Here is a 142,274-nt window from a genome sequence, read left to right as displayed (position 1 = left end):
AAGGAGCAAGCAATTTCATGGCTGCAATCACCATCTGCAGTGATTTTGGAAACCCCTAAAATATATGCCACGTGTACTTAGTAAGCATCCATGGAATGTTAGCTGTAATAGTGATCATTAGACTGTTATCACATTGCATATGAGGGTCTCACACAACTGGTAAGACAGTCATCTGGCTCCATGTTCAAGTTGACCAATTGCCTTAACTCTGTCCCAGTTGCGTGACTGTACAGGGAAGGGAGAGGCTGATATTACCTGGGTACCTACCAGAAGGTTCTCCAGGGCTTGTTCATGGGACTTGTTTGCTTGCCTCCCTCATCCCCAGAGTCTGGTCACCCTCCTGTACATGAGAGAATCGGATACAGGGGAGTTGAAGATTACAGGGCTTCAGTGGAGACCAGACAGACTGCATGTTGGAGCGAGGCAACACCTGCATGTTAGAATAACGTCATAATCAAGGGTGACAATCTTATAATGTTAGGATGTTAAAATGACTCAATGTTAGGATGTTAAAATGACTCAGTGTTAGAATGTGTGGATATTATAATAACCGATAGAGCATTACACTAGAAGAACTTTGGTTTTGGAAGGGCTTGTTAAAGAGGATCTGGTCTTTCACTGAATCTGTAGGTGGACAAAGCCACAGGAAAAAAAAGGCAGTATAACTTTTGGCAGATTGGTGGTTGTGCTTTTAGAATTGTGAGAAGGAAAATTCAGAACTGAACTGGCATCATATTTATAAGCATGCTATGGTGTGTATGTGGGAACAGAATTCAAAATTAGAATGTTTTTAAGATTTAAAAAATTTGACCATTTAAAAGAACGTTGGTTTGGGGTGGGCTGTTTGGGGTTATTTGTCTGTCCTGAGAGCCCTGGGCACAGCATTCATGGTCCCTCTTCCTTTTCTTGGGAGGCTTGTGGAAATATGGGCAGACCATTGATTTCAGCCCAAACCTTCACTCTACAGGTGAAGATGAGGAGGTTCAGAGACAACAGTGATCTGGTCAAACCACATGGTGGCGGGTGGGGGTGGGTGGGCACTGCAGAATCACAGGTGGAGGCCAAGCTCCAGACCATGCCCTTCTCCCTGTCTCCCCACCCCCACTGCTTCACTGCTCCCCGGGGCATGGTCTGAGCAGAGTGCTGGGTAAGTCTGTCTCCTCTACTGGGCATCAGTGAATTCTGCCTTGGAATAAAGCTAGTTGTGTATGTCATTTGCAACCCACTAGCTGTTGACATGCCTTTGGCTCCTGGGGTGTATCTTATTTGGCAATACCTTTTTGCTAGAAGAAGTAAGCAGTATGGAAAAGATGATCATCTGGTCTACCTAGAACACTATGGCAGTTTTCAAATTTTTAAAAATTATTTTAATTGGAGGATTATGACAACATTGTGATGTTTCCCCATACATCAGTGTGAATCAGCCATAGACACACATTTGTCCTCGCCCTCCTGCACCCCATCCCACCTTTCTCCGTACCCCATCCCCCCAGGTCGTCACAGAGCACCAGCTTCAGAGCCAGAGTTTTCAGCTCTGCCACTTCCCAACTGTGTGATCTTGGGCAAAAAACCTAACCTCTCTGTTATGCAGGTTTTCCATCTGTTAAGCAGAGTTAATAGTAGCCTTATAATATTGTTGTGAAGATTAAATGAGATAATGACCCTTGCATAGTGCCTGTAACAGAGAGTAGATACTTAATAAACACTATTCTATATATAGTGATAGTTTGTGATAATTTATAATAATATATAAACTTTCCTTCCTGCTTCCCCTCAGCTCCTACCACCCCCTCCCTGAATGTTCACACATTCATCTTTCAATACCCTCGTGTCTGCTTTAGGCAGAGTGACTTAACTCAGCCCCAAATACCAACATGTTTCTCAGTGATAGACATTAAAGGGCTTGGGGTTTCTTGATGAACTGGAAGAATTTTTCTTTTAATATCTTAAAATCCCTTTGCAAGTTGGGAGCCTCTGCAGGAGAAGGCGGAAAGTCACACCTGCTGAAGTCTTGCCACGCACTCTCAAAGTCAGTTCTCATAGCCTCTATGCAGGAGACATGTCATTACCTCCAACCTCCAGGCGAGAAAACAGAGGCACAGAAGCCAATTAATTTGGTGAAGATCAGAGATCAAGAAAGAGATGGCAGTTAGGGTCTGAAACTCTGAGTGCTTGACCCTGAAACCTATATTCTTTCCACTGGAACAGCCCATTTTGCTTTCTGAGCTGGAACATGACCTGGTTTTCATCTGGCCCTGGGGTCAAGAGGCAGGTGAGAGGGTGGATGATAAGGTAGGACGGGTCAGAGGGAGAGGATGTGGTCCAAGCTCACCAAGTCCCAGGAGGTATTTTCCCAACAAATAGCTGGATGGCAGGGCAATGGGTCTGGAATTGCTTTGGCAATTTCCTGCGTTGGTCTAGAATACCTGGTTACTTCCTCTGTGACATGCTGAGTGTGTGAGGTCCTCCACACAGAGCACTTACAAGATGGGACCTAGTTGAAGCAAGTGAAAGTGCTTGGAAAACAAAGGTAAATGTACTGAGAAAAAGCCAGGGCCTCTAAGCCCTGCATCCTGGCATCCCCGTTTCTCCTCAGGCCCTTGTACCTCTCAGGGAGAAGGTAGGAGGACGGCCACGCTGCAGGGAGGAGGGCTAGGCCAGGCTCTTGACTAGCCCAGGATGGACTGGGCACAAGCCTGAGTTACCCGCGAGGAGGGAAAGGCAGGACGCGGCTGGAGGAGACACGAAGTGAGAATGAAGTCGGAAGTCACAGAAGGTAAGAACCACGGCTTGAGGACGGCAGCTGGGGGCCTGGGAGGGCTAAAGCCCCAGCGAAGAGGGTGGATCCCGGCAGGAGGCTCAGAACCCAGATGGAGAACCGAGTGAGCGGTCGGAGGTCCGTGCTTAGGTGGTCTGCATGTCGGTCTAATGGCCCAAGAGGTCGCCCAAAGCGCAGACCAAATGGATGGGTTGTTCAGGATGGCAGGGTTCACAGACACAGGGCAAAGACGGATTCGTGCGGGAATGACCTTCATCAAGGTCACCCAGCTTGGGCAACAAACAGAGAACCCCACCCAAGAACTAGGACCCGCTGGCGCCTCCTGCAGCCACGTCTGCCGAACCCCAAAGTTCTCTACCTGAGCCCCAGGGCTGGAGCAAGCCCCAGGCAGCGGCTGCTCACCCTTTCGTCTCCGGCCATAAAGAGACAACAGAATGGAAAAATAATTAAAAAATAAGAGTGGAGGCGGGGGGGGGGGGGGGGGGGGGCGTGGGGCGGTGCCTTGGTAGGGGGGAGAGCGGAGGGCTGGGGAAGCGATTTCCAGAGCAGAGAGGGATGGAGGGTTGGCGAGGCTGGCGCTGAGATAACCAACAGATGCGATTCTTCAGATAAGCGTAGCAATTTAGATAAATCTCAGGCTTTGGCGCTGCTCGCCTGCGTCCCCTCTCCTCCGTCTGCCTTTTTTCAATTTTATCTCTGAGCCAAGGGAGGGGGAGGGGAGGGGAGGGAACTCAGAGGGGTGAGGAGACGGGAGGCGGGAGGGCAGCGAGGGGGGCCAACTTCATCTTCAGGGACTTTGGCTTTTCTTTTTAATGTGTTTTTCCCAGAAGGTGGGAAATGCCAACACACACTCGGAGACCTAGAAGGCGGCCTATGTTTTTTAAAAAGCGGCGGACAAAAATCAAAATATTTGAAAATGTATTTCATGGTAATTATGTCATATTTCATGGGCTGGTGCCACTACTGAAAGAGAGGCTGAATGCCTTAATTTGTATAGAAATTGTAATCATTTGTTCATTTCAAGGTGAAAATTGCATTTTTTAATTTAAATTGTATCCTGCATGATAGTCTATTATCTAGTAAAATTGTCTCCATGTCTGAATGCCTTATATGCAGCTGCAATGCTTGTTACAAATCCACTTATATTCATAAAAGCAGGTGGACATCTCAGGAAATGGAAGCCGTCGTGCGTGCGTGCGTGCGGGTGCGTGTGGATGCAGCGGCTCCTCTTGCCCATCGCACTCCGGTCCCCTCCCGCATGCCCGCCTCCACCTTCGACTCTCAAGTCAGCATTTCCAGATCGGCTTAACAAATGATAATTAGTTGGAATAAATGAAGAAGCTGCACAGTGGGGAGGAAGGAGCCGGGGACTGAGTCAGGGCGCCGGGCAGGGCTCTTCTCCTCCTAACGTTCTACCCCTGGGGGCTTGCAGCTTTGATTCTCGCTCTGAGCCTCAGTTTCCTGTCTGTAAAGGCAGACGTTTGACTTCCCCTTAGTGAAGGGTCTGTGCTTACTCGGCAACAGGGTAATTAAGAGTCTGGTTGTTGGGATTTCCTTGGTGGTCTGGTGGTTAAGAATCCGCCTTCCAGTGCGGGGATGTGGGTTCGATCTCCGGTTCGGGAAATAAGAGGCCACAGGCCTCGGAGCAACTAAGTGCTGTTCCGCAGCTAGAGTCCCTGCGCTGCTACGCAGGATCCTGCAGGACCCAACAAAGATCTCGCTGCCGCAGCTAAGAGCTGAACAGTCTGGTTGTCTTTGCCCTTGCGGGCTGTGTGACCCAACACAAATTCCTTAACCTCTCTGAGACTCAGTTTTCTCATCTTTAAAATGGGGCAATGACAAAATCTGCTTCATCTGGTTGTTGTCAGCAAAGGAGGACCAGTAGACCAAATCCACCCGTCAATTGTCTACACAGCCTGCCAGCTTCTAGGGGTTTCTACGTTTTTTTAAATGTTGAAAAAGAAATTGGAAGCAAAACAACATATTGTGACATAAGATTATATAGATTCAAATTTAAGTTCTGTAGATAAAGTTTTGCTGGAACACAGACAGGCTCATGGGTTTAGCTATGGCTGCTATCACCCTGTATCAGACTGAGTGGTTGTAACAAAGCCCATATAGCCCGCAAAGCCTAAAATGTCCACTATGGGCCTTTATAGGAAGAGTTCGCCAACCTTCAAAATAACTTAATAAAGTGCTCAGCCCAGCATCTGGGATGTCAGAAGCATCAATCCTTGTTAGCAGTTAGTATAGGCTGGGAGATTTAAGGAAGTTTGAGTGTCAGGAAGACAATCAGTCAACCAGTATTTATACAATAGCTACCATCTGCTCATAGATACAGAATATCTCTTTGGGACAAAACCAGAATTGGGGGGACCTCATTTTCCCAGGGGAATTTTACCCAGAGTTTAGAAAAATTCCATTGCATTTTTAAAAATCGAGAAGTGCCAGCAGGGATCCTGGAGCAGAATTAAGATGGTCTTTTCCATCCACCTACTCTGGGCCTTAATTTCCCATGTAAAATGGATCCCTTCCAGCAAAAGGTACAACTCCAAGTCCCCCATACCACGTGCATGTGTAAAGGGTCAGCATGCTCCTGGGCAGATAGCTGCTGCCCAGATGGTAGATTTCTTGCTCTCCTTTCACTGTGACAGTTTCCTTGGCCATTAGAGGATCCTGTTCAGAAGCACTTACTTCCATCTTTGGCTTCCCAACCATGGAAGCCCAGGTGGTCCTCGTGGTAGAGAACCTGCCTGCCAGTCAGGAGACACAAGAGACACGGGTTCGGGAAGATCCCCTGGAAAAGGGCACAGCGACCCACTCCAGTATCCTTACCTGGAGAATCCCATGCACAGAAGAACCTGGCAGGCTTCAGTCCATGGGGTCGCAAAGAGTCGGACACGACTGAAGCAACTTCTCTCGCATGCAGAAAAAGCCCACTCGGCTTCCCAGGTGGCCCTTGTGATAAAGAACCTGTCTGCTAATGCAGGAGACCTAAGAGACTTGGGTTCGATCCCTGGGTTGGGAAGATCCCCTGGAGAAGGGCATGGCAACCCACTCCAGTATCGTTGCCTGGAGAATCCCATGGACAGAGGAGCCTGGTGGGCTACTGCCCTTGGGAACACGAAGAGTCAGACACGACTAAAGCACCTTACTTACCATGCATGCCCTCCCATCTTTTAGTCCAGCTCGTTCCTTTTTCCCCTCACTCTTTCCCTCCCACCTTCCCTTTTCCCCTCTCTTCTTCACTTCCTTCTTTCCTTGCCTCCTTCATCAAACAATTTCCAAGCATCTTGTTGTCCCAGACACTGTCTTGAAGGAGGCTCTATGTGGTCCCTCTTAATTCCAAGCTCCCTTCAGCTAAGGAGAAAGACTCTTACACTCAAACACAAGCTAAATGTCTTTGGTGAGTGACTGAGTCTCTGAGTCTCATTTCCCCAGTGAGAAAATGAAACTAATAATTTTCCTGTCTGTCATAGGATTATGGGGGAGGATTCAAAGAGATGATATGTGTCAAAATGCCTTGTCAACTGTAAAGAGTCACACAATTGTTATTTAAAAATTTGTCTTTTTCAGGACTCAGGCTGCAGAAGACTTGCCCAAGACCACACAGCTAAAAAGTAACCAAATGAGTTTAACACTAATGCCTGATTTGTGGACTGCAGGTTTTTGCGTCCCCTCAAAGTGATGGTATTTGGAGATGAGGTCTTTGAATAATTAAGGTTAGAGAAGAAGACTCTTGAGAGTCCCTTGGATTTCAAGGAGATCCAACCAGTCCATCCTAAAGGAAATCAGTCCTGAATATTCATTGGAAGGACTGATGCTGAAGCTAAAACTCCAATACTTTGGCCACTTGTTGTGGAGAACTGACTTATTTGAAAAGACCCTGATGCTGGGAAAGATTGAAGGCAGGAGGAGAAGGGGACAACAGAGGATGAGGTGGTTGGATCACATCACTGACTTGATGGACATGAGTTTGAGTAAACTCCAGGAGTTGGTGATGGATGGGGAGGCCTGGCGTGCTGCAGTCCATGGGGTCACAAAGAGTCAGACACAACTGAGTGACTGAACCAAACTGAAGTCATGAGGGTGGGGCCCCATGATGGGATTAGTGCCCTTTTAGGAAGAGGAAGGGCCATCGGAGCTCCATGCGCACTGAGGAGAGGCCATGTGAGCACACAGTGAGGAGGCAGCTGTCCGCAAACCAGGAAGAGAGCCCCCCCAGAGCCTGACCATCCTGCTGCCCCGGCCTCAGACTCCCAGCTTCCGGAACCATGTGCAAAAAAAATGCCTATAGCTAAAGCCCCAGGCTATTATAATTTGTTATAGCAGCCCAAGTAGACAAAGACATCTGGGCTCTTCACCGTCTAACACACTTCCTCCCTGGACGTATTTAATTTAATTACTTAATTAATTTATTTAAAAGCTTTATTTATTTTTGGTTGCGCCGGGTCTTCATTGCTGCAAGGGGGCTTTCTTTTGTGGCGAGCGGAGGCTACTCTCTGCTTGTGTTGCGTGGGCTTCTTATTGTGGTGGCTTCTCTTGTCATGGCGCTGCAGGGCTCTAGGCACATGGGCTTCAGTGGTTGTGGTCCACAGGCTCTGTTGCTCCACAGCAAGTAGAATCCTCCCAGACCAGGGCTCGAACCCACGTCCCCTGCGTTGGTAGGAGGACTCTTAACCACTGGACAGCCAGGGAAGTCCCCCGGATATATTCTATGAAGGGAAGGGAATGCCAGCCTTCTGTTTGCAGCCTGGAGAAATCTGGGGTAGGAGAGAGTCAGGGTTAGAGTTCCAGGGCCTCAGTTTCTCCCCTGCTTGTCAATACTGGCTGTGTGACAGAATCAGTTGGGGAGCTATAATGATAGTATCAGTAATGATGCCTGAGCTTCATTCCCAGAGGTTCTGATTTACTGGGTCCAGGAAGGACCTGGCCCGTGGTGTTTTATCGTTCCTCCCCTGCCCTGCCCAACCGTCGCTCTGTGATCACACAGGGTAGTTGCTGGGTGGAGGCCCTTCCCCAAGCAGCAGCATCTGGACGTGAGATTATCCTCATCCTTTCCCATCACCCCAGGGGACATGAACAGGTGCTGGAATGGGGCGGAGGGGAGTTCACATGGCAAATCCTTCCATGCCTCATACCCAACCAGAATTCCTGGAGGGCTCCCAACACTGCGTGCCAACTCCTGAGAGTCTGAGAATGTTGAAATGATTCAACCAGAGTGGATCCGGGGGCTTGAGAGCTGGGGCCCTGAGCCTGCACGCCTGGCCAGGGAGCAGTCACGTCATTGAAGAGGAGCTAGTGGTGGACGGATGGGCACTGGTGAGGAGTCTGCAGATGGCTGCTTTCTTGACAGTATTCTCAACATGTTTAATTGTTAATGACAATATTTACCATTTAACCAGGGGCCTACTGTCTTCCAGAGGCTTTGCTTACATCTTCTCACTGAGGATCTACTAGGTGCCAGTGTTGCCTCATCACCCCCATCTCCTCTTGGCTTCTGGCACCATCCTTCCCTACTGTCCTCTGGGTGCCCAGCTACTCCTTCACTGATTCTTTCCCCAAATTCCTCTAAAGGCTGGAGTGCACACAGCCCAATCATTGGTTCTTCTTTCCTTCTATTTTTCTATCTCACTCACTCCCTCAGTGGTACCAGCCAAACTTTAAATACCAACCAAACTTCCAAAGTCACCCGTGAAGCATCACCCTCTTCTCCAGATATAGGAGCCTCAGGTGGTGCTGTCTCTACCTGGGAATTCTCAGCTGTAGGGTGGCTGAACAGGCCTGTTGAATCTCTGCTCCTCACTTTACTAAAATAAAATCCAAACTCTTCGCCAGTCTATAAGGCTCCCATTATTTGGCCCCAGCCCACTTCACCCTTCCAATCTCCTACTGCAAGCGTGTGACCAGCCAGCTGACTGAATGAACAAATGAGTGAATGAACTTTCCGGGAAGGGCCTGGATTGAGAGTTAATACATGGACGCAATCTCCAATGACTCTGAAAGTTTAGACGACCACCCTCCTTGTCCTCTCTGGGACTTTGCTTTCAATATTTGTTGGACTGCATTTTCCTATGACGTAGGTAGTGTTACACCCATTTTTAAAATCTGTTTTTCATTGAAGGATAATTGCTTTACAATACTGTATTGCTTTCTGCCACACAGGAACATGAATCAGCTCTAGGTATACACACGTGCCTCCCTCTGGAGCCTCCCTCCCACCTCCCATCCCACCCCACCTCTAGGCTGTCCCGGTTTGAGTTCGCTGAGTCAGACAGCAAATTCCCACTGGCTTCTATTTTACATATTATGGACACAGGATGGGGGGAAGGGGAAGGAGAGGGTGGGATGAACAGAGAGAGTAGCATGGAAACATACATACCCATTTTATAGATGGAAAAAAAATTGTCTTGGGGAGGTTAACTCCCCGACCAAGGTCACCCAGTGGTAGCTGAGAGGGCTAGGGTCTGAACACAGGTCTCTCTGGTTACAAAGCCCATGCCCAGTTTTCACTGCACTTCCGCTCTGAATGTGCCCCCATCCTGGCCGGCCCCTCTGCTGGCCTTCAGGTTGGGACCAGAGGTACATCCAGCAGCTGCCGGAGCCTCCCCCTCCCCTTCCTCGCAGCTGGGAGCCGGGGCCCCTCATTCTGCAGAATCATCCATCCCCCGGGACCTGGCCACTCCCAGACCAGCTGCGCAAGCTTGGAGAAGACACTTTCTAAGCCACAGCGTACCCAGCTGAAAACATGCACGTAGCCCCATCCAGCTGTCTTCCGGAAAGAACCAGATCAACTGCTACTCTGGTAAAGATGGAAAAATTCCGTTAATTTAATGAGTCTGGACACAGTGTGGGATGACTGAAGCCTCAGGCTCCCAGCCTCTGTGTGATGGAGCTAACCCTCTTCTGATCCTCTCCTAATCCCAAATTTCACAACTTCGGCACAACTGACATTTGAGTCAGATAATTCTTTGTTGCGGGGGCTGTTCTGTGTGCTGTAGGGGGTTGAGTGGTCTCGCTGGTCTCCACTTACCACACAGCAGGCCATTCATCCTGGTGTAACAACCAAAATGATCTCCAGGCTGCCAAGTGCCCCTGGTTCAGAGTACAGGGCTTCCCAGGTGGCGTTAGTGGTAAAGAACCAGCCTGCCAATGCAGGAGACATAAGAGACTGGGTTCAATCGATAAGTCGGGAAGATCCCCTGGAGTTGGAGAATCCCATGGACAGAGGAGCCTGGCAGGCAAAGAGTTGGGAACTGAGTGACTTAGCATGCATGTGCACACACATGAGAGTCACTAATCCTAGAAGTGAAGTGAAGTGAAAGTCGGTCAGTCATGTCCGACTCTTTGCAACCCCATGGACTATACAGTCCATGGAATTCTCCAGGCCAGAATACTGGAGTGAGTAGCCTTTCGCTTCTCCAGGGGATCCTCCTGACCCAGGGATCGAGCTCAGGTCTCCCGCATTGCAGGCAGATTCTTTACCAGCTGAGCCACAGGGCAGCCCAAAGCATAGCTTGATCCTTACCTGTCCTTACAGGATGATAACCATTATCCTCGATGGTTATTTTCCAGGCATCAAGCTTCCAGTTCTTGGTAGTTCATGTTGAGCACCTAGTAAGTGCCAGGCACAGACTAATGCAATCCTCACAACAGCCCTCTGGGATGGATGTTATCATTATCCTGTTTTACAAATGGCGAGATAGGCACAGAGAAATTTATGTGAGTCCCTTGACCTCTGTTCCTGCAGACCACGTGCCACAGCCAGGCTGTCTGCTGACCATGTGACCACATTCATTCGCTCTTAGTGACTTTGCAAGTCACAGGGTCATGACGCTCAGATTCCCATGAGGAAACTGAGCTTCATGCGGTTTCCATGAGATCACCCAGTATCCTATAGCCGCTGTAATGGTTAGAGCCTGGGTTTGAACCCAAACTTTATGGTGAAGCCCATTATCTTCCCACTTCTCCCAACTGCCTTCTAAAGACTTGTAGAAATACTGTCAGCTTGACAGGACCTTTAAGATCTTTTAATACTCAACAAGTATTTATTGATGCCTATTCCATGCTGGAATAGACCCCATGCTGGGAAAGATTGAAGGCAGGAGGAGAAAGGGATGACAGAGAATGAGATGGCTGGATGGCATCACTGACTTGATGGACATGAGTTAGAGCAAGCTCCGAGAGTTGGTGATGGACAGGGAAGCCTAGTGTGCTACAGTCCATGGGGTTGCAAAGACCATGGGGTCAGACACGACTGGGCAACTGAACTGAACTAAGCATGTGTGGTGAAGGATCTGGGCTCTTCCTCATCTTTTAGAGAAACTTGCTGAAGTATCTAAGGATAAGATGGGTTGGGATCTGGGATTAGTTCCTAAGTATGGATGTGGAGGGGAAGTGGCCAAGGGTATAGATGAAACGAGCTTAGTGATGGGTTGATAATTCTTGAAGCCAGGTGATGGCTCCATCTTTACTGCTGTGGAATTTCCCATCATACCACATGTTTGGAAGGTGTGGATACTGATTCCTTGTTTGGACTTAAATCCCAGCTTCACTTCCTTCCATATCATCTTGGGTAATTTTCTTATCTCTCTAGACATCTACAAAGTGAGAGGATGATGATTTGTAGCTTGCAGGTTGCTGTGAGGATTAAATAAGATAGTACAGATTATATGTGGTAGTTTCTGAGCAGAGGAAGGACCTGGCCAAGAGCAGGGCTCCCTGGGGGTCATTGCAGCCCTGTCTTTCTTTACTGCAAAGATCTCAGTGTCTTCAAGGGCACAGGGAGACCCATTGTCATTGCAGAACTCCTCCTAAAGGTATCCTTGGCCCACCTCCTGCCCTGGTCACCAAGCCTGTTGTCTGCCCTGTGATGGCTGTGGAGGGACTCTCACCCTGAGTTACCCACAGATCAAGGCGAAGACAAAACTCCTAATCCCCATGAAGGACTCTAAGTTCGAGCAAGTCCCCCTTTGGCCCCAGCTGTGATGAGGCCTCATCTGGAATTTCTGGTAGCCAAACTGTCAGCAAGATCCTTGCAGAAGCTACAGATGAAAGGCCCTTCCTGCCCCCTGGGCCCTCTCCCCGCTCTCCCTCCGCTCTCCCGCAGTGGGTACAGCCTCTTTCCTTCATCAGCTGTCTGTGCTGGTTGAATTATTTCCATGTTCTCAGGCTCTGTGGGGAGTTGGCACGAGATGTTGGGAGCCCTCCAGGTATTCTGGCTGGGGACAGGGCACAGATGGGCTCCCCATGTGAACCGCTCTCCACTCAGCCCCCGTCCTCCTCCCCTGGGTTGACGGGAAGGGCTGGGGGTCGTCTCATGCTCAGAAGGCTTGACTTAGCCCCACCCCTCCCGAGAGACAAGACTCAGAGCAGGAGCCCCGACTCCTCGTCATAAAATGGGCCATCTTGAGAATAAAGAGTGACAGTACATGTAGGATGTTCAGTACACTATCTAGCACCTATAAAATGTGCTATTAGCATCATCCATGTGAATACTGAGTGCCTAAGCATGTACACCCGGAATTAATATAATAGTTTAACTCAACTATCAATCAGTTCAGTTCAGTTCAGTTCAGTCACTCAGTCGTGTCCGACTCTTTGCGACCCCATGAATCGCAGCACACCAGGCCTCCCTGTCCATAACCAACTCCCGGAGTTTACCCAAACCCATGTCCATCGAGTTGATGATGCCATCCAATCATCTCAACCTCTGTCGTCCCCTTCTCCTCCTGCCCCCAATCCCTCCCAGCATCAGGGTCTTTTCCAATGAGTCAACTCTTCGCATGAGGTGGCCAAAGTATTGGAGTTTCAGCTTCCGCATCAGTCCTTCCAATGAACACCCAGGACTGATCTCCTTTAGGATGGACTGGTTGGATCTCCTTGCAGTCCAAGGGACTCTCAAGAGTCTTCTCCAATATGTCAATTTTAAAAAGCTATGTGATTCCCCCAACCCCCACCAAAGGGTATCATTAAAAACCCACTATTTTTAGCAGCTTCTTTTTGTGATGTTAGACACTTCCAAGCATTAAAACTGTCTGCAGAGCTTGGGGGCCAAGAAGGCACAGAAGCCTGGGGTCCATGGGGAGAAAGTTTATGGATCAGTGGCCACCTGGACCCTGTTTACCTGCAAGTAGAAAGACCCCAAACCTTGTCTTTCCAGCCATAGGATCAGATAAAAAAGTTCCTGTGAGCCAGATAGTGTGAGAGAAATCTCCGTTTTCTTTCTCTTTTTTTTTCTTTTAATAATTTTATTTGTTTATTTCAGCCGTGCTGTGTCTTCAGGCTGCCCGGGCTTTTCTCGAGCGCAGGGAGCAGAGGTTACTCTGACTGTGGTGTGTGGGCTTCTGGCTGCAGGGCTTGCTCTTGTTGCCGGTCACGGGCTCTAGGCATGCAGGCTCGATAGTTGTGGTTCACGGGCTCTGGAGTTCTGGGGCCTGGGCTTAGTTGCTCCACTGCATATGGGATCTTCCTGGACCAGGGAATGAACCTGTGTCTTCTGCTATGGTTTTTCCAGTAGTCATGTATGGATGTGAGAGTTGGACTATAAAGAAAGCTGAGCACCAAAGAATTGATGCTTTTGAACTGTGGTGTTGGAGAGACTCTTGAGAGTTCCTTGGACTGCAAGGAGATCCAACCAGTCCATCCTAAAGGAGATCAGTCCTGGGTGTTCATTGGAAGGACTGATGAGGAAGCTGAAACTCCAATTCCTTGGCCACCTGATGTGAAGAGCTGACTCATTTGAAAAGACCCTGATGCTGGGAAAGATTGAAGGGGACGACAGAGGATGAGATGGTTGGATGGCATCACTGACTCAATGGACATGAGTTTGGGTGAACTCCGGGAGTTGGTGATGGACAGGGAGGCCTGACGTGCTGCGATTCATGGGGTCGCAAAGAGTCAGACATGACTGAGCGACTGAACTGAACTGCACTGATCCATACTGTCTTCCACAGTGGCTGTATCAACTTACATTCCCACCAACAGTGAAAGAGGGTTCCCTTTTCTCCACACCCTCTCTAGTGTTAGCTGTTTATATAGACTTTTTGATGATGGCCATTCTGACTGGTGTGAGGTGATATCTCATTATAGTTTTGATTTATACTTCTCTAATAATGAGTGATATTGAGTATCTTCTCATATGTTTTTTAGCCATCTGTATGTCTTCTTTGGAAAAATGTCTGTTTAGGTCTTTTTCCAACTTTTTGATTGGGTTGTTTGTTTTTCTGGTATTGAGTTGTATGAGCTGATTTATATTTTGGAAATTAATCCTTTGTTAGTGTTTCATTTGCTATTATTTTCTCCCATTCTGAGGGTTGTCTTTTCACCTTTCTTATAGTTTCCTTTACTGTGCATCACCCTGATACCAAAACCAGACAGAGACAACATACAAAAAAGAAAACGACAGGCCAATATCACTGATGAACATAGATGCAAAAACCTTCAACAAAATTTTAGCAAACAGAATTCAGGAACATGTCAAAAAGCTCATGCACCATGATCAAGTTGGGTATATTCCAGGGATGCAAGGATTCTTCAATATATACAAATCAATCAATGTGATACACCATATTAACAAGTTAAAAGATAAAAGCCATATGGTAATCTCAATAGATGCAGAAAAAGCCTTTGACAAAATTCAGCATCCATTTATGATTAAAACTCTTCAGAAAATGGGCATAGAAGGAACCTACCTCAACATAGTAAAGCCCATATATGATAAACCTACAATAAACATCATTCTCAATGGTGAAAAACTGAAAGCATTCCCCCTAAGATCAGGAATAAGACAAGGGTGTCCACTTTCACCACTATTATTCAACATAGCTCTGGAAGTCCTAGCTACAGCAATCAGAGAAGAAAAAGAAATAAAAAGCATCCAGATCTGAAAGGAAGAAGTAAAGCTCTGTTTGAAGATGACATGATACTGTATATAGAAAACCCTAAAGATAGTATCAGAAAATTACTAGAGCTAATCAGTGAATTATCTGATTAACTGGAGAAGGGAATGGCAAATAACTTCAGTATTCTTGCCTTGAGAACCCCATGAACAGTACAAAAAGGCAAAAAGATAAGACACTGAGAGATGAACTCCCCAGGTCGGTAGGTGCCCAATATGCTACTAGAGATCAGTGGAGAAATAACTCCAGAAAGAATGAAGGGATGGAGCCAAAGCAAAAATGATACCCAGTTGTGGATATGACTGGTGATGGAAGTAAAGTCCAATGTTGTAAAGGGCAATATTGCATAGAAACCTGGAATGTTAGGTCCATCAGTTCAGTTCAGTCGCTCAGTCATGTCTGACTCTTTGTGACCCCATGAACTGCAGCACGCCAGGCCTCCCTGTCCATCATCAACTCCCAGAGTCCATCCAAACCCATGTCCATTGAGTTGGTGAGGCCATCCAACCATCTCATCTTCTGTCGTCTCCTTCTCCTCCTGCCCTCAATCTTTACCAGCATCAGAGTCTTTTCCAATTAGTCAGCTCTTCGCATCAGGTGGCCAAAGTATTGGAGTTTCAGCTTCTACATTAGTCCTTCCAATGAATATTCAGAACCGATTTCCTTTAGGATTGATTGGTTGGATCTCCTTGCAGTCCAAGGGGCTCTCAAGAGTCTTCTCCAACACCACAGTTCAAAAGCATCAATTCTTCGGCACTCAGCTTTCTTTATAGTCCAACTCTCACATCCATACATGACCACTGGAAAAACCATAGCTTTCACTAGACGGACCTTTGTTGACAAAGTGATGTCTCTGCTCTTTAATATGCTGTCTAGGTTGGTCATAACTTTCCTTCCAAGGAGTAAGCATCTTTTAATTTCATGGCTGCAATCACCACCTGCAGTGATAAGGCAAATTGGAAGTTGTCAAACAGGAGATGGCAAGAGTGAACATCAACATTCTAGGAATCAGTGAACTAAGATGGACTGAAATGGGTGAATGTAATTCAGATGACTATTATATCTACTACTGTGGGCAGGAATCCCTTAGAAGAAATGGAGTAGCCATCATAGTAAACAAAAGAGTCTGAAATGCAGTATTTGGATGCAATCTCAAAAACGACAGAATGATCTCTGTTCATTTCCAATGCAAACCATTCAATATCACAGTAATCCAAGTCTACGCCCCGACCAGTAATGCTGAAGAAGCTAAAGTTGAACGGTTCTAAGAAGACCTACAAGACCTTCTAGAACTAACATCCAAAAAAGATATCTTTTTCATTATAGGGGACTGGAATGCAAAAGTAGGAAGTTAAGAAACACCTGGTGTAAAAGGCAAATTTGGCCTTGGAGTACAGAATGAAGCAGGGCAAAGGCTAATAGAATTTTGCCAAGAGAACACACTGGTCATAGCAAACACCCTCTTCTAACAACACAAGAGAAGACTCTATACATGCACATCACCAGACAGTCAATACCGAAATCAGATTGATTATATTCTTTGCAGTCAAAGATGGAGCAACTCTATACAGTCAGCAAAAACAAGACTGGAAGCTGACTGTGGCTCAGATCATGAACTCCTTATTGCCAAATTCAGACTTAAAGAAAGTAGGGAAAACCACTAGACAGGTATGACCTAAATTGAAACCCTTACAATTATACAGTGGAAGTGACAGATAGATTCAAGGGATTAGATCTGATAGACAGAGTGCCTGAAGAACTATGGACAGAGGTTTGTGACACTGTACAGGAGGCAGTGACCAAGACCATCCCCAAGAAAAAGAAATGTAAAAAGGCAAAATGGTTGTCTGAGGAGGCCTTACAAATAACTGTGAAAAGAATACAAGTGGAAGACAAAGGAGAAAAGGAAAGATATACCCATTTGCATGCAGAGTTCCAAAGAATAGCAAGGAGAGATAAGAAAGCCTTCCTCAGTGATCAGTGCAAAGAAATAGAGGAAAACAATAGAATGGGAAAGACTAGAGATTTATTCAAGAAAATTAGAGATACCAAAGAAATATTTCATGCAAAGATGGGCCCAATGAAGGACAGAAATGGTATGGATCTAACAGAAGCAGAAGATATTAAGAAGAGGTGCCAAGAATACACAGAAGAACTACACAAAAAAGATCTTCATGACCTAGATAATAACAATGGTGTGATCACTCACCTAGAGCCAGACATCCTTGAAAGTGAAGTCAAGTGGGCCTTAAGAAGCATCACTACAAGCAAAGCTAGTGGAGGTGATGGAATTCCAGTTGAACTATTTCAAATCCTAATGGATGATGCTATGAAAGTGCTGCACTCAGTATGCCAGCAAATTTGGAAAACTCAGCAGTGGCCACAGGACTGGAAAAGGTCAGTTTTCATTCTAATCCGAAAGAACCATGGACTTCCAGATGTTCAAGCTGGGTTTAGGAAAGGCAGAGGAACCAGAGATCAAATTGCCAACATATGTTGGATCATAGAAAATGCAAGAGAGTTCCAGAAACCATCGACTTCTGCTTTATAGACTATGCCAAAGCCTTTGACTCTGTGGATCACAATAAACTGTGGAAAATCAAGAGATGGGAATACCAGACCACTGTCCTGCCTCCTGAGAAATCTGTATGCAGGTCAAGAAGCAACAGTTAGGACTGGACATGGAACAACAGACTGGTCCCAAATTGGGAAAGGAGTACTTCAAGACTGTATATTGTCACCCTGCCTATTTAACTTATATGCAGAGTATACCATGAGAAATGCTGGACTGGATGAAGCACAAGCTGGAATCAAGATTGCTGGGAGAAATATCAATAACCTTAGATACACAGATGACACTACACTTAGGGCAGAAAGTGAAGAACTAAAGAGCCTCTTGATGAAAGTGAAAGAGGAGAGTGAAAAGTTGGCTTAAAACTCAACATTCAGAAAACTAAGACCATGGCATCTGGTCCCATCACTTCATGGCAAATAGATGTGGAAACAGTAACAGACTTTCCTTTTTTGGGCTCCAAAATCACTGCAGATGGTGACTGAGGCCGTGAAATTAAAAGACGCTTGCTCCTTGGAAGGAAAACTATGACTGACCTACACAGCATATTAAAAAGCAGAGACATTACTTTGCCAACAAAGGTCCATCTAGTCAAAGCTATGGTATTTCCAGTAGTCATGTATGGATGTGAGAGTTGGACTATAAAGAAAGCTGAGTGCCGAAGAATTGATGCTTTTGAACTGTGGTGTTGGAGAAGACTCTTGAGAAGTCCCTTGGACTGCAAGGAGATCAAACCAGTCAATCCTAAAGGAAATCAGTTCTGAACATTCATTGGAACGACTGATGTTGAAGCTGAAACTCCAATACTTTGGCCACCTGATGCAAAGAACTGACTCCTTGGAAAAGACCCTCATGCTGGGAAAGATTGAAGGTGGGAGGAGAAAGGGACAACAGAGGATGAGATGGTTGGATGGCATCACTGACTCAACGGACATGAGTCTGAGCAAACTCCAGGAGTTGATGATAGACAGAGAGGCATGGCGTGCTGCAGTCCATGGGGTCGCAAAGAGTCGGGCATGACTGAGCAACTGACCTGAACCAAACTGAAATGAATCAGTGAATTTAGCAAAGTTGCAGGATACAAAATCAATACACAGAAATGACTTGCATTTCTATATACTAGCAATAAAAAATCAGAGAGAGAAATTAATGAATTAATCCCATTCACCATTGCAACAAAAAGAATTAAATATATAGGAATACTTTACCTAAGGAGACAAAAGAACTGTACACAGAAATTTATAAGACACTAATGAAAGAAATCAAAGATGACATAAACAGATGGAGAGAGATTCCATGTTCCTTGGTAAGAAGAATAAATATTGTGAAAATGACTGTATGACCAAACAAAATCTACAGATTCAACGTGATCCCCATCAAATTACCAATGACATTTTTCACAGAACTAGAACAAAAAAAATTCACAATTCATATGGAAACACAAAAGGCCCTGAATAGCCAAAGCAGTCTTGAGAAACAAGAGTGGAGCTTGAAGAATCAACCTTCCTGACTTCAGATTATTCTACAAAGCTACATTCATCAAGACAGTATGGTACTGGCACAAAAACAGAAATATAGACCAATGGAACAAGATAAACCAATTCTTAAGGGAAAAGATAATCAACAGATGCTAACTCTGAGGTGATCCAGATATTGGAATTATTAGAGACTTTATTTATATTTATAATCATACCCCATGAGGTGAAGTGATCATTCTTCAAATAAAAGGGAAGGTATAAATTCTTAGCAGAGAAATAGAAACTACAAGAGACAACCAAATGGAAATTTTATAACTGAAACATTCAATATCAGAAAAAAATTTTAAAGTCACTAGGTGAGTTTAATAGCAGAATAAACATAATAGAGAAAACAGTCAGTGAAGTGAGAACAGATCAATAGAAATTACCTAATCCAAAGAGCAGAGAAAAAAAATTTTTTTTAATTAACAGAACCTCAATGACCTGTGGGACAATAAGAAAAGATGGAATATTTCTATCATGGGAATCCCTGAATAAGAGGAGAAAGAGATAATAGGATAAATACTAAGTAAAATATAATGCCTGAAAAATTCCCAAACTTAAGTGAAAAAGTGTACATTTACAGGTTCAAGAGGTTAGTAAGCCCCACAGAGGATAAGCCCAAAGGAAACCAGACACAGGTACAGACGAACCTATTTGCAAAGCAGAAATAGAGACACAGACACAGACATACAGAACAAGCGTATGGACACCAAAGAGGAAAGAAAGGAGGTGGGGTGAATTGGGAGACTGGAATTAATACATATACACCCCTATTTATAAAATTCATAAGTGATGAGAACCTACTGTATAGCATAGGAAACTCTACTCAGGGCCCTGTGGTGACCAAAACGGGAAGGAAATTTAAAAAGTAAGGAGTGTGTGTAAACATGTAGCTGATTGACACTGCTGCACCGGAGAAGCTAACCCAACACTAAATCAACCACACTACGCTGCTGCTGCTGCTGCCGCCAAGTCGCTCAGTCGTGTCCGACTCTGTGTGACCCCATAGACGGCAGCCCACCAGGCTCCCCCGTCCCCGGGATTCTCCAGGCAAGAACACTGGAGTGGGTTGCCAGTTCCTTCTCCAATGCATGAAAGTGAAAAGTGAAAGGGAGGTCACTCAGTCGTGTCCAACTCTTTGCAACCCCATGGACTGTAGCCTACCAGGCTCCTCCATCCATGGGATTTTCCAGGCAAGAGGACTGGAGTGGGGTGCCATTGCCTTCTCTGAACTACACTATAATAATTAAAAAAAAAAAAAAAAGAAAGAAAACCAGGTCTAAATACAAATTTAATCAACCTTCTGCAAATAAAAGATAAAGAAAAGTCATTAAAGCAGTCATAGTAAGACTACATGTTACACAAATGGCAACAGAAATGTAAGGAACTGTGAATTCCTTAGAAACCACAGAGGCCAGAAGACATCACGACAACATCTTTTCAGAATGAAAATAACCACCAAACCGGAATTCTATACCTAACAAAAATATCCTTCAGAAATGAAGATGAACTAAAGATATTCTTAAATGGAGGAAAACTCAGAGAAGTCTTAACCAGCAGATATGCTCTAGAAGAAAGACTAAAGGACGTCCTGGCTGAAGGAAACTGATACTAGAGAGAAACTTGAACTTCAGGAATAGAGGAAGAGCAGCAGACATGGTAGATATTTGGGTAAATATAACAGACCATTTTTCTCCTCATAAGTTCTTTAAAATACATGCTTGTTTTTTTTAAAAAAAAGCATTATATTATTTGGGAAGGTTCAATGTATATACATGTAACACACACAGCTATAACATCAAGGGTTGTAAGGTTATGTTTTATGTGAAGTTGTAAAATATTAGTTTACAGAAGCTAATATAGAAATTATAGAAATTTCCTACAGCTAAGAATACTGTGAAGAAATTATATAATATATATATATATTATAATAATTCCTAGACAGAGTGGAAGTGAAAATGTTAGTTGCTCAGTCATGTCCAACTCTTTGTGACCTCATGGATTGGAGCCCACCAGGCTCCTCTGTCCATGGAGTTCTCCATGCAAAAATACTGGAATGGGTAGCCATTTCCTTTTCCAGGGGCTTTTCCCAACCCAGGGATTGAGCCTGGATTTCCTGCGTTGCAGGTGGATTCTTTACCATCTGAGCTGCCAGAGAAGCCACTTAATTTCTAGACCAACAACTAAAAAATAACATAAAGAGAGTCAAGAGATAAATTAAACAATAAAATATATTTTAAAATCCAAAATAAGGCGGGAAGAAAGGAACAGGGAAATTTAAATTGAAGTTATAAACAGAAAATAATGAAATGATAGACCTAAATCCAACTTGTGTGTATTATGTGTACATATATTGAAGTTTCCCAAATAATATAATACTTTTAAAAAAGAATCATATAGTTTAAAGAACCTAAAAGGAGAAAAATGGTCTGTTATATTTATTTATGGCTCAGCTGGTAAAGAATCTGCCTGCAATGTGGGAGACTTGAGTTCAATCCCTGGGTTGGGAAGGTCCCCTGGAGAAGGGAAGGGCTACCCACTCCAGTATTCTGGCCTGGAGAATCCCATGGACTGTATAGTGTATTCAGGAGCTTATTCTTTAGTTTTTATTTATTTTAGCAAGATATCAGGGAGAATGTTCTTTTAGCAAGTTTTCTAGTTCTCATTCACACTGGTACTTGGGTTACTTATCAGGTTTCCCATTTTCCACTGGCTTCTAGGAAGCTACAGGAACCTCTCCATATTAATAAGCATTCCTATGGTAAAAGATCTTGTGGTCACATAAGTTTGTGAAACACAGGGCTAAAGAAAATTAATAAATTTCTTTATTCTGTGTCATTTAATCTTTATAACTACCTTGGGAATCAGTACCATCATTATGTCAGTTTTATAAATGACAAGAAAACTGAGTCTTTAGAGGAGTTTAGACTACTTCCCCAAGGTTAGGACTGGAACATAGAATGTCTGATTTCAGAATCTGCCCTCTTAAACAGAAAAATTATGTATATGAAGCCCTGGCACAAAGGAAATGCTCATCCTTATGGCATGGGCAACTCAAGGGCTTCTTTCAAGCCTGGCTTCACAAAAGGAGGGAGTGTGGTCCCAGTCCAAACCAAGGCATCTGCCATCCCTACTCCAACTCTTACCTAAGTCCTTCTACTTGGGAATGCTCCTACCAAAACCAGTTTTATCCAAAGCTGCTCCTGGTGACCCACAAACTGCGTACTGATCTCCTAATCCTCACCCTGATTTCTCCTGGATCCCACCTCCCTCTCTTGGAGGCTTTCTTCGAGAGGTAAATTTTCAGGACTGGGGAAGAGGGCCTCATGGACTTCGAATACACCGTGGAGGTAACTGCTTATTGGTCACTTGTGTGCCCGTAGAAGTGGAGGAGGTAGAATCAGATAATTTTTGTGCTAAATCTTTTGTATACTCCCCTGTGAAAAATTTTTGCATCCATACCCTTTCTCTGCCCTGAGATGGGCAGAATGGACTTTCCTAACTCTTAATTTTGGGCTTACTCATGAAACTTGCTGTGGCCAATAGGTTGTTCGTAGATCTGATAGGAAAGAAGCTTGAAATGGGATTCCCCCTCCAAATGCCCTTAGAACTCTGGTGATCTGTAACTAAGACCCAGAATCTCTTTTCTTCATGGTCCGCCCAGAACAATTATTGTCAGACTTGCAGCCTGAAGTCCAGCTGCCCATCTGTTTTACTTTTCTATTGCTGCATAAAAAATTACCACAAATTTAGTGACTTAAGACAACTCATTAATTATCTGACAGTTTCTGTAGATGAGAAGTCTGGGCCAGCATAGCTGGGTCTCCTCTGCTGAGGATCTCACCAGGCTGAATTTGAGGTATTTGCAGGGGCTGTGATCTCATCAGAAGGCTTGATGGGGAAGAGTCTGTTCAGGGTATTGGCAGAATTCAGTTCCTTCCATAGGGCTGAAGTCTCCTCTTTCTTGTTGCCTGTCAGTCAAGAGTCACTCACAGCTCCTAGAGGGTGACCTCACATCCTAGCAATGGCCCTCTTGTAATATAGCAGCTCACTTCTTTTTTTTTTAAGCAACTTTTTACTGTGCATTGAGACATAGCTGATTAATAATGTTGTGATAGTTTCAGGTGAACAGCCATATATATACATACACCCATTCTCCCCCAAACTCCCCTCCCATCCAGGCTGCCACAACATTGAGAGCACACTTCTTTAAATGCAGCAGGAGACCTCACTGAAGGCTGCTGTGATGTAATGTAATCACATAAGTGACCATCCCATCATCTGTGCCAGATGACATAACCATATCAAAACAGTGACCATCTCCACATCTTCACAGATCCTGCCCACCTTCAGTGGCAGGGGACTATACAGGGCATATACGCCAAGAGGTAGGAGTCTTAGTGAACTTCAAAGAGTTCTGCCTACCACACCATCCATGCCTAACTTAGTCAAGTCACCATTAACCCATCAAACTGTGAAGGTGAGAATGAACGCTTATGGTAAGCCACTGGATTTTGAGACAGCCCGTTCCACTGGCTGTATGATTATTGTGGCAATGGCTGGATGATACACTTCTTTTCAAGAAGCATTGCCCTCCTAGTTCACACAGTGTCCTACTCCCATTTGGGGGAGGCAGTTTGCTATGATGGGCAGGGTACTTGGACCAGTGAGGTCTGGGTTTGAATCTCTGCTCCTCTCCCTCCTGGCTGGGGGCCCATTTCCTAATCCAAATAGTGGGATCTGCAATGCCTACCTCATTGGGATATTGGGAAGGTTAACTAAAACAGTGGATGAGGACCACCTGGCACATAGTAGGCCCCATAAATGTTAGTGTTTTCTCTCTCTAAAGCTCACTTTTCTAGCCAACATTTCCTCAGCTTCAGAGGGTGGATATGATATGCACTCTGGGAGGCACCACTGCACTGCTGACCCCTGTGGGTTACTTGGATGGTGTCTCATCACCAGCCAAGGAGCTGATCTGCAGGGCTCTCTGACCTTGAATGAACTCTCTGTTTGAGCCAGATTGTGGAAGGCAGCCCTCCTTGGTTTCTATGGGGTAGAGACCCTGGATATCCACCCTCAGACAAGACCCCACCTTCATCTCTCCAGCACATTAAAGTTTTAAGTTAATTTAAAAGTGTGACATGGAAGCCTTCTTTTGGAGAGTTCGGTCTTTTCCACTGACCAGCAGTGTGAGATTGGGGAAGTGACTTCAACTCTCTGACCCTTAGTTTCTTCCTCAGACATTGAGGGTGAGATTCCAACCTTACAAGGCTGTTATGATGATGATATGACAAAATTTGTGTGCCTGGGCCCATCACCTGAGCTCTGCAGATGGAGTTCCCATTCCCGTAGAGAAGAGACTGTCTATGTCTGTCCTTTTATTGCTACTCCCTGCCCTTCCTGACATCTGAGAGAAGAGCACAGAGGTGGTGCTTAAGGAAATGTTTGCTTTCACCTTCTCATCTTTAGCCTCATTTAATCCTCATGTAAGCCCCCTGCAGCAGATGTGGTCAGGAAGCTTGTTCCCAACAGTTCAGCCTCTCACCTCCCAGACACAGGATGGATTACACTTCTCTGCTCCCTTTCAAGTTCACTGGGGACATCACACTTGCTTTGGTCTATGAGGGGTGAGGAGAAGTGACCTAAGTCCCTCGGGTGGAAGCTTTAGGAGATAGCACACAATTCACCACCTCTCTCCTTCTGGTACCAGTGACCAGTAACATTCAAGATAATGTCCATTCTCTATCAGGCTGACTATGGTGAGTCTTGAACATGAATATGAACAAGGAAATATGTACACCTTTGGTGTTTTAAGCCACCGAGTTTTGGGTCATTGCTACTGCCTTCCAGCCTGTTATCGTGTGACAGATTTTAGCTCCACCTGAAGGAAGACGGGGAGTAGCTTGTCTACAGTTCACACAGAGGGCACCTTGAACCAAGGATGGAGCTTCACCTGGGACAGCACATTTGATTCATTCCGGGGGGAGAGTGGAGGTGTCCGGAGGCCTGAGTGCACTCTCCTGATGCCCCTTGCAGGTGAGTCCCTGCTCCCTGCCCCGGACATTTACACGATCAGGAGCAGGAGGGATTCTCTGTGCAGAGTCAGCCAGTGCCAGCCTGGGGAGTGGATGGGACGGAGTTGTGGGAGCTGCATTCTTGGGAGGACGAGACATTCTAGACTTAACTTGGCAACAGACAGGATTATACTCAGAAACCCTAGTCTCTGTTCTGGGTTTCCTCCCATCTCAAGGATCCATTTACCTCCTGCCTCAGGAAACTCTTTCCTTCACTAATAAATTTTCTCAAGGAAAGGCTGTGAAACTCACCATAATGTGTGCCTCACAAATGAGACAGGTATAGAGACGGCTATATTACGCAGCACTGCTGTAGCAGAAGCTGACCGGTACTCACTTGTCTGTTAGTAATAAATATCCATTCTTCCCTTTTCCCTTAGGTACAGAAACCTGATTTTATTTTGGATATTAAGTATGTGCAGGGCTATGTCTCTCAGCTTTCTTTGGGATACCAACAAAGGTTGTTGAGTGGGACCCCAGAAAGCTCCCTAAGAGGGGGTCAGAGAGCTTTCTGGGGGGCTCCAAGGGCAGATCTGGGTCTGAGGCAACTTGGCATCATAAACCGAGCATTTAGCAGTTTGTGCTGCTTCCCGAGCACTACTGATGGACAACTCCTAGCCACCTGGGCACGCTCCAGGCTGCTTTGAGATCAGCCTGTGGCTCAGTTTATTGTCATGGTAACCTGGAAGATCTTTAGATATCGCCAAGTCTGCTTTTTAAAAAATATATGGAAATAGGGTCTTATGGGGAGAGAAAATTGTCTCAGGACCCACAAGTCATATGCAGAGGTCAGAGGTAGAACTTGACTAGTTCTTGACTCTCCCTCGTATCTTCCCAATTTACTGAACAATTGCTCAGTTGGGGTGGCAGGTAGATAGGGAGACAGACCTGAGGTGAATTGTGGCTGAGAGCCTGATTCTGCCATAAGCTGCCCGGATTCCTTAGGGGGCTGGTATAGACCTCATTGCACTGTAGGGATTCTATGTAGAGAAGGATGCCTGGCAGCTTTCCAACTGGTCTGACCTTGGGAAGAGAACTTGGCTGGACTGGGTGGACTCAGGCTCTTCCTTCGCATGCACGTTACCAATCCTTCATGTACATTATCTCCCCCAAACTCCTCCAACTCGCCCCCTCCCTGTTCAGATGACCCATGTAAACCGGCGCCCTGGAATGACACAGGTGCCCTGGTTTGGAGCCAGAGGAAGGCGTGTGGAGCAGATGAGGCTGGTCCGTGCCCAGAGGCCCTTTGACTGGGCTGGCGCACCCGTCTCCTCACCGATGTGAGCTGCTGCTTAGGGCTCACTGCCATTCCTTTCTCTGCAGAACTGCCCTCAGCCCACAGGGGCCACTTTAACCAGAGGTGCTTGGCCACATAAACCCTTTACCCACCCATCCCATCCCCAGGCACAGCCAGCAGCCAGTGAAAGACTGATCTGTGCAGCAAAAATCCCCTGGTCTCAAGGTGAGGCGAACTCTGTTCTCCGATTCTCAGTCCAGAGCTCTCTGCAGGACCAGGTTAGGGCTAGACTCCAGTCCAAAACCTCCTTTGCCCAGCTCCTTCCCCTTCTCCCATCCTTCTTCTTTCACTCCCTTAAGCAGGGCTCCTCAACTTCCTGGATCTAATGGCTGATGATCTGAGGTGCAGCTTATATAATAATAACAGAAATAAAGTGCACAATAAATGTAATATGCTTGAATCGTCCTGAAACCGTTCCCCCTGCCCCAGTCCCCCGTGGAAAAATCGCCTTCCATGAAATCAGTCTCTGGTGCCAAAACGGTTGGGGACCACTTCCCTCAAGGATTTCTCTTGAAGGCTCTCCAATAATTCACCTGCCCCCCAAATCTCTCATATCAGGCTCTGCTTGAAAGACAATAAGTAAACTTGTGAGCTGTCTCCCACCTTGCAAATTCTGTATACTGACACTAGGAGAGACCACAGAGGGTTCTATGTTTAGTGGCAGGAAAATTCTGGTGGAGAGAACTGAGGTTTCACCAGAGAGATGCGTCCACTGAACAAACACTGATGAAGCTTTTGCTATGTGCCCAGCTTCTGCTTAGCACTGGGAGACCTGGTGGGGTGCAGGAGAAACGTTGCTCCTACCCCCCAACACACACTCTCTAGATTAGGTCAAAGGTCTTCTTGACTGCCCCTCAGTCCCTTTAAGGGCAGCCGCATGCACGTGGAGATCAATTGAGTATGTGGAACCCTGGAGATGCTTTTCATTTCTTTTTAATGTATATGTAACAGTTACGCCTGAGTTACAGAGGAAGCGCTTACAAGCAGGTAGTTAAAGCAAATGCCAGTTTCTCTTTCTAGTCTACTACTCCATATAGCTGAATAAATTATGGTGCGATTATACTTAAACACACAGCTTTGTGCCCACGCGGACACCCCACTCACACTCTCACGCACACACACTCACTCCCACATGGAGGAAAATGGCTGTGAGTCAAACACAGCAGCAACCAAGTTGCCGTCACTAGGAAGAAGGAATGATCTAGAGTGCTATGCGGACAGTTCCCGGGTCGGGATTGGCCTTATCCATACGCAGATGTCTCTGAGCATTTGAAGACAGTGGCTGGAGGACCCCCGTTTGGCCTCGGTTGTGGCGCCTCTGCGGGAGGGGAAGGAGAAGGTCAGTCGGCCTCAAAAAGCATCCAACAGTGAAGGGCGCGCTGGGGGCTTGAGGAGAGTATCGGCCTGAGAGAGGCCCCAGAGTATCGTGTCTTTTTCAGGCCATCGTGGAGTTTCCCAAGTTCCTGGATCCACATCTCTGAATGTGCCGCCTGCCCCATGTCCAACAACACAGGATTTCGGTGGCGTGATCAGAGGCACGAATCTGCCATGTTCTCAAGCCACCACCAGATGGAAAATCTGACCTTCTCATTTTCCTTCTGGGAAAACCTCTCTCTTGATTAGTCTCTCCTTCTCTTTTGTCCCCCCCATCTCTCTCCTCCTTCACATTCCTCTGGCAAAAGAACGGCAAATGTAAATCAAGGAAAACATGTGAGTAAAAAAACACAGCTTGGTTCTTACACATCACTTTTTTTTTTCATAGCAAGAGAGAAATACCAAATGAAAAGCAAAGCAACAAAAATGAAAGAACCCAACAAAGCCCGGAATGTATAATTTGAAACACACGATACGCAGATATATCCCTACAGATGGTCCCTGGCGCTAGCACGACGCGCACCGTGGGGGTTTCCGTTCCTTTTTTTTTTTTTTTTAGTATTTATATATATATTTATAAAAGTCAACTTCCTATAAATGAACAGCACATCACCACATTTCCAACTAATGTACAATGAGTTCAGAAGAGGGGCCCCATAGGTAGGACCAATAGCTACTTGTGAGAAGTTGGAGGAAGTATGTTTTATTTTGCTATGGACTCTATTTACAGGGCTGGAGCAGGATTGTTTCTGGGCCAGCCTCGCCACTGGGATTCAGACCTTTCTCAGCCTGTGGTCAACCCTCAAGCTTTATAATTCTCATCCAGTATCATCTTGCCGGTGAAGCTGCAAGCTGCCAACACCAGACGGAATTTTACAGACTGAGTTGGTTAGACACATTAATATACTTAGGTTTTAGGGAAAAAAAACCTGTCAGGGTCTCTTTCTGAGGAGGGTGGGGCCTCTGGGAGAATAAGTCCCATTTTCTACCAAGATGGTCGCTTGGGAGAACTCCAAAGAAGATGGATGTAAGGAGAAATCATTTGGTTTACACCCATTTTGCCATCGGAGGCAAATAGTTGGGATTGGTCCTAGCATTGGAATGTCACTTCCGGGGGCGGGGGGGAGCTGGGTGGTTTTGATGTCATCAGCCTGAGATCCCTGCTGCTCCCGGAAAACCTAGGGTATAAGGAGATGCAGAGGATTGCTGAGACCAGCTTCCAGAGGGGAAGACTGACCATTCAAGGAATGTGGATGAAGGCTGAAGTTCAGTTTAAGGAAGAACTGCTTCCTGGCTATGACAGCTACAAAAACACAGACCGGGTCACCAACAGACAACACACATCCTTCCTTTTTCTCCAGAGCTTGAAGAGCCCAAAGTCTCCGCCTTGGATGCTCCCGTTGAAACTTTGGCTGAACTTGATGGGCCACACATGTCTGGGTGTCCACTGCTACCAAAGAGTCTGTTTGTCCCCAGTTAATCATAGGCTCCTCAAAAACCAGAGATACAGGCCACCTTGGTCATGGTCCAGGACAGGCCTGAGACTACGGAGTCTGAAGATGGGAAGTAGGTGAGAGGGTCTGTCACAGAGGTGATGTCCTTGCAGGAATGTGTCCTAGTATCTTGCCAACCCGGCTCCCCAGTAGTGAGGAATGCAGGTTGATTCCCAAAGCGGCAGCCTTTCCCTGGGAGTGTCCTGTGAGCTGAGGGTGAGGCATGAGTTGGGCAAAGAGGGGGCGCCGGGTGCCCGGGGGGGCCAAGCCACCTGCTCCCGTCTGCGCAGATTCACTGCCGTGTCTCCCGTCTCAAGTGCCTCTGACCCAGCAGTACCTGATCAGGTGATCCAAGTGTAGATGGTGATGATGGTGATGAAGATGAATATAATTTTGATCAAGGGTGAAGGTGGTGAAAAGCTACAAGGGAGGCCGTAGTCAGGGGCTTGAGCCACTCCCCTGAAGGTCTCAATGTGTAAAGAGAAGGCAGCTGGGGAGAGCCACTGGAGTGGCCACGGAAGATGACCTTGCCCTCTTCTCCAGAACCTTTGGGGCCCCTCTCTGCCCAGGGCCCGTGGCTCAAAGACTGACCACATCTCCATGCCCGGGTGTGCTGGGTCAGAAGACAGAGCCATCTCAGCTGAGAATGGATCAACACTGAAAGATGCCAGTCTGGGTGGGACAGGGACATGCCCCTCCCACCCCCCAAATGCCAAGGGGACTCTGTGGTCTTGTCTGTGGGGCAAGCAGTCCCTGATGATCCAAGAACCCTTCTCTGGAGCAGATGGCGGTGCCATTCCTAGAGGGCAGGACATTCAGGGGATGGGCCCGGGTCTCTGAAGGAGGCTTTGTGAGAATTCGAAGCTCCACGGAGTGTGGACTTGAAGGCAGACCACTGAAGCCTTTGGCAACCAAGGTTTGCCGCCCACAAGCAGGGTAACCCCGGCTATGAAACCCTCCTCTGAGCCTGCCTCGTCACCCACGTGTCCTCAGGACTTGATGTCCTCCCCGCCGCCATCTGATTCAGCAAATGAGAAAACTGGAGGGTCTGTGTGCTCCCCAGACCCCACACGGGGTGGGCAAGGTTGGAACCAGGGCATCAGTGTTAGAGCCTAAAGCTGCTTCTTAATACCTGGCCTGGGTCCTGGGACCCTGGGCCAGCCCACTGCCAACAAGCCCCACCCATGTGGCCCTGCCCCGCTGACTAAGCTTCTTCCTGGTCCTCCCAGTCCCCTTGCTTGGGCGAGATTTCCCCCCTCAACCTGGCAGAGGTGTGTGGAGAGGTCCTGAAGTCCTCAGAATTCACGGATAATTCCTGGGAGCACCCCAGGGCCAAGGTCCCCACCTCCTTTGCTAAGAAGGACAAGCTGTGGTTCAGGCCCTGAGCCAGAGACCCACCCGGGAGGGCTGGCTCCCAGCACTTCCGCCGAGATTAGCCCCATGGGCTCCACCTCTGTCCAGGGCACCCGCTGGCGCTGGGGTCAAAGGGCTGCTGGACCTCATCCCAGGCAGCATCCTCCTTTGGCTGCCCCAGGTGCTCTGCTCAGGGTGAGTTTTGATCTCTGGGTCTGAGATGACAGAGCCCATGACAGAGTTTGGCTGGGGCAAGACGGCGGGTTGATCAGTAGACCCTCCAGTGGGGAGACTGAAGGGGCAGACTCCAAGGGGGTCACTCCAGGTCCCTGACCACAGGTGAATAGTGGGCAGGATGCCTGTCTCCAGAGGGCTGGCCACAGGAAGGGAATGGACTCCTTCCTTCCCTGGCCTCCGGGGACCCCAGGGCGATGAAGGGACTGAGGATGGGAGGTCAGGGGCCAGTGAGGGTTAGGCTGGGGACTTGGGCTGGGGCAAGTCGCCCCAGGGGCCCTAGTAAGCCTGGCCGGTTTCCACAGGCAGCAGTCCCAGCACGGCCGAGTGCTCCCCGAGCTTCATGCGACGCTGTGTGGACAGGCTCACGTTTTTGGCCAGGTAATCAACAGCAGCTGGGGAAAAAAAGACAGACTCCTAGAAATTGAGGTTCTTTTTGCCTGTTAATTCAATCTGTCCCACATCTATTCATCCATCCATATATCCATCCATCTGTCCATTTATCATTTCACCCATCCGTCCTTCTCTGCATCTACCCATTTCTTCTTCCATCCATCCATCCTCAACCATATCTCTATCCATCTATCTGTTGTCCATCCATTCGTCAAGCTGCCCGTCCACTTTTTATCTGTCTATCCACCTGTTCACCCACCCACCCACCTATCCATCAATTTCTTCACAAGACTCTTTCTCTCACTTCCTTTCCAGTCATTCAGCAAATATTTGCTTCCCACACTGTTTGCCCAGCTCCCCTCTGGGCTCTGTAGGAAAGTACCTAGGGTATCCCATCGTCTAGTGAAGAACTGTCCCTTTCCCCAACACGCCTCTACCCATCCCTGTTCTGAGGCACGTCCAGCGAGTCCCCTGGTGTCCAGGTAGTAGTGAGGGCAAGGTCCTTCTGCCTTTTCTGGACCCTAAGCCCAGCTCACGGCTGAGGCAGAGCAAGACCTCTTACTCAAAAATGAAGGGAGCTTCTGCCAGGGAGCTGAGGGGTCCATGCAGGAGGAAGGGCCAGGAGCCTGTAATGCAGGGAAACGAGACCTGCAGCCTTGCCAGTTCTGTCACCCAGAGGAGAGGGATGAGAGTCTGTGGGCGTATATTCACGCGTGTGTGAACCGTGGAAACAAGCATCTCCTTGGAGTGAGGGACACGAACAATACTTGCACTTGTCTGTGTGCACGGACACGGGTGAGGTGTGTGCACCCGTGTGAGGTGAACAGTGGGAACACACCTAACTGCACAGGTGAGTTCTACCTCAGCCAGGTTCACACATCGGGCGTGTGCAGGCACGCCCACTTGTGTCCTGCGCCGACTCTCCCCATTGTGCCTGCCTGGGGCTGCAGCAGAAACCATCCTGGACCAGACAATTTGCCTGGCATGTGACCGAGGCCCCTTGAGGCACAGACAGGCTGCCTCCTAAGCCAGAATTTGCAGCTGTGGCCGATAATCCTACCTTTGAGGACCCCTCCGATCTGGCGGTGAGAGGAAGCTGGAGAGAGGGCTCCCCTCACCGTCCCCTGCCCACTGAGGGGCCCGGTAACACTCTCCATGCCTTCCCAAAGTTGGGGGGCCCCTGCCTGGGGTGGGTGGGTGGAGCTGGCAGGTGATGGCATGGCTGGAGGGCAAATAGGGGCTGAGATGGGGCTGTGTCAGTAACTGAGCTCCAGGCGACCCTACTGCCCGGGGCTCAAATGCCCTACATTCCAACTCTGCACCTGTCGGTGCTCGGTGTGTGACCTGGGGACACACCATCTCACCTTCCCAAGCCTCAGTTCCCTTGTAGGATAGTAACAGCACCTGGGCTGCGGGTTACTGTGATTAGATGAGAAAATGTATACGCAGTGGTCAGTCAGCGCCACGCCTGGTGCTGGCTGGATGGATGAGGGCTCCTGGGGCTGGGGCGCAGTGAGCGGGCATGCCCTCTGATGGGAGAAGGAAGGACAGGGACAGTGAACCAGGCCACTCAGGCTCCCGACGACCTCCGGCTCACCTGGCTTTGGGCAAAACATTTTGTCTCTCCAGCCCTGCTTCCTTGTCTGTAAAATGGGGAGAACAAATTCCAGCTTCCTCAAGGGCTGTTTTAAGGACCAAATGAGACAACGTGCTTTAAGATGCCTGGCACAGGGGGATCCGGGCTCCGCTCCCTGGATTCCCGTAGGATATACGCATGCCCTGGGGCCTTACTGGAGGCCCGGCCTCCACGTCCCTCAGCTGCCCACGCTGAGACCGCAGGTGCTGCCTCTAAGCTTACTCACCCTCCAGACTCCCAGCTGGTGGGGCAGAGTGGTGGTGGCCCACCTTACCCTTGCCTAGGGTCTGGTCCTTACTGTGGGTGAGGGTGAGAAAACCTCCCATCTCTGGTCTCAGGGGAACCCGGAAGCTATGACCACACCATCTCTACTACTTGGGGTCTGCCTTATCTGGGTCGCAGGTCTCGCCCAAGAGGAGGCCACGTTGTCAGAGTGGTAACAGGAAGCAGGGGGCAGGGAAGAGTTAACATTTCCCCAGAGCTGGCTCTATGCCAGTCCCACTGTAACCACTTTACATGCATCATCTCACTTAATTCCCCCAATACCTCTGTGAGGCTGGGATTATTACCATCCCCATCTCACGGATGACAAAACCGAGGCCCTGCCCTGAGAGGTTGCATAACTTGAAAGATCCCAGGGTTCCTAAATTGTGGAGCCATAATTCAAATGCAGGCAGTCTGATGCTAGCTTCAAACCACCCCTGCCAGCTCCACGCAGCAACCTCCTGCAGAATCATCCCTGGTCCCCACACAGCCTTCAGAATGTATGGAACACTCTACAACCCGAAGCCTGGAATGGCCCCATTCTCTGCTCCAGGCAAGGTGAGGGACTTGTCTAAGGGCCAGCTCTTCCTGCAGGCGTGGCAGAAAGGTCTGGCTGTGAATAACGATGATGGGAACTGCTAAGTGCCAGGCATATCTCATCTAATTCAACAGCTCCGTGCTTTAGGTTGCAGCTGTTCCCATTTTACAGATGTGGAGACTGAGGCTGAGGGAGAGCCACTGGCCCAGAGGCACACGAGCTGGAGGAGTCTGAGTTCACCCTGCTTGCTCCTCTGGCCACTCTGTCTCTTCCTCTCTGGCCTCTCCCTTTCACCAGCCATGGCCCTGCACGCTGCAGGTACTTCCCCAGGCCCTGTTGTCAAGACGAACAAGGAAACAGCAAGAAACACCAAACTTTGCGGACGGCTCAGCTAGCTTCAGTGGCACCCGTCATCCCGCAGAGGCGGCCTCTCCCCGGGGTGGGGCCGGGGTCCCGCGAGGGCAGGGCTGTGACACTTCCCATTACAGCCTGTCAGCGGCCCTTCCTGTCCCTCTGTCTCTCCGAGCCTCCCCTCCTCTGCCTCGGGCCCGAGTCTGGGCTCTCAACGTCTCAAATCAGATTAATCAGGAGTTGGCAGGAGAGGTGGTGGCGATGCCAACCAGTAAACAAGCCTCAGCCGTCAGCGTCTCGTCAGCCGGCGGCCCCAGAGGAGGACCCTTCTAGACACAAATTCTTATTAGACCTGTCAGATCTATTAAAATTCTTTTCACACTTCTGCGTTCTATCAGCCCCATCATTAGTACGGCCCTGGCCTCTGGGAACACCAGGGCCATATTAATCTGCCGTGCGCCCTGTCCCTGCCCCCCTGCCCCCACTCCCTTTAGGGACGGGAAGAGACAGACAGATGGACGGATGACAGCAGGGAGCAGGGCAGGAGGGTGTGAAGTGTCCCTGGGAAGAGGAGAGGACCGAGGAGAGGAGGTGGACTCTCCTGCTTTAGGGTTTGGTCCACCTGACCCCAGGCACGCCTGACAGTGATGCTCTCCACGGTCAAAGGGGCGGCCCTGTGCGCCTGGAGAGGTACTGTTTGGTGGTCCCAGCCAACCTCTCTGGGGTCCCCTTTCCTCACCTTCCCAGAGGGAATAACCCACACCCTGCACCGCGTGGCGGTGAAGATGGAGAGCCAGACCCACAGTAGATGCTCAAGGAACGATCACATCTCTGTTCTTTACACACGCACATGTTGTAAAGTCATACCCTGAAGCCATTATAGACAGAGAAGAGTGAATACACACAGAAATAAACCTCTGTCCATGCACAGACACACGTGAACTTGTGAATAGGACTCCACACCCAGGGCTAGTGTGCATCACTCCTCAACATCTTGCACAAGTTTGTGGTTTGACTCAAAGAGAACTAGGTTTGACGTTAGGAGACCTACTTTCTGTGTGACCATGGGGAACGTTCCCAGTCCCTCTGAGCCTTAGCTTTGGCGTCTCTGACCTGAGGACAAATAACCTGGGGGTTTTGAGGGTTACACGAAACGAAGAACATGCATTTCACCCAGTGCCCAGTGGGCTAACTCACGCTTAGAACAGGTGTGGGCAGATGGCAGCTGGCCCTGGGCATACACAGCATGGCTTAGAGCATGAGGCTGTCACACAGGGACTTTGGTGAATTCAGCCGCCCGTGGACGTGGGGAGGCGGGCAGTGGGAATCCCATGTGTCCCTGGGCTGTCCCAGGGTGTCACAGCTGAGGGGGATGGTACCGTGGGAAAACATCAAGACAATGGAACCGAATCCCTGGGCCTCCATTTCACAGATGGCAAAACTGAGGCTCAGAGACACAGGTGACTTGCCCACATCAGGGTGGTGGAGGGGCAGGCTCTCCCTCAGTCCTCTCCTAGTGGAGCCTCTGTGGGCTGGGTGGAGGAGAGTGGGGTCTGAGCCGGGTTCCCCTGGGGAGGGGCTGGAGGAGGTGGCCCAGAAGGAGCTCTGAGCAGCCCCTGGTGAAGCCAAGGGAGGCAGGGTGGCGCTGGAGGGGGATGACTCGGGGGGAGCTGGAGGTTGGAAGGGTGAGGGGTAGGGGTGAGGAGCAGGCAGGGAGGAAACCCGGGCAGCTCTTCCCCAGCGACGGGGAACAGAGCTCCCTTCTCGCCTCCTGGGCCCTTTCGCTTTTGATCCCCCCTCCCTCATGGCCCCCATGCTGACTTTGGGGTTAATTTTATTTCCGAGTTGGGCAGGCGCCCCTGGAGTCGGGCACGGGCTCCGGGTGTGACTAACGCCCGCCCCGGGCCGGGGCCGCGGCTGCCTCTGGAGCCACGCTGAACTCTTTATCAAGAGCATGTGTGCCCTGCTCCACGCCCGGGAACGCAGGCTGGGCCATGGGGTCATGCTGGCCCCTCTGCAGACACCGCCGTGCCTGCGTGCACACCCAGCTCTCAGACATGCAGGCACACACACACACACACACACACACACACACTCACACGGACACAGTCATACACACATCACGAGTTCACACCCAGAGGCACACCTGGATCCCAGTACAAACACTCAAGCATAGCCATACCTGTTTGTACACTGCACATACATGGACTCCAAATACACTCGCTCCAGCATACGTACACAGAAAACACACGTGTACACATGTACACACAGCCACACACATTCCGTATTTACACACAGGCACACATACACTCCACAGCACAGGTCAAACACACAGGTGCCCCCCGCCCCCCGACACTGAGCCACATGAACACGTCTGAACACACATGCATATATGCTATGGGCACATATACTTACATGACCAAACATGTACACGTGTTCACATACAAACCCACATGCAACCACACGCACACAATATGCTCACTCACGCTCACACATTTAATCATCATGGGAACACATACACTGTGTCACTCACACATTCACGTATGCACATATATGCGTACTCACCGGGACACAAAACGTGTGCACTAACACGGGTGTGCCAAAACACACATCACACACACACACACACACACTGCCATGTACTCCTGACGTGTGCATTCGCGCTCACCTAGATACACGTACGTGAACACACGCGTCCACAGGGAGGAGGCCACGAACACAGCTGGGAGGTGGAGGCCCGCACAGCTGGCCCGCATTTAGCCGTGCAGGCGCGGCTGTGTGAGGGGCGGGGGCGGGGGTGGGGTCAGGAGGCCGAGGTCGGGGGCCAGGCCGGGGCTGCGGAGGGGCAGTGAGGGCCCTGGGCTGGGAGGTCACACCCTGTTGCCACACGCCCTTCTGATTAGTTTGACACCAGCAGGTGACGCCTTGGCCGGGGGCCGGGCAGGGGGCCGCGGGACCTCATCCCCACCCCGGCCGGCGGGATGGGCTCGGCGGCCGCCCCGTCCACCTGGCAGCTGGGGGCGCCGGCCCAGTCTGAGGCCCGCCGTCTCTGCTCCAGACCAGAGGCCAAGAGCGTGGCGCTCCGGGCGGGCACCAGAGACCGGCTCACAGTCTGGGGAAACCAAAGCTGGGGTGGGGTGTGGGGAGAGAACTTAAGACACAGCTCTGCCCTGTTGCGGGGGCGGGAGAAGGAGAAAGGGGCAGGGTCTGTGCCCTGGCTCCCTAGCACTCAGCACGTGCCCGCTGCAAGTGGGGAGCTGCATGTCACCTTCCGATCTGATTTTCTCTTAGATTTAAGCCTGTAATTTGCTTTAATTTAGTGGTTGGGATGATCCCTTGGAGGAGGCAAAGGCTACCCACTCCAGTATTCCTGCCTGGAGAATTCCACGGACAGATGAGCCTGGCGGGCCACCGTCCCTGAGTCTCAAAGACTCAGACACGACTGAGCGACTATCACGATCACATTCACAGTGACTGAGAAATTTTTCAAAGTATTTGGAACAACTTGAGTGTGTAAACCTTCTTCCTCCAGTTGTAAATTTCACGAAACAAAGGCAGACTGAGTTTTTCCAGTGAAAACTTAGTAACTGAAGGAAAACGGTCTGGATTTCAAAAACAGTCTCTGAAGAAAAGAATGTAAAAAAGTCTTACTCATCATGTCATGTGGATTACGTATTGAAATGATCATCTTTTAGATATACTCGGTTACATAAGAAATGTTAGTAGAAATCATTCCACTTGTGAAAGGTGGCCAGGAGGAAATTTTAAATGATACTGGAGGCTCGTATGATGTTCCTACGGGACAGCGAGGCTCCGAGCCAAGAGGAGCGTGAGTCCCGGGGTCTGGGGCTGTATCATCTCAGGACGGCAGTTCTGCCTTTCTGGGCCTCAGTTTCCTCACCTGTGAAATGGGCGCCCCCACCCAACACCACCTCACAGTTCTCTACAAGTAAGTGGGAGGCCCTTGTGGGGGGGGCGGCGTCGGGACAGGGAGGGGAGGGGGGCCCGGGGCGGCAGGCACTCACTCTGGCCGTATTGGCCGTACTGGTAGCCGGCCACGGGGTCCACGCTGTAGCCGGTGGTGCTGTAGGTGGGCGGGCAGTAGGACTGGGAGGTGGGCAGGCTGTCTCCCGGCTTGATGGAGTCCGCCCGCTGGCTGCAGCTGGCCGAGATGGAGGTGGCGGAGTCCAGGCCGCCGTGCAGCGGCGAGATGGAGAAGTCGGCCTGCGGCTGCGGCGGCACCGCGCTGGGGTTGCTGAGGATGCTCATCACCTGCGGGGAGAGCGTCAGGGCAGGGCGGGCGGGCCCCAGGGCGGACCCTGCGAGGCTAGCAGGGTGCAGGGGCGATGCCGGCCTGGCCTTGCACAGACCTTCGCTGGAGTCTCTCCCTTGAGGTCCCTGCAGCCTTGAGATCCTCCGTGTACCTGGCTTACTTGCCTTTGTGGGGAAGACGGTCAGGGGTGCGTCCGGTTAAATGCCGGCCCAGGGAGCATCCCTGCATTGAGAGCTCTGGGGGCAGGGCAGGCCCCGCTCCCCTCTCTGCTCCCGGCCCGAGGGGCACCCTGTGCTTGTCTGCTGAATGAATGAATACACATATGAATGAATGAATGGACCAGCTAATTATGTCTCTTCCATCAGACAGGGAGCTCCCCTAGGAACTGCGTCTCCCTGTCAGACTGGGATGCCCCCATCTTCCGACACAAAGGTTAGAGACTCTGGATCTGTCCAGCATCACTTCCCAGTCCTGTGCTAGGCCTACTACACTCTCAGCCTTGAACATCTGCGCCTACATGGCCAGTGGTTCCAAGTGCTTTCACAGATGTCTGTGACATGGGCATGACAGAGGGCACTTGGGTGGCTCGGGGGTCCAGCTCTTGGAGAGAGGGGAGTAAAGGTGGCCGGGGAGGGGAGGGCAGGGGCCCGGGGTGACCTGGCCAATCCAGAGGCGAGCGGGGGGAGCGGAGGGAGAAGCAGTCCTTCTGGACCTGACCTGCTGGGCTGGGACCCCAGTGACCTCCTGGTAACGCCACCTTTTATGGGAGGGAGACCCCGGGCCCAGGCAAGGCCCGCCCTGCTGACAGCCCGCTCTGCACGGAGCTGAAGGGCCTCGCTGCTGCCCATGCTGGGCACACGGTGGGCTCTCTGGTGACCCCACCCGCCCCCTGGGGAGAAAGCGGACTCTGTGCATTGGAACGGTGAACTTTTGGTTGACGGGGGACACCTGGTGAAAACTTTGTCCTTCCCGGGCCTGACATCCCTGCTCCAGGGGCGAGGCATCACCCAGACAGAGGGCACCGATGTGGAATCCTCAGGCCAGGGCCAGATCCTGAGCTCCTCCACGTGCTAACCTTTAGCCCCTACGACCACCTCTATCCTCAGAGGGTGGCTGGGAGGCCGAGACAGGCTCTGCACGTGGGACGTGCTCAGCCATCAGCGGCCCCAGATCCTCTAATCCTCCTTATTTTTCCCTCCTCTTAGCAAGGACACAGTGTGACTCTCCAGTGTAGAGCCCCCCAGAGACGTGTGGGGCGGAGTCATGACACCCATTTCTCAGATGTGGAAACCGAGGCCCACCCAGAGCTGCATCTTCCCCAGATCTCACAGCGGGTGTGCCAGGGCCTGACCCCTCTAGCCTGATGATGTCAAGTCTGACTCTCGAGGATGGGTTTTAGACATGTGACCACGGTAGAGGTTCTCACTCCAGATGTGGGCTCCCTGGGGGTGTGGGGTGGGATCCCAGACCCCCGGGGGGGCCTGGCTCCTCAAGAATGCCATGAGCACAGCCTCCCCTGACTCTCCCCGCAATGCACCCAGCATGCACCTCTCAGCCTTGGGGGTCACCCCTCCTCTGTCCATTCTTTCCTCACCCCACCCCCAGAGCCAAAGTCAAGGACACAAGGTCTACTGTGGCTGGACTTTGTCTCCACCACAGCTGGTGAGGTTTGGGTGGGATTTTGCAGGGTATCAACCCAATGAGATGCAAAAACACAGGTGGAGCTGGGTCTGTTGTTCCCTGACTGTTGCACCGGGGTCCTGGGCCTGAGGAATTTGCTGGGTGTGTGTGTTGGGCGGTCTGGGGGCACACTCAGGAATCTAACACTGCCCTGGGGTGAGGAGACCCGATTCTCTTCCAGGTTGCCTGTCAGTTTCCCAATCTAGATCTCGCTTCCATCTAAATTAAGAAAATCACTCTCCCTCCCATTGCCTACCCCGTATAAGCACAAACACTGCTCCTCCTTCAAGGGGCCCTGGCCCCAAGAACAAACTTAGAGTCTCAGGGAAAACACACAGGTCCCATTTCCCTTTCCTTGAAAGGATCGTTGTGGGGTGGGAAGCCTCTTGTGAGGGTTTGTCAGTTCTGATGAGCCTCTGGTATAATCCTTCTCTTTACATATCACCAAGATGCCAGGCCCAGCAAGGATGGGATGGAGGAGACAAGTGGGGAGGTATCTGGGGAGAGAAGAAGGATGCTTTGGAGGACAGGCTGGGAGGTGTGCATAGATCCATACTCACCCTGCAAGGCAGACATCTGCAGACAACCGCCCCAACAAATCTGACTACATTGCTCAAGAATTATCCGTGGCTCTTTGGTACCTCCCAGATGAACAGGGCAAAGCTTCGTGTGACTGGACCTCCACTCCATGTCCCAATTCCCCGCACTCCTTCCTACCTTGCACTTTATGTCCTGGCTGTCCCAAACCAGAGAGTGTTTCCTGAAGACATCCTTCCTTCATTCATTCACTTATTCATTCATAAGACACTTCACAGCGCGTTACTATATGCCAAGCTAGACACAGGGCTCAGCTGTGAGCTCTTTGAGGGCAGAATGGAACTGTGTTTCGTCCATCATTGCAGCTCCCGTGTCTACACTGTACCTCCTACAAACTATAAGCTCAGAAAATCCTGTCAAATACATGCATGTTCACTTAACAAATATTTATTGAGCACCTAATATGTGCAAGATGCTGCACCAGGCATCGAAATACAGTAATGAAGAGTAAAGCTCCATGACCTCCAGGAGCTGCCAGTCAAATGCAGGAAGATGAAAACAAACAATATAATTTCCAATACTGATCAGTGCTAAGGAAGAAAGACAAAGAATGTGGAGTAGTCAGGGAAGACGTCGCTAGCAAGACCAGAAAAAATCAGGCAGGGGAAGACAGAATAGAGTGTTGTCCAGGCAGAAGAGCCAGCAAGTGCAAAGGCTGAAACATGCCTAGCAGGTCTGAGACACAGCAAGAAGGTCAATGCTAACCTTCCTGGAATGCTTTGTGAGAAGGGGTTCGTGTGGTGCCCAGTGGCTTGAGGGGCTTGGACCCTGAGCCATTAACAGACAGCTCAGAATCTGCTCAGGCCCAGGGAGCTTGCCTTGTAACGGGATTTGTTCAGTGGGATTTGCCCTGCAACATCAAATCAGGTCCACATCTGGGCTGGGTGTCAAGGGCGGGTGTGGAGCATCTGCTCGCTCTCTCCTAGGGCGCCCGGAAGTCTGGGGATCAGAGGGCTTAACCTGCATCCAGCCTCCTGTCTCAAGGCATGACCGCTTCCAAGATGATGGGGTCAGACCCCTCCAAAGAGAGGTGGAGCATGGAATGACTTCTCCGGCAAATGAGCTGTTTTACCCTCATTCTGCAGATGGGGAAATCAAGGCACAGGGAATGTGAAAAGGAGTGCCCAAGATCGCACCGCCAGGAAGTGGCAGAGCTGGGACCTGAACCTGTGTCTCCCCACCCCTTGCTGTGATCCCTCCCCATGGCAAGCTGAGCCAGAGAGCATGGGGAGAGAGGCCCGTGGCAGCCCTGCAGGCCCACATGGCCCCTGCCAGCCTCGGGAAGGCCCATGGACCTCCACGGATGCCCCTTTGCCCCGGGAAGCAGGAAGCGTTGGCCCACAGTTAGGGGCCCAGCCAGAGGTCTGGGGCCTGCAAACTTTTGAACTTGAGGAAGTCCTGATCTGATGCGGTAATTGCCCCCCTCAAGAATGCTAAGGCCTCTCCCCCAGTGGGTTTTACTTTTTTCCCAGTGACCTTGCTTTCACTAATGTATTACTTCTTGGTACCTTACCGTTACTAACTCAAAATCAATACCGACCTCCACATCTGTAAGGTTTTATCTGAAGGCAGATCTCTGGGCTGTCCGTCAGGCTGAGTGACAGCCGTCCCTTCCTCCCACCCCCCCGACCCCCCCCCCCGCTTCGGCTCCCCCTGCTCTAAATCAGTCCCAGCCTCCACCGGACTGAATCAATGAGGGGCCGGCCTCACCTCCCCGCGCCCCCACCTTCCGCCCGCTGGGGAGAGGCTTGTAGGTTTTGGGGGGTGGGGGCCACGGGAACCCAGCAGCAGCCCCCCTTCCACATCCTCTGCTCACCGCCCCCTCCCCGGGGACCTGCCGGCACTCCCCTACTTTAAAAGAAGGGGATGGGAAAATGTAATTAATTCCCTCCGTTCCTGAGCTGGCCCCGAGGGCCTGGGACCGGGGAGGCTGAGCTGTGAGATCTGCACCCTCTGTGATAACCGAACGTGGCTTTGGGAGCGAGGCTGCAATTAGAAGGGCGATCGCCATCGTGGGCGCTCCATGGCCCGGCTCAGGGTGGGCGAGTGGGGGCTGTGGCAGGACGCAGGCGGGCAGGGAGGGGCAGGAGCCGAGGTGCGTGTGGGGAGGATGGCGGACCTGGAGGTGAAACTGGGGCTGGAATGACGCCAAGGACCACAGGACCAGCAACCAGGCGGTAGGTCGAGAGCCCCACCTTGTCCATGCCAGAAGGAGACCCTGAGGCCCGAGGCCCCGGCGGACAGCAGTTTCATCGAGGGCACTTGGCCATGCAGGGCTCTGAGGGGTCTCCCTGCAGCACCAGGAGGCCAGGATGTCTGCATGAGCATCCACACTCTACTGCTAACTAGTTCTGACCCTGGGCAATTTCTGTAACCTTCGGTACCTCAGTTTTCTCATCTGTATAATGGGAATGATAATAACTGTCACTACCTAACGGGTTATTGGAAGGATTAAATGGGTAAACGCACATAGGATGCTTCAGTCAGTGCCTGGCACATTACTGATTCTTGGTAAATGCAAGCTGTTCCCCACCTCTCCCTCTCTCCACAACTTCCAACTGGATTACTTGTGCCGTGGCTTGAGAGAGGGCAGATCCAGGAGCTCCTCACTGTCAGGGACCCTGTCTTTTCCGTCTCTTCTGCCTCATGGCACACGGCAGACAGTGGGTGCTTTCTGAAAGAAGCGTCACTCTGCTTGCACTCTGGAAAGGGGCAAGATGGGCCACAAGGAAAGGCCACACCTGCTCCGGGGGATGGTCTGGAGGGGCAGTTCATGGCCTGCCTTGGTCCCCGAGGGTCCTTGGACCTGCTCACTTGTAGAGAGTGACAGCGACTCTCAAAGTCCTGGTGGAGAACCAGCAAGGCCCAGAACTCACGTACCTGCACACACACACACACCGTTCACAGGGACACGCACCTGAGTCCCAGAAGGCGGGCAGCTCAAGGTGCCTCTTCTCCAGACCGCCAAAAAGCTGTTCATCAAAACCCCAGTAAACCGCCAGGATAAACCTCACGTACGCCCTTCCACCTTTCTTAAACTCACCAATGCACTTGTACACACACACATGCATGTAGATGCACCCAAATACGTACAGGAAAGCTGGGAGGCACCCTGGAGATTGACCACAGCTTCAGAGGTGGGGAAACTGAGGCTCACACAGGCTCAGCGGCTTGCACTCAGGCAGAGTGTCACCTCCAACGAGCGGCAGTGTAGCTGGCCCCAGGACCCATGACAGTCACCCCGGGCTCCAGTTTGGCCCCAAAAGGACCAGCTGTCTTGGCGCACTGAACACGTTTGTCTCCAAGTCCCAGAGCCGACTACACCTCTGCCTGGCCCACCCTCTCACTAACTCATCCCTCTGACTTCCGCAAGGGCTGGGAGGGGGCGTGTTTGGGGGCAGCCTCTTCCTCTGGTCGAGGAGAGAAGGTAAGGGCACAGCTTGCCAGGGACGCAATGCAATTTCTGTCTGTATGACATGAAGGCTGTCTCTTGGGGCCCCAAACCAACCCAGGCTGGGGCTGAGGTGGTGAAGCCCAGCTCACGACTTGCCCTGGTCCCGCAGGGCCCCAAGTCCATCCCCGTGTCCCGCTAAACCCCACAGGGGCAGGCTACACACCGGGGAGCAGGCACAGGGTGGCTCCACGAGGGCTTGTCTGCTGAGATAGCTGCTTCTCCACCTTGGCCGCCCGGTGCCAGTGCCTGCAGAGTCTTCTAAAACGACGATGCCAGCACCCCGTCCCTTAGAGCTACGGCCCCCAACCTCTTTGGCACCCGGGACCAGTTCCATGGGAGACAATTTTCCCACAGGCCAGGAAGGGGGGTGGCTTCAGGATGATTCAAGCACGTTTACATTTACTGTGCACTTTATTCCTAATCCAATGCCTCCACTGATCTGACAGGAGGTACCGGTCCGCAGCCCAGAGATTGGGGACCCCTGCCTCAGAGATGCTGAATAGTTGACCCGAGGATCTGGGAATCAAGATTTTTAAAAGCTCATTCCCCAGGCGATTCTAATGTTGCCAAGTTTGAGAATCACCGCTCTCAGATCGTCACTATTATTGCTACACACACAATATGACTACACATCCACATTCACGTGAGTGAAATCACGGGCTCACACACAGAACACACACAGACACTCACACTGAGATACGCAGAGCATTACACGGATGGACCAACATGGACACAGCGGGGGACACACGTGAACACCTGCCGGCCCCCACGCCATCCACACACTGCACAGAGGCGCACACGGGCACACAGACGCAGCCTCCCAACTCCGTAACCGCCAGCTCACTGACGCAAGCTTCCGTGCCTACATCCAGCCCCGCCACCCGCCCCGCCCCGTCACCCCCGACAGACGCCCAGACACACATCACACAGACGCGCCCGCCCGTCCGGCCGCCTGTCCCCAGCTCCATGCTGGGATTAGTGCAAGCGAGAAATCACCCACCCAGGCAGCCGCCCCCCGCCGCTGCCCGCTCTCCCCGCTCAGTTCTCAGCTAAGAGGATCGGGGCCCCTCCCCGCTCCCTGCCCCCTGTGGACAGCGGTAATGGGCTTCGGGTGCTGACTTTGAGCTTCCAAACAAGATTTCCTGCAGGTCTCCCTGTCCCCGCCCGCCTTTCGTTTCCTTCCATCTCTCTGCTTTATGGCCCGAGCCCGCCCCCCTCCACCAGCCACAACTCTCACACCAGCAGTCCCCCCCCCAACCAGGAGAGCTGGCACCCCGCAAGTGCCTCTCCCCTGCCCTGACGCTGGTTCCCCTCTCACTGTCCCCACCCAGCCTCCAGGGAGGCCCTTCTCTTGCACAAGCACAGAACGCTTCAGTTCCCAAAGCCACCTCCCTTTAAGCCTCGTAACTATTCTATGAAACGGTGAGCCCCCATTCTCAGATGAGGAAGCTGAGGCTCAGGAGGGTCTCAACCAGACTGACCTGGGGGACGAGTGACCTCACAGGGGCAAGAATGCTTGACCCCTGACTTCTAGTCCAGTACTCTAGCCCTGCACCGGCTGTGGTTGTCACTTACTAGAGATGATTCTGGGTCATTCTTAACTCAGAGTGTGTGTGTGTGTGTGTGTGTATTATACGGGCCCATAAGGGGATACTGCATGTTTGAGACTAGTGTGGGAGTGCACATACGCATGCTCACCTGAAAGTACTGTGTGTATGTGTATTTGAATTTTGTATGTGTGTCTGTGAGTCCATGGGCACATGTATGTGGGTGTTCAGTGTGCATGTGTGAGTGTTGTGCATGCACACACATGTCCCGTGCAGATAGGAGTTCTGTGTGTGTTTGTGGGCTCATGTGAGTGTCATGTGAGAGTACTGTGTGTGCACGTGTGTGAGCACCATGAGTGAGTCTCACGTGTGAGTGTTGCTGTGGACACCGCCCGCGTGTCTGGGCACATGTCCAGCCTGCCCCCGTAGGTGACCTCTCCGAGGGCGCACGCTGGGGCCTGGAGGCCTCAGAGGCTCACAACACGCTCAGGAGGACTCCGGGCCATGGACTGCCACTTCTGGCCCCACTCCCAAAGCCCACCGGCTTCTCTCTCCCCTCTGTGGGGTAGCTCAACATAACTGAAAGTCGCTCAGTCCTGTCTGACCCTTTGCGACCCCATGGACTGTCCATGGGCATCTCCAGGCCAAAATACTGGAGTGGGGAGTCTATCCCTTCTCCAGGGGATCTTCCCAACCCAGGGGTAGAACCGGGGTGTCCTGCATTACAGGTGGATTCTTTACCAACTGAGCTATCAGGGAAGCCCAGGTCAACACAGGGGGCCCGAAAAGACTTCAGGAATCAGGCTCTGTTTGATTGGAGAGGAAAGCAGGGACGGTAATTTCTGCAGAGGGAGGACTCAGCCAGGACCTCCTGTAACAGCCTCCTGGTGTGTGGAGCCGGACACACAGACAGGGGAAGCCAAACAAGGGCCTCTCTGAGAGAGGACTTTCAGCCCGACTGGGGTCCCCCTTCCTGCCCTGGCCGCAGAGCGCCCTTGACCCTGGGTCTGACCAAGAGCTTCTAGAGGCACAGTGACTGTCCTGTTCCCACTGCCCATCACACAGCGGGTGTCCAACCAGTACTTATGCATGTGTGTGTGTGAGTCCGTGGGCACGTAGAGTGTGGGTATTCTGTGAGTGTGTGTGAGTGCCGTGTGTGTGCACACGTGTACCCACGAGAGTACGTGCGCGTGTGAGTTCTGTGCGTGTGCTTGCAAGCTCGCGTGAGTGCCGTGTGGGAGTCCTATGTGTGCAAATGTGTGTGAGCATGAATTCACACCCGTGAATGTGTGAGTGACGTATCTGTTTATCCCCAGCACAGGGCCTGGCATAGACTGAATGGATGAAAAGAAAGGGAAGGTCCCTCCCCTCCCCTCAGCTCTGTGGGTGTCAGAGCCCCCTCTTCACCTCAGGGGTCCCGCAGGCTTAGCTAAAGGCTGTCTAGAAAATGGGGGCTGCATAGAGAATGGGGGTGCACATAGAAAATGGGGGCACACATTGAAAGTGGGGGTGCATATAGAAAATGGGGGTGCTCATAGAAAATGGGGTGCACACAGAAAATGGTTGGGGTGCACAGAATGCCTTCCCACTCATTGTCCAAGAAGCTAAGGTACTCTCTCTCTCTCTCACACACACATTTCCAATGTTTGGTCAATAAGATGTCAAACTCTACCTCTGGAAACATCTAGAAATACCGGTGGGGCGGGGCCGGCTTGGGCTTCCCCCTCCTTCGGTGGACCCCGGGTTGACCCCAGCCTGGAGGCGCTCGGTGCTAGGATGGGCACGCGGGCCCCGGGCTGTGGTTCCCGGGCCCTGGCGGCTGCTGGAGGCAAGCGGGTACGGAGGGTTCAGACACTGTCTCCGATGGCGCGATAATGGGGGGCCGGGATTAGCGCAAGTTCGCTCGGAGCAGCGGCAGGGTTGGAGAAGGAAGGGGCCGATCGCCGGGAAAGATATGACTATTTAAAGATAATGATTGCATAAATTTAATTAGCACACTTTCACGCGGCAAATGGCCGTTTTGTAATTAATGTATCTGGCCTTACTAAGCATGAAAGATGCCATCTCCTCCCCCTCCCCTCCCGCTCCCCTCCTCCTCGGCCCTAATGAAAGACAGAGAGCAAGTGACAGAAGCAGTTTGTCAGCGGCTCCAGGTGTCGGGGCCTAATTGGCTGGGCTGGGGGGCGGGGGGCAGCCGGGAGGGCCGAGGGGGAGGGGAGAGGAGATGGGGGACAGGGTGGCTTGGGCTCTCTGCGCCCCGGCGGCGTGGGGGAGCTCCCTCTCAGTAATTACCCGAGACTGGACGCAGATTGGCCATGGCAGGGAGTGAGTGGTGGCAGGGAGGCCTCGTTAGAACCTGGGCAGACAAGCCGGCACGTATCACAACGCGTTAGGGACTCACTGCCCTGATGGCTCAGGCCCTGCTGGCCCTCGGAGGAGCAACGCCCCTTCCGTGGAGGGAATGAAAAGAGGAGCCAACCTCAACTTTCTCTTCTATATAAAGCAGCCCCTCTGATCCAGAGGCTCACAAGGAAACCTGATCCAACCCTTCCACTCTTAAGCACCTACTATGTGCTGAGCACCTACTATGTGTGCGGGCAGCACCGCCATTCACTCCTTGGCACAGCTGTCCGAATGATGTGATTTTAGTCTTTGCAGAACTGGAATGCATTTCACCATCCATGGAACCGTGCTATGCCTGAGGCAGCCAGGATGCTGGCTTCACGCGAAGTGTTTGTTGAGGCCTTCTGAGAAGAAAAAGGAAGGGCCAGCCTCAAATCGTCTTGCTGTTGCTGAGTCGCTAAGTCATATTCGACTCTTTGCGACCCCGTGGACTGTGTAGCCTGGGGCTCCTCTGTCCATGGGATTTCCCAGGCAAAAATATTGGAATGGGTTGCCATTTCCTCCTCCAGGGGATCTTCTGGACCCAGGGACCGAACATGTCTCTTGCGTTAGCAGGCAGATTTTTTTAGCACTGAGCCACCAAGGACACCCGATCAAATCATCTTAGGTTCAGTGAAGGGTGGCTATTGGCTCTTCCATATTACAGATCAGGAAACTGAGGCTCGTGGAAACTAAAAATCTCATCCAAGTCTGTACAGTCAGGAAGCGGTGGGCTGGGATTTGAACTCGGAATTCTTTCTAGCATTTTCCTCCTGCAGGGCCAGCTCAGTATCTCTCCCATGGTACCCACCCTTTGCAGGCTGCCTAAGATGCTTGCCTGGTCCCACGGGAAGCCTCTTTGTTAGACGGGTACAGCAGTCAATTGCAGCAATGTCCCCCAAAGTTACAGCTGCCTGGTTTTCTTGTCGGGGGAGCAGCTGATGGGGTGGAGAGGGTGTCAGTGGCCCTGACTGACCCTCGGTGGCTGTGTGTGCCCACCTCTCTGACAACGACTCTCCACCCGCTTCACCAGCTGCCCTCTGCCAGCCTCTGTCACCAGCCCCTGCCCAGTTTTCTTGGAGGAGGGCAGGGCAGCGAGGCCTTGAGTCAGCCTCGTCTGGGTGGAGCAGGGCCCAGCCAGCCCTCTCCCGGACCAAATTCAATTTCGAAGCTTAATGAGTTTGCAGAGGAGCCGGGTGAGCTCACAGCCGCCACTCCTTGCCGGCTGGGTGGTTCCCGGCCGGGCCACCGAGCGCGCAGCGGCCCGAGCGGGGAGAGCCCTGGGCTCCGTCGAGAGTGGCGGGGGCACTGAGCGAGTGAAAAATGTCAGAGCAAATTGCTCTTGACAGCGTTAATATCTGCACCTCATAGCAATAATTACATGTAAATAAATAGCAAAATCACACTCAGCTGGAGGCAGCTTGGGGAGGACGGGAGCTGCAAAGGACCAGCTGGGGACCCTGGTCGCTCTGCTCCATCCTTTTCTTCCCTTCTGAGAAGAGTCTCTGCTCCCCGCCCCCCTCCAACCAGACTGCACTGCAGCACGGAGCAGAGACTGCAAGATCCTGGCCACCGCCATGCTAAAAACGGAAGGGAAAAGAAAACATTTGCGTCCCCCCACGTTCTCATCCACCTAGGTGGACAGCTGGGCCAAGCGTCCTCCCAGCCTCTTTATCTCCTCGCCCTCTGAACATACATTCTGTCTCCTGGTCTCTCTAGAGAGACGCCGCTGAAATCCACATCTCGCTCCAACCTCTCTCCTGGGCACTGCCCGCCTCCTCCACCCCCCAACCTTGACCTCCACGCGGACCCAAGTGTTCCTTCTGCACGCCCTGTATCTGCTGGGATTACATCAGCCTCTTGGTCACCCAGACGCCACACGTCCAGTCCTCTTTGCCTCTCTCTCCCAGTCTCGACATCCACGATGTTGCGTGGCATCACGTACCATGCCAAGTCACAAGAGGATATGGCACAACTTCCTGGAGCATCGACTTGCCCTGGTGCTAATTAACTTTATTATGATGGCCAACAAATATGGCTCCACAGTGGCAAAGCAGGCAAAATGAGCGTGCATTTTAAAGATAATACGTGATAAGTCTGTGACATGTTACACACCACTCCCAGGGCCTTCGGGGAGGGGGGCACATTTTGGACTTTGGAGTGAACCTCCAGAAGTCCAGTGTGCACCCAGAGTTGCTTCTTGTTGCCATGTTTGGGGACCTCTGGGTTTGGTTTGGTCTGTTGTCTGTAAAAGCAAGGACTATGTCTCATCTATGTCTAGATTCACAACACTTAGCAAAAGGCCTTTAGAGGCGTTTGAGGGAAGAAAAGAAAAGAAACAAAAAGGAAGTACAAGGCTAGGAGGAAAGGGAGGAGGGAAGAGAAAGGCATCGGAAGGTGGAAGATGGCGAGGAAGCTGGTGCCCAGGGAGGTGACAGTCCCAATGGGCCTGGGATGACAGGTAGCAGGATGGAACTCGGGGGTCCACCCTCTCCTTCCCAGAGGACCCAGAGGCTGCTTCTAAACGGGGACCCAATCTCCCTCCCACTTCCTGCTTGTGCTGTATCGAGTTCCCATGAGTCAGCTCTCCCCTGCCCTGGGAGAAGGAGCTCAGAGGGCCAGCCCGCCAGCTACTCCTCCGCCCTGCCTGCCTCGCCTCATGGGGCAGGGAAGCAAGCTCCATTCTTTGCGAAACAAATATCTTCTCCTGAGCAGCCCCCGCGTCCCGCACCATCTTGTTTAGCTCACCGACTAATCCACTTATCGAGGATAAAGCGCCTGTGAATCCCCATTTGATAAAGGCAGCCACAAAATTAGCAGAAACGTGCCCACGGCTCCGATGTACCAAACAAACAAGAGGCTGGGGACGGCCATGGAGAGATGTTGTCTCTTTGCCGGCCCCAGGCTGGGAGAGATGCCGGATGAGATAGGAGCTTTTCGGCTGGCGCTTGGGGCTGGGAAGGCGATGCCCTGGGTTGTTTGAGAAGGGGGTGGGGGAAGGAATCAGAATGGAGTGCCCACCCCGTCCTCTAAGGCATGCACCCCAAAGCAGTGGGTTTCCCAGCTCCCAATACAATCCAACTCCACGACTCCGTACTGACTGCACTTCCAAAGGTAACCATCCCAGCTAACGCGGCTTCAATGCTGACTCCATGCCGAGCAACATTCTAAGCGTTTCCTGTGTCAACCTATCTACTGCTCACAACATCCCTGTGAAACAGGGACTGCTGTCATCCACGTGTAATAGATGAGGAAACTGACGCAGACCCAGAGAGGTCAAGTCACATGCCCAAACTGTAACCTCTGCTCCCACCTGGAGAGTTATCATCTAAGGCACTACCATTCAACCATGACCAATCGGAGCTCCACCTGCGTCTCCAAGAATGGTCCCCGACTCTGACAGCAGTCCCAAAACCACCTGGCAGTATCCCCAACTGACCATAGTCCCCTCCTCGGCCACTCTCATTAAGAGCCTTCAAGTGACTGAAGGCCGTATGCCCCCCGACATGGTCAGACAACTGTCCAGTTACCTCTTGGGGTAACTGCCAGAGCCAAACTTGTTCTTCTGCGCCCAGGTCCACCTTTAGTGCCTCTGTCACTGGGGCTGTAGGGGCCTCCCTGCAGGCCCTCGGAGGTCTCTGCTTTGCCCCAAGGGGCTCTGGGTGATTTGCTGACATGACCTCCTAACCGTGGTTGCAGGATTAAGGATATCACAGAGACAGGAGAACATGAGCTTGGATGAAAAGTCAGCTCGTCTGAATTTAAGTGGCTCCTCCAAGGGTGGCTTTGAGGGAGGGTCTTCCCTGCTCTCGGGTCCGGGAGGAGGGAGGCCCAGGCGAGGACTCTGGAAGGCTCAGGCTCTGTACTGCCCACACACGCACCAACTCTGGGGTGGGGAGCGGGAGCAGGTCCCAGCCTCAGGAGCGGGGACATCAATCACAGGGGGGCCCCTGTCAGGGTGGCATCTGGAACTAAAGAGAAACACTCATCAGAGGCCAAGACTTTTCACCCCTGGTTCCGGGGGCTGGGAGACCAACCACCGCCACGCCAGGAGGCCAGGGCTGGGAGCGGGGCATCGGGGGCTCGGCCGGGGCTTGGGGTGAGGTCCCTGCTATGGACACCTGGCCTGTAGGTGTCCACGTGAGGGGGAGACGAAGCCTGGACGGTAGCTGGGCTCCAGCAGGTTCCCACACCCCTGATGCGGGAACCCAAGGTGCAGCTCCTTCCCTCCCCAAAGCTACGCAGCAGTCCCCTACGCAGCGGGACTGGGAATCAAACCTGAGTCTGGCTGCAGGGCTGGGTCTGTGTCTCCCGCAAGCTCTCTGCACCTCCAACTCTGGGGTCCCGGCTCCTGTCTGGGCTCTGGGGCCCCATCCCACTTCCATGAGCTCATCTCCCTGCAGCCGTGTCTCTGACGCCATCACTCCCGGCTCCCCGTCATCTCCGCCTCTCCTGGCTTCTGCCTTTGCTTCCTGTCCTCACCCCTCTGCCCAGATCTGTACGTGCTGTCCTTTCTCCTTTTCTTTCTCTCTCTCTGTCTCCAGGCGTCTCTCTTCCTGTCTCTATTCCTCTGTATGCTTCTCCCTCAGATTTCCTCACCATCTTCCCACCTCCCTCCCTCGGCCTCCCCTACTCCGCTCTCTGACTATCCTGCCTGCCTAGCCGAACCCACCGTCCTTCCCTCCATCAGCATCTCACACCCTGATCCTCTCTAAGGGTCTGTCCACTTTCTCGCCCCTGTGCCCACACGCCTCCAGCAGGCAGTGCCCGTTGAATCAGCCCTGGAGCTCGGGTGCCAGAGTCAAGGTCACCAGGTCAGAAGGCGAGGCTTGAACCCTGGTCCAGCTGGTTGTCAGCCCAGGCTGGAGGAATCCTCAGCCAGCCTCCCCTGCTTCTTCCCCTGAGGGGTTTTGGCAGCTTTCCGCCAAAGCCCCTTCCTGTCCCCGTCCTCTGCCGCCCAGGGTGGACCATTGTGAGTCACCCCAGAAGCCCAGGAGGCATCTGAGAGCTTGGAAGAAACAATGAGGTCATTTTGGTCAGTGCTTCTCAAACTTTCCTGCACGTGGGAATCCCCTGGGAGCTTGTCAAGGTGCAGAGCAGACCTGGAGAGGAGAGAGCTCTGCTCTGAAAGCCCGGCATGGAGGGAAGAATTTAATCTCTGACATCGGGCAGACTGGGCTTTTGAATTCTGACACTGTTCCTTGCTGCTGACCTTGAGCTTTGCCTCTCCAAGTCTGCAAAATGGGCATGACGATTCCAGGCCCTCAGAACTCAGTGAGGACCAAACAGTTAATGGGGGTGGAAGCACATCATTGACCCCTCTGGTTCTGAACAGATGGGGGATTTCTTGTCACCACTGAGGACAGTATAAAGGTGCTGGAGGATAACCCCATTTCTTTGGGGGTCAAAGCAGAGTGGGACCTCAGCTGGGACAGCCACTTCCCCCAGAGGCTTAGAGAGGTAGCCTGGAGTTGACTGAGGGTGGAGTCAGCATCCAGGGCGTTCAGGGAAGGACGCCCGGGGGGTTAGGGGTGGGGATGGGTGCTATGTGTGATGGGGAGGCGAAGGCAGCCCCCGGGGGAGGCTCAGGAACTTCTGCCTGGGGCATCACGTCTCAATTTCAGCCCAGATGCACACTCTGTGTAAGACGCTCGCTGGTGTTCTCAGGGGACCTTAATCCTCTGGTGCCGCAGGTCAGACCCCGGTCTAGCACAAGCGCTGGCCTCACGCTGAGCTCTCATGCTGTCTGCTGGCCCCCAACAGCCCAGCAGGGGAGGGACAGGAGCTGGGGAAGCGATGGGTCGCCCTGTTCAGTGCGCTCCAAAGGCTTCCCAGAGTTTTGTGTCAAACTGGGGGTTGCCCATGCAACTTGGCTGCATACACCAGTCCACTGACCTTCTGAAAGGATCTGGGCATGGCCACACCCTGTGCCCTAGGAAAAGCCCGGCTAATTCCTGAGTCTTCTAGGCAGTGAGAAATGTGTAGCGCTATAGCAGGTGTCTATCATAAAAGGAACCAGACGATTAACTACTTCCAGGGAGTCGTCAATCCTGGAGATTGCTGAAAGGGGTCTCAGTTCAATTCAAACAGCCCTGCCCCTGAGTCACTTCCTAAAGAAGGGGGTTTGGGGGTCAAGGTGCTGACGAGAGGTTGACAAGGTGAAGGCTCCCTAATCCGCTGCTCAGGATGTGCCAAACTTCAAAACAGCTGCCTCGGATGGTGCCTTCTTTAAAACACAGACTCCTGTCCCACAACAGGGTCCCGTGGACTGCAAGGAGATCCAACCAGTCCATCCTAAAGGAAATCAGCCCTGAGTAGTCTCTGGAAGGACTGATGCTGAAGCTGAAGCTCCAATACTTTGACCACATGATGCAAAGAGCTGACTCACTGGAAAAGACCCTGATGCTGGCAAAGATTGAGGGCAGGAGGAGAAGGGGACAACAGAGGATGAGATGGTTGGATGGCATCACTGACTCAATGGACATGAGTTTGAGCAAGGCTCCAGGAGATGGTGAAGGACAGGGAGGCCTGGCGTGCTGCATCCATGGGGTCGCGGAGAGTCGCACACTACGACGGAACAGCAACAACTGATCTGTCTGGTGGAGCCTGGGAATGTCTATTTTTAACAGGCATTCCCGATCATTCTGATGCACAGCTTTGGGAACCACTAACCTTCCAAGAACCCACTCTCCAGCAGTCTTGACAAAACCAGATCCTGCCTGTAACCCCAAGATGAGGGTTTGCCTCCCCTCGACTCTGCCCCCTCCCCCGCTCGCATCACCTGGACCCTGTGGGCTCTCCCTGTCCCAAACAGACCAGACAGCCCTGGGGGCTGAGGACGGGATTGTGAAGGTTCCCTTTTGCGCTCAGGTTGCATAATCTGGTCACCTCCTGGATTTCCCCGGTGGACCCCGGTGAGCCAAGGAAGGCAGTGGGAGGGCAGAGCTGGACCTCCAGGTGGTCTGTCCAGCCGAGCCTGATGGCCCTGAGGAAGGCATGCTTGTCCGGTGGGTACGGGGTGGCGGGGGGGCATAGACGCTTTCCTGCCACCACACCCCCTCGTCTGGGGCAGCCCTTCCTCTCTGGGGGCTTCTGGCTCCTGGTTTGCCCGCTTGACTCTTGCCAAACTAACTGGAGAGCCTCTGAAGGCAGGGGTCTGCAAACCCGGATGCCCAGTGTCTAGTGCAGGCCCCCCGATGTTTACCGGACCACACTGTGTGCCAGGCTTTGTGCTGAGGACACGGGCCCCCAGAAAATCCTGGTTCTTGCTTTAGGGGGAGAGGGCAGAATCCAGAAAGTTAGCATCCAGAGGCAAAAGTGCTACTCTGGGAGGGACTGCTGGTCACTCAGCCTGGAGGACGGACGCTTCTCTCTCCGACGAAGTGAAGAGGGGTTGGTAAGTGAAGGGGGGCGCGGTGAGAATGTTCTAGCAAGTGCCTCACTGGCTACCCGAGGACCAAAGGAAAGCAGGGTGGGGGCGAGGGGAAGCGCTCCCTGCCCGGCCCCCGGACCGACGGCCTCCGCACCGGGCCCCACTGGCCGCCGCCCCGCGCCGGCCGGGAGTTCTGGGGGCGGCCCGGCCCGCTGCTGCTCCCCGATCCCGGCCCCGGCCGCAGGAGTTAAGCGGGCCGCCTTGCCCGCGCGCGTCCTTATCTCGGGGAGACAGTTGTTGGGAATCACTTTGACTGAGTGGTTTTGTCTCCCCGCATTTTCCACTGTCAGGCGGCCTCGGGCCATGGATCAAAGGCGCCGCGGCGCGGGCGGGGCAGCCGCGCGGATCCGGCCGGTCCCCCCTTCCCAGCCCGCGCCCCGCTCCACGCCACCCCCGCCCCCGCCGCGCTCCAGGTCCGCTGGGCCCGGGACCGCACCCCGAACCGTGTGCGCAGCCCCTGCCTGGAGCCCGCCATCGGGGAGCTGGGTGCAGAGAGATGGGGGGTGGCGGACAGAAACGGGGCGGGCAGGGAGGGGGGAGACTGTAGGAGAGGCAGAGGGGGAGGGGAGGGAGAGGAGTCGTGGGGGAGGGAAGGGGGGAGGGGAGAGGGGGGAGGGAAGGGGGGAGGGGAGAGGGGAAAAAGGTGTTTGCGGGCGGGGGCGGGAGAGGCGTGAGAGATTAGGGGACGGGGCATGGGGGGAGGGGCGGGGAGGGAGGAAAAGGAGGTGTTTGCGGGGGAAACCGGGAGAGGCCTGAGATTAGGGGACCGAGCCCGGGCAGGGTCTGGATTTGAGAGAAGGAGAGATGGGGAAAAGGAGAGTGGGACGCAGACGGGGCCAAAATGGGCGATGCAGCCAGAGAGCTGGCGGCTGGAGGGGAGACAAGCGAGGCGGAAAGGAAAGCAGCAGCCAATTTCCCATCCCCTGGGCCCAAGGGGAAGTTCTCGGCTGAGCCGGGACCTGGAGGAAGGCAGTGGGAGGCGGCCTGAACGGGCTGAGGGTGGGGTCGGGCCGCCCTCCTTCCGGAGACCGGGCTGGCCCTCCTGCCTCACAAGGAGACTGAAGCATAGAGCAGCCGTCTCTGGCTGAATCGCCTACGGGAGGTGGGGGCCACACTCGGACCTCCTGGGGGACCCTGGCCCAGGTCTCGGATACTCCCAGAAGCCCCAGAAGAGGGGGCCCCCTCCCCGTTCCTCCCCATCAACCCCGACCCCACAGAAAATACCCCTCGAGCAGCTCAGAACACCTGCCCCAACCCCCGAAGGTGCTGGAGAAAGGTTCCCAGCTGGGGAGACGCCCAGGGGAGGGAGAAAGGGCCAGCAGACAGGGTCTGGAGGGAGGGGGAACCCTGGGGCTGAGGTTGGGGCAGGTCAGGAGCCTAGACCCAGAGGCAGGAAGGAGCAGGGAAACTCAAAGGTGCCAGGAAGAATGTCTGGGGCCCTACACCAGCTCCCCTGTATGGCCTCGGGAGCCCCCATCTGCAAATAGCTAGGCCACAGGGTACCAGATGCCGACTTGCTGTGTGTCTATCCGCACACTTATTCCTCGGACTAGCTCTGAGATGGGAACTATTTATGAGTCCCACCTCACAGAGGGGGAAACTGAGGCAGAGAAAAACCTGTTTGGAATCGCCCAGGTAGAAAAGTGACGGTGCTGGGGCGGGGCCCAGGCCCAGGGATCCCGGAGCTGCTGTCCTGACGGCTCTGCCCTCCTACCTCTTAGGGCCCTGGGAAAAGCTGAAATCAAAGGGTTTAAGGACCTCAGAGATCTCACCAGCGAGTGGAAGACGGACCATTTTTGTGACATGTACTGGCCAACAGGATGGTCTCTGGGGCCAGATTCAAGTCCAGGCCCCAACACTTGTCAGCAACTGACCTTGGACAAAGTCACTAATCTGTTTGGTGCCACTATCCCCCATCTTGTCTGTAAGACAGAAATAATTCCAGATCCTCCCCTTCCAAAGTAGATGTTATGACCATTAAATGGGATAATCCGTATAATGGGCTTAGGACAGTATCTGGCCTGTGGTGTAAGTGCCCCCAAAGTTGAACTATTGTTATTATTACTGAATATTTGTCTAGTGACACTTGGCTGACAAGGGTCTATATAGTCAGTCAAAGCTTTGTTTTTTTCCATTAGTCATGTACAGATGTGACAGTTGGACTGTAAAGAAGGCTGAATGCTGAAGAATTGATGCTTTTGAAGAATTTTGAAGAATTGTGCTGGAGAAGACTCTTGAGAGTCCCTGGTTGGGTCTCCAACCAGTCCATCCTAAAGGAAATCAACCCTGAATATTTATTGTAAGGACTGATGCTGAAGCTCCAAGTACTTTGGCCACCTGATGTGAAGAGCTGACTCACTGGAAAAGACCCTGTTTCTGGGAAAGATTGAAGGCAGGAGGAGAAGGGGACGACAGAGGATGAGATGGCTGGATGGCATCACCAACTCAATGGACATGAATCTGAGCAAACTCTGGGAGAGAGTGAAGGACAGGGAAGCCTGGTGTGCTACAGTCCGTGGGGTCGCAAAGAGTTGGACACAGCAGCGACTGAACAACAACAATATTTGTCTAGTAATCCAGGTACTTTTAATACACTGATAAAGTGTGATAAATGCACAAGGAAAGCACAAACAACCCAGCATGAGGGGCTGAGGGAAGGCTTCCCGGAAGGGGCCAAGTCCTAAAAAGTAAGTAGGAGTGGGTTTGAGATGATGACAGGGTTGTGGAGGAGACCTGGGCAGGGGTGCAGCAGGTACAAAGGCTTGGAAGCAGAAGAAGCCTGGCCCTCTGGGGACCCTCAAAGTCACCCCTGCCTCTCCCTTCTGGGGACTTGCCTGTCCTCCGAGGTCCGGCTGTCCTGCCATCTTGGAGTTCTCCTACCACCGGGGACCCCAGGGATGGACCTGAGCAGCTCTGAGTCTGCCTGCTGTATTCATTGCTAATCTCTCTTATTTTCTTCCCGCTATCGGCTGGGACGGTCTGGTTCAGCGCACTCCCCGTGCTAATCAGAAAGGACGACAGATCCGTCTCTTTGCATTCTTTCCCACCATGCCAGGCAGGTCTGGTTGGCTGAACCCCCGGCTTGGTGGGAAGCCCGCCAGGCTCAGGCTGGGGCCCCAGAAGGTTGGGGAGGGCGGGGAGGGAGTACAGCCTGGAGAGAAGGGCTGGCCCCCACCCGGAGACCAAGAGGCCGGGACTCGTAGCTCTGTTTACAAAGAACTCCCGGGAATCTCGGACTCTGCGGAGGAAGGATGGTTCCTAACTAGCAGGTGGCCCACCGCGTTCACTGCGCAGATGGGGAAACTGAGGCCCAGAGGGGCGAGGCATCTATCAAGGTCACACAGTGAGTCAGAAGTAAAGTCCAGAGGGAACTCAGATTGGCCGACTTTCCAGCCAGTGACCAGGCCTGGGCTGGGCTGAGCCAGGCCTCCAGTCCCAGAAAAGAATGGCTAATTCAATTTCTTTTTTTTTTTTTCCCTTTTCCATTATGGTTTATGACCGGATATTGAATACAGTTCCCTGTGCTCTACATGGGACCACGCTGTTTATCCATTCTATATATAATAGTTTGCTAATCCCAAACTCCCAATCCACCCCCACCCCGCACTCAATTTCTAACTAGGGCAGGGAGAGGCAGAGAGGGAAAAATGTCACTTGGTGAGTTCCTCCTCTGTGCCAGGCAGTGTGAGGTGTGTCACACGAACCATCTCGTTTATTTCTCGGAATAATCCTACAAGGTGACTGGTATTGGCCCCATCTTCCGGAGGAGGAAACGAGACTCAGAGAGCTCATGTAACTTGCCTGTGATCACACAGCAAGTAAGTACAGACAACCTGGGGTCCAAACCCTGGTCTTATGATCACTTCACTGAGCCCAAGATGTGTCTGAATTAGACACCATTTCAGTATTTGCCATATTAGTTGTTGCATATTGGAAAAGACCCTGATGCTGGGAAAGATTGAGGGCAGGAGGAGAAAGGGACGACAGAGGATGAGATGGTTGGATGGCATCACTGACTCAATGGACATGAGTTTGAGTAAGCTCCGGGAGTTGGTGATGGCCAGGGAGGCCTGGCGTGCTGCAGTCCATGGGGCCGCAAAGAGTCGGACACGACTGAGCAACTGAACTGAACGGTCCAGTCTGCACCAGCCTTCTGCTCCTTCACTGATTTTCCTCTGAGCAAATGCTACAGCTACCCCTTTGGGAAGCCTCCTCCAAGAAGCCTTCTTTGACCACGCCCTCCCTTTTCCGAACTCCTCTGCTCTTGCCATCCTGTCTGACCAGAAATCCCGCTCAACTGTCAATAACTGATTCTCTCGTTCTTTGGTGAGTCTCGCCCAGAACAGATTTGGGAAGAGCAGAGACAGCCGTGTGTATTTCTTTTTTGCACCTCCCTATACTGCGTGTCGGGCTTCCCGGGTGGTGTCAGTGGTGAAGAACCTGCCTGCCAATGCAGGAGACGTAAGAGACATGGGTTCCATCCCTGAGTCAGGAAGCTCCCCTGGAGGAGGGCATGGCAACCCACTCCAGTATTCTTGCCTGGAGAATCCCGGGGACAGAGGAGCCTGGTGGGCTACAGTCCATAGGGACACAAAGACTCAGACACGACAGAAGCGACTTCGCGCACGCATGCATACTTTGTGTTAATAACAGGCGGTAAACAAATGAATTTGAAGGGAATTGCACGTAATGACATTCAGACTAACTCACCAGCTGCCTTAGAAACCTTGGGTACAGACCAAGCTGCGTGTAATACGCCTAGGGGCTCACCAACATTTGTTGGAGGCCCACTGCGGACCAGACGCCGGATTCTGTGTGTCACCAGGATGAATCATCACACACACACAGTATGAAGACCTTGGTCCCTCCATCCAGTGGTGCATGGAAACATCTAGATCTCCCCTTCCCTGCCTGATTGCACCACGCCCGGGGGAGGGGCAGAGGTCAGCTCCCACCTATGCCTTCTCAAGGAGAGGGGTCTTGATCGCTACAGATGCATCACGGTGGACCAAAAAAAAAAGAGGACCAGGGTGTCTGTGGAGGGCAGCCCTCAACCTGCGGCTCTCATCCAGACTCAGGGAGGTGGGTTCAAGATCCTGTCTCCCCAGAACACCGTTCAGTCCTCTAAGAATGGAAAAAGCCGAGTGCATGCATGCTAAGTCACTTCAGTCATGTCCGACTCTTTGCAACCCCATGGACTGTAGCCTGCCAGGCTCCTCTGTCCATGGGATTCTCCAGGCAAGAATGCTGGGGCGGGTTGCCATGCCCTCCTCCAGGGGATCTTCCTGACCCAGGGATCGAACCTCTCTCTCCTATAGCTCCTGCACTGCGGGCAGATTCTTTACTGCTGAGCCACAGGGGAAGCCCAAGGGGTGCCCTCAATGATAAAAAGGCCCCAAAGTCACCCAGAAGCCAGGCCCTCCAGTTCCTAGCAGGACCTGCCCATAGGCATGACCTGCTCCCATCACTAGCCTTCAGGAAAGTTCCCGATCCCGGTCAAGCCTGTCTGTCTGCCCGCCGACTCTCCTCCCCTCCCAGTCCCCTCCACCCAGGAAGAAGGGGTGAGAAAAGCAGAGACATGAACACGGGTCTGTTTTCACAGGAGACGAGGGCCCCTCCCTGTGGGCTGGGGCTGGGCTCTGACTGACGTGAGCAGGTGGCTGTGTTTGGCGAGCAGCCTCCAGGGGGGAAATAACTGAGCCTTTCCCACTGAGGTAGGTTAACCGTGGACAAAGGGAAGCTGGATGTGAGAGCAGGATCTTGGCAGGGTCTGTCCCCCTGGGGGCTGGGAGGGCTGAGGATGCCCAGGACCCCAAGGCTGACGCTCTGAGCACGTGCTCATCCTTGCCCTGCAGTGGGCCTGGCTGGAGTCAAGCAGAAGGGGCGCTGGGCTGCGGGGAGGCCTGATTAGCGGAGTGGACACTCCCCACGGCCCCCAGTTGGTACCCCAAACAGGGCTGTGACCAGGGTTGGCAGATCTGTGACTGGTTGGGGGCGGGGGGTCTGGGAGCTGGGCTGTTACTGATGCAGTGAAAGCCAGTTGGGGAGGGCAGATACTGCAAAAGGGCATTTGGCTTTAGGTCCAGGAAAATCTGGCCACAGACTCTCGGTCATTTCCACAAGCTGACCGCTGACCCTACACCATCACCACTGGTCATCGTGAGAAATAGGTGGTGGGGTGACTCAGATGGCTTTCCCCTAATCCTGGGAAAAACCAGTGTCCTTCCAACCGGGGTTGGTCACTCCTTCCTTCCCAGCTCATCCTTCCCCGGGGCCCGGGGGCGGAAGGGGACAGATGGCCTTTCCTGTGCTTTCCACTCCCTGCACCCTGGCGTCCTCTCTTCTCAAGACTGGAAACCAACTCGGGCATTTTCCAGTACTGAGGGGGAGGGGGAGAAAGAAGAGATGGGGGCCAGGACAACAGAGTTGGGAGGTGGGTGGAGAATTCATTAGGCACCTGCTACAAGGCAACCCACTCCAGTATCCTTGCCTGGGAAATCCCGTGGACAGAGGAGCCTGGTGGGCTACAGTCCATGGCGTTGCAAGAATCAGACACAACTTAGCAACTAAGCCACCACCACATGCCAGGCACTGTACTCAGATTCTCCTTTAGTCTTCACAGCACCCCTGGAAAGGTAAGCGTCATCACTCGCATTTTCAGATGATGAAAGGAGGCCCAGAGAGGTTAAGCCAGTGACCCAGGCCCACACAGCAACTTGTAAAGAGGCAGAACCAGAACTCCAACCTGGCTGCTCCCTGGCAGAGGCCGTGAAGTTTCTCTTGCCCCAGGCTTCCCGGGAGAGACCTCCAGGGACAGGGAGAGCCTGGGAGAGACCCTGAGAAGGCGAAGGGAAGGAAGCTGGAGGCAGAGGAGCCGCTGGGAAGGGAGGGGAGGGAAGGGCGGGGCAGGGCCCAGAGGAACGCTCACTCGGCTGGGGTTAAAGCCCCATGTTCCTACAACCCGCTAAGCCGGAGAAATGAATTCTGATCCCTCCAAAACCCAACCTTGGAAAATGTGCGAGAGAAGGGTCTCCTTTCAGGGGAGCGGGAAATCCTTCACACCTCCTCCCGACGCCCCGGTAATGCCAGGATGTCCCCAATCTGCTTTGAGGAATGGAGAGATTAAGAATAATAAAAAAATTGCAATAAAATATGTGTGAAGGAGGGGGTAATTGTGGACAAACGCAGCATTCAAATTCATTTTTCAGCTCTTTTACACACCATTTCAATCTTATTTTCTGCTTGTTAATGAGATCTTGTTGCCTGGGCTAGGCAAAACCTTCCAATATCAGGACGTAATTGCACATAATTTTCTCTCCTACCAGTGATTTGCATCAGTTTTTTAAAAATTCTGGGCTATTTAACACCCCACGGTCCCCCTCCCCGTCTTCCTGCCTACAAATCCCCTACTCCCTCCTCCTTCCCCGTCCCTGGTCCAGCAAGACTCATTTTAAATGCTTGTTATAGACGCAGCGTCGCCAATAAAGGGGGAAAAAAAAACACACAGAGAGAGGAAGTGAGGGGGAGAAAAAGGCAAAAGGGAGTTTCCAGTAGCCACCGCGTGAGGGGCCTGGGCTCAGTTCCCCAGCGCCAAAGGACCACCTTGATCTTATCCCGCCAAGGGTGAGGGGACGGTGACATGCGTGGGTCAGGCCCACGTGCCTGAGACTCCCATCGCCATCACTCACCTCTGTGGCCTTCAGCAAGTCACTCAACCTCTCTGAGCCTGTCTTCCCAAGTTCCAGGGGTCTGCAGTCACTTCCCAGAAGCCAATGGGCTGATAAGGGACATGACACCCGTCGATGATCAGCTCATGGAGTGTCTTTCCTTTGCTGGATCAGGTCCCCTGGAGGCCTCAACGGATGCCAGGAGGGTAGCAGTGGGATTCTACTGTGGAGAGGCATTCAGGAGACTCCACCAATAAAGAACTGGAAGGCTCTGAGCCATGTCCCCGCTGATCTAGGGAGGGGGAAACTGGGCTTTTTGAAGACGCAGACCATGAGCCTGGCCAAGCCATTAACTGCCACTGTGGCCTCAAAACGCAGTTTCCCCATATGGATCACAGGACCAGCCTTCCGGGGCAGACGCGAGAGAGCATAGCGGCTCTAGAGCCAGACTAGTCGGATCCCGGCTCAGCCACCTTTCCAGAACCCACCAAGGGGCCTGGCAGGTGGGAGGGGCTTAACTAGTATCTGTTAGATGGGTGGATGGATGGATGAAAGTTCAAAGTTACTTGCTCAGTCCTGTCTGACTCTTTGTGACCCCATGGACTATAGCCCGCCAGTCTCCTCTGTCCATGGGATCTCCCAGGCCAGAATACTGGAGTGGGTTGCCGTTCCCTTCTCCAGGGGATCTTCCCGACCCAGGGATGGAACCCAGGTCTCCCGCTTTGCAGGCGGATTCTTTACTGTCTGAGCCACCAGGATGATGCTGCATATCTCCTTTTCCTCATCTGTAAACCGAGGTCACCAAGCCCGGCTGGATGAGAGCTGGTGCAACCTTTAGCTCATGCACGGCTGGCCCACGGTCAGCACTTGCTCTGTGGAAGCCGTCAGCGTCTCTCTTACGGGAGACGCAGTGATCACGGCCATGTGATTAACTTCACACTTAGAGACTACTTTTCACTTTTCGTTAGTTCCGTAGGGGGGAGATTGTAAATATGTAAATCCCTTTACAGGTTCCTCCACATTAAGCTCCAGAGAGGAGCCAAAGGCGATGACGCCCGGGGCGGCGTGATGGAGCAGGAGGCGGCATGTTGGCAGAAACGCCTGCTTCCCGGGAGGCGCCCACTGCAGGGGCCATGGGCCCGGGGTCCCAGCTCGGCCGCGACCCCAACGCTGCGATCTGGGTGATTTTCTCCCGCTCTCTGGGCCTCAGTTTCCACTTCCAACTCGGATGAGAAGCTGCCTCTAAGAAAGCCTAGAGAAGAAGGCAGCCCCAGCTGCGGGCTGCTCCCCCAGGACATGGCAGCACAGACCCCGCAGAAGCCCCAGGACAGGGCGGCCTGCCCGTGGCCTCCGGTCCTCGTGACCCTCAAACTAGCAGATCCTTGCTCCTGATTCTTTGCTCAGAAGCTTGGATAGATCAGCACTGATTATGATTCCGTGGCCTGTCTACCCCATCACACTGGGAGCTCTCCAAGACACAGCTGTGGGTATTTCCAGCCCCAGACTGGGGCATCTACAGACAAGGGGCCTCTCTTCCGTCAGACTCTGGGATCTGAGCACAGAGCCCCCGAGTGGCTCCTCAGGGTGGGGGCTGTGTCTCCCTCATCGCACTGGGGGATCCAAGGACCCGAGTGGCCTCTCTCTCTCTGCCTGTCACCCTTGAAAGTGTGTGCCGCTCACAACTCCGAAGCAAGGGCTGGTATGAACCGCTCCAGCCGCAGGAACGGCATCACCCAAAGGGGTGTCACTGAGGGTCCTTTGGTCCTAAGCTATCGGCAGCTGGTTTCTAAGAGCTGCTTCCAAGCAAAGCCAGGGCTTTAACCGACTGACTCCCTAATGCCGCCAGGCTGGGCTCTGCGGGCGGGTGAGGGCCTGGGCCCCGAGGGAACCAAGCCTCAGGGTCATCTACGCCTCTCAGCAGGCTCTTGCCCATATGACTCAGCCCCGCCTGCTGGCCCCTAGCCTGAGGTCCCAGCCTCAGTGTTCTCATCCACGACATGGGCTGAAGGAGCTTTTCTCTCCGCTGAGCTGGATGGACTGAGATGGTTTCCCCTCACTGCCCATCAGTTTCAAAAAGAGAGCAAGGGTGTGCATTTCTGCGAGGCAGGAGGGCACGTGAGTGGGTTGATCTCAGGCTCTAGAAGTGAGGGTTGAACCCAGGCTCTGTCCCTGGAGAAGATCAGTACCGAGGGAACGCCACAGGGCCTCAGGAAGTTTAGCTGTCCCCGCTGAATGTATTCAACGTGTTGGCATTAGACACGCTGCCTGCCGTGCTGTTTGCCGAGGCTTCTTGCCTGTCTGTCCGGTTGCACCGCCAGCCCCGCTAGAGTAGAGAGGTCCATCCCTTACGTTCACTGAGTTACCCCAAGTGCTGAGAACAGTGCCTGGCGTGTGGCAGGCACTCTGTGACCAGGTGTTATATCAGAGCCAAGGACAGGCATAGAGCTGAGGTGGGTACATGACTTCTGCCACGAGATTCGCTGGGAAGACTCTCCGTGGGATCTCTGAGGCTTGAGGTACCCACTGCCCAGGCTGGGTCCGGGACCAGCACCCGGTCCCTGCCCCGGGGAGGAGGCAGGTCCTCCCCGGGCAGCCAGCTGGGTGACGAGCAGGCGCGCAGCAGGGCCCCAGCAGAGCCCGAGCCTCATCCCTTCGGGCTTTTGTAAGCACAAGAGCCGAGGCTCTCTTGGGGGACGGCGGACCTGTGGTCCCGGATGGGGGAGCATGCCCCCACGGCCCAGGTGGGCTCTGTCCTCTCCCCGTCGCCTGGGGGCAGCTACAGAGAAACCCCTCCTGATGGGAACACGAGACAGCACGATGCGCCTGTCTTGGTGGAGAACCCCCGGCCTCCCGCTCCCAGGACCACACAGATGGGCTGGAAGTGTGAAGACGCTCAGACAGCAGAGGACGTGCACAGAGAATCAGAGCTCAGAAAAGCCAGAACGTCCACCTAAGACCCCGACACAGCCCCTCGTACCTTCAGGAAGCGTTTGCAGCGTGACCCCGGCGGCGTCCACACCCGGAAGCGCACCCAGCCTGCCCCGCCCTCCAGCAGCTGCCCACCTCCCGGTCCCCTCTGCCCCTGTCAGACCCCCCATCTGTCTTCACACCTTTGGTGGGAACCTCCGGACGGGTCTCCAAAGTTGCCTCGATCCATCACGCCCCACACAACTGTCCGCCCTGAGGGACGGGGCGGAAGCCGGGGACCTCTCAGAGGAGGGCAGGGACACGGCCAGCTTTGGTCTGGCTGCCCACAGCAGCGGCTCAGGCTCTCCCCTTCCTCCCCTCCTCCCCGCCGACATTTCTGGGCCCAGACAGCACCCAGAACCTCCTTATCCTTTAATCTCAGTGCTGAGCTGCGCTCCCCAAGCTAGGGGCCCCTTACTTTGCTAGTTTCTCCTCTGCCCTGTGATGAAAGTGCTGCTTTCGGGGCTAAAGCTCAGCCCATACTGAGACGGGGGGCGGGGGGCCCTGGGAAGAGCAGCAGAGGGGAGCCAGGTGCCCTGGACACGCGGGTCCGGCCCGGTCAACATGTCCCGTGCCCGCTCTGTGAAGGGCGCTGGAGGGCCCGCTCAGACTCAGCACCCTCTTCAGATTTCCTCTGATTTGTCTTGTATCATGAGGCTGGGCCCGGGCCCCATTCTCAGGTACAGATGTCCTGGGTCTCTGCAGTTATCCCTACCCGGCCGGCTCCGGACCCCATCATGTCTAAACCTGGCTCTGGAAGGTTAGCTTGGCCAGTCAGCCCTCGGCACCAATGAGATGGAGGTGGTGGCCTTGAACCCCAAAGAGGCCACTGAGGCTCCACAGGGAAAACATTCTGGTGGCAGACTGCATCACCTCCACCAAAGGGGGGCCCAAGAGGGCTTGGAGCTTCATCACGGGGAGCTCTGCCTTCAGCTGCTTCCATTCACTGGGCACTCACGACTCTGCGCTAGACCTGGGCTAAGAGCTTTACGTCGGTCATCTCAGTCAGTCTTCTCAACCCTATGATGTACGAGCTAGCAACACCCCCATTTTGTGGATGAGAAAACTGACCTGTGGAGAGGGGAAGGGACCTTGCGTGCGTGCTCTCTACACGTCCGTTTCCCCATCCATGAAATGGGGATGATGCTAGCTCGCACCACACTCAAACGGTGGAGCTGAAACACAGTCAGCCCTCAGGCATGCTCAGTCGCTTCCGACTCTTGGCGACTTCATGGCCGGTAGTTCGCCAGGCTCCTCTGTCCGTGGGATTATCCCAGCAAGAATACTGGAGTTGCCACTTCCTCCAGCAGGGGATCCTCCTGACTCAGGGACTGAACCCATGTCTCCAGCGGCTCTGACATCAGCTGGTGGAAGCTTTACGACTGAGTCACCTGGGAAGCCCCAGTAAGTCCTCAATGACACACATTAGCTGAGGCAAATAGAAACGTCCCTCAAACATGCAGAAAACTAAAGGGTATTAAGCAGGGGAAATATTTTAGGCCAACGGTGGCTTGTTTTTTCTATTCTGGCCAGATAGTAAATATTTTAGGCTTTGCCAGGCCATGTGATCTCTTTGGAAACCACTTGACTCTGCCATCATCAGAGCACAAAAGCAGCCATAAATATGTAAATGAGTGGACATGGCTGTGTTCCAATAAAACTTTATTTACAAAATCAGGTAACTGGATGGGAGTGACTGGTGGGGATGCAGCTGGCCTTCTCTTTGGTCCCTCTTTGTCTTTGGGTAACCGATTTCTCATATTACTATATTGTCCTGGCGATGGTTGTGGGACAAGGGACGGAGAGAACTAATGTCTATTTGGCCCCTATTTTCTGCCAGCTCTATGCTGAGTGCTTTGACCTCTTAGCATGCCGAAGGCAGAGAAGGCCCTTCTTAGGAGGTTAGCAACTCTTTATTTAATCACTCTTGTTTAATGGGGGATACACCAAGGCGCAAAGATGCTCACTAGCCCAACTCCCTGAACAGTGGGGCTGGGGTCCACCCCCCCCAAGCCTCACCTGTCCTTACATCTGTTCAGATAAGTTTGCATCACACGTATTCTCACCACAGACATGAGACAGGTGCCTCAGACGGTGGGAGGCAGGGCAAAATGAGCCTTGGATTTAATTCTTTCCCTGTGGATATCTGAGAGCCTGTTATAGCAACAAAAATGAACTCAACAGTTCTTCCAGTTCGCTCTGATTTCAAGCATCACTGAGTCCTGCCCCCCGGGCTCACCAATAACCGCATCAGCTCTAGCTTGTCTTTCCGGCTTCATCTAAAGATGGTCCCACCACTTCTAACAGCTCCATCAGGCATGGAGTGACTTAATCAGCAGCCAATCACACGTGAGGGAACAGAGTTCCAAGACCCAATGGGAGCAGAGTTCCTGGGCTAGAACCATCCCTCCGCCCCACATCCCCGCCCAATTGATTCTCTCCACCAGTAGGACTTGGTCTTGCCTTTCACCCTCTGGTCACTCCTGGTGACCAAAGGTGGGAGATGGAGCCCAGGATGAGATCTAAGAAGAACTACTGCTTCTAGAACAAAGCCCCAACCGCAGTTCACATCCCCTAGGAAATAGTGCAAGGCTTCCATCCGTGCACTGAAAATGCCTGACTTTTATGGTCTGGACAGTCATGAAGCAGGTGATGGGCCAGTTTAATAAGCTCTGGGTGGTGAGAAGTATGGAAACCTGTGATGGAAACCCTTTCTCTGCAACTGCTCACTGGGTCAACGATGTCTGCGACTTGCAGATGACAAACCCAGGATGAAAGGCTCACAGAACAATGGCAAGTGACGGTGGGAGCGCACCCCCCACCCCGCCTCCCACATAAACCCTTTTGAGTTGACCAACAGCGAGCGACATGGTGGAAACCAGAGACTTCTTCCCCAAGGGAGAGCCACCTGTGTCCCCCCAGAACCCTCGCTGGATGGGCTGGCAAGCCTCTGGCCCCTGGGACCCTGGACAGAGAGGCGGGGACACCTACCTGAGGCGACAGGCCGTTGCTGACGGGGTTCATGTGGTTGGAGGCGGCCGCTGGGCTCATGAAGCTGTCGGAATAGCTGGAGAAGCCGTGGCGGGCTCCGTAGGCAGAGCTGGTGTCCGCGGCTGCGGCCGCCGCGGCCAGGCCCCCCTGGTGCATGGTGGACGGCGGGAGCGGCTGGGGTCGGTGCACGGTGCTGCCCCCATCTGCAGAGAGAGCCAGCAGAGGGCCTCAGCCAGTGGCCTGGCCCCAGAGGGCAAGCGGGGCAGGCACCTCCCATCTGGAAGGCAGGGCCCCAGCCCGCTTCTCCCGACCTCCATCCGGCAGAGTGGGTGCAGGGGGCTGCCTTCTCTCACTACTGGCGATGGGACACCCGGCTTCTGAGCAGGACATCAGCAACTGGCAGGCCTCGACTGATAACCGGTCAACATTCCAGACAACTTCTAGGCACCTACTGCGCACCGGCCCTGTTCTCAGTGATTGCCACATAGTAGGTGCTCAATAAACCTTATCTGGGCTAAAAGTCAGACCTCAGCGAGGAATCCGTCAGTCTGCTCAGGGCTCTTGGGTAACATCTGGTGAGCACCCAAATCACCAGTGCTTTCACAAATCCCAGCTAAGGGTATGAAGCCAGAATGATTCCCATTTTACAGATGAAGAAACTGAGGCTCAACGGGGTCAGGGCCTGCCCTTGAGCAAGGTGATGCGGCTAGGGAGCAGGGGCCAGGGTTTGAATGGCCACTCTGCTCCCAGCCGCTGGGTTGCTCTTCTCTGTCACAGCCTCCCACGTGGTCTTCCAGCAGACGGGACCGCCACCGTGGGCGATGGTTCCGTTTCTCATCTAGAATCACAAAGAGGCCTCTCTCCCCAGCTTCTAGAACTCCAGCCTGCCCGTCCTTTAAGAGGAAGCCATGGGACAGAAGTCAAGCAGTGGGGTTCCTGCTGTGTGCTGGGGGGTGGAGCGGAGGGAGCAGGGAGGGCAGACCCGGGGGCAGGGACCAGGGAGGCGGGGCGGGGGGGCTACCCTCCTCTACCTACAGGGCCCACCACCGTCTCTTCTGAAATTTATAAGACCCAAGAGATTCATGTGACTTCAAAGTTTGAGAAGCTCTGTTAAATGTGTGCATGGAGATGACCTTGCACTATCTTCACCTGGATGAGAAGGAAGAGGCTCTTTTATCTTGACTGTCCACATCAAAGCAGACAAACGGTCGTTAAAAAGCAAGAAAAACAAATAAGCTCTCTCCCCTCCTCCCGCCAAAGAAAACGATTTTTATCCCTTCTTTGTTGAGGAGGGGAGAGGGTGGGGGTTGGGGGGGAGGGGCGATAAGGGGGCGGGCGGAGGGGCGGGGCCGAGACGCGGGAGGCAGCTGTCACTCACCTTGGGAGATGGTGGTAGTGGGGTAGGTGGAGTCCGGCAGCTGGTAGGGGGGCAGCGTGGGCATGCCAGTGGGCGGGAAGCCACCTGGCAGGAGGTGGTTGAACGCTGCCAGCTGGTTGGCTCCTGCCTGCTTACGCCAGCGGGCACGGCGGTTGCTGAACCAGACCTGGGGGACAGAGAGCGGAGCCTGGAGCCCTCAGCCTGGTTTCCGGCAGGGCGCTGAGGCACAGCTAGAACCTGGCCCCTGCGCCATCACCCTGGGTCCAGCCAGTGTCCTCCGAGGGAGGACAGCCTCACCTTCCTGCAGCTCAGGACAGTTTGCAAACACGATCGTGGGCAGGGTCCCATTCTATCCTCATGACCACCCAGGGAGGAAGTCATTGTTATGATCCCCATTTTACAGATGGGTAAACTGAGCCCCGGAGAGGGTGGGGGGCTTGCCCGCGTGACAGGGTGGCCCCGAGTGACTCTCAGCCCAGTGCTCTTTCCCTGCAGCTGCTCCTGCCCAGAAGGAAGTCAGGGGGTGACCATCCTTGTTCACCCACGTTGCACACGCCTCATCTCCTCCAGGAAGCCCCCAAGGAGGAGGCCACACATCCAGAACCCACCTGAATGAGACCCACCTGCCAGACTCAGATGCGAAAGCTAGCTCTGTGTTTGGGGTCTGAGGCTCTGCTTGGCTTACACTGCACAGGCCCCCTGATTTAGGAAAGCCCACCCCCCGACCCCCACCCCAAACACAGGGACGGATCAATAACCTAACGTCTCTGAGTCTCCCTTTCCTCCGAGCCCTGTGCTAGCGCTTCCTATGTCTGTCCATACACAGGCCCAGAGGCCTGCCCTCCTAGTCCCACTGACCCAGGGGGAAACTGAGGCTCACAGAGGTGAAATCACTTGCCCATGGCCACATGGCTAGTCTGTAATGGATGTGAGGTTCAAAGTTCAGTCAGTCTGACTTTCTAGAACCCTCTTGTCTGGATTTGCAGCAAGTTCCCTGAAATGGGCCAGAGAAATACGAGAATGAGTGTGCAAAACAGGGCTCCTGAGAGAAGGTGCTTCTCCACCTTTGGACTTTGCACATGCTGTTCCTCCAACTCAAACACTCTTCCCAGCGCTGGCTCCTTGGCCTGCAGGGCTTGCAGAAATGCCTCCTCCTGTTCCCGCGAGGACTGCCTGCCTCAAAACTACTTTAGGCCAATCTCCATCCTCTTTTCTCAGGAGGCCTCCAGCTGTGAGCTCCCTTACTCAAACAATTATTGTCTATATCTGTTTTTTTGTCTCCCCTCTGACTCTAAGCCCCGCAGGCAGAGGCCAAGCAATCCTGGCCCCCTGCTCACACCTCTGTAGGAATCCTTGTTGAAGGAATGAATGAATGGAAGGCAGAGGTGACTCTGGTGTGTCTTTGCTGGTGCTGCACACCCCCCAAGGCCCAGTGGGGAGTCGTCCCCTTCACGGGTGAAGACCTAGGCCTCCCCTGGCACAGATCACTCGAGACCCCCAAACCTCTGGTCCGTGTCTGCTGACCTGCGGGAGGGGGAGTCTGAACAGGGGTGGAGGGGTGTTTGTGTCCCCTCATAACATGTCTTTTCTCTGAGGGGAGAAACGGAATTCAGTTTTCCGAGCTAGATGTATAGAGCTGCTGGCTCTGACCTGTTTAGGGTTCACAGAGAAGGGAGATTCGGTGGCCAAATAAAGATAAAAAACTGGCTTCCACATAAAATGACGGTCCTGGCTGCTCCCACCTCCCCAGGGCAGCGAGGGCTTCCCCAGGAGCGTCCAGGGTGGATGAACGTGTCTGCCTAAGGCTGCCTGTGAGCTGTTTTCTTTTAAGTCAGCACTTTTCAAAGGGTGGGGCTCCTGCACTCCAAGGTGGAGAGACCTCCCCAGAGGCAAGTGACATGGACGTTAGATAACCTCGAACCACTCCCATCTCTTCCGGGCCTGGGGTGTGTGGAAGAGACCTTCTCAACTGGGGGCTCAACGTCCTTCACGCCTTCCTAACACTCATCAGGGCCTTCCTGGTGGCTCAGCCGGTAAAGAACCCGCCTGCAACGCAGGAGACCCCAGGTCGATTCCTGAGTTGAGAAGATCCCCTGGAGAAAGGAAAGGCTACCACTCCAGTATTCTGGCCTGCAGAATTGCATGGACTGTATAGTCCTTGGAGTCGCAAAGAGTCAGGCACGACTGAGCAACTTGCACACACAACATTCATCAACCTCCCTTTCTAAAGCCCAGGGAGGATGCCCTGGCCGGTGACGCTTTCCTGAAAACCCTTCCCACGTCGTTTCGTATTCCCTGTGTGTGTGTTTCCAGCTGCCGTCCTTCCATGAGAGCGATGCGTGCGTGCGTGCGTGCGTGCTCAGTTGCTCAGTCCTGTCTGGCTCTTTGTGACCCTTGAACTGTAGCCCGCCAGGCTCCTCTGTCCACAGGATTCTCCAAGCAAGAATACTGAAGTGGGGTTGCCATGCCCTTCTCCAGGGGATCTTCCTGACCCAGGGATCGAACCCACATCTCCTGCCTTGGCAAGTGGATTCTTTACCACTGTGCCACCTGGGAGGCCCCTGAGAGTAATATGCATGTTTGTTTTAAAATACACTGATTTTATTTTATCTTTTTTTAAAGTAAATGAAGATCTGGATATGCAAAAGTGGCCCAAATCCTGAAGATGGTGGAGAATGATTTATGTTTGGGACACTCTGCTCTGGTTTCGTTTGTTCAGCGAGGGTCATCTGCAGATAAAGAGGACTCAGCTAAGGCAGAAACGTTCTCCCGCCTTCTCTCCTTGGCCGCCTTGCACCTGCTTTCCTTACTTCCCTCCTTCCCATCTCCGGCAGCTCCCGGGACTCTGCTCTGCATCAGGCAGGACAGCAAGGACAGAGGGTGAACAGGACACGGTCCTAGTCTCAAGCTGTCCTTGGCCTGGCCATGTGACAGACAAATCAAAGGACAGCTGCTCTTCAGTACAGTCAGCTTAGGCGGGCTGGTGTGCGAGGTGCCATGAGGAGGTCTGAGGAGGGGCTTCCAACTCCTCCCAGAATCTAGGAGGACTTCCTGGAGGAGAGGACATGCCTTTTGCTTTCTCTCTCTCTCCTCTTCTTCCTCACTGCCCTATTTCCGTGGGGTTGCCCCCAACCCAGCAGGCATCTCCATCTTCACAAAGTGTAACAGGACACAAGAGTAGGGGCTCTGGAGTCTGATCAGTTGCCTGAATTTGAATCCTGCCTCTGACTCTTAGCTAAGATGGGCAAATTCTCTTATTCCTCTGAGCCTCACTTTCTTTGCTGATAATAGGCTCAGTTTTAAAGAATCCTCCTGCCAATGCAGGAGCCGCAGGAGACCTGGGTTTGATCCCTGGGTTGGGAAGATCCCCTGGAGGAAGGCACAACAACCCACTCCAGTATTCTTGCCTGGAGAATCCCCGTGGACAGAGGAGCCTGGCAGGCTACAGTCCATGGGGTCAGAGTCGGACATGACTGAGGACCGAGGACATGCACAAACGGCAGCCCCTACCTTCTCGGTGGTTCTGGACCTCAAAGGGGTTAACACAGGCCACGTGCCTATTTAGAACAGCATCTCCAACGCTTATTTTGCTGGAAAGCCTCCGACGTCTGAACTGGAAGGGCTCTTAGCCAGTACCGACTGCAAGTTTCCAATTTACAGATGGAGAAAGGGAGGCTCCCGGAGGGACGGTGGTGGACCCAGATCCACCCAGAATCTCTGATCAGGGTTGAGTCCTTTGAAAACAGAGCCTGAGTTTTATTCCTCATTTTTGGTCCTTCTCTCCACATCTTGCCCTGGGAGCAGGACACTGTAGGAAGTGTCTGATGACTGAGTTGAACGTTTCATCCGGCCCTTCTTCCAATGCAGCCCCGAGGAAAAGAGCATGACAGACAGACTCGGGCTTGGGTCCCAGGACAGCCACTTACTACCTCTGTCTTTAGGAAGTTGCTTCTGCTAGGGAAAGGTCAGGTTTCTCATCCGTAAAATGGAGAGACTGACTGTCCCTGCCTCTTAGGATCACGGTAAGGGTGATGAAGATAACACATGTAGGGCGTTGAGTGGTGTGCCCGGCACACGAGAAAGGCATCATGAATGTCATCCAGTGTAATGAAAAGATTCAGTTTAAGTTATTCATTAGCGAGTCCCGCTAGTGCCTCCCAAATGGGATTCTGTTCAGAGCTCCTGCCCGTCCCCAAGCAAATAGCAGGGCTCCAAACTGGGACCAGATGAGCTGTACGCGGCCCTGGTCCCTGAATGCCATTCATCTGGAGGACGGGATGTTCTTCCAAGCCTTGTGGGAGACACCTAGGCTGGCCTTGGGGCCTATCTATCAGCTCTCAGCCTCTGTTTCTAGAAGAAAGACGCAGACTTTGGGATCTTGGAGCTCAGGAAGAAACAGATTTGTTTACCTTCAAGGAATATGTCTGCGAGCTGGGGGTCGGGCCCCCAGCAGTTTAGAAATGAAGACTCCTCCGGGGAAAGGAGACACTGGTCCCCAGCCATGTGTCCTCCTGCCTCACGCTCCTTTCCCGCCCTTCACGGTGGCAGGGCTTCCTGAGGATGGAGATGGGCATCTCCGCCAGACATTGGAGGTACCATACAACCCCACATAATGCCCCGCAGGCTTCCGACGGAGGCTCCTGACTCTCTGCTGGGGGGCAGGGCTGGAGGGGAGGCAGAAGGGGTGCCACACGCGTGACGGAGCCCCGACCTGTGCCTACCGGCTTCCGAGCTGATTTGGACGCCAGCCCTGTATTCAGCAGGGATTTCTGTCTGCTGAGTCCCTGGTGCCTAGAACAGTGCCTGGCACAGAGGAGGTGCCCAATATGACTGCTAGATGAATAAGCCTGGGGTTTCGAGGGTGGCCAGAAATGGAGCTGTTAAGAACAGGTGAACTTTAACAATCACAGCCACTGCTCAGGGCACTTCCTGAGTCTGTGTGTGGGTCTGTTTACATGTTGCCATTTAGTCCTCGGGACGAAGTGGACCCTGTTATCATCGTCTCCGTTTTGCAGAGAAGGAAACCAAGGGCTGAGGGGGTAAGTGGTGGAGCTGGGATTCGCGCTGGGGCATCTGAACCACTCTGGCACCTCCCAGTGCCACTGAAACGAGACGACACAGGATTGTCAGATCCTTGAACTACAGGCTCTCAGAATCAGAGGCCAAGACCTCAACAGCATCCAGCCCTAAAATCCACACAGCGCTCAGGGGGCTTCACGACCCCTGCCGCCCCGTCCACAGCAGGGACCCTCTCACTGGGCTCTCCCATCGCCCGGACATCGCACTTTGGCTCGAACACTTCTGCCGATGGGGATCTCATCACCTCCCAAGGCGGCTTTGACTGTCAGTAAGTCAGGATCCTAGAACTTTAAGGAGGCTTCATGCTCATTTAGTTTGGTCCCTTTATTTATAGATGAGAGATTAAGTCTCAGGAAAGGAAACCGAATCTGTTGAGGGTGATACAGCTGATCAGAGGCAGAAACCAACGGGAACTCAGCCTGTGGCCCTGGTCGCATGTTTCTGTCCCTTCATGTGGGACTTGGGACATTTTCCGGTTGGTCCTGGTCCCCCTCCCCAGCCTCGCTCCAGGGCCTCTCAGAGCAGCCATGTCCTCCAAGCTTTCTCTTCTCCAGGCCAAATGCTCTATTATTCCTGTCTTGATTTGGGGGGTGGGGGCAGTCAGCCTTTGTTCATTCTTTAAAACTCAAAATTTATCGATCCCTTCTTTGCTGGGATCAGGCCAAGTTCTCAGGCCATGAGCCGGGGGAGGGCCAGCCCCGCCCTGGAAGCACTGAGGGTCTGCGAGGGGAGCAGCACGTGGAGGACGGCTGCCTGGGCCCCCTCGCCGGGGTGTGCTGGGCTCTGGCTGCTCCCGCCTGTTCTCAGCCCCCTCCTCACCCTCGGACCTTGAGTGACACTTGTTTCTGAGTCCCCTGGGCCAATAAAAGCACAGCCCTGACAGCCAGGACTTTTCACAAGGAGCGGTCAGGCCCCAAGGTGGCGGGACGCAGCCGCGGCCGCCAGACGTGGGAGTGAGAAAGCGCCCAGGAATGTGCCCAGGAGAACAGCTGCAGGGGGATCAGAGGCGGAGGAGGGAGGCCTGGGCGGGCAGCTCGGGTGTCACCCCGAGGGGAGGGGGCTGGGACGGGCTGAGCTGGCTGCAGCCGCCCATCCGCGCCTCCCCGGGTCTCCCTGCGTGCGGCCCAGGGCCCCCCACTCCAGGAGGGGTGGGGTGGGCAGAGGGAGGCACGCTGGTCCCCGGAGCACTCAAATGCCCGTTTGCTTCTAGCACTTTACTGCTTTCAAATGCCAGGCTCGGCTCTGAGTGCTTTTCTCCTTTCCAGATGGAAAGAACCTGGGCTTGGCATCCACAGGCTGAGTGCCAGGCGCAGCTCAGCCTCCATCGAGCTCTGTACACACATCCCCAATGCTGTATCACTTCTCAGACTCTGTGCCTGTGATGAGTGACCATCCTGGCCTGACAAGGGGGTCTGAGGTTGCCTGGGGTCACGTGGGAGGAGCCCCCCAGCAGAGATGCCCAACAGAAGCTGATCCCTCTCAGATAGGATAGAAGAGCGCCCAGTGAGCAGCTGGGGGCAGCCCCTCGGCAGACTCAACGCCCCATTCACGGAGGGGCCAGGCCAAGATGGGCTCCCACAGGAGCTGCTCATCAGCCTCCCCTTCCTCCTCCGCCCCTCCCGCCCCCCACCCTGACCCAGCCAGGCCCCCAGAGACTCTGACTTACAGAACTACAGACATTGTGCAATCTGATAACTCAGCTCCGGGAGAGGAGGCGGGTCCTTCCCCCATCCCCACGGCAGGCCTCGAACCCCAGACAGACACGGCTCTTTCTGTGCCTCACCTTCCACAGGCCCACCGATCAGGCACCACGCACTTTGCTGTGGATGTCCAGAGGGTGTTCAAAGTCTGCTCACCCTTCCCCGGATGCTTCTAACCGGCCAGGAATATGTGCCCAGGCAGCTTGCATGCTTCCCATAACAGGAAACTCATTACCCATCCTAGGAAGCTAGGTCTGCTCTGGAAAGTTTTTGCCCTGAATCTTTCCTCCCCTCCTCAGAGATTGGGAAGTTTTCCTATTTCCTGAGCTCCCTCTCTTGTGGCTGAACTAATGTCCTTCTTCCCTCCGTCCCTTGCCCTTTCCTCCTCTCCCTTTCTGTCTCTCCCTCCATCCCTCCTTCCGTCATCTTCCTGAAGTTCTTGTTGGCAGGAGGAGGGAGACAGTCCAAGTCCTCACGGCCCCTCCTGGCATCTCTGGGGCTGTCCGAGGATTGGTTAGTCAATCAACTAACATTTGCTGCCCATTTACTCTGTACCAAGTCCTGGGGGCATTACGTGTCTACACAGCCCCTGGACCACTTGCTGAAAAATCCCCACTCCCACTCCGGGGGGACCCCCAGCCCCCCAGGCCCTGGCCACCCCCTCTCCCAATCCTGCTCCCCAGATGACGTGTGTGCTATGGTGCGTGCGTAGTCGCTTGAGTCGTGTCTGACTCTTTGCGACCCCATAGACTGTAACCCGCCAGGCTCCTCTGTCCAGGGGATTCTCCAGGCAAGAATACTGGAGTGGGTTGCCATGGCCTCCTCCAGGGGATCTCCCCCAACCAGGGATGAACCCGCGTCTCCTGCCTCTCCTGGCTGCAGGCGGTTTCTTTCCCACAGAGCCGCCGGGGAGGCCCCTCCAGAGGACGCCCGCTCACCTGCACGCGCGCCTCTGTCAGCTTGGTCCGCTGCGCCAGCTCCTCTCGGGTGTAGATGTCTGGGTAGTGGGTCCTCTCGAAGGCCTTCTCCAGCTCCTCCAGCTGCTCGGCCGTGAACGTGGTCCGACTGCGGCGCTGCTTACGCTTCAGAGGGAGGTCGGGTTCTGACTCCACGTCGGAGCCCTCGTCCAGGCGGTTCCCTACGGCCAGGTGAGAGGGCAGGAGAGGGCGGGGGCCAGTGAGACGGATGGGAGCTGCGTGCCCACCTTCGGGCCCGCACGGCACCGAGGGTCAGAGCCCCTGAGCACTGGAGGGACGTCCCTCACGCGCTGTGTATCAGAGGGAGGCCGGGGCGCGACCTCCCTGCCCCCCACGGGACTGGGTAAGCACTTTGTGGTCCAGCCACATAAAAACAAAACCCTGCAGTTGGGCATTTAGGTTATTACCACTGACGTGAAAGGACGCCCATGACATAGGGCTCAGGGCGTGGTTTCAAGATGAAGCACATTTCTCAAAATTCCTGGAACTGAATTCTCCAAAAGGGGAGAATTTTCCCCATATATTCCCCGTACCTCAATCAACGTGACTTTAAGAAGAAGGCAAGGAACAAACCCGTGTGCAGAGACGAAACCCACTTTTGGAGAAAGCACGCGTCACACATTATGGAACATTACACTCAATAGATAAACAAATGCGAACCTTCAGGGTGACAGAACTTTTGTTTTCTTTTTGAAATTTGTTTACAGTTTAATATTTTTTAAATGACACTATTGCATTTTGGGAAAACAGTGCAGAAACTAAGTAGAAAAAGAAGCCGGAAGAAAGGGAAGGACTGAGAAAGGGGGCAAACGCTTGTGCCCAGGGCTGGCAGTCAGGAAGCTCGGATTCCAGCTTGGTTCTCTTCCAAATGCCCTGAACTTTGACCTTGGGTCTCGGTTTCCCCATTTTTCTCTATGAAAGGTTTAGACTATGTGACTTCCACACCCACACCCTTCCTGGGAAGTTCCAGAATCACTGAGTGATCTTCCAGGTTGGAGGGGGCGACCTCACCTGATGATCTTGGCCATGAGCATGACTCCCACCCCATCACCCCCAGTAATTTCCACCCTGGAGCCTCGGGGTGGGGGAAGGCCTTTGCGTCCTTTGCAGAGAGAGCTCGGGGGCCTGGGGCCGGCTCCCTTCCTGACTCTGAACGGGCTGTCAGGCCAGGCACCTACTCCTATTCTCCGCCTGGGTGAGGAAGGCTGCAGGAAGGGCTAGAGCAAGCTCCTCAACAGGCAGGGCTGAACACACCTTGGGGACTGAACTGACTCTCTGCCCACAAAGCTTGGGCCTCTTGCCCATCCCTGATCTGGCAGCAGGAATGCTAGCGAGGGGCTCGCTGGGGCTCTGAAACCGCACCCTCAGGGGTCCTGGGGGGCCTAGAGGGAGCGGGGGGGAAGGGGGCTGGTGAGAAGAGGAGACCAAGGACGGGAAGAGAGAAAGCAGGCAGAGACCAGCGCCCTCCTCGCCACGCCTTGCGTCACTTTCCTCTCCCCTCCCTTTCCACGGCCGCCTTCGGTGTTCCTGGAAGCGTTCTGTTTCCTCCTTCGCTCTGCCGAGCACTGACGCACGGACTGCGTGCGCCAGCCGTGTGCGGGGAGCTCACCGGAGCCAAGCCTCAGAGCCTCAGGGTTTATGTGCCTGCACCACAGACGGGAGGAACTGAGTCACGGAGAAGTAACTGAAGCGCCGGTCTCCGTGAGGGTCCACAGCCACACTCAGCCCCTGCTCTCCTGTTCCCGTCCTGTCCCTACCCAGTGGCTTCAAAGGTTGGTGACACGAATAGGTCGAGGCCCGTCCCACAAAGGACAACCTTCTCCCAACCCTGAAAACAACAACACACCTAAGGTAGCCTCTCAGATGCCAAGTGAGGGTGAAGGAACAGGACTTCCAGGCTGGGGGAAGAGTGTGTGCAAAGGTCTGCCATGTCATAGCGCACGGTGGGCGATGCTATCGTGGGGCAGCGCCCACGGCTGGCAGGTCTCAGGCAAAGCCCCTTTTCCCCAGACCACCTCTCCTCCATCCTGTTGACACGGCCAACTTCCCAGGGGGAGCTAGTGGTAAAGAACCCGCCTGCCAATGCAGGAGGCATGAGAGACTTGGGTTCGATCCCTGGGTCGGGAAGATCCCCTGGAGGAGGAAATGGCTCCCCACTCCAGTATTCTTGCCTGGAGAACCCATGGACTGAGGAGCCTGGCGGGCTAGAGTCCAGGGAGTCGCGAAGAGACGGACAGGTCTGAAGGGACTTAGCTAACATGGCCACTGGGAAGTCATCCCTGCTTTTCACTGGCCACCGATGATGATGCCACACAGCAGGGAACCAACGGCAAGAGGGACCTGCCTTCACTGCTGCCTGTCTCACCTCTAACGGCAGGGACCTGGGGTGGGTCCAGCCCCCCTCTCCCAGCGGCCCAGCTCCCCGTCACCGATAAGGTGTCACAATGGGCACGGCTGGCATCTGGGGTGCTTTCCCCAGCACGGCTGGGGCTCAGAGCCAAATACAACTAATCCCAAGGATTCATTTCCTGAAACTCACTGCATAGCTTCAGTTTTATGACATTGACAAGGAGAGAGGGCCCTTGGGGCCTCAAAAGGAGGAAGCAGAGGCTGGCAGGAAGGGAGGCCTGCCCACAGACAGGGAATGGGACAACCAGCTCTGTCCTCCAGTGGGGACCTTGGGCTTGGAGCTGAGATGAGGAGCAGGGTTGCCCGGGGCAATGCCTGTCAGCAGAGATTGAACTCAGAGCTGCCAGGTCAGACTGGGGAGGAGATGAGGGCCCCAGCCTGATGGAGGAGGCACAGCCCTGTCCTGGGAGAACCCCTGGCCTGACTAAGTCTCAGTGCAGTTTAGAGCAGTGCTGTCCAACACAACTTCGCTGTGATGATGGAAATGTTCCAGGTCTGCGCCGTTCCATGTAGTCGTATTGGCCACCTGTGGTTCTGAGCGCTTGAAATGTGTCTAGCGCAACTGAAGATCTGAGTTTTTCATGTTGTCTCATTTTCCTGCAAACTTACATCACCACACGGGGCTGGTGGCCACCCAAAGTGACAGCATGTCTTTAGCACCATCGGTCTCTCTTTTTAACAAGGAGAGGACAGAATTCAAGCTCGTTCTGCCCACACTAGTCTCCGGTAGAATTTAATGACCTCGTTGGTTTTTAGGATATTTGTTTGTATGGGTCCCAGCTATTTATGGGCTTCCCAGGGGGCACTAGTGGTAAAGAACCCGCCTGCCACTGCAGGAGACACAAGAGATGCAGGTTCCATCCCTGGGTCGGGAAGATCCCCTGGAGGAGGGCATGGCAACCTGCCCCAGTATTCTTGCCTGGAGAATCCCATGGACAGAGGAGCCTGGCGGGCTATGGTCCATGGAGTCGCGAAGAGTCAGACAGGATTGAAGCGACTTTGCGCGCATGCACCTATTTATAGGACGTGATATGTGTATTCCCTTTAGAAGAAGATCAGTTTCCTTGAATTCAATTTTTAAAGATACTTTTGTATCAAGTAGAATATTCCTTAATAATAGGGGCAGGCTGGAATCAAAGTCATGCTTGCAATCAGCAAATGACCGACCGGGGATAAGTTCAAGGTGCTTCTGATACCAGACCTTGCCCAGCCTCAGAGCCTTGCCATCCAAATGACTTCGGGCTTTCTAGGCGCCTTGTGGAATTCTATGTTTATTTCCCTTCGTCTCCCTGTCCTCCCTACCCCTTATGCAGCACAGATCTGGGAACTCCACGGGCCCAGAGACACCCGGGTGGAGACCTGGACCGTGAAAGGCACAGCAGGCCCCTGCTCTGGGGGCCTGAAGATCTGGGGGCTTCCCTGGAGGTCCAGGGGCTAGGACTCCATGCTTCCCCTGCAGGGGGTGAGGGTTCAATCCCTGGCCAGGGAACTAAGATCCCACACGGCCAAAATAAGTAAATAAAAATAAAAGAAAAAAACAAAAACACAGCCACTTTAAAAATGAGGAAAGCATGGAGGGATAGCACCGGATGCTGGTGGTTGTCATAACAACCTTCTGGATGCTGAGTGGGGAAAGCAAGGCCGGGAGATGCAGAGAGAGCTCTAGAGAGCGGGCTGGGGCCTGTGACTTCAGGCCCTGGGAGGGACCTCCCACCCCTTCTTGGCCCATCCCAGGGGAAGAAGCCCCCTCCCCTGTTAGGTCTGTCTCCTTCTTCCGCGTGCCAGCCTCATGCAGACCTATGAAGCGGGCACTGCTGGCTCTTTTACAGAATGGATGTGGAACCCAAAGGCTCAGTAACTCTAAAGAGGCCACACAACGCGTGAGCCTCGCTCACTCCAGGAGAGGGGTGGGGAGGGAGGACACATCGGGAGGGGGTCTGCAGGGCCCCCGGGGCAGCTCTGGTCTGGTCCAGAGTCCTTCCCTGGGGGGCCTGACATCTGGATTCTGAGGTCTGTCTCCACCCTTGCTGCGCAGCTTTGGACATGCTGCCTCCCCTCTCTGGACCTCCACTGTCTCAGAGGGAAAAATGAGGATAGTGATACATCCTTGCATTCCTCACTGGACTGCATTGAGAACAGAATGAAATAATGACTTTCAGAGGAATCTGGAACCTGTAAAGGGCACAGGAAGGATTACCATTATTATTGCTAATTATTGATGATGATGTCATGACGATGATGATAGAGAATCAGGGGCCACAGGGCTCTGCTGCTCATCCAGCAGAGCCCACAGGGTGAAGTCCTCCCCTGGCGAGCCTTCCTGGGCCCATCCAGGCCAGGCTGGTTTCTCTGCTCACCCTCGGAGCCCTCAAAGCTCCTCGGGAGACAGCAGGCTGGTCTGTGTCTGGTGCTCCAGGTCCCACTGGCCCGAGAGGAGGGACACAGAGAACTCAGATGCTGCCACTTCGCCTTGGTCTCTCCCGTGCTGCCCCGCCCCATCCCCACCCCTGGGAACCCTTGAGCCTCTGAGTTAAATTAATCAGAAGGATTAGGTGGACTTGGCCACAGAGAGGCCCTGCTGGCCGAAGCTGAGTCCTCCATGCACCAAGAGCCTCTGGGTGCCGCCCGGGCCGCCAGCATGGGGAAGGGGACACGTGGGAAGCGTGGGCACGGGCTTGCATCCATTACAGAGGCTGGACGTGGGGGGCGGGCCGCAGGGGAGCCGTCTCCCAGGCAGCTGCGGCTCCTCCTCTCCGGCCCTGAAGCAGCTGTGGATGGAAAGGCCCCACAGCGGGCGGGACAGAGCCTGGGACCGGTCTGGAGGTGACCCCAGGCGAGGAGTACAATGAGGGACCCTCTCTCTGGGTTCCCAGATCCTGTCTCACTTGGGGAGGTGGTGAGTCCAATACAGTCCCTCCCTTGGAGCCCTCCCAATCTTAGGAGGGTGAAACAGCCTCTTTCTTAGGAAACTCCTGATCTGATGGAGGAGGCGTCACCCCTGCACTGGGAACTTCCCAGTCTGATGGAAGGAACACTACTTCCAGATGAGCTGGGGCCAAGACTGTTGTAAAACAGGGAGACAGCTTCATGTAATTTTAGAGAGCCTGAGGACAGAAAAAGAGAGGAGAGGCTTCAACAGGTCTGCTCTGGCCAGAGTCCAGCCCAGGCCGGGCTGATGGAAGTGGCCAGAAAACCCCTGGGGGGGCGGCTCTCTGGTTTGCGACCCCAGCCTCTGCCCCTCCTCCGAAGCTTCCTGGCTTTCGCAGCTGCTGACCGTGAAGGCCTCAGTTATGCCAGTGAGGCCCCACCACCCTCGGGCCTGCCCACACATCCAGATTCATCCCCCCGCTCCCTGTCCAGCTCTCTGCCTCCTAAACGACCCAGCCAGGCTGCTGCATGCCTCCCTGCCTTTGAATTCCAGCCCCCTCTGCTCACAATGCCTCAGCCTTCGTTGGCGCACTCCTGCTCATCCAGCAGAACCCACCTGGCGGGTGCCCCGTCCCCCCGCCCCCGCAAGTCCTTCTGGGTCCATACGGGCCGGGCTGGTTTCACTCGCTTCTCATCCTTGGAGCTCTCAGAGCTCCTCCGGAGACATCAAGCTGGCCTGTTGCTGGGTCTCTTGGTCCCGCTGGACCAGGAGATGGCGGAGTGCAGCAGAGCCTGGGCCTGGCAGCCAGCAGGGGCTCCGTAAACCTTCTTAAATGGATAAGGGTTAGCAGAATGGTCACAGCGTTCCTTTCAGACACTTTAGTCACCACTCTCCCCTTGTACACGCACTCTACAGTTTACAGGCCCTTCCAACGTTCCAACACGATCTCTCCCAACGGAGGGTCAAGCAGGCGGGATTAGCCCCACTTTACAGACGGTGGGTGGAATCTAGGTCACTGAAGCTGGGAAGCCCACCCAGGACTCAGGACTCTCAGCCCAGTGGAAGCCAACTTTGCTATAATTCCCAGGTGACGGAGAATTCCATTTTGGATCATCAAAGCTAAGGCAGCTTCTGCTCCATTCTACCCCCGACCCTCCAACTTTCTCTGTTCCCCATTTGCCAAAGGAAAAGTCTGGAAACAGGATGGTCACAATTTTGGGACCTACCCACCTCTCTCTCAGAAGGCAGGAGGGAACTGACCACCTCCAAGCCAAATATTTTTCATCCCAGATCTGCAGAAGGCAGCAGTGAGACCCTGAGACTTGGGTCCTCATCTCAGCTGCCCCCAACTCAGAGACGCCTTTCCATCCCACTCCTGAGCCCCCCACCCCCACCCCCGCAGCCTCCCAGCCCAACCTTTATTACAGTTTAACATAGGCCGGCCCGGAGCCGCGGCAGAGAAATGAATCACATAATAGTTGATATGCGTTTTAATCAAGTAATTCGGGCAGAGCCGAGAGCCGGCGAGTGCGGGCTGGGTGTCCCTGAATACCAAGCAGGCCTGGGCGCAGGTCTCGGAAAATGGAAAAGTCATTTACAGCTCAGCTGGGGGCCGGCGAGCAGGGGCCGCGGCGGGCGTCCTCCCGGCCCCTCCGCACGAACTGCTCAGCTGTGACCAGCACGTGCTGTGTGTGGCTCCTAGGGTCCCTCTGCGGGGTCCGGACCAGACTGCTCACAAGGGGCCGGGGGACCGGGGAGGGATGGAGAGGCGGGGATCGGACCCCAAGTTACACCTCCCTGGAAGCGACCCCGCCTGTCCACCTCCTCGGCCCAAACTGCTCTGGGGTACCCATCTCAGCAGCACCCAGGCATCCAGACTGCAGACCATCGGGGTCCTTAATGACCCCTTCGCTCTCCCATCACACCTCCCAGGCAGCCAGCCCAGCACCCAAATCGGGAGATTCAGCATCCTTCTTATCTGCAAGCCCACCCCCAGCCCACCCCGGTCCGGGCCCAGAGTCTGTCCATCTCTCCCTGGACTCCCACGGTTGTCTCCTGCTCCAGCAACTGCCAGCTTTGCACAGGCTGTGCCCTCCGCCTGGAGCACCCCCCTCATCCCCCTTCTGGCCCGCCCTTTGCAGCAGGCCACCAAAGAGGGGCATTGGAAAGCACAGGCCCCTGACACAGTTTGCCTGGATTCTGTAGATTTCATGTGTGTAAATATGGACAATAATGGGAATTCCCTCCCGCTGCTCCAAGACCCACTTTCCTTGCTTTGTGGTTTTTCCACAGCGCATATCACAGTCAGATGTGCTAAATGTTCCTTTTCCTTGCCTGTCCCCACCCCCTCCATCATCCTGGCCACCACTCGAGCCCAAGTTCCAAGCAGGCGGGCGTTTTCTCTGCTGAATCCCCAGGACTTGGCATAAAGTGGACACCCGAATACTCGCTGAATGATTGAACGAGTAAGCGAGTGAGTCTGTTGAGGCCATGAGAGAGTGCCAGGGACAAGTGAGTGCTCAGTATGTGGGAGCTGCCATCAGTTTTGGACCACTCCTCCAGGAAGCCTTCCAGACACAACCTCTCCATCTGAGTCTGGAGTGCTTGCTTCCGTGCCCGTGTGGCTGGGGCGCAGCCAAACCGTCCACATGGATTCACTTCAGTCCTGCTCTCCCAGAGGCCTCCCGAGGGGGCTGGAGGCGCTGGTGACGTGGGGATCCAAATAGGTTCTATCTGACTCCAGATCTTAAGCTATTTCTCAGCGACTGACTGACGCCCAGCGTCACTCTGCCAACTCAAGGAGGGGAGGGAGGGGAGGAAAACGTGACAAAACTTTTCCTTCTTTGGGAAGTGTCCATCTAACCCCAGAAGACTACCTTAAAAAAACAAACAAACAAACAAAACCGAACCTTTGGTAGATGATTTGCATTACAAACAGTTGTGTCCATTGGGGTATTCTCTGATTGTGGCTTCTGTGCTCACAGTATACTCCGGTCCCTGGGCACTAGAGGGCGCTCTTCCTACATTCCTGCCAGGAAGGGGCATATCTAGGAAGAAGGAAGTAGTACTGCTAGAAATAGTACTGTGTTGTTGTAGTTCCAGGATTCAGAGCCATGTTTTTTCTCAAGATGGATCCAGAGATCCTGCTGCCCTGAATTGTGAATCACACATTGTGAAGCACAAATCATGTTTGGAGGAGAACACAGTTGGTAAAGGGCCGGAACTGTCTGAGCCAAGGGCACTATGTCAGGGAAGACTTCCTGGAGACACAGTTTAAAAGCAGGTTCACCTGCTTAAGGCAAGAGGTTGAGCTGAAGGCAGGTGCTGGGCAGACAACAGAGCTTGCTCTAACGAGGGGGATTGCCAATGGGGCCTCTTCTCACAGAGTGTGGCCGAGGCTGCAGACCCTGAGGGCAGGTGGGCAGAACAAAAGCTGTGGGGTCAGATGGACCTGGGTTTGAATTCTGGATCTGTCTCCCACAACTATCGATGTTGAATGTGTGATTGACCTTCTAGCTTCATTTTCATCCTTTCTAAAACAGGGGCAGTGATGCGAGTCAGGGAAGAAGGGAAGACAGAAAGCTGTCTGGAGGCTGAGCTCCGGGAGTGTGGGTGACTGAGCTGAGCTGAGCTGACCCATCTCTCCTCTCATTCAGCCAGAAGCCTGGCAGGTGGGCAGCCGGCCCTCTGGGCTCAGCACTCAATGTGCTGTGTGACCTTGAACATGTCACTCGCACCCTTGGAATCTCCATCTCCCCATCCGCCCACTGGGAGAACTGCCACCCACCTGCCCCTCAGGGCGCGGAGGCAGCTGCACAGATGGGAACTTGGAGAAATACCACGGGGCACCCTTGATGCAATGATCATAGCCTGCTCCCCCACTAACTCAGCAAAGTTACTTCACTCCTCTGGGCCACAGTTTCCTCTTCTGCAAAATGAGGGAAATCACAGCATGGACTTCACAGAGTCGTCACACACGAAAATTAGCTGAATTACTGCAAGACAAGGCTTACAACACTGCCATGCATACAGTGAGTGATCGGTATATGCTAGTTATTACTGTTATTGCTATTGCTATCGGTGCCTGGACACAAGGAGAGCTTCATCTGTCTCGGTAGCCCCTGGAGGCAACACATTTGCCCGGAACCAAGCACAAAGGCAAAGAATGCATGAATGAATGAATGAACCAATGAATGAGTGAACGAACAAGTGAATGAATGAATGCCTCTCTGTCATTTCTTCCTTATTCTCCTACGGTGGGGGCTCTGCACAACCACAGTCACACCCACAGACCCCACACCCCATCCGCAGGTGGGGGGGCCCACGGAAAGTAGGGGGTGCAAAGGTCTCGGGTGAGCCGTCCAGCTGGGGCACCAACACTGGCAGGGCTGAAGGGGCCAAGGAGGGCAGCAGGCTCCCAGGAAACTGGCCCAGGGAGGCCGGGGTGAGGCCTCAAAACCAGCCAAGGGGAAACGGCAGCAGCTGGGGCCCCGGTGAGCCAGATGCAGCCACCTCGCGTGGCAGGAGGGAAAGGCAGCCTGGCCACCCGTCCGCGCCCCACAAAGCCGCTGTGAAAGGGCCGTATGCCTGCCGAGCGAAGCTTGCGGCCTTCCTTCCCCCACCTCCCGGGTCCCCTCGCCCCCTCCTCAAAGCTGCCGCCGCTAGAAAGCCATCACAGGAAGTGGGGTGGAAAACGGTTTCAGAGCCTGGTTCCATCCACCAAGCCTCCTGCCTCCAGGCTCAGCCCTGAGAAAGGGCTTAAACCAGGGTTTCATGGAACCCCAAAGACGGGGCTCTGTGACCACACAAAGCCTCCTACAGCAGGAGTATACAGTAAGTGCTCAATATATGTTAGTTATTGTTGTTATTGCATGAAGGCCATAGGAGAACAAACATGAAAAGAGCTGCTCGCGCGTTCTGAGCTCTGTGAGAGTCACGTGGTCCCAGAATAACCCTGAGATGGGCATTTCCACGCGTCCCCTGTTCCAGAGAGAAGGCTCGGGAGCCTTAGAGCACAGCAACGGTGAAACCTGGGCCGCTTGCACCCAAGGCCCTGTCTTCACCATCAAGGTGAGCCTGGCATTCAGGGTCCTCCCTGTCCCAGCCCAAACATGCCTCCCCTGCAGGCTAGGGCCAGGCCTTTGTACCCTGCGGTGGCTTGGGATGCTGTCCCCACGACTTCCTACTGTCTCACTTCCCCCATCCTTCAAGTCTGGACTTAAAGTCCACCTAGTCCAGGAAGCCCTCCATGACTGCCACGCCCTGAGCACCCTCCTGAAACCCCTGTGCCATCTGCCCCCGTGGCACTCTGTCAGCATGGCCCTGACCCCTGCTGAGGTCAGACAATGAAGTTTTAAGCCCTGTGTTCTGTCTCCCAACACGCCTTACCATCCAGTTTGTAAGAGGTTTATTTGAACTGCTTGAGAATGGGGACTAGGTCTCCTCCACCAAGCTGGGGGAGAGTAGAGGTTATGCCTCCACGATCAGACTGGGGGTTTCCTTAAGTTCTAATCTATTAACATATTTCTTCTATTATAACTGGGCATGACCCCAGGGCGGGGTGACTGGGCACACCTCTGTGTTCCTATCACTCTAGAGTGTTCTTAATAACAGTAACCAATACAAACTGCAGCCATCAGTTAAACAAAGACACCATGGACCTTCCCATTGCAGGCAAAACAAGGAGAAACAACTCAAGTTTCCCCCGAGTCACAGGTTCTCTCTCAGGACCCTGGACTGATCCCTTTCCCCTCGGGAGTCATTTCTGGCCAGCCAATGTCCATCTGACCCCACCCTCATCTTTCTTTGAATGGGCCTTCCAGAAAACTCTAACATCATGTGGAACCTTAAGGGGCACCCACAGGGTGCCCCACAGACCCCCACAGACAAAAGCCAGGGCAATTCAAGTCCACTGCCATGGAAACGAGCGGATTTCTGAGAATCCCGCCCCTTTGGAAGAGAACCACTCTCTCAGAGGCAGACAGGGCTGTGAGCTGATTCTAGGACGCAGGTCTGAAAGTGAACCGGGATCGCTGGGAAAACAAGCTGCACCTTTAACGTTGCTTAACGGAGGCCGGCCTCCCTCCCTGGAGACAGAAAGCTTTACCTGGGGAGCCCACCCAGCAGGACAGACTTCCCCTCCACGGACCAGCACCAAAGGCCAACCCGAGTCCCGTCTCCCTGTCTCGCTGCCTCTGGGAACTCCAGATTAAAATAAAGAGGGTCCCTACAGACGTGCCCCCTCACCCCTGCCACAGGCAGCTGAGACCACAGCCGGAGGGGGGTTATTACTTTACTGAGAGCAGGGTCCCCAGGGAGCCTGTGAGCTGTTTGGAAAGAAGGGGGCCTTCCAGATTGGAATCCTGACCTGTGTGGCTCACTTCGCCTCCAACTTGCTGTGTGACCCTGGCAAGTCCCAATCCCTCTCTGGGCCTCCTTTTGCCCATCCCTGCAAACCAGAGGTCGTCCTGGGTCTCTCGGAATGAACCTGAGAAGGGGGGCTGGACGGTATCTGCTTTATGCATCACTTCCCACTCCAGTATGATTCCTGGCATACAGGAGGGCTCGGGACATGCATCTGTGCCTAGATGAGAGAATGCTGGTGGTCGAGGGTAGCGAGGAGCTCCAGGGGGACTGGGCTGCTAAGGAGGGGTGCAGGGTCAGCTACAGGACGCCCCAAGATCATCTGATTCTTGTAGGGGTGGGGAAGGATGGACTTCATGACCCTGGGGTGCACACCACAGTCTGCCTGGGGCCAGCCCTGCTGGCCAGTGGTCCCCGACCCTTCTTCCTCTCTTAAGGGAGGGGGTGGGGCAGGCTCGCCCCTGCCTCCCCCTTCCCGTCCCTGCCCTCCCCTCCCTGCCTCGTCCCCTCCCCATCCCCTGTGTCTCTGGCTGGTCGCTGGGCAGCGGGCCTTTCATTCTCCCGCTGCCCCCTCCCCAGCCTTGCTCCCCGGCAACCTCATCCTGTTGTACCCCCATCAATCTATGGCAGCCCGGCCCCTCCAGCTGGCCCGGCTGGGCTGTTCCCAGGCAGAGCAGGTCCACAGTGGAAGGTGGTGGAAAAATGTGGACAAATTTCTGATTTGCAACACTCTGGGAAAGAGTTTATTGCCATTGTTTGAGGACGAATGTATAAATAAAGCAAGGCGAAGATTGCAGGGGGAGGCTGATGAAAGGCAGAAAACGAGAAATTTTATGGCCATAAGGAGCGTACTCTAATGGTGATTTTTGAGGCACTAGACCATGGTAGTTACTTAGCCAAATGATCGCTGTGAAGCTGGGCAAGGCAGCTTATTTCTTAATTACTGTTACGTATTATGTCAGGCGGACGCCCCAGCCCGGGAAAACTTGGTCTTGAAGCAGACACCAGCTTGGAGCCGGGTCCCGGGGTTGGGATGCTGCCGGGTCCGTGGGAGGACATCACGCGCCCCCATCAAGGGCAAGGGGCTTCCCAGGACCCGATGCCCTCTCTCTCTCCAGGCTCTTGCACCCAGACAGTAAAGCGTCCGCTCCACACACAGGGGCTGAACACGTGTAGGTTCTGAACCAGCTCTGGGTGATACAGCAGAGGATGAAACAGACGAGATGTCCAGTTACAGAAGAAATCAGCAAAAAGCGGCCAGGGCTCATCTGGGGCTCCTCCCACAAAATGAGTCAGCAGGCAGGACAGCGGAGGGGAGGAGGCAGGCGGGGGCGCTGGAAGGCGGTAGAGGGGAAGAGCGATGGCTTTGGCTGTGTCACCTGGGCCAGGTACCTCTGTGAGCCTGTCTCTTCCCTTGAGAAAAGAGGCGGCAGGACGAATTTCCCTCAGTTTGGCTTTAACATCACACGGTTCTGAGATTCTGGGATGCTGTGATTCCATTATTTTTAGAGTTGGTGGGGTTGGTTTTTTTCAAAGGTGAACAGCATCTGTCCTGTGAAACACTCTCGTCTTCTCTTGATGGTTCGCATCTGTCACGTGACACAGTAACAGAAGGAGCAGGGGAGCTACAGTTTATTCAGGGTCTGCTCTGTGCCAAGAACTCAACACGCGTTGTGGCCTTGCACGAAATTCTCAGTCATCTCTAGGAGCCGGTGCTCCTTGGTGAACACTCAGAAAAGGGCGGAGACCTGCTTGGATACTAAGTGGCAAAGCCTCCCTTCAGCCCAGGTGGGTCCCACGCCAAAGTCAATGAATGCATTTTAAGTAAACCAAACTGCCTCACCAGCAGCTCCTACAAGGGTTTAGGGCCTCTCAAGCTTTAGGGCATCGGAATCCTCGGGAAAGTGAAAATCGTTCAGTCATGTCTGACTCTTTGCGACCCCATGGACTATACAGTCCATGGAATTCTCCAGACCAGAATACTGGAGTGGGTAGCCTTTCCCTTCTCCAGGGGATCTTCCCGACCCAGGGATTGAACCGGGTCTTGCAGGCGGATTCTTTACCAACTGAACTATTGGGGACTCAGATATGAAACAGAGATTTCTGGGTCACCCAGGGAAGTTTCTGTTCAGTAGATGGAGCCTAAGAAGCTGCATTTCCAACAAGTTCCCTGGGGACGCCATGGCTGCTGGGAGCCATGCTTTGAGAACCACTGCTCCACAGGAATTCAGAGAAAAATAGCAACAGCTAACAAACAAAAACCACGCTGCTCCAGGGAGATGGAAAACATACCAGTCTTCTTCCTCTTACCAGAATGGGAGGAGGCAGGCTGAACGAGACCGCAGAGCCTCATGGCACCAAATCCCTAGATCTTTCTCAGAATGATGAGGGAGAAGACGGTCAGCCCAGAGAGGACCAGCCAGGCGGTCAGATCAGCAGGTGAACTTTCTTCTCTGTGGTCCTGCAACCTGCCATAGTGGCTGGGTCATCAGACCCTGGACAGACCACGGGGATGCCTGGAACCCTACACAGGGCCCTGCCTGTCCCTGCTCCACCCCAGCCTCTTCCCACTCCTTCTATCTACCCCAGCTCCCTTCCTAAGCTCCCCTCCTTCTCCCACCATCTCTCCCTTCGCCATCAGCGCTCGGATGGGCACTGTTACCAGCAGGGGAAAGACCTGCCGCCCATCAAACAGTGACTTTGAAAGGTTTTAAAAGTCAGGGACCCTGCCCCACACCTGCCTCCTCCCTGGCCCGCCTTCCAGCCTCCCAGCTTGAATTATTTGGAGAGTCGTTATTTCTGCTCCAGAAGGACAAGGATCTTTCTCTGTTTTGTTCACTGCTTTAAATCCCAATGCGCAGAAGAGGGCCTGGCCCATTCAAAAAGCTCACCACAGATTTGTTGAATGAATGAGTGAATAAATGCACATTTATGGAATGAATGCACAGCCCCCTCCAATATGCTCAGATCTCTGTCATAACTTGGAACGCTCCGACAGATGCTGACGAAGGCTTGTTCTTCAGGCCAACGTGCTCGTTGGTGACTAGGTTAGAATCATCCCGCACAATGATCTCATTAGGAATGTATTTATGCATCGTCAGGCACCTGGCACCACGCTGAAAGCCCCAGCTAGCCAGCTGAACAGTTCCAAGAGGTCTGGAGGATCACTGCTCTGTAAACCAACACACAGGTACTCCACTGAATCCCTTTATCCACATCCAGATGTCTGGTCCACTCAGAGGCGGCCCAGATGCTAACGCGCTGTCTGAACGATGCTCGCAAAACAGCCTCCGCGGCTGCCACGGAACCCCTCGGCCACCCTGGACTGCGAGTCTCCCTGCGAATTATCAGACACCTTTGGAAATGGGTGGCTGGAGGAGCCTGTTTTTAAAGGAGTTAAAATCCAATTTGATCCTGCTGCTTACGCCTTTTCTAGTTTGATGTGTTTTTGATAAAAAAATTTTTTTGATCAATAAAAATAAAATCTGTTACTCTCACCCTGGGACAATTATTGCTCTGGGCTCAGTTTGCTGAGTCTTGATAGAATAAATAATGTTATTTTCCCCAAACGTGGCCAGCCATAGGTCAGGTCTGTTAAACCAGAAGGGAGGGAGTGGAATCTGAAAAGACACTGGTTCTCAGAGGGCAAAACCGTGCTTCGAGATGGTGAGGGATTGGGCTTCCCAGCTTCCCAGCTCTGGGGAGTAAGTGGGGATAAAGCTCCATGAGGGTGAAGCATCGATAACAGAAACTCATGATGCTCTCACGTGATGCCAAGAGCTGTGCTCGGCACGCATAACCGACATCCTCCCAGGAGACTCAAAGCGGGCAGGCACTGATCCGGAACTGACTCTAAGGACAAGACTCAGAGAGGGGCAGTGACTTACCCAAGGTCACACAGCTGGCCCGGACTTGAACCTGGGGCCACCAGGAGCCTGAGTGCATGGTCGGACCCCTTTGCCCCCATCTCCCTTTCACTGGGGGAGGGCAGTGACAAGGCCTGGGAAACCGCGGAACAAGCGCAGGCCGGGGCCTCCTTCTCTGCATGCTGGCCTTCTCCCCCTCTCCCCGCAACGCCACCCTGGGCTCGCTCCAAATCGCCCTGATACGGGGCTGCTGAACAGACCAGCGCTCTCCGTCTGGCCTGCGGCAGTGCTGAGGGAAGACTGCAGCCCTTGCCAAGCAGGGAACACGGTGGGAAGGTCTCGATCCCGTGCAACGTGGGTCCCGTGGAAGGACCCACATCCACTGCTAGCCACGGTCCTGCTGGATATGTAAGCACATGTGCTTACAACTCCTGGGACCTTTACTTCCTGTTAGATATTTCTGAACAAAAGAGCTGATCTTTTACTGAAAGAACCTGACGTATCCTGCAAGAGGTCGGGGCGGGTGTACTGAAGGAGCAGGGATGGCTTGGCGACCTCAAAGGCTGAACTAGACAGGTAACACCAGGCGCCTAAGGCACCTTCCGAGGGTCAGTGGTGAAAGAGAGGGAGATGGCCCAGGGATTCTGAGAGTGAGGGGCTTGACAAGGTGCCTGGAGAGTCGGAAGGTGTCAGGGAGCGCGGTGTGGAGATGGACGCTGGCCGCAGGTGAGGGACAGAAATACACAGTCCCGGGGCCAGTGTGTGTCCCGCTCGCGTGCTGCGTGCTAAGCTGCCTCAGTCATTTCCGACTCTTTGCAGCCGTGTGGACTGTAGCCTGAATATTGATTGGAAGGACTGATGCCGAAGCTGAAACTCCAATACTTTGGCCACCTGATGTGAAGAACTGACTCATTGGAAAAGACCCTGATGCTGGGAAAGACTGAAGGCAGGAGGAGAAGGGGACGACAGAGGATGAGATGGTTGGATGGCATCACCGACTCAATGGACGACTTTGAGTAAACTCTGGGAGATGGTGATGGACAGGGAGGCCTGGCGTGCTGCAGTCCGTGGGGTCGCAAAGAGTCGGACATGACTGGGCCACAGAAATGAACTGAACTGGACTGGACTGTAGCCCGCCAGGCTCCTCTGTCCACGGGATTTCCTAGGCAAGAATACTGGAGTGGGTTGCCAGTCCCTCCCCCATGGGATGTTCCCGACCCAGGGATCGAACCCACGTCTCACATCTCCTGCGTTGTCAGGCAGGTTCTTAACCACCAGCGCCACCTGGGAAGCCCTTGGGGGATCTTCCCCTTCCAGGGGTCGAACCTGAGTCTCGGGCATGGCAGGCAGATTTTTCACCCTCTGAACCACCAGGGAGGCCCCGTGTCCAGCTTGGATGGTATTAAATACATTCCCTCCTCCCATCCTGACAACTTGAGCAGAAAGGAACTGTATCGTTCCCATTTTGAAATGAGGGGACAGACGGTCACACGAAGGCTATAACTCAGAGACAAGGCGGAGCCCGGTGCAAGGTTCGAATCCCAGCCGCCGAGCCCCGGTGCCGCTGGGAAGGGGGAGGCCTCCCCCAGAGTCTGACTGTTACCCTCACAGCCCTGCTCGCACGCGGCCACGGGGCCCCCCGGCCCCCCACCCCGCCCCCAACAGGCCGGGCCGCCTGCCCTCTAATTAGATTCCCCTGGAAATAAGACTGCATTGTACCGTTCTGCTGAAGGCAAACGGATTTTACAATTTCTTTTCTTTCCTCCTCTTTAATAACTCACAATGTCTCAAGGAGGTTTTACTTAGGGCCTGCACGCTGGAAAATTATTCTGTCTCTCATGCACTCATTTTTCTCTTGAGGAAAATTGAAAACTGGATTTCTCCGCCACCGCTGGCCCCTGCTCCTGGCCGATCTTGAGCCCAGAATATGCACGTCCCTTCCTCAAACCCTCCTTGGAACCTTCTCGACCTCAAAAGCAAGGGCCCCCTGCCTTCCTGCCCCACAGCCTGGAAAGCCTGGCAGCGCCGCTCATCTCGGGAACAGCGAGGAGCCTTTCAAAGCTGAGAGAGCGGGCGGGGGGCTGGGGGGTGCAGCGGTCCGCTCTACTTTGAGATACTTTTTGCCTCCGGAGAACTGGACCGGCTCCAGCCACTTTTGAGGTGGGAGCTGGGTAAGGCAGGCCCTTTATTGGTCCCATCGGGTTCCCGTTAAGTGTCAGGGAATAAATCATAAACAAATGGGTCCCATTTCCATTTCTGAAAGCATCCCAGCCCTGCCTTGGCCCTCCACATTGAAGGGTACATCCCTTTAAGTGGTGCCTGATGGGACGAGAAGCCAGGTGGATGGTGTCACCTCGGCGGCCGGCGGGCACCCAGTCGTCAGCCAGACCTGCGGCCACGTGTGGCAGACAGACAGACGGGCAGACAGATGGATGCCCCTGGGGAACGGCGGATCTGGGCTCTGAGTGGACAGGTTTCATAAATTAGCGTTTGAGAGCTCTTGCCCAAGGGGAGGCAGGAGGATGGAGGGGAGGCAGGAGGGTGGAGGGGAGGCTGAGTGCAGAACAAGGCCCGGCTGGGGCTGGGCCGAGGGTGTAGCTGGCGCGACCACGGCGGGGGCTGCGAGGGTGATGGGCGCGGCAGTACCTTGGGGCAGGGCGCGCAGGACTCGTGGGACAGAACCTCTCTGGCATCATAAGCAGGGCGACTCCTCCTACACCCCCCACCACCTCCCAGCTCCAACCGCCCCTGCTCCCACAGTGGGGGCTGGAAATGGGAAAACGACTGAGCTACACCCGCGCACGTAATTCATCTGACAGTAACGGGGACCATTTGCCAGGCAGCCAGGTCCAGGCACTCACGGCGGTCTCGTTGAGTCCTGGCGGTATCCCCACCAGGTGGGCACTGTTACCCCCACTGTACAGGGGAGCGCTCTGGAAAGCGGAAACACCATTCCCAGCGGTTACTGCTGGGAGTAACCAGGAAGCCCTCCCTATGCGCCTGGCACTGTTTAAATGTGAATAAGTGAACTCCCCTAACCACTGCAACATGTTATAACGACTATTATTCCATTTACAGAAGAACCCAAGGCTCAGAGAGGCAACGCCTGAGTTGATCCCAGGTCCCGTTGCAGGCACCAACCTTTCTGTTTGTGGATGGGAGGCTTTCCCAGATGAACTCGGTCTCTGCTGTTTGAAATCCTTTTGTTGAGAGAGTCTGTTAGTTCAAGCTAAGAGACCTGAGAGTCCCAACTCATTAGGATTCAACTTATAGTTGCAAAAACCCGAGACCAGAGAGGGGGTGTGACTTGCCTGAGGTCACACAGCAAGTCAGTGGGAGAGCTGGACTGGCCCTCCTCTAGAGACCCCTAGACACGTTCAGGTACGTGAGCAATGGCAGGGGAGGGTGGCCAGCAGCGGGCCCCCTGGACAGGTCTCTGCAAAGGGTGCTGCCCGTATAGCTGCTGTTTAGTTAAGCCCAGGGGTCACTGACCCAGAACGGACGCTCTGAGTCCTAACGATGCCCTGAGTTCCTCCCAGCCCTCTGCTGCAATCCTGGAAGCAATACTATTGGCTGCCACCGCCTGGCTGAGGATGCTGCAGACCTGGGAGCTGGGAAGGAAGAAAAAAGAGGGAGGGAGGCCAAGTGCCAGGAACTGAGTGTTGTCAGCCAGGCCGGGGACTGGAGCATCCTTCTTGTGTTCCCCACATGGAACCAGAGGTGGCCAGAGAGACACGGCTTCGGAGACCAGCAAGCTGGGAGTCCGAGGCCTGGGCGACCCGACACCGGCCTCTTGGCCTCTCTGAGCTCCAGCATCTGGGAGGCAGGGGGGTGCCCAAGTGACGCAAGTGTCTGAGGACAGGAAGGCAAGGGAGATACTCACTGTCCCTCACCCCCATCTATCCCGAGGGCCCCCGAGGAAAACAGACACAGGCGCTGGCTACCTCCTCGTGGGCCCCAACATGCTGCAGGAAGAAACTTGAGGAAGACGGGCCTGGCCGGGGAAGGGACTCCACAACGGCTGAGTCACTGTTTGCGGACGCTTACCTAAGATGTGCCCAAACAAGAACCAGGCAAGGTCCTCCTCCAGGGCCTCCAGACACACCTGCCGGTTCCAAAACCAGGACAAAGGCCACCCTCCTCGTGGAGAAAGATGTGCCCACCCGGCGCCACGCACGTGCTCAATGATGGGAGCCGCGATTACTTTCACGAGCATTTAACACACACCTACTCAGTACCAGGCACCTTCTCACAGGCTCTCCCGCCTGAGCTGCCATCGGTCTGAGAGAGTGCTCGTGATTCCTGGCTTTGCAGGTGAAGAGGCTGAAGCTGGGAGGGTATGGCTCGGTCATCCGTGTGATGGAACACCCACAGCTCTGTTTCTGGGCTCTCAACCTGGGCCACTCACTAGAATCCTCTGAGGAGCTTTTTTTTTTTTTTTTTTTAAAAATACTGCTCCCTTCTGATGTAATGGTCTGGGGTGGACACTGAGGTTTTTAAAGCTCCCCCATGTGACTCTTCTGTGCAACCAGGGCTGAGAAGTGCTGCTCTAGGTCTCCTGGGCGTTGCTCCAGAATTTCCCATCTCCTAGTTAGCTCTGGAGTTGAAGAGACGGATGGTTAAGAGAGTTCAGAGGGCCGGCATGAGGATTGGGAGCATGTATGCCAGCGACCTTGGCTGGGGGAAGAAAGGAGCAAAGTTTGTGGACTCTCCCTAGCTAACCCTGGTGCTGGCTGGGTTGGCTCAGGGGCCCCAGCCGAAGGTCCCAGGTGGGCAGGAGCTCCTGGGACTGGACTGGGGAGGTCCTTCACACCGTCCTCCTGCCTGCACCACATTCTCAGAGTAAATCCCACCCTGGTCCCTAGCTAATCTTCCTCCCCCCGCCCCCCACCCCCCAGGCCTCATGACTTGTAGAGACTAGTGGGTGGGCATTTCCTTAAATCTGACCTCAATCCTTCCAGCTGCACCCTCCAGAATCTCTCTTGAACCTGTCCTCTCTGGGCTCCGCCATGGTGGGGGAATCTAGCTACGCCTCTTGGGACAAGGGTTTGCCTTTACGGGGCTGCTGCAAATTGAAGGATGTGTTTAGTCCAAAGAATCTTTCCTTCCCTTCAAGTCTCTAACAGAGGACAGAAGTGAAGATGAGTCACAGAACAAACTTCTCCCCAGCCCTTCCCTCTCTGTAAGATTTAACACTTGACCAGGCACCTGAGGGCGGGTGTCGCTGCTGCCCCCCACTGTACCAACGGGGAGCAGGCACAGTGAAGTCCAGCGGTTTGCCCCACCTCACACCTGGCTAGCTGTGGCAGGGTCAGGACCTGAAACCAGCTCCTCACCTCAGCCACTAATTCAAGGGCAAACAGTCGGGAAACTGTCATCTTCGGATCTGCAGCGGGAGGGAAGAGAGTCAGACCAAAAGAAGGACTGCCCAACCTTAGACGTCCCAAGCCCTAGAACCAGCTGTTCAGAGGGAGTGGTAGGATGTCTCAGGGGGCTCTTCTGAATGATCTTCAACCCAAAGCACGCCTGCCCCCGAAGCCTACCACTGGAGCCAGGCTTCCAGATACCCCCACCACCAAGCAGTCCGAATCTCCCCCCAGGTGAGCAGGAGAGGAAATTCAATCCTGTTTCCTTTTCTCTGAACTTGCCAAGAGCTTGTTTGCTCTGAGAGGCCCGTGAGGCCTTGGCTTCCCCGGTTTCAAATAATTGACTTTCACAGCCTGTCTTCAGGTGGAACGCTGCCACACACCACCTGGGCGAAAGGCTGAACCCGGAGGACTTTGCCAGGGAATGAATGGGAGGTATCCTAGCTCCGAGATTGGGTGGGGGCCTCCCAGAGTCAGCGCAGGGCCCCACCGTGCCCTTCCCCCACCCGAAGCCTCACCACGGTCACTGGCTGCCATGGAGCTGACTCCGACTGGGGGCCCGAGATGGGCAGAGCAGGCTGGAGGCCACTCACACCCTGGAGGATCCTACCCGGCATCTATTAGAGGGAACGTGTCATTAGCAGGTGTGTTCACCCATGCTGTTTGCCCTGCTGGGCCTCGAGGCAGAGAGTACATGTCCCCACACCCAACAGCCTCTCCTCTGCAGGCCCTGTGGTCCCCACAGGCCAGAGTGCTCAGGTCCCCCTGGACCGAAACCAGACCCCTGTGTGTGGACAGGATGGGGCGGGGGACAGGCCTGAGGTTTGGAGCTGCAAAGCTGGGGGCTTTTCTCCTCCAGATTAAAGCATCATTTCAAAACAGAATCATTATTTTGAACTGGCAGAAAATAGGTGCAAGTTTTCTGCACCTATTGGGCCTTCCCTGATAGTTCTGTTGGTAAAGAATCCGCCTGCAATGCTGGAGACCCCAGTTCGATTCCTGGGTCGGGAAGATTCGCTGGAGAAGGGATAGGTTACCCACTCCAGTATTCTTGGGCTTCTCTGGTGATTAAGCTGGTAAAGAATCCACCTGCAATGGGGGAGACCTGGGTTCGATCCCTGGGTTGGGAAGATCCCCTGGAGAAGGGAAAGGCTACCCACTCCAGTATTCTGGCCTGGAGAATCCCATGGACTTCATAGTCCATGGGGTCACAAAGAGTCGGACACGACTGAACGACTTTCACTTCGGGTGCAAATAACCACTGCTTGCTTTCTCCTGCAGGAAACGCCATCATTTCTGCAGCTGAAACGCCCCGCTCCCCGAGCCTGCCCATGCCCACGTCTGTCTAGCTCCAGACACAAGACACCTGGTCCCTCAGCCTTCCGTGTTGGCTGGAGTCCTGGGAAGGACACGCGCCATAGGTGTGTTGTCAAGGCTACTGGGCTCCAAGAGCTCCAATTTCAACCACTCTCAGCCTCCCCCGGAAGCAAAAATAGTCAGCCGCCACATTTATCGAGAGCTGCATCCAGGCCGCCTGCTCTGTGTGCGCATCATGCCATCCAACCTGCTCAGCCCCTGTCTGTGATGGAACTCCATCACAGGAAGGAGTGAGGGGACATGAGGGAACACAGGCCCAGAGAGATGAGGTCACTTTCCCAAGGACACACAGCAGTCAGGACTGGAATTCAGGTCCAGCTGACTCTGGAGCCTGGGACCTCAGATACCACCCTATGTTGCCACGTTAGAGTCCCTGGAAGCAAGAGGTGGTATCTCAGGCTGGGTGTGGTCAAGAGCCTGGCGTGGTCGCTGGGTAAGGCAATGCGCTGTCCTCAGGATTTGGGGTTCACCTGTCATATGTCCAGGGGAACAGTATGTGTCCAGGGGAGCAGGTCCCAGAATAGGAGCTCCTGGCCTCCCCTCCTCTGGGCCTTACACTTTTCATCTGTATGATGGGGGCAGAGAGCTAGCTGACCCCAAAGCTCCCTGCCCCAGCCCGGGTCTGACACTCGATCAGTTACTGTGAGGCTCTGAGTTACTGATGTCACCCTTCCGGCCTCAATTTCCCCTTACGTAAAACAGGGTGCCGACCCACAGAGGGTAGTGAGGGTCACAGCCTTGGAAGAGCTTTGTAAACTGTAAAGTGAAGGTGAAAGTCGCTCAGTCGTGTCTGACTCTTTGCGGCGCCATGAACTATACAGTCCATGGAGTTGTCCAAGTCAGAACACTGGAGTGGGTAGCTTTTCCCTTCCCCAGGGGATCTTCCCAACCCAGGGAGCGAACCCAGGTCTCCCACACTGCAGGCAGAGTCTTTACCAGCTGAGCCACAGGGGAAGTGCAGGCCAAAGGGGAAGCCGGTGGTTACTCCGTAAGTGGACCCCGGGCAGGGCTAGCTCACCCTCAGCCCTGGGAGCACCTCCTCTCCCCCTCCCCCCGCCACCAAGCTTTGTCTTCCCTTTTCCAGGTCACCGGCTCCCCATTTGTCATGCCTCCCGCTCTCCTCCGGGTTTGGAGGACTCTCAACAGTTGGGAAGGAGAAACCCAGATGTGGCTGTAGGCCGTCCGGGGGGCCAGGAGAGGGGTCAGTACCGCCTCAGAGGAACGAGATCATCTTTCCAGCAAGATGGAATCAGTCCTGGCCCTGCCACTAATTAGCTGTGTGACCTTGAGCAAGTCACTTAACCTTTCTGGGGCCTTTGCCCCTCCATCTGTGAAAGTGAGAGGGTCAGACTAGACGCCTCCCGAGCTGACACATGAGATGGATCTGATGCTGGGCAAGTTCCTTTCAGATCCAAACCGCAATCCCAGTGCAATGACCTGGGGAAGCTGGGCGTTTCCCGATCCTGGATGGGAAAGAGAATCAGAGCCCCGGGACCCCACATTATTCACGATGGGTGAGGTGCGGGTGGACATCTCTCTCTCTGCGCTCTCTCTCTAGTGGAGGGAGAAGGAAAGGCCATGGTACCATGTATGAGCCACTGAGGATGGGCTGGGAGCAGCCGGCCCTAACGTCAAGGCCACGTTGAAGTCTTGCAACACTTCCTGGCCTGTCGGGAGGATGTCAGCACTGCTTATCTTTCCAATGGGGCCAGAAAATTCTCATCTGGAGTCTGTCCTCTGAACTCAGCAGTTGTATTTTAGGATGGGGTCAATTCCTCTGCATACCCCAGAATATTCCAGAGGACTTAGAAAATTCAAATTCCAGCTCAGCTACTTTCTATCAAGAGGCTTGATGGAACATTCTACTTCTCAGGTCCTCAGTCCCACCATCTGTAAAACAGGGGCAGCAGGGGCTCCTGGAGTCAGCAGGTGAGAGACACAGGCCCAGAGCTGGGCACATCAGCTCTCACCTGTCAGATCAACAGGGCCCGAGCAACTGACAAAGCCCACGGCTTGTGAGGCATCGTGAAGGAAGCAGCTTCTGGTACCAGCCTCCAGAAAATGATGTCCTTGACGCACGAACTGTTTGAGCCTAGAACAGTGCACGCTGCCCACTTTGTGAAAATAAATACATGTATGGATGTGCACATTTCCCTGCAGAGGAGTACCTGGAAGATCAGACTCCCAAATTAGTCACAATATTTAACTCTGGGAGATAGAAAGAAGGAAATGACAACTTAACTTTCTACATCCTTCCTATGTTTGACTTCTGTTTTCACATGAAGCGGGTAATTTTTTATAATGAGGAACTAACAGGTGCTTCCCTGGCGGTCCAGAGGCTGAGAATTCACCTGCCAATGCAGGGGACACAGGTTTGACTCCCGCCCCAGGAAGACCCCACATGCCACGGAGCCACCAAGGCCCTGTGCCACCATTCCTGACGCCTGCAGGCCCCGGAGCCGAGGCTCTGCAGCAGGGGAAGCCGCTGCAGTGAGGAGCCCGCACCCCACAGCGAAGAGCAGCCCCTGCTCGCCACGACCAGAGGAAGTCCGAGAGCAGCAGAAAGACCCAGCGCGGTCAAGAAATAAAATAAATACATCTTTGCTAAAAAAAACAAGAAAGAACTAATAGGACGTTAGAAACCAGCTTTCTTTTTGCTCATTCCAAGCAAAAGTCTGACCTGCAGCCGTCACCTCTTACAGGGTAAGAGAGCATGCGAGCCAAAGCAAGAACAAAGAAGTGAATACGAACTCCACAACGTGACGACGGTTACCTAAATTTTTCGCATCATTACGGAGCATCACTTAGGGCATCCTACAAGGCTGCTGGGACGCGGCCATCATCTTTGGGTCTGTTTTGAGGACAAGGTCACCAATGCTCGGAGAGAATGAGAGGCTTGGCCAGGGCCCCCTACTTCAGAAGTGCTCACTTCAGGCTCCGGGAGGTCAACCCCGCCCCCAGCCCCCAACTCAGGGAGCTCATGAAGAAAGACCGCCTCCCTGGCCCTTGAGTGCCCACCCTGTCCTCCCTGGCAAAGCACCCCTCCCTGTCATCCAGCCCCAGGGCAGCGCCTGGGACACTGGTGCTCGCCGAGATCAGGCTGTGCTTGACCAGGGACCAAAAACAGAAGAACGCCACCCTGAGCTCTGAGAAGCTGGCTTCCACCCGCTCCCTGGAAACATCCTTTGACTTCAAAACGGGCTGGAGTGTAAAACCAGTGACGTGTCCTGTGCCCGTAAACAAACAGGCAGCCGCTTAGCCCCCTCCTCCCAGCGCCCTCCGGTCGCCCCCTGCCACTCGAAGGCGCGGGCAGAGGGCAGGGCTGCGCGCCATTGTCCTGGGTAATTAATTGCGGTAATAAGGGGCTGCCCTCCGCTTCAAAGCCGGGCTGGCTGGGGAGCCTGGCGCCTGCGTGCCGCCGGAAGGCAGTGTGGGCCCCGGGCCGGCCTCTGCGCCTGGCCCTGAGGACCCACTGTGTGCCGGGTCGGCCCCAGGCCGTTGGCTTTTTCTAACCCTGTCCACTGGGTGTCATTCATCCTGTATTACAGAGGAGAAGACCGAGGCTTAGAAAGACACACAGGAAAGATTCTGGAAAGATGCACAGGAAACGTGAGCTTGAAGAAAAGAAAGACAAACTCATCGCCCTCCCCTCTCAGCCTGCGTGCCCCACCTCAGGCACCGCTCACACCAGGGGAGGGGCATATCCTGTCTGTCTGTCTGTCCCCCACACCAAACAAGGGCCCCCAGGTGGCTCTCTGCTTCAGCCCAGCACTTGGCATCTAGTCAGAGCTCAGCAAAGACGAACTGATGGACTGACAACAGGGCAGCGACGATTTCCATTCTCCATCACCCCCCATTCTGTGACCCCTGCCTTACCACATTTTTCTTTTGATCTTTCCCCTGCAGCACTCCTGAGCCCCTAATATGCCCCACACTCATGCGGGCTGCTTTCACCCACACTATTTCACGGAATCCTTATTAAAACCCCCAAGAGAACAGAATTCTTAGCTCCATTTCACAGATGCGAAAACTGAGGGTCAGAGGGAAGAAACACTTTCTTCTCTGGGGGGGGCTGGCTGACCACTGCTTCTCCCCTAATCCTTCCTACCTCCCGATTACCCTCCCGCCCCTCCACCCTCACCCAGCCCCTCCTCGGCCGCGTGCTTCCAGCCCAGATCTGCCCCACCTCTGAGCGCCCTTCTGTTTTTTCGCTCAGGATTCCTAAGTCCAAGGAGCCGGGCTTGTTTATAGCCCTGCCTGCCCTGTTGCCTAGGTCCCAGCTCAGGTCAGCTCTCTGGGGCTAGGAGGGACTTTTGAACATGCTAAATACAGGTTATAGGGGTCAGAAGGTCACAGCCCTTCCTTGGGGGACGTTTGACTTGAACCATCCATGAAATAGCGACTGTTATCTTGGGGGGCGGGCTGTGGGGAGGAGAGGCAGATTTCTTAAATTATGATGATGCTTCAACCACCTCCCCATCTCGCCACCCCCCCTGTCCCCCATGCAGGCCTCACTCATCCCCACTCCGCTTTGGTCTCTCTGGGTAGATTCAGCATCTGGATTTCCCGTTTGCTTCCCTCTAATGCTGCCTTTCAGCAAGACAGGAATATGGGGTCTGGGGGACCAGCAGAGCAGAAGTGAAGGGAGGAGGGGATATTCGTTGGAGGCCTGCTTTGCTCTGGGCAGACTGGGGTTTGACGGGGTCTCACCTCCCTTTCACAGGCCGGGTGACTCGGCGGAAATCACCCGTTGGCAAGTGGCAGGGCCGGGGGACTGGAGCTCAGTCTGAAGCTAAGTGTCGGGACTCCCAGGGCGGGACGCTTGGTTAAGACTCCGCGCTTCCACTGCAGGGGGGCATGGCTTCCACTGCTGGTCGGGGAACTAAGGCCCCACAAGCCACGCAATGTGGCGAAATGAAGTCAGGACTGAACCCCCAAGTCAGAATCGGGCCCACCTTGGCGACCCCTCCACTGATGGAAACTCCCCTGCCCCGAGGCCCTAGCCCCAAGCTCCACTTCCAGGAGCACCTAGAAGCCTCCTTAGCCAGCAAGCACAAGTACCCACACCCAAGAGGCCTCCCCAGATGCTGCCTCGAAACAGAGCCCTCCATGCTTTTCCAGAGAGAAAAGCCCTCCTCCCTACCCACCCTGCCCCTTCACAAAGCCATGACGAGGCTGAGATGACCCTACTCGACGGTGACATAGCTGAGCCTCAGAGAGCTGCCCCTGCACCCCAGGGAGGAAAGTGACCAGCCACCCCAGTCTGCCCAGGGGTGAACCTTCCCTGGGAATGTGAGAGCCCCAGTGCTGACCCAGGACAGCGCCATGCAAACCAGGGCAGCCTGGGCCCCCAGGGAGGGGAGGCCCGAAGCAGAGGCCAGGCTCCTGGCTCCCAGGCAGCAGCGTTTTCCTGCCACCTGCCACCTGCCTCAGCTTCCCTCTCTTCCCCTATCCCTCCCTTTCTCCAGGGGCCACCACCACGGAGGAGGAGGACTACCAACACCCCTCCTGGTGCTGCCACGAGGGAAGTTACTCAGCAGGTGGAGGCAAGGCAACCGGGTCTGGTTCTCTAGCCCGCGATCATGAGGCTCCCTTTTCGGGCCCCCTCAGCACTCAGGCTAGGACAGGTGTGGGAGGGAGCGAGCGGGAGGGGGAGGGGAAGGCAGGGCGGGAGGGACTGGCCGCACTCCCAGCAAATGCCTGGTGCCCCCCCCACTGCCCACCTGTCTCAGGAAAGTTCCGGATTTAGGGGGCAGGTCTTGAGCACCTACTCTGCCTATGGTATTGAACCAACCAGAGGGGGTCAAAACAAAATAGAATGCAGTTAACTAGTCCTTGCCCTCCAGAAAAGTTCTAATCTGGCACAGGAAATGGAAGCACAGAACTAAACCCACTAGAACAGTGAAATCTGCAGGACACACGTATGTACATTTACACATACAATACACAACACACACACACACAAGTACACACACACTACTGCCCACGTGTACTCACATATGCACACACATACACATACACAACACACACAAGTACACACACTATTACCCATGTGTGCTCACATAAGTATGCACATGCATGCACATGTACACATACACAGTACACACACTATTGCCCACATGTACTCACATATGCACACACATGTACACATACACAACACACACAAGCGCACACACACTATTGCCCATGTGTACTCGCATATGCACACACATGCACACACATGTACACATGCACAACACACAAGAGCACACACTATTGCCCATGTGTACTTACATATGCGTGCACATGCACACATATGTACACATACACAACACACAAGAGCACACACTATTGCCCATGTGTACTCGCATATGCACACACATGTACACATACACAACACACACAAGTGCACACACTACTGCCCATGTGTACTCACATATGCACACCCATGCACACACGTACACATACACAACACACACAAGAGCACACACTATTGCCCATGTGTACTTGCATATGCACACACATTCACATATGTGTACACGTACACAACACACATGTACACAAGTGCACACACACTATTGCCCATGTGTTCTTGCATATGCACACACATACACATACACAACACAAACAAGTGCATACACTATTGCCCATGTGTGCTCACATATGCACACATGCACACACATGTGCATGCACACATATACCACACAATTGCGCACACTATTGCCCACATGTACTTGCATATGCACACACATGCACACACAAGTGCACACACTATCACCCATGTGTACTCACATATGCACACACATGCCCACACATGTACACATACACAACACACATATACTATTGCCCATGAGTAATCGCATATGCACACATATGTACACATACACAACAGACACAAGTGCACACACACTATTGCCTACATGTACTCGCATATGCACACACATGCACACACATACACATACACAACACACACAAGTGCACACACATTATTGCCCACATTATGGCCCACATGTACTTGCATATGCACACACATGCACATGTGTACACACACACAACACACATACGCACAAGTGCACTCACTATTGCCCACATGTACTCGCATATGCACACACGTGTACACATACAAATCACAGATACATACACACAAGTGCACACACTATTGCCCACGTGTACTATGCACACGCATCCAGACCCATACACAAACACATACACACTCCCCATCCTAGTTCGAGGGAACCTGGAGTTTTTCTCCTTCTGGTGTCTGATCTGAGTGACAGGAAGGGATGCTGGTCCCACTTTCAGTCCAGCGCCCTTGCCAGCTCTTCTCCCACAGCCCGGTGCCCCAAGATTCAGGCCTCTTCCAGACGACTGCTCCCCCCAAACACCACTGATTCTCTCTGATCTGAGTCACAGCCAGCCGGCTCAGAAGCCTGCTTATCACTGGGACTAAGATTCGCCTTTGGCTTCAAACTGCATCCTGAATGCAGACCCTGGAAAACAGGGCGAGGCCTCAAGCATTAGCCAGGCTCGGAGTATACCCCAGCGGCGTCTTCCTTCTCTCTTGTCTCACTTCCCACCCATGACTCGGGGTGAGTAACCCCATCCTCGACATGAAAAATAACACACATCTGCACCCCCTCCAGTCCCCGGGATGCAGTAAGTGCTCAATAAAAGCGGTTACGAGGAGGCGGCGAGATGGAAGGAGACCCCAGTCTCTCGCCTGTCTCCAGAAATACCCACCCTGGGGTCCCTGGAAGACCCCAGCAGGCTGTGCTAGGCAACATATGGCGGGGGGAGGGGCGGGAAGGCAGGTGGGGGCAGGGAGGAGGAGGAGGAAGGCTGCACTTAGGAAAAAAGAAAAACCCACACAAAACCGGTGAATTCCAGCCGATTATTTCTCCCGCTGCAGATGCACATTAATGCAGGAGAAGCGGGACGGAGCTCCAGGCTGGGGGAAGAGAAACAGCTCCTTTTAACAAGCCGTTGTCTGGCTTGATCTTGTCACTCTGAAGAGGGCCATTGAGAGGTATTCATGCGTCGGCCCTGGGGGACAAAAGGGGCCGGTACCCGTACTGACTGCTCAGTTGCCCGCGGGCCTCGGGGCCTTTGTCTAACCTTCCCTTAATAAACTTTTGGGAAGAGTTCATCAATCCGCCTCAATAGCTGATGTTCTCATTTTCAGAGAGGGAAGAAAAATAGCAGAAGGCTGGCGTGGCTTTTTTTTTTTTTAAGGAGGCATTCTCAATGAGAAGGGGAATGGAAAAGAGAGAGAAAAGGAGAAAGCCGGCGGACACTCCACTTTAAAGGGAAAAAGAACACATCACAACTACAGCCACAAATCCTAGATGGGAGCCCAGACAAAACCGCTATTCACAGGGGCCCCAGGCCTGCCTGCATCTGGGCGTCTCTGGGCCACTGGCGCTGGGTCCCTTGGCTGGAAAGGCTGAGGTCGCCGCTGCAGGGAGTCGGGGTGAGAGGAGACATTTCTTAGAAGGAACGTGTGGCTCAGAAAGGACAACAGGCAGGCGTCTTCTGCCCAGCTTCTGTGTGAGATCTGGGGTCCCTTGGTCTCCTCCCCATTAGCTGGTTTTTAAAAGTGGGAGGAGGAGGTGTGTGTGTGTGTGTGTGTGTGTGTTTGTTTTGTTAATCAAGAGACTGATGGGACGAGGTGGGGGGCAGTTTTTTCTCTTCTGAGCACTGTTTCCTTCTGCGGTTTCAATCTCCAGCCCCATTTCCCTCTAAAGCTCTGCTGAGGTTGTAGGAAGTGCCCCCATGCATGCGTGCAGGCTAAGTCGCTTTCGTGGTGGCCGACTCTTTGTGACCCCGTGGACTGTTGCCCGCCAGGCTCCTCTGTCCATGAAATTCTCCAGGCAAGAATGTTGGGGTGGGTTGCCATGCCCTCCTCCAGGGGATCTTCCCGACCCAGGGATCAAACCTGCATCTCTTACGTCTCCTGCATTGGCAGGCGGGTTCTTTACCACTAGTGCCACCTGGGAAGCCCAGAAAATGCTCCCCCTACTCCTCCCCAAAGGAGTAAGACCTTGAAATCCCACCCTGCCCCCATTTCCATGATGCATGGTGAGGTAAGGAGAGTGGGTTGAATTGGGGAGAAGAAAGCCTATTCCAACATTTCTGCCGTGCTGGACGCTATACTAATTTTGACTCTGTATGTGTTAACTCACTTCTCACCACTGTGCTACTTTCTAACACATTTTTTTTTTCTCATTTTACTTGGGGAAACCAAGGCTCAGAGAAATGATCCCTGATCCAAGGTCCAAACGCAAGTCTTCTCTAATCCACATTTTCAAGTTTTAAACAAAGCTGCCTCTTACATTTTAAGGTGTTATTTATAGTCATAATAGTTACAGAAGTCACACTTTGAAAGGTGCTGGGCATTGTGTCATAAGACTTTATGGACATTATCTTCCCAAGATTCCAGGGAGATGGGTCCTTTTATTATAACACCCATAATACAGAAATGGTGACTGAGGTACAGAGGAGAAAGAGCTGGCAGACAGCCCAACGGGCAAAGTCAGATCTGAACTCAAGACTGTCCTGACTCTGGGGCTCCACCTGGATCCCCACGCTGCTGTGAGTACGATGAAAAGCAGATGCAGAAAGATGGAAGCAGATGAACAGACGAACCTGACTTCTACTCCGACAAGCCTGGAAGTGGTCTCCTAGGTCCTGGTTCAGTTTTGCAGTGCAGGCTCACACACACACACAAGCCCCTCCTCGAAGTCTCCCCAGTGGCTCTAGTTCAATGTTTTACAGGCCTAATGAGTGTTGACAAGTTTAATGAGTTTGTTTTAAAGAGGGGAGGGGGGACCTGGTCAAACTGAGATTTCCGAGTCAAATGAATTAGCGGAGGCCGCCAGACTTCAGCTGACAGGCCTGGAAACCCTCCCGCAGCCCTCAGCCTTGAGCCACGGACCCTGGCTCTCTCAATGGGAACAGGGCCCCACACCAGTCAGACACTGGGGGCTCGGGGGGCCTCGGCGGCCCTCGGGTGCCTGGGTCCCAGTCAAAGCCCCCCTTTCCACAGCCCCCTCCCTGCCAGCCCACCCCAGAGGGCCCCCCTTCTGCAGGACTCTCCTCCCCCACTGAGTCCCCAATGAGAAATTTGATTCAAACCCAGTTTGGCACTTGTTTGCATATTGATTGCGTGGTAATTAAGTGGCTTCATCTGAGGAGGGGACGCGCCACCTGCATTTCTAAGCTTCCCAGTCAAGGGGTGGGACAGGGCGGTAGCCCTTGTTTCTGACCGTGCAAACCGGAATCCAGGGAGACCAGCGTCTGGCTGCTAGCAGGGACTTAAGTCATCCTCCTTTAAAACAGTATTTTTTCTTTCCTTCTTTCTTTTTTGTGCTGTTGAGATGAATTGGGAAGGAGCTTGCACAAACCTGACCAGCTCCAGATGAAAGAGCAGAGTTAAAATTAAATCATAATAATTATGCCAAAAAGAAAGGAATACACATGCGCTTCTGATGTGACTGTGTCATGGTAAGCATGTGCAAAGCGAGCTCAGTTCTCCCTTTGACTGGCCCCTCTTGAGCCATGGTTGTGGGGAGGTGGTCGGGGGCTGACCTGAAAGCCAGAGAGGCTGGGATCAAACTCCTTCCGCTTCTTTTTCTAGATCTGATCTTATGCAAGTGACTTTAACCTCTCTGGGCCTCAGTTCTCTCACCTGTAAAATGGGTTTAATAAAACCCATTATTAAATCACTCCAGGGTTGTGGGTGCCTTAAGGAGGGTGATTGACCAGCACACAGGTGAGTCCTCCACCCTGCTGAGGTTGTTTTCCAGAGCTGCATCGGGGTCTGATCCCTGGGTTGGGAAGATCCCCTAGAGGAGGGAATGGCAACCCACCCCAGTATTCTTGCCTGGAGAATCCCAAGGACAGAAGAGCCCAACAGGCTACAGTCCGTGGGGTCACAAAGAGTCAGACATGACTGAGCGACTAACCCTTTACTTTATCTTAGTTGGAAAAGAGCCCGAACTGTCCATCTGGGATTATCACAGCCTCGCAATCTAGTCCTGCTACCTCCCAGCCCACCTAACCTTGTTGTTTTCTCTCCACCAGCCCCTGCCACGTGAAGTTCTCCGGGGGCACCTGGCCACCTCCCCACTCGCTGGGAAGAAGTGGGTGAGCCGAGATTCAGGAAGGAGAAAGGCTCTGCGTCCCAGCGAGCTGGTTTCACTTTATTCTGCTGTGTTTGGTCGTCCACTAAGGAGAACAGAGCCAGAGCTGATACATCTCAGGCTGGGTCACAGCATCCAGCTGGGACCCAGCCCCCCCGCCCCCGCCCAGCTCTCTCCTTCTCTCTCCCACACGTGATTATTTATTGGGTATTTCCCCCTGGAAGGGGGGCCCCCCTCCCTTTCTTTAACTTTCCCCTAATCTCTGGTCTAAGGCGGTGAACTTGTGAGCGGTGTTCTCTGGAGTGAGAATTTCTTTACAGGCTGTTTTCCCTTTCCAGCTGGGAGGAGGAGGGGGCGGGGCACTGGGGGAGGGCTGGGGGATGGGTCACTCCGAGTCAAGTGGGCAGACCCTACGGACCGCCTCTCTGGACAGGACTGCGGTGCCTCTCTGGTGATTTCTTCACTTCCTAGGTCTTGCCATTGTTCAGGGCTGTAGCCAGCTGCGGGCGTTAATCTTCAGCATATTTGCAATCCCAAGAAAGAAAGGCCCCGCGTGCAACAGGGCTGGGCCGGGGGCCCAGGGAGTGGGCAGAGGCTGAGACGCCAGGGTGAGGAGGGGGACAGACATGTGACCGCACACACGTCCACGGGCCAGGCCCCGGGACAGAGGCTGCCGCCATGCACGCTGGCATCTGAACCTTTTGTTGCTCCTTAAACCCTTCCTGGAGACCGGAGGAGAGAGGCTGGAACTCAGGGCAGCCCTGGTTTTCTTTCTCGGCTCAGCCACTAACTAGCTAGGCGGCTTCCGGCAGACTTGAGCTCTCTGAGTCTCAGCTGCTGTCTGTAAAATGGGGGCAGGTGTATTTAGACCCCAGAGAAACGCACTGACCTCTCCCACGCACAGCGGAAAGGACGTATCCCCAAGAGTACATACATACCCAGGGCCGTCCCCCCGACATCGCCAACAGATGCACACCCATATCTACACACCCACACACCCCTGAACACACTCACATGCCGTTCTCACACCTCACATCACAAGGACATACTCACACATACCAACATCCCAAGACAAAGCCCCTGCCCTGACCTTCCTGGAGGTCTAGTGGCTAAGACTCCATGCTTCCAATGCAGGCGCCTGGGTTTGATCCCTGGCTAGGGAACTAAGAATCCACATACCGAGCAGTGTGGCCAAAAAATAAATTGATTAAAAAGAAAAAAAACAAAAAACTCACCCAATCTAACCAGAACCAACTCTACCTCACCCTGACTCCTAAATATGATCCATCAGCGACCACGTGTACACAGGACAGTTCCAACAACAAAATGCACCCACAAAAAAAAACACTCCCTTAACAGAGACCCCAGCATCTACCTTCTAACACACTCCCAAGGCCACCTTCAGAATGCCAAATGCAAATCAGAAATGTGGCAGGGTACCCCATTAAAACACAGATCATCAAGCCATCCTCTTGCTGAATCTTCTGTTACTGACAAGCCCCTGGCTCTAGAGATGGGAAAGCCACTCCCCAGGGACACAGGACCCTGTGAATCAGCGCAAGGCATTCCGAAGTCAGATGCCCGCCAAAAGCTGGTGCGTCAGAGCAGGAAGCGTTCATGGCGCCCGGGCTCTATTTCTGGCTCTGCCATTTGCTGGCTGTGTGTCTCTGGGGAATCCAGCAAACCTCTCTGAGCTCTGCTTTCGTCTTCAGAGTTGGGATAATAAACACCCACAGGGCAGGGTTGGGGGGTTAAGTGAGATGAGGCACCCGATAGAGCATCGCGAGGTGGACAGGACGACAGCACAGTTTTCCAATGAGACATCCCTACCTGTTTGTGCCCCAAAGGCTGAATACTTCCTTGTGCCTCATGTTTTGAATCTATAAACGAGCATCCCAATAATCCCTCCTTCAGGGTGCTCTTGGGAAGATTTCATGCATTCATTCCTGTAAAGGGCTTAACCCAGAGTGCTTGACCCATAGTCGGCTCCCAATGGGCTATTCTCCCAAGTAGATGTTCAATAAATGGCTGTCTCTCTCCTGTCATCCAGGTCTCAGGTTAAATATCACCTCCTCCAGGCAGGCCGCCCTGATAATCACTCTCCCACCCCACCCCACACCACGCCACCCCATCAGTCGCTTTCTATTAGGACTCTGCTTTATCCTCTTCAAACCTCTGTCCACCTTCTGAAAGTATCTCCTTACCTGAGCATGTGTGTGTTGCCTCCCTTCCCCCAAGGTGCAAGGTCCAGGAAGCCAGGGCCTTGTGTGGCTCCGGGCTGTTGTCCCGGCCCCTGGCACGGTGCCCAGCACACAGTAGGTGCTCAGCACATCATTGTGGGAATAAAGTGGTAGCTCTAGCTCCACCCTCTGGGGCACCGGTGGTGAGGGAGGGGAAGGAGGGGAAGGAGGATGGTGGAGGTTGCAGGCCCTTCCTTCTCCTCCCATCCTCCGCCCCCCTTGCACCCCGCCGCCCCCCTTCCCGACTGGGGGATGTGATTCCCGGCTGCCTGCCGGCCCAGCCTTTCCGCTGCCTGCTGCCAAGGGGCCCAGTGAGCCTTGATGGCTTTACCTGGGTGTTAATCCCCCAACAATCCCCCCTGGCCTGACCCGAGAGCCAGCCTCCATTCTTGTCCTGGGTCTAATTAAGTGCCTGAAATGCCACTTCCCCTTTCAAACCAGGCCACTTTTCTCCAAGGCGAGGCAGGTAAAGCCCAGCCTGCCGCTTTGAAGCCGAGGAGGCCGGAAGCCCAGGCAGGTGCAAGAAGGGGAGGGGGGAGCACTGAGGGGCCTGGGGGGGAGGGGGCACCTCGGTCTGCCCCTCACCAGAGAGGACAGACACCTGCAAAGCCCCGCCTCGGAACGCTCAACCTTCTGAGGCTCCTGAGCGCTAGCAGACCCAGGAAACCTAAGGGTTTCTCCCTCGAGGAAACGCACACACACAGACACGTACCCATGAGTGAAGATTCAGTGCAGGGGTGCCAGGGTCCCCTCTGAAGCCTCTGTAGTCCTGGGTTAAGCTGACATGATGTCATTTCCCTTTGGGTTTCCCTGCCGGCTCAGACGGTAAAGCGTCTGCCTACCATGCGGGAGACCCAGGTTCAATCCCTGGGTTGGGAAGATCCCCTGGAAAAGGAAACGGCAACCCACTCCAGTATTCATGCCTGGAAAATCCCATGGACCGAGAAGCCTGGTGGGCTACAGTCCATGGACTCACAAAGAGTCGGATACAACTGAGTGACTTCACTTCACTTTCCTTTAAATATACATTTGTATCTAGATGGATGCTTCACTTCACTTTCCTTTAAATATACATTTGTATCTAGATGGATGGATCGATGAATATTGACATAATCTAGATATATATATATATAGATATATATATATACACTGAGACAGCTATACCTACCCCCAGTCTCAACAACATTATCTCTAGGGAAGTAGAGGATTCTCAATTTTTATCTTATATACTTCTTTCCTGCTTTGAAATATTACAAGCATTATATGGCTTTTGTAATATATTTTAAAATTCATTTGAAAAAACATATGCATACCTATTTTCCAGCCCCTGTGTTTGGCTCGGGAAACTCTCTTCTCAGCCACTTTTATGGATTCCCCTATGCCACACAAATTACTTTCAGGCCTGTTATCTCATTTTAATCACACACTCCCTGAGTGCCAGCCTTCTTTTCTCTGTTTTCACTCATTCACTCCTGTTGTAATTCTTGCTGTCCACGGGCTGGATGGGAGAACCAAGCCTCAGGGAGGTGAAGCGACCCTCTCAGGGGACACGGGGCAGGGTGCTGGGGCCGGGTCTCACTGGTTCCTTTCACGGCCCAGCAGTGGCTGCCTCAGGATGTGAGGGCTGGGCGCCCGGAGCTGAGATGAAGGTGAATGTCTGGAGGCCATTCCTGCGGTGTGGGCAGAGCCGGGCACAGGCAGGCAGGGAGTGCCCTCAGCCCCACAGTTCTCGGCATGGTGCCTTGGCAGAACACCCCTTCCATGGGGGCAGGTGACAGGAATAAAAGGTGAGGCACCCCGAGGCTTGGGAGGAATGTTCCCTGCGAGGGGTCTGGCCCCCCAGTCTGGAGGTCGGTCTCTGTTCTGACTCTCTTCTCAATCTGCTGTGCAACAGGAAACAAGTCTCTTTCCCTCTCTGGCCTCAGTTTCTCCATCTATAAGCAGGGCGTTGCACTAGACCAATGGCTCTCAACTGGGGTGGCCATCAGAATGACCCGCGCCCCACTCCCCTCAGAAGTCCCAAGTCGAGACAGCACCAGGTATGCAGGCTTGGCAAAAACGCCTGGGTGACTCGGGCACACCCTTCTGCCCTTCCGTCTCCCCTACCCTGTATTGAATCCTCCTTCCAGGACCAAGCCAAGACGGCGCTGCAACCCAGCCACGCCACCAGTGTCCCACAGAGAGGGCAACCGCCTCCCCGTGGTCACAGCAGACGCGGGGCAGGGACCCCACGGTCTGGAGTCCAGCCCAGCTCTGCCTGCTCTCCCAGAGAGACCTCCCAGCCAGGAAAGAAAGTTCCCTAATCGAGGCAATAGAAGAGGAGGGGGAACCATTTGTCACCCGATAAGCAATATCAGCTTATCTCTGAAGACCAACGACCACAGCCTGGGGCTCCGATTCCAGGCGTAAACAGAGCCCCTTCCTCCTCCCCTCCAGAGCAGCCAGGACAGTAGTCGCGGCTCCTCTCCAGGACAAAGCCCCGTCTCACCAGAGTTTCCTCTATCAATAATTCTGACTTCCTCCCCGACCCCCACCCCCGCCCCGTGCAGACTCGCTCAGAGCACCAGCGCTTGGAGGATCTTCACAGACTGCGTCACCCCTGAAGCTCCTGCATGGAACCCCAAGGCTCCACAGAACACTGTTAGAGAACCGCTAGGCTGGTTGCACCTTGCCATTGCCCAGACAGGAGCAGGAACCAGAGAAATTGTGTCCAGAGTTACATGCAGTTAGTGCTAAAGCCAGGGCCTCTTCATGGGAGGATCTGAATTCCAGCCCTGGCCAGGACACTGAGCTTACTTTCCCTCGGGGCTTTATTTTCTCTTGCTGCTAAAAGGACTCTTCCCAGACCCTCGGAAGGCCAAATCGGTCTCAAGACCCCAGTATGTGCTCATGGGAAGCAGGGGGGCGGGGGGGACCAGCTTAAGCCAGAGTCTCTCCGATGCCTGAGGATCTAGGGGAGGCTGCTGGGGGCTGCATTGTTCAGAAGGGGCAGGAAGCACAGCGGGGGTTGTGCCCTTCAGGCTTCTTGGGGGAAAAGGCGTCAAAGTCCTGCAGACCCTACTAGGGAAGAAGCCCCCCACGGCCTTCTTCCTTGGGCACATCTCTCTGTGCCTCAGTTTCCCCCTCTGAAATAGAACTTGAAAGCATGATGTGCTGTGCGGATGGGAAAGGGCTGTGTTTCCACGCCCTTCCCCAAAAGCCTTCAATTCCTGGAAATGAGATTTCCACCAGCTCATTTTGACCCTTTACCAAAGCAACTGCCAGCGGACCAGGGTTATTTCTTCCTCCTTTGGGCTCTCTCTGGCTACGTCCTCTCTGGACCTCAGCTTTCCCATCTGTGAAATGACCTGAAGGCCGTTTTAGATGTACAGGCTCAACCGTCTCACCCTTTGGGACCTCAGTCTAGAGAGGAATTCCAAGGTCCCTTGAATTTACCCAGCCAGGCATGGGCTCAGCATACATGGGCATCAGGGGGGAAGAATCTTCCCTCCCTGCCTCTCCACCAAGGCTGGGGCTCCCCTCTCCTAAACTCCCTCCACTCATCCTCTGTGCCCGCCTCGCATTAACCTCCTGGCTGGCCTCTGCACACCCTCCGGGACACACTCTGCTTAGTCCATCTCTGCCCCCCCTGGCTCCCTACTGCTCCCGGAGTAAGGCCTAACTCCTTCACTCTGCCTCAAGGAATCTACAGTCGGGGCTCTGGTGGGATTACCCCCAGCACAGCTTGCAGGAAGGAGGGCTTCATAAACACTTGCGGAATGAAGGGACAGACAGCCTCAAAGCTCTTCCGTGTCATATGGGTCAGGGTCTGGACCTACTCCATTTCGGAAGAGAGGAACTGGGATTGAGGAGGGGAGGTGTTTGGGGGCCTGCTTCCCTTATCCCTGGAGGGTGCTTCCGCCATCTTCCCCGTCACCGCGTGGTGCCAGCCTTCCTCCCTTACCTGCCAAAGCTGCCTTTCTCTGGGAGTGGGAGTAGGGCAGAGCTCCTTAGGAAGGAAAGTCTGTCCGCACATCCGACAATGCTGTGGAGTTCTATTTTTGCCTTCTTTGGCCTCTGTTGAATGAGGAGCAGCCCACTGACCGCTGATTTCTTTTAGTTAAGAACTCTATTCGTTGGCACCCAGTTGAGTACCTGCCATCACCCCCACACACCCCAGTCCAAATACGGTGATCACTTGCAGATTTCTAGCCTGCATTATTTCTGAAGCCAAAGGACAGTGGCCTGTAGATTGAAAGAGGCCTTGGAGAAGGAGAGGTGGAAGGGATTGGAGAAAAATATCAGTTCAGTCCCTCAATCGGTCCTGTGATTTACGTCACTATATTGTTGACTCTTTCCAGCGCACTTTGCATGTGTCATCCATGGGGCCGTTTTACAGATGGGGACAGTGAGGCTCTCAAGGGAACTCACTCAAAGTTAGGCAGACCGTGCAGAAGTCCAGGACTTCTCCTTTCATCTCCTCCCTCCCCACCTCTCACTCAGGCCCCTCCTCCAGGGCCCCTCCGAGGAGTGGCCTCCGCCCACCAGACGTCACTCATCACAGGCCGCAGGTGGGCCCGCGGGGGCTGACTTTCGGAGGCCTCTGGACCCAAGCCCCTCGGTTCAGGAGGAGGAAGGCAAGGCCTGAGAGTCAGGGCCGCGTCGCTGGCCAGCAGTGCTTCACCCCAGACACCTTTCTCCCTTCTCCCGAGCCCCCTCCCAAGACAGCCGGCGACGCCAGGCTCCTGTGCGACATCCCCAGCCCCAGCCCCGGGGGCCGCTGACCCAGCAGAAGCCCCCAGCCCACCGGAGCCTGGCGCGCCCCGGCCCGGGGCTCGGGCTCGCGGTGGGGTTTTGCGCGTCCTGTTTTGTTCGGCCCCCGGCCCCCCCTCCCGGGGTCCCAGCGCGCTGGTTCTTGACTTCATCCACTAAGTCAATAGCCCGGGCGCGGGCGGGCCGCTCCCCCCGCGCCGCCCCCCGGTTTTCTTCTCGGGATAATGGGGGCTCTTTGTGGCCTAATCAGCCTCCTGAGGGGCCGGGAGGCCGGGAGCGCTTCCCCCGCGGCCGTCGGTGAAAATGAAAGCGGGATTAGGCCGGGGCCGAGGCCCACACCATAGTAAAGCGCCACCAGGCATTCGCCCCTTCAAAGCCCCTTTCGGGGGTTTGGTTACTTTATTTCTAAAGTTGTTTGTATTTCTAAAGTGGCCATTGAGGCGCGAGTGGGACGGGGCCGACAGGGCGCTGGGAGGAGGGGGCGGCCGGGGCGGGGAGGAACTCCCTCCTCCCTCTCCCCCTGCTCCCTCTCCCCCTGCTCCCTCTCCCCCTCCTCCCTCTCCCCCTGCTCCCTCTCCCCCTCCTCCCTCTCCCCTTCTTCGGACCCGAGGACGGGTTTCTAAAGAGCCTTTCCCGGCCCTGCTTCCCGCCCGCCTCGCGAGGTGGGGAGGGGTCTTAGCCCCACTAATCAGATCGGGAAACCGAGGCTCCCGCTAGAAGATGCGTTCCCGGGATTCAAACCCACCGCGCAAGCAGGGGCGGAAAGAGGGGATTGTGTGGCTTTTTGTTTTGTTTTTTGGTGGGGGGAGACGCCTAGGGCTCTCAGCTCCGAGCGCACCAGCTGAATCTCTTGCTGTCGCCTGCCTGTACAGGCCATCAAAAAGAAAGTCCCGACCCAAACACGAGAAGACCCCCTGAGGGAGGGAAGTTCTGCCACACCTATCAAGAAAGTTCCAGGACCTCCTGTCTTGGGATTCACTCTCCACACTTCGGGTAAACCCCAGAAATGGGGGCGCAATAATTCAGAATCTTCCCCCATCGCCGAAGATGGGGGGGGGGGTGGCAGAAATTTTGCACTTTGACTTTTGCCTCCCAACGCCGAAACTGTCGCTCTAGAAAGAAAACTCGAGCGTGAATCCCAGGTTCTTGTCTAGACGGCGCAGAATATTCGGCGCGGGCTCCCAGGATCAGCTTCCAGGCAACAGGAGATCTGGCCCCATCTCCACGCACAAGTAGAGACAACACTGCACCCAAACCCATGAACACCCACTCTTGCCGTCTCTCCACCTTCCCCAGCTGCTCAGAGTCCGGCGGTCTGAATTCCAGCCCCAAAGCCATCACATCCTCTCCACCTGTCACCCCGGGTGACCTGAGTGGCGAGGGCCCCGCGGAAGGATGGCCGCCCACTCGACTGGGGCTCTGTTGGGTCCGAGTTCCCCGGAAAGGACCCCAGAGGGGTTCAGGGGGAGTTTCCAAGCTACTTCTCCGTGCCGGCGCCCCACCCCCTTTTCGGCCCGGCCCAGGGGCCTCTTTGATCTCCGGTCAGACAAAGAGCACAGGGAAGGCCGGCGGCTCCGGCCCGCGGCCGGCCGGTCCTCCTCCCGCTCGAACACGCGGCGCGCTTGGAGGCACCCGGCGGCTGCCTGCGGCTGCCCAGATGAGCTTGGAGGCTGCGTGCCAAATTCAGCCATGGCCCCCAAACACATCCTGCTGTTGTGCCCGCCCCTCCAGCTACCCACACACACACTTCATCCCCACCTCCGTCAGCAGCCACGAACACCCAGACGTACACAGGTAGCCAGGCAAGTAGGTAAACACTCACAAACACACGCACTGAAGCACGTCTGTTTATCACCAACCTTTTATTTTGTGTCTCTACCACCTGGCTCAGAACCCCGCCAAGGCAGGGGGCATTCCTGATGTCTCAGGTTCCCTGGGCACTTAACACGATGCCTGGCACATAGTAGATGCTCAACAATTTTTAATAGAATGAATGAAGACTTGCACCAGCCCCCCCCCCCCCTACAGAAGCTGTCTTTTCTCCCCTCTTTTTTTCTCTCCCTTTCCTTCTCTCTCTCTTTCCCAGGGACTAAAGAGGAGCACAGCCTGGGATTATTTCTGCAGGTAACAGCCTCCTAAAGGACCCTTCCAACCACCAAATGGGGATGGCTTTGGAAAGAGGAGGAAGCACCGACGGCCAGAGGCCGGCAGGCGATCAGCCTCATCTCTTGCCCCACCCCACCCCATCCACCATCCATTTCCTCCTCCTGGACGCCTGCTCCTGGAATCCGAGGCTCCCTCAAGAATCCCGGAGTCACCAGAAAACATGTGTCTGTGAAGTTCTTAGTGGGGTGTGGCCTCTAGCAGCCCAGAGAGAGATCCTTTATATTCTGTCTGTAAAATGCCTCCTGTAGGAACCTCTGTGAATGGCCAATTTCTCAGGTGCTATCCGATTCTCAAAGGGGTCCAGGGCCCCCCAGAGGATGAGAATCTTTGGCTTGGTGCAATTTTCTGGTTTTTCATGAAAACAAAAAAAAAGACCCAGAGGGGGCTAAGACAGTTGTTCAGGATTTCATTGCTAGTGAGTTGGGGGGTGGGGGTGACAGAACCCTGACTCCCTTGGTCCCCGCAGCGCTCCTGGCCCCTCCCGGATTCGCCCTGCTGGGTTCAGGCGGAGATTGGGAGAGCAGGCCCTCGGAGGCGGGAATCCAACTCTCAGCTGCCGGGAGCGGGTGGGTGAGAACTGGATCCAGAACAGCGCGAAGCCGGCAGCTCGTCCAGTCCTGTAACTCACTCTGCTCACCCTCCAGTCTCCGCGTCCGAAGCTAGGAGTGGGGATGATGGCCTGGGCGCCATCTCCTCCCCAAGCTGGGCATTTCGAAGGGGCGGCTGCTAAAATCCGGAAGGCGGTGAGCCTCCGTCTCCGCGCTGCGCAACACGGACTGGGACGTTTCTTTAGCGACGCTCCGAGAAAGGGTTCTCCGCCCCCTCTCGTTCGCGGCTAGTCCCAGAGGGGCCAGGCGCGCGGGCCGGCCTCTTTCCAGCACCCGTGTCGGCCTCCCGCCCGCCCCGCCGGCCCGACTTTCTCGCCTCTAATTAAGCGGCGGGATCTCAGCGAGCCGCCGGGCCGCGCTGTAATATGATGAACTGCCTTTGTGCCAGTGTCACCGAAAGCTCTTCTGATAAGGGCAAGCCGCAGAGGATCAAAAGGACGGCAGCGGCTCGCCCGCCTCCCGCCGCCGCCCGGCCCTGCGCGCTCGCCCTCTCCGCCCGCGTTCTCCCGCGGGCTGTCTCCGGGCCCCGCGGTCCCTCCTGATCTGCCCGGCCCAGGCCGGCCTTTCGGTGCCTCTGCGCCTCTTTGTCTTTCTTCCTGCTGCTGCGCGCCTCCCTCGCCCTGCGCGAACGCTCTAGGCAAGGTTCTCTCCTCCCGCGCTGGTCTTTCTCTTAATTTTCTCGCGCGCGCTCTCTCTCTGTTCCGACGCTCTCCACCCTCTTCCTGGCTGTCTTTCGTCCCCCGACCACCCGCCTCCGTGGCTCTGGGTCTCCCGGGTCTCTACTCATCCCTCCTTTCCTCTCGACCCGGGCTCGGACCCAGCACACCCCGAAGCCCCGGCTGACCGCATCTTGGAAACGTCCAAGGGTTGACCCGCAGCCCCAGGGAAGTTGAACCAATTCATCCCCAGCCCCTGGCAACCCACGGTCACTCAGCTGCCCAAGAGAGCAGCCCAAGGCGCCCTGGAATGCCCCCAGGCCTCTGGGGAGCAAGAACTGGGGTATACGCAACTTCCCCTCATCGCTCCCTCGCTGCTGTGGTCGGAGACACCTCCCCGCTCCCGGGGGGCTGAAGTTTCAAGTGCAACTCCCCCCCCCCCCTTCCCTACACCCCTTCCTTTGGCCCCCACCTCCCCTTTGCCCTCGACCCCATCTCTTCCTCTTGCAGGCCCCTCCCCTGGCTAGCTCCTAGTTCCCCCTGCGCGCTCTCCGGACTCCCCCCTGCCTGGCCCCTCCCTTCCCCCCACTTTGAAGTTCTGGAGAGATCTATCTACTAATGGGGAAGTTTCCCCCTTAGGTCACCGTTCTGCCTTGATTCGATTTGGGAAGGCGCGTTCCCTCCCTCCCCCTACCCGACCCCAGCCGGGGCCAATCGCTCCGGAGCGGGTCAGAAAGCGCTGACCCCATTTCCACCTTTCCTCTTTCAGCCAGAGCTGGGGCAAGGGGGGGGGGGGGCGGATAAGCAGGAAGGCCCACGACAGCAAAAACTGGGGGCGGGGGGGGGGGGGATAGTCCCAACCTTCCAACCCCTCTTACCCCCAACCCCAACTGGGTTTCCTAATTACCTCGTTAGTCTGGAGTGGAAGACAGAGAGGAACTATTTTTATGGAATTCCTGGAATGTGCCCCCCTTAGTCATGGCCTTCAAGGCCCCAAAGCCCCTGGAGAACGTCCCCTTTGGGGTGTCTCTTTGTACGTCCCACTTTATAACAGGAAGGCTTCCCCACACCAGGGACCGTCTATTATGTGGTGTGAGTTCTCTCTGGCTTTGGACTCTGCTTGTCCCAGGGCCAGAGCCAGAGCCCGAGCCCAGGATCCTGTACATTTCATGTTTATGTCCTTAGTCCCCATTAGGAATGAAGCCTCATCAACTTAGCTGATGATGGTAACTAGAAACGCCAAACAGGCAACCTAAAAGGAAATCTCATTTGCTCAGTGCTCTCTCTCTGTATAAAAAATATGTTTGTATATATTTTTATTTATATAAAATGTACTGTGTGACAACTATCATTTTCAGAAAGACGTCCTTAAAAAAAAAAAGCCCAAATAATCACCTTACTGCTTTAAGGCTACTGTTATATATGCTTTTAAATCCTTCCATGTAAATTCCACTGAAAAATTTGGAAAGCTGTGAAAGGGGAGGGGGCCGCGGGGGTGGGAGGGGGGAGGTTAATCCGGGTTTAACGCTGAGATGCCGTCTTAGGACCAGGGTTAGCCTGATTGCGTTATCTCTTCCCAACATTTGAGACGCCCATATTTCACCCAGCCAAATAGCTCGGAGAACAGCGCAGATGGCCGCCGTGGTCGCGCCTCAGGAAAATGTGTTATTAATATCTAAATAACTTCCCAATACTGTCTGGTAAATCTCCTCTCCACCATTCCAAATGATGAATTCGTTTGAAGTCTTCCCCCAGCCTCATCTTTTCAATGTCTCTCTCTCTTCTCTCTTCTTCTTAGCCAGGCTTATTTCAAACTGGTAAATATCTAATTCCTTTAACGGCTGTGCCGTGCACACCAAGTCTTTTAGGTACAAACGCCTGGAAACAGCCGGTGCGTGGCGGTGCGCGCCCGGGGGTGAACAGAAAACCCGCGTGCCCTCGCAGCGGGGGACCCCACACTGCTCCGAAACGCGTTCGGAGACGGGGGGCCGCGCGGGAGCCTCAGTCTGGGATCCGAGCCCCTTCCTTGGCGCGCCCCGGGGACCCTCTCCCGGTTCCCTGCGGAGTCCCAGAGGCCTCCCTCCTCCGCACCGCGCGGCTCTCGGCGGCTCGCGTCTCCGAGACCCCACCCGCAGCCCTCCGAAGGCGTCCCTCGCTCTCTGGGGCGGGTAATTACCCTCCGCTCGCCTGTTCTCGCTTGTTTCAAGTTTGTTTTCTAAATGTCTTCTATTAGATTATGTTCGTTCATTCCCCCTCCAACCTTATCTCCTTCTGTCTCTTCTCTCTTTGCCCGTCACACTCGATTTAGGCACGAGTTTATCTGGCAAACAGTTTGCCGACTCTGTTTATTTACCGTGGGTTCTGGGGCTGCGAGCGCGCGCGCGCCAGGGTTCGCCTTTGTAATAGTTATCTCATTGTTGTTCTTCGTTAGTCCCAGCTCCCTCCGCCCCTCTCTCGTCTTCGGTTGGGGGGAGTAGAGGAAAGACAGGGGGAGTCTTGTCAGCCCAGTGTGGGTTCGCCCCTCGCCCAGGGCCCCCTCCGCCGGGGTAGATCCCCCCTTACCCCGCGCGCCCCCTCTCCGCTCCCGCCATCCCCCCACCGCCCCGGCGCGGCGCAGCCCTCGCCCCCTCCCTCTCCCCCTCCGGTCTCACTGAATATCCACCGCCGAGCGCTGCCTAAAGCCGGGGAATTGCCTGACACCCTCCCATCTTCCTCCGAGCCCCCATTATGCGAAGCTGATCCCACTCTGAACAGCCTCAAATCCCGCCTGGACTCTGTTTGATTAGATTGCCAACCCGGGGTAATCCTTTGATTTGGTGGAGTGTCAATTACCTTTCTCTAAACACACATTTACAGAGGAGGGAACTTGTTGGTTTAAATCAATGCAGATTGTTTCTTGATAAATGGACTCTCTTCGACCCCTCCCTCGCTCGCTCTTCCGAGGGCCCCTCTCCCTAGGGGCCCCTCCCCTCCCCTTTCCCCTTCTCGCCTATCCAGTAAACAATGCCCCTTCCAGGTGTGAAGCCGAAAAAACCGTGTGGGCTGAGGGGAGCCCTGCCCCCCTCCCCCTATTCATTCGCTCCCCCGGAGCCTAATTAAATTTGGCAGGTCCTTGTACACACAATCAAAACAGCTTCCTCCGGTGTAGCAAACGACCGAAAACCGCATTAGCAGCTATCGCTGCTGCCAAATTAAATTGTTTCCCACCTCCTTTTACAAGTGTCTAAAACCGAGACTTCGGGCTCTCCCCTCCTTCCTGCCTTCTCCGTCATTTCTCACCCCACACCTGTAAGTTCGCTGCTTTAAAAATGAATTAAGGAAAAATGCAAAGAAATACAAATCTGCCTCTCACACACACCCTTGGCCCCCACTTCAGATGTCAACAGATTCTCAGATGGACTTCGCCCCCTCTCCCCGGGAGAATGCACACTTTTCTTTTTAATCTTGTGACTTTCCCCCTTATTTCATATTAATTGTGACCCAGATGGGCTTTCTACCCTAGAGACCAACTGCGGTCTGATCTGGTCAGTTTCAGCCTAAACTTGTCAAATGCAAGAGGCCTCTTACTGATTATTACTGTTGTTACTCTTTTTCTAAATTATTTCTTCACACTCACTCCCTCAGCTCTCACAGAAGAACAATTTGACTCTGCAAACCCCTATCAAATTTCCCACAAGCATCTCCCTGGACTCAGGTTGGGAAAATCTTTTTCTTTTCCCATCCCTCCTCAAAGCCTTTCCCAGGCTGGTTCCTGCCTGGGTCTGCCCTGATTCTCCTTGGAGAAGGGGTGAGGAGGATAGAGGCCAAGTGGCTGAGGGCAATGAACCTTTCCAGGTGTGCTGAGTGTGGCCGGAGCTCCTATCCACAGTGGTCTGAGAATTCTCACAACTAACAATCCTAATAACTCAGTCTTAACAAGGATAAGAGCAAAAAAAAAAAAAAAAAATATGAACAGCCTCATGAATATCAGCCCAAGGGGAGCAGGAGTGAGCTGTTCAGAGATGAAAGTGCACAGAAATAAAAGCTCAATTTAATCTGCTTTAAAACCCTTCAACTTAACGTTTGTGCTTCAAACTCTGAGAGTGAGGACTGATTGCGGATAAATAGTTTCTTACCATGCCTGGAAGCTATTACACCCCTCTCCAACACAGTTTCCTATTCAGCAGTCCCAGTTTTCATTACCAGCTCTAATAAGTCTTAACATTATTAAATGCCAAGCGGACGATAGGAAAAAACGGACTCAGGGAGGGATCTCTCTTTAGCGCTTAAAGAGGAGAGCTCTTAAACCCCTTCTTGGGCGACTCCCCGCCATGAGAGGGGCAACCCCCGGAGAAAGCATTTGTCAAGAGCAAGAAGCCAAAACAAAGTTTGTGGGTGTGCACCCCTCCCCCTGCTCTGCCCAAGGGGATCTCTGCCTCTCCCCACCTGGCCCACGCGGGTGGAGGCTGGGAGGTCTTTTCACCTTTAACTTGGCCATGAAACTGACACCTGGGGCCTGGGAGAGAGATGAGAGTTTCCAACTGGGTGGTTCACCAGGATGCCAGTCACTGGCCAAGGTACTCACATCCAGAGCTGATAGATACCATTTGTCCCCAGATGGAAAGACAGCCCCTCTCTCTTCCCAACTCTCACATCATCCATTCCGCCAGTCTGCGATCACACCACACATCCACGCAGACCCCCACGATTCCGTTCCAAAGTCTGGTGGGCAGACAGCCACACTGAGAGACACATGCACTTACACGGCCATCCAACTCCTAGCCACAGGGCTCCACACACCCCAAGCCACATGGCTTTCTGGACACCCGGCCCACCGCTTTCATTTCATTTCTGCAACTCCGCTCCTAGACTCCTAGAAGCGCCAGTGCTCTGCAACTGCGAGCCTCGTACTGAAACCCTTGGGGACCTGGAGCTTCCCGGTTCCACTCAGGGAAAACCTCTGTCCAACGAAACTGCTTGTCTGCTGGCTCTGTAAGCCCAGGTCAGCACTAGAAACCCCTGGATTCCTTTGAGCCAAAGGCATCGTCAGACCAGACTTGCTACCCTCTTTCTTTCTCTTCCGTCTCAGGAGAAATGCATCTGTTGTGCTTCCTCACAGACTGAATTGGACATACCCGTGCCACACACACACACACACACACACACACACACACACTTAAAAGTCTCTCCGAACAAAACCAAACCTCTTCTTTCCTCCCAGGGTACCTCTCAGAAGATGCGTCTGCAGTGCTGTATTTGACCAGGAAAGATTATTCGAGTTCTCTGTCCCCTCCCAGCCCCCCACAAAGGAAGTCCAACTAAGTCCCTTTCTAGTCCAAACTGAAACATGGAGTGGCTCCCCACGCAGGGATCCCAGACTACCTCTGCCCAGCCAGGGGCTCCTTGGCATGCAGGTCCCGCCCCCCCCTGCAGACCCCAGGCCCTCCGCAGGCTCCGCACAGCGGGGTGCCGGGCACAGCCCGCTCCCTTTCTTTCCCTAACCCTTTTGTCCCGGTGGGACTGGGCTCTACTAGGGGCCCTGAATGTCAATAGCCCGCCCCTTCCCCAGCCCCAGCCTGCTCTCACACTGGGCTGCCCCTGCTCCCCCCTCCCCCTTAGACCAGGCCTGTGGGGGCTGGGCCTCGCTGGGACTTGTCTTTGGAAGCGAGCTTTGTCTGTGAAGTTCATCTTCAAGGTTGGGAGAGACTACTGAAAACCAGAGGGAGACCCGGGGAGAAGTTCCAGGGAGGCGAGGAGAGGAGGACGTCAATAACCCCCTGGAAAGAAACTCAAACATAATTGTGCGCTTGAACAAGTTTCGGGGTTCAAGACACTCCTCCCCCATTTTTTCCAAAGCCACTTTTTCTTTTTTGGAGGTTATAATGGCCATTGCCTTTCCTGTTTGCCTGCTCCCTCCCTGCGCTGTGTGTCTGGGGGTTTAGCTTCTTTCCCTGGTCCATCTTTGTGACTTTGGGTCTTGCGTTTCTATTTCTTTTTCCAAGACCAACCCCCCCCCTCCCCCCACCGCCTCCCAAACACATTGACGTAGTCTCAAAGAGACCTGTGGAGACAGTGGTGATGGGGAAGGACTTTCCTTTCTCCTGAAACTAACCCGTCAGTAAACAAAAGCACACACCCCCTTTCCTGGGCGTGCAGGCGCTTGAAAGAGAAATGCCTTCCCTAGCTCATCTCCAAAACGGCAGGGCTCAGACTCCAGCCCGCTAAAAGCGGGGAGAGGGCGTGGTGGAGCCCGAAACTCTCCCTCCCACGGACACCCCACCCCCACCCCGGGCATCTGGGAGCTTGGCCTCCACCCCTGGGCCCACTGGCGCGTGCCCGAGAGGAAAGCGCCTTAAAAATGTACGCTTCTGCCTCCGCGCTGTCTGTGCGGCCCTGGCGTCGCGGGTCGGAGAGTGAGGCGGCGGCCCACGCGGCCCGCGCTAATTTTTATTGATTGCAGCGGTCAGTCAACTGTCAGGCGGGGTTTCAAGGGACCGTTTAAAGAGCGTGTGCGGGTCTGGTTAACAAATTCATTTAGGGAGCCGCGGGCCGACTCCTCCTTCTTCGCCCCCCGCCCCTTTGCCCAAGTTTCCTATAAATAATAGATCGACACAGGGACTGGCAGCCAAAACGCCGGCCCCGGAGAACGCACGACCCGGAGCCCTCGGCTGGAGCGGGCGCTCCAGGGTGCGCGGTTCGAGGCCCCCGGAGCCCCCACGCGCTGCCGGGTCCCCGGGGACGCAGAGGCCGGCTGGACCCCGCTCTGCCGCGCACCGGCGTCGCGGGAGCCGCTCCCAGCCCGGCCGGGGGGCGCACCGAGGGGGCGCTCCCCACACACCCCGACAGGCTCTCGTTCCGCCAGCCGGTCCGGTGGGACAGCGCCGCCACTGGCCCGCACGCAGGCGCACGAGCAGCCCCGCGGGCTCGGCGTCCCCGGCGAGGGGCGGCCCCCTACCTTTGTCGCCCAGGATGCCGTCGATGCTGTGCTTGGCTTTCTTCTCGCCGTCCTCCTCCTTCTTATCCGCTTCGTCCTCCTCCTCCTTCTTCCCGAACTTGATTCTGAGCACTCGGCTAATCGAACTCACTAAACCTCAGAAATGCAAAGGCAAAAGAGCGGGTATAAGTCGTTGGGGCCCTGGGAGAAGTCAGGAAGCGCGTTTCCCCTCTAAACACACATTCAGGGGGACTCACACCCACCCCACCCCTATCGCAGGTAAACACCTAGGCTTATTGGGAGGCGCAGGTACTGTCACTCACACGGAGACTCCCCGGGGGCAGGACTCCCCAAGGCCGTGGCAGAGGCTCCCACCTAGAGCCTCCCTATCACGTCTCTGCACACTTGGACTTTGCACGATCACATACCCTCCATGAGTCAGTGAAAGTCACTCAGTCGTGTCCAACTCTTTGCGGCCCCGTGGACTATACAGTCCATGGAATTCTCCAGGCCAGAATACTGGAGTGGGTAGCCATTGCTTTCTCCAGGGGATCTTCCCAACCCAGGGATCGAACCCAGGTCTCACGCGTCGCGGGCAGATTCTTTAGCAGCTGAGCCGCCAGGGAAGCCCAAGAATACTGGAGTGGGTGGCCTGTCCCCTCTCCTAGAAGCACTCATACCCACCCCACCCCCAGGACCTCCCCGGAGCCCCTCCAGCCGCTGGCTGCTCCCCACACTCCCAGCCCCGCAGCCTGAATGCTCAGGTACACACACGTATACACCGGGGGCACTTTCCCATCCGCCGGCAGCAAGATCCAGGGCCTCCGCGTTCGGGACCCACTGGGGGCCGGTGGCAGCAACAGCACAGAAATGGTGACTTGGAGCAAAGTCCAGGGAGCTTGTGACCTACCCTTCTAGGCTGGACTCATCTCTGTAGGCCGAACCTCCCTTGTCACCCAACTCTGTAACTTTCTGCTCAACTCCTTCCTCCCCCCTCCCTCTCTCCCTCCCGGCCTCCCTGCGTTCCTCCCTTCCTTTCTCCCTCTTTCCTCCCTCCCTTCCTTCCTTCTCCTCCTCTCTCCTTTCCTAACTTCTTTTCCTCCCTTCCTCCCTGCTCCCATCTTCCTTACAGTTTTAATTCCCTCCTGTGCCCTCGCCTCCTTTGCACTCTGGTGCTTTTTCTCCCAACTTTTTCTCCAAGTTCCTCGTCATCCATCATCTCCTCTCGGCTCCCAGCTCCAGCCCCACACGACCCAAGCCCTGGCCCTGGTGACTTGGAAACAGAAGACGCAGGCTGAGGACTCCGGGCAGCTCTGCTGGCTCAGCTGCCTTCTCACCTGAGGGCACGGTGCTGCGGTCACAGTGCCCGTCCTTCAGCAGCCGGTCTCGGATCTCCCAGCTAAACATGCCTGGGTTTTCCCTCTTGTACTCTTCGATCTTTTTCTCCACGTCCGGAGTCGCCACCTGCTTCAGAGGTGGAGGTGGGAGAGTCGGAGTGGAAAGATGGGGTGGGGGGAGGGAGACACTTTTAATATCAACCTCCCAGGAGCCCTGGGGCCAGGCTGATGGCTCTGGTCACCCTGCCTCCATTCTGAGACTGGCTTCATCCTTTCCAGAAACCTGTTCCTGGCTCCCAGGAAGGCAGCTGGGGCTGGGGAATGTGCAACAGGATAGTGATAGGTAATAAACTAGAAGCCTAATTAGGATTCCGCCCCCCCCCCCCCCAACTATTCCAGGCAAGACTGAAGGAAGATTTCCCTTATCTGGGATGGCAACGGGGTTCTGGGCAGATGTAGGGACAACACAGGAATGACTCAATGGCCTGTTGGGCAATCTGGACCCCAGTTATCCCCATCCCTGAGAAATTCAAATAATGGTGGAGGCCTGGGCTTGAGGACCCTCTTCCACTGTACTGCCCATAGGTAGCATGTAGACTCGCTACTGCTACTGGATGACACAGGGTAGAGAGCGGGGCTCCAGCCAGGACCCCCAGCCACGGGAAGGCTGGCTGTCAGCTCTGCGGCAAAGACACTCACTCTGGGCTTGCTGCCGCCGATGGCCCCAGGCCGGATGGACCCGGTCTCCTGGTAGCGGCAGAGAATCTTGGAGACGCAGCCGTGGGAGACACGCAGCTGGCGGGAGATGACACAGGGCCGGATGCCATGGTGGGCCATCTCCACAATCTTGTGGCGGATGTGGTTTGGCAGGGGTCGCCCGTTGATGAAGACCCCACCCAGCTGATTGACCCGGCCTTGGCCAAGCGGAGTCGACACTGGAGAGGGAAGGGGGAGATGAGGAAAAAGAGAGACCCAGGGTGAGGATGAGGATAAGACACTGAGTTCCGCCCTTTGGATTTCAGTTTTGTTTGAGCCCCAAGACCCCTGTAAGCAGATCTCTGTCCCCCACATTTGGAGCTGTGGCAGTTCAGATGTCAGGGGGAAGCTGCCGTGAAGCCAAGGGAAGGCCCGGCAGGGATGGGGACAGTGGTCAGGCCGGCTGCCAGAGTCCTCTGAGATGCTCCCCGTCCCCAGTCCTGCTGCACGAGGGGGGATGAGGACACACCTGGGGGTCTGTGTCTGAGAAAGGGGGGAGAGACACAGAGGGGAGAGGGGAGAGCCCAGAGACCGTGGAGCCTGGGGACTCTGGAACCGATGCCTCCCTGGGCCGGCAGCTTGGACAGAGGGTCTGCTTGCTTCCTAGAGAGGCTGATAACGGGTGCAATGGGGCCCATCCGGTCGGTTCCATGCTCTAAGTGGTCAAGTCTGATCCATTGGGTATCGGCCCCGGAAAGGCTGGTGGATTACTAGTATTTACAGCCCCGGCTTCTGCAGCAGAACTGTCCTACCCATAACTGGATGGCCGAGGTGCAGCAGAGGGGCCGGCAGAGGGGCCTGCGACAGAAAGCCTCTGGCTGCTGTCCCCGGGGGCTCCTGGCTGCCCCTCGAGGGACTCCACTTCCTTCCAACCCCTCTGGCAGTTCAGATTTCGTTTGGGGATAATTTGGGGGTGAACTGCTCCACTGGCAGCAAGCTCCTAAATCAAATACTCATTTGGCCTCAGACACCCATGAACTGTCTCTGCAGGTTCGGAGAGGCCGGTGCACAGATGGGCCAGAGTCCCTTCTGGGAACCAGGAAGACAGACGCGGTTCCTCCGTGTGAGCCGGGGAGGGCAGCACGCAGAGGAGGCTTTAATGCAGAGTCCACACAATTTCTTCCCAGAAGGTTGGGGGTGGGGGGGACACCCGGCGCACTAATCCAGCTTCGATCCCCCCAATTTGGGGACTCGCGGTTGCGGAGATCTGGTAGATTAGAACGATTTCACAGCCCCCGGGAGTGGACGGAGCTGGCAGTATAATTGGAAGAAAGGAGGCGAGCAGAGGCTCGGTGGCTGAGCTGTTCTTACCGCCTCCTCCCCTCGCTCTGCCGGTCCCCCCCACCATGGAAAAGTGGGTGCCTGAAGCCACCCTCGGATTTAATCAGAAATCGTGCGTCGCCAAGTCAGAGTGACTCGGTCTCCGTGGCGGGATATGCCATTAGCGCTGGAGAGCTCTCGAGCGCCCAACTTTATATTCAAGAGCCTCTTTAGCGACCGGCTCGGCTCTCTTCAGTATTCTCCGTCATGTTGGGCAAATATTGTCCTAATCCGCTGCGCGGCCACGGCCGCCTGTTTTACTTGCATTCGCTACAAGAGAGCGCTGCGACAAATCCCCGGGCCGGCGCGCTCTCCCGCCTGCGTGGCTGCTCGCGCGCACTTGATCACGGAGCCGCTCTCCTCGCCGCGGTCTAATTCCGGGACCCGCGCCGTCTAGCTGCCGGAGGGACACCCCCCTCCACAGATCGCAGGCTGCCTGCCCGTCCTTCCCCTCCTTGCCTTGTTTCCCTTCCTTGCGCACAAGTGGCTCACACAATTATAAGACTAATTAAAAAAAAAAGTCGCACCTATCTCTAACCACGTCTGACATCCTGGGCTACCTACCCCCAGAAGCCAAGGGATCCCTCAGTTGACAGGTCGAAGGCCTAATATTAGTTTAAAGAAAACAGAACAAAAACTCAGGAAATGGTCTCGGTGCGCTCCAGCCCTTGCTGGAGCCGAGAACCGGTTCACCCCGCCAGTCCCTCCGGCTCATCCCCGGTGCTGGGTGTTTAGGGAGGACACCTTAGAAAACTAACAGTTTCCCCTTGTCTGGACATTTCCGTGCCCTCTCGCCGTCTTGAGGTCTCTCCCGAGGGATTTCTAGAGTTCGGAAGCCCGAGTGCAAAGTTTCTGAGGGGCGGAAATCGTTACTGTTCATTACTTCAGCCTCGAAGTAATTTTTTTGTTTGTTTCCAGCCTCGAAGGCGAGGTCCTAGTTAAGACAGATAAAACATCACACACTGTTGGTATTTCGAAATAAAAGGGATTGTTAAACCATCCCGGGGTGAAAAGAACAATTCAAAACAAGAGTAGAAAGCCCCGTAGCTGGCAGAACGCGGGAGAGCAGAGAGAGGATTAGGTGGAAAGTATCTGAAAATAGTGGAATGAGTTGAGATCACTAGGACTTGAAATTGACCAGGACTCGAGATCGCCTCGGAGTTCAGCCTGGCGGGGAAAGGCCGGAACCCAGGACCTGCGACGCTGGGGCCGCCGGTCGGTGAAACCCACGCGAAAACGGACAAGTGTGGGTCCCCATAAACTTCCTGGGTCGGGCGCCGGGACTCGGACCCAGAAGGGAAGGGAACCGCCCGGCTCCCCCCGTGCTGGCGCCACCGCCGCCCCGCGAAGATTGCCACCTCTCCGAGGACTCGGAGGCCCTGGCGGAGGAGGGAGGCCACCCCGGGCGCTCTTACCTTCCAGGGGAAACCCCGTGCGCGGGTAGTTCTGCCCCGGAGCCGGCCGCACCATCCTGGGTACCGTGCCGGGAAGCGCCGCCATTCTTCGCGCACGCCGGCGGCGGGTCCCGAGTCGGCAAAAATCGCTTCCCGTCAGCTCCCCTTCCCCCTGCCGCGATCTCTTTCTTTCCTCTTCTTCTTCTTCGCCTCCTTTTTTTTTTTTAAACCTCCTCCCCCTCCCCTCGGCAAACACTCCCCACCCCCCACCCCCGGCAGCAGCCGCTCGCGTCCAGAAGCGGGGAGGGCGGGGTGGGGGTGAGGTTGGGGGGCGGAGGTCGGGAGGCTGGGGAGAGAGGGGAGGTGGCGACGAGGAAGTTCAAACAAACGAACACAGCCACCCCGAGGCCTCCTCTGCCCGCCCCGCTCGGCCAGAAGTTGTGCGGGCGGATGCGCGGGGCAGCAGCGGGGGCCGTGGACCGGACGCCGAGCGACGCTGGCGGGGGTGGCGGGGGGATCGCGGCCGGAGTCCGGGCCCCCAGCCTCGGACTGGCGAGGGCCGCGCTCCCGCGCTGCGGGCCAAAGTTTCTGAGCCGAGCGGCTGCGGACTGGATTCCTGTTTCCGTATTTATTTATATATTTATCCTCTAGCTCCCCCGCCCTCTCCTCTCCGGCTCTTCTCCACGCCTTCTTTCTCCGACCACACTCGCTCCTCGCGGACACGCCAGCTTTCACACTCCCGCCCCCCCCCCCCGAAGATCTGGGGAGGGAAGAAGGAACCTCTCGGGTTTCGGGGGCCGGAGGGGGGGGCCGACAAGGGGGTGGCGGGGTCGGGGGGGAGACGAGGGCGAGCGATCCGCTGGGTAAGTTGCGCAGAAGTGCTGGCTGGAGCGCGCGCGGGAGGAGGCGGCGGCGAATGAGACGTGATGGGTTCGGACTTTTCTTTTATTCATGAGGAGGGCAGGGGGCCAGGGCGGGAGGCAGCCGAGGACCAATAACGAAGAAATCTTCTACGAATTTATTTTTTTCCCCCCTCTGTTTTTTAAGCCTCGACTCACCTTGCTTTGGGGGGAGCATCTGAACCGCCAGTTAAAACAGAGGGAGCAAAAGGCGGGGGCGTGGTGGGGGCTGGGGGGGCGAGGGAGAAGGGGAGGGACCCCCCCCCCCCCCGCCAGTCCCGGTGTCTTCCCCTGACGGATGGGCCGGGTCGGCCGAGCCCCCAGTCCCCCGGTCGCCCACAGCCTGGCTCTGCAGTCCGGCTGCATGGGAATGCCTGCCTCCCGTCGGTGGTTGCCTGGAATTCTCGCCTCAGCTCTAGCCTCCCAGAGTCGGAGCCCAGCTGGATCTCACATCTTCTCCCTGGTCTCACTCACACACTCTGACATTTCTGCCATTGGGGTCCACCTGGAATTGGCCTAGGTGACCTGGGGGTGGGGGTATGACTTTCTTGGCGAAGCTGCCTCTGAGCCCTGGTGTCCTATTCTTGCCTGGCCTCCTGCAGCTCTGGGAAGCCCAGAAGGATGGCGGGGTGTGGGGCTCAGAAAGCCCTCTGCTCAGTGTTAGGGACCCACTCCCTCCTCCCCTCCCGTCCCGGGGCCCCAGCCCTCACCCATCTCCAGCCAGGATTAAACTCCTGCCCCTCTTCAGCTCATGCCCAGAAGCCCTCTCCAGCAGGTACTTCGCTGCCTTGAGTGGACCCACAAGTTGGTGCCCAGGATCTGGGGGTCCAAAGGGCTGGCAATTGGGAATGGGGGTACCCCCGAGCACCCCAGTTCAGAAGTCCTCTGGTGGTGGGGGGAGGGAGCCCCAGTTAATCACTGAGTGTGGGTGGGAGGTCCTGACTTTCTGCGCTCTCGCCACCTTCCCCAGGGCTGGAATGACCGGACCCTTCTGCCAGGGGGATGCCGAGTCCTAGGGGCGAAACGCCCTCCCAGCGGGGCAGGACGCCACGACTGCGGGTCTTTTGTCTCCCCCGAGAAAGAGTGTCTCCGGCCCAGCGCTGGAGGCCAGATACAATAAAATAAACCCATCCCCCAAACTCGCCCCCACCCCCAGCCTGCCCCCTGCCCGCCCTCTCCCCGTGCTGGGGTCAGCCCCCTCTTGGCCTGGCCTGGGAGCCTCCTCAGGCTGGCCCCGGGCACCCCCTCCCCTCCCCCTTTCCTCACCTGTGACCTTTGCCCCCTCAGCATGTGACAATCTCCTTCCTCTCCTCTCTATTCCAGTACTGGGGGCTGCTCCTGCCTGAGGTGGGGCGGGGGTGGGGGAGACCTTCTAGAAATGGGGGCCTGCTGCAAAGCTGTTACACTCTTGCCCCCTAGGGGCCCCAGAATTGAGGGGGGAAGGCCAAGTAGCTTTAAAATTGGAAAGGGCCCCCTACCAGTGCCTTTAGGAAACCAGGGTGCCAGGCTGCCTGAGTTACAGGGGCCCTGCCAGGTTTTCTGTGACCCTTTCCTTTCTGGAGATGCTACCCTACTGAATCCACTTGCCCCCAAGAGAGATGGGAAGGCGGCATTTTACACGGCAATGTGTGGGTCTGGGGACGGTGAGTCAGCCTTGAGTCAGTCCCTTTTCCATCTCATCTCGCTGGCGGGTCTGGCCTGCCTTGACCTCCTGAGGTGGCTGTATGTACACACACACACATACACACATACATGTTGTTCATGCATTCATGCGTCCATCAGTAATTTCCATCATGGTGATGAAGAATTTAAGCCGCCTTGCCTCTGTGCGTGTGGGTGGAGTGGGCCAGCGTGTCTGTGTGTGAATACAGGCTTGTGCCCACGTCTGTGTGAGCGCTGGGGAAGGTGCGTCTGCGTGTAGGTCCGCGGTGGGCGTGTGTGCTTCTGAGTGAGGGTCGGTGCCCATGTTTAGGCTCTGCCGTCTCTTCCTTGTCCTGGCGTAGCTCTAAGCGCCCACCAGGAAGGTGTGAGTCAGGATTTGCTCAGTCCCCGGGGTGAGAGAAGCCCTCTGGAGTGCTCTGAGCTCTGTCTCCTGGCGCACTTGGCCGCGGGTGTGGGCGCGGGCTCGTCTCCGGACCCAGTGGGGCAAGCACGCAGCCAGACCTCTCGGTTCAGGCCCCGACTGGTGGCTGCCAAGGACGTTGGAACTCGGGCGGCCCACTCGGGGGCCATCTAACTATTGGCCTGGTCCCTGCCCTCCGCTGCTGCAGAAGATTCAGCGGGGCGGGTTCAGTCAGTTGCGAGGGAGATTCCCACCCCTGACCCCCCAGCCGGCGCCCCTAAACCCAGGCTGGCGGCGCCAACGGTGGGTTTCCGTGGCTGGGGGATCCCATGGGCTCCCGCGGGGTGGGCGGAGGGGGAGAAAGAGGGGGGTGTCTGTCGGAATGAGCGTGGCCGTTCTCGCCTGTTGGAGACCAATTTCACAAATGATTTTTGCAACAATTAAGAAGTGTGGCGGGGTGAAATGGCGATTTCACATCCAGCAGGGGAAAGGGGGGGTGGTTCACCTGGGCGCTGGGGCAGCTGCCGCTGGAAGGGGAGGGAACACTCCCCCTCCTCTCGGCTCCCGTGCTGACCCCCTGGCCCCGCTTTGCTCCCCAACACAGGAGGTTAACCTCCTCCCAAGAGCCCCACTCGCTGCTGTAAGCCAGAGGGCGTCTGTTGGGCTGACGGTGGCCGGGAAGCGTTCCCTCCAGCCCCTCACCCGTCTCTTGCTTTCCCTGTTCATTCCCCTCCTCTTTCGCTCGGCCTCTCGCACACACTTTTCGGCCCCTCCCTGCCCCCACAGTCTGTGTCGCGGGCTCCTCTGTCTTTTTTCCCAGGCCCCTCTCGCTTCCTCTAGGCCTTCCTGACTTCTCCCCGGCCATCTCCTCTCCTCCTCTGCCCACTTTATCCACCGCGTCCCCCATCGCCACGCTTTCCGGAAGAATGTGCGGTCCTCCTTGGCTCTCTGAGCCTGAGTCCCGGGTGCGGGGCCGGCGGTGGGGGGGGCGCTTTGGTTAGATGGGGTTGGACAACGACCTTTGGGAAGACACCCTCCTCTGTTTGGCAGCTACCGTAAACTCTCGAAAGGAGGTTGTCCAGGCCCGGCCCAGTGTGGCTGAGCACCCCGCTCCCTGCAGAAACCACTCTCTCCTAGACGCCCTAAGGACTTGAGCAGTGGTTCTCTACCGCCACCTTGTCTGGTCTAAGGTCTCCTCCAACGCTCTTTGAAGGGCCACAACAATGCTCAAATAAGGACTCTCCCACCCCCCACGTTCCCAAATGGAACCCTCCAACCCCAGTTAAAATGGGAAAGACGAAGCCCCAAGGGTTAGGGGCAAGACCGCAGGTTGACTTCAGCTGCGGAAGTTGGTCTTTCTCTGGCTGTGAATTGATGAGACGTGTGAGATCAGTCATGGCCACCAGTGGGGCTCCTTTCCCGGCCCCCAGGGGGCCAGGGGTCTCTCCCCCAGCCCCAGGGAGAGGACACTCTTTCAGATCCCTGTGCAGTGAGCACCTTTTGAAGGCGATTACCCAATAAACCTTCCTTTAAAGGGTGATAAATCCACCTTGAAAACCAAGGGTTTTGATTTTGGCAGAGCCTTTTGCATTTTCAGAGGCTCCAGCCTAAGACGTCGACAAACGGAATTATTCAGTCTTCAAATGTTTGATAATGAGGGAGGTGGGGGCGGGGAGAGAAATGGAATATCTGCGAACAAAGGCCCCTCCAGTGGCGGCTCGGGCTCTCTCCAGGTTCCGGAGGCCAGAATTCCTCAGGGCTGTGTTGGAAGAGGCAGCCTTGAGAAAAAACACCTTTCCCCCCACTCCCCAGCATCTTTTATTATTTTTTCCTCTTACAAAGGAACACTCTTCTCAGAGTGACCTTGAAATATTTGCCCAAACCCGAGGAGGAAGAAGAAAACGGGGGTGTTGCTGGGCTTGACGTTTTAATTTCCCCCAGAAAAACAGAATGGGGTGCCTTGGATTCCAGTTCCCAAGGTAAACAACAACAGCGCACTCCTAACGAGGCTTCTCCCAGGCCCGCTGTTCCTTAGGCTTCAGGCAGCCTCCTCCTTCCTTCCTTCTTCCTGGGGCTCCATCCTCCTCCCCCTCCTCCCGCTCTTCTTTCTCCTGTCCTGAGAACCTCCTGGAAATTTGGAAGGAGGGACAGTGAGGTCGGAGCTCAGAGGTGCCGAGACGCCTGGGTCTCTCACTGCCGTGGTGACTGGACCGCTGGGACCGCCCCCGTCCTCCTCTTCCTCCCCTGGACTTCCCTCTCTCGTAACTGCTTTTCCGGTGACTTTCAGAAATGCCGTCAAGGCTGCCTTCACAGTGTGCCCCCCCACGTCTGTACACACCTTCCCTCTGCCCGTGACTCTCTCTTCCCTTGCCATTTCTGGGGTGGGCAAAGGACCTGCCCAGGAAGACGAGAGTGTCCCTTCGATCGGGCTCCAGTGGCCTAAGGGGCGTGGAGTGGGGTGCAGGTGACTTCGTGTCAGAGTGTGCGTGAGCACAAGTGAGCTCAGCACGCCTGGGTACCCAGACGAGTGTGTGAGAGCGCACAGGGATGTCTGTCTGTGGGCGTGTGTGCCTGTGTGTGCGTGCACACACACAGACCGAGGAGGTGGAAGTGAGTGTGCCGCAGAAAGCCCTGTGTGCTGGGCCCACGGAGGCACCTGCAGAGGGGCGTCTGTCTCCTCCCAAGCCCCTGGCCGCCTGAACAAAAGACCACGTGTCGGATGAAGATGGGCTGCCGTCACTGACCCCTTCAGTTCATTTCTCCAAGTTCAACTTGCCCTGAGTCCAGCGCTAACGGGTTGTCTACCGTGCTCACACGGTTACCTTATCACAGCTGAGCATCTATGGAACCGGCAAAGCGTTTTCATTAAACAAATCCAAAAGGGGTGGCGGCGGTCTGCTCCAGCCAGCCTGGAGCTTGTGGCTCTGCACACGTTCCAGGGACGCCCGCAAGCCCGGTCAAACTTTCCCTCCAGGCCCCCAGGCTTTGGAGGGCTGGGGTGGGACTGGATTGAGGATACAAAGATCAAACACTGCTGGGTTCCCACCTCAGATGGGCTTGTTGCTAAGGGGAAGCTGGTGGAATTGAGCTCCTCGGGTCCCCAAGGTGTCCTCTCCTGGAGAAGGCCCCTCCTCCGTCATGTGGGGAGGGGTCTTTCTTCTCCTGGACGCAGGAGCACTTCCTCTGTGTATTTCCTGCTGTCAACTAAGTTCCCTAGTAGATGTTCAGGAAATACTCATTGGATAAATGGGTGGGTGAATGAATGAATCTGGCACAAGCAGAATGTCTGGACTTGAGAAAAGGCTGGGAGACGGGGTCTTGAATCTTGTGAGGTGAGTGATTTGTAGGGATATTGAACCTTTGGCGTGGCTTCTGTGTGCCAAGACTGTCTCAGCCTCTTGGAGCCTGAGAAGGGCGATTAGACACACAGGCAGAGAGAAAGACGCTCAGATGGAGCTCCGAGCGTGGCTGCTCTGTGCCGTCTTCAGCAGCAGCGGTGAGTTGGGTGCAGACACCTAGGCTAGTGTTTGATCTGCACTCGGCCCTCAGCGGGTGCTGGCCCCACTCCCTCCCGCAGCCTCCAGTTGGCCACTGCGTTCCTTTCGCATTTTCCCCTGCAGTTCTGGGGCTGAGCTAGAACACAGGGCGCTCAAGTAAGGGCTAAACCGAGTGACCACGTTACTCTTTGACCCTTAGCCCCAGGGTGACTAGTAGTTTGGAACGGTAGCCCCACGCCAGGCACTCAGGAAAGCCTGCTTAATCTGAGAGCCACTCCTCGTGGTAGATACCAGCGTCTGTATTGTACAGAGGGGAAGCTGAGCTTCAGGGGGGTCCAAGGTCAAATTCTTTCTGGAGCTATTTTTCCTCTCTTCCCCAATGGCATATTGGACACCTGCCGACCCGGAGGGGCTCCTCTGGTGTCATATCTTTTTTGCCTTTTCAAACCAGTCCATCCTAAAGGAAATCAACCCTGGATATTTACTGGAAGGACTGATGCTGAAGTTGAAGCTCCAATACTTTGGCCACCTGATGTGAAGAGCCGACTCATTGGAAAAGACCCTGATGCTGGGAAAGACTGAGGGCAGGAGGAGAAGGGGGTGACAGAGGATGAGACGGCTGGATGGCATCACCGACTCACTGGACATGAGTCTGAGTAAGCTCCGGGAGATGGTGAAGGACAGGGAGGCTTAGTGTGCTGCAGTGCGTGGGGTCTCAAACAGTCGGACGTGACTTAGCAACTGAACACCAAAGGTCAAACTGAGGCTGGTCCCAGGTCACGGAGCCACCAGGGGATAGGGAAGGATTTCACCTTAGTCTCTGTGACTCTAAAGGCTGCTCTCTTTCTTGCTCCCATTTCTTCTCTTGGTAAATTGGATGATCGCCAGCACTGAGCACAGAGACTGGTATGTGGCAGGTGCTCAGAGATGCTCCTGAATGAATAAATGAGTGAAATTGAAACAGCCTAATGACCATAGGTTCGTGGGGGTGAGGAGGGGTGGGGAGGGGATGGCAGGACCAGACCAGAGCATGCCAGACCTGGGAGGGAGTCTTTGAGATGACCTTGTCCACGCAATTCGCAGGTTCAGGAGCCCAGCCCCCTCCTGGGGGCCCTGGGGAACCCAGAAGATGCTTAGACCATGGGAGGAGGTGGCCAGTCTTGGGGGGGGTTACTCTGCAGCCCCGGCAAATGCCGGTCTTCATTGGAATGTATAGATGGAAGGGAGCGAGCACTGCATATTTGTCTAGGTGAATTAAAAGCACAATCCCCATTTCCCAGAGGGAGCAGTTGGTTCATATTTATACATTTAGTCTTACAGGTGTAAAATAGGTTTCCTTTATGCTTATATAATAATTTTTCATTTGAATTTCAAGGCTTTATTCCCTTCTTTGGATTCAAGTCTTCCACCTGAACCCAATTCTCTCCATAACCATTAATTCCTTCATCATAGAAATGAATTCCATCTAATTCTCTATAGTGGCAGTTAGAGGAGATCAAAAAGGGCCTTTGCACAGGGCCCCCCCACCCCCGCACCCCCCTCTACCACTGTGGTTTCAGCTATTCTGCTCACCCCACCCCCACCAATGCTGGGTTTCAGAAACCAGAGCTTGGAGCAGAAAAACTTATTTCTCTCACTCGGTAAGTGTGTGTGTGTGTGTGTCTGCATGCGCCCATGAGTGTGAAGTAGAAAATGCTGCTCAGTTTCAGAAAGGTAACAACAACAATAATAATAATGATGGCTTATGATGAACCCGACGCCTGCTAGGCGCTTCATAAACATGGTACTTTTGAAAGCTCCTACACTCTCGCGAAGGAGGGATTGGTATCTTCATGTTACAGAAGAGGAGATGAAAGTCCAGAAATGGGAAATAAATTGCCCAGGGTCACACTGCTCGGAGGTGGCAGGGTTTTAAATTTTTAAAAAAATTATCAAGTATTTCACGCAGATATAATAGAGGGGCACCTATAGACAACTTCCTCATGCTCTCCTCTACCAAATTATTCCCTTTCTTTTCCTTCAGAAGAAACACAGTCATGAATTTGCTGTTATTTCTGTACACGCTGAAGGAGGCTGAATTATAGCCCCAAAGATTGTTGTTTCTGACTCTTTGTTGCCCATTGACTGCAGCACGCCAGGCTTCCCTGTCTTTCACTGTCTCCTGGCGTTTGCTCAAACTCACGTCCCCTGAGTCGGTGATGCCATCCAACCATCTGATCCTCTGTCACCCCCTTCTCCTCCTGCCTTCAATCTTTCCCAACATCAGGGTCTTTCCCAATGAGTTGGCTCTTCGCACCAGGAGCCAAAGCACTGGAGCTCCAGCTTCAGCATCAGCCCTTCCAATGAATGCTCAGGGTTGATTTTCTTTAGGATTGACTGGTTTGATCTCCTTGCAGTCC

General features: G+C 54.4%; 1 protein-coding gene across 2 annotated transcripts; it reads right to left on the bottom strand.

Annotated features, from left to right (window-relative positions):
• Positions 1-30,878: 30,878 nt before the first annotated feature.
• PAX7 (paired box 7) lies at positions 30,879-133,523 on the bottom strand. 2 transcript variants are annotated; one of them, XM_061147815.1, is made up of 9 exons: positions 133,439-133,523; positions 130,647-130,882; positions 129,948-130,077; positions 128,632-128,766; positions 77,867-78,066; positions 70,150-70,315; positions 68,772-68,974; positions 37,807-38,053; positions 30,879-30,994 (listed from the first exon to the last, which is right to left on the bottom strand). In XM_061147815.1, exons 1-9 carry the CDS (start codon positions 133,521-133,523, stop codon positions 30,879-30,881), a joined length of 1,518 nt encoding a protein of 505 aa, XP_061003798.1. The 2 variants fall into 2 exon arrangements, with proteins under 2 accessions (XP_061003798.1, XP_061003799.1); XM_061147816.1 differs by having other exon boundaries at positions 128,632-128,760.
• Between the last annotated feature and the right edge of the window lie 8,751 nt (positions 133,524-142,274).

The sequence above is a fragment of the Dama dama genome, chromosome 8, assembly GCF_033118175.1.
Source record: "Dama dama isolate Ldn47 chromosome 8, ASM3311817v1, whole genome shotgun sequence".
Classification (NCBI taxonomy): Eukaryota; Metazoa; Chordata; class Mammalia; order Artiodactyla; family Cervidae; genus Dama; species Dama dama.
This window is presented reverse-complemented; position numbering and strand designations above follow the sequence as displayed.

Coding starts and splice junctions, on each gene's coding strand:
- PAX7 (XM_061147815.1), bottom strand. CDS start 133,523: ATGGCGGCGCTTCCCGGCACGGTACCCAGGATGGTGCGGCCGGCTCCG. Junction 38,054..68,771: donor GCAACGGCCTGTCGCCTCAG/GTAGGTGTCCCC, acceptor CTCTCCCCGCAG/GTGATGAGCATCCTCAGCAA. Junction 30,995..37,806: donor GTACGGCCAATACGGCCAGA/GTGAGTGCCTGC, acceptor TTTTTTCCCCAG/CTGCTGTTGATTACCTGGCC.